Source organism: Ranitomeya variabilis, chromosome 6 (assembly GCF_051348905.1).
Source record: "Ranitomeya variabilis isolate aRanVar5 chromosome 6, aRanVar5.hap1, whole genome shotgun sequence".
NCBI classification, from domain to species: Eukaryota; Metazoa; Chordata; class Amphibia; order Anura; family Dendrobatidae; genus Ranitomeya; species Ranitomeya variabilis.
The window spans coordinates 242208102-242342755 of record NC_135237.1 but is presented as its reverse complement, the minus strand read 5'-3'; the positions used below and the strand labels follow the sequence as shown (position 1 = coordinate 242342755).

Below are 134654 nucleotides of genomic sequence, written 5' to 3'. Positions count from 1 at the left end.
GTGATCATGAATATAATATATAAACTGTTGTGTGTCCCTTAATCCAATGTGACTATTTAAAAATGGTACATTTTCAGTTATTGAAATACAAACCAACGTACGTATCGCATTACTAGAACTTTTATGGTTTGATCTACTTAATTGTTCTAATACTATGTGACTATGGTATCACGGTTACTATGAATTTAGATATTAGTGTTAAAAAATTTTTTTATAATGAAAGGTTTGGAATTCATTTAAAAAAACAATTATTTTATGTTTGAAAAAGAGTTTTTTCACCAGTTGAAAGGGACTGCAATGGGCTCAAAAGTAGCACCAACTTTTGCTAATCTGTTTATGGGGTTTTTTGAGGAAATCTTTATTTTAAAACGAATTATGGAAGAAAGATCATTTTTTATAAAAGGTTTATTGATGATCTGATTTTTATTTGGGACAACACAGAAAATAACTAACTCATTTATTCAATATATCGATAATAATTGGGGTCTATCTTTTTCTGCAAACCATGATGTGAACTGTATTAATTTTCTTGATATTTCCCTTTATATCAAGGACGACTATTTGGAGTAGAACATGTTTTAAGGAGATTGACAAAAATAGCTATATTCATTTTAACAGTGGACATTACTCAAAATGGCTACATAATATTCCTAACAATCAGTACCGGAGAATTAGGAAAAATTGTACTACAGATCAAGATTTTAGGGAACAAGCAGCTTTATTAGAAAGGAGATTTTCAGCTCAGAAAATATAATATTTTTAACGAGACATGCTTTTAATAACTGTGTGAATATAAGCCAGGAATCATTCATAAATAATAAAATTAAAACCCCAACTAACAAAGAATACACACTTAACTTCATTACTCAGTTCAGTACATAAAGAAATACGAAATATTCTTCAAAAAAACTGGCATATTCTGATGAATGACCCCATCCTTAGTAAAATTTTACCCAGAAACCCCAAAATTACTTTTCGCAGAGCCCCTACAATTAGAAATATGATAGCTCCCAGTCGCCTTAAACCTCATACTGATACATCTAACAATGAGATCATAAATAAAATAAAAGGTATTTTTAAGTGTGGTTCCAGGAACTGTTTATGTTGCTTTAGCATCAACCACAAATCTGATAGTATAACATCATTTGTGACGAAGGAGAATTTTATGATCAATCACTTTCTAAATTGTAACTCGGAATTCGTCATATATGTAATAGAATGTCAATGTGGCAAACAATATGTGGGGAGAACCACACAACCTCTGCATTTAAGATTAAACTCCCACAGACACAATATTAAAAAAGGCTTTCTTGCTCATGGTTTGTCAAGACACTGTACTTTGCTACATGACATTTTTTTTAACAAATTAAAAATCAGTCCGATTGACCACATTCCAGCAAATGTTCCCAATAGAGTAATGAAACTAAATAGAAAGGAGGTCTATTGGATATATAAGCTAGGCACATTGAAACCAGGGGGTCTAAATGAAATCACTGAAGTTTTTATTTAGATAATGGTGGTCATGATTGTAGAGAAAAAGAAAAAGATTTTTTTTTTCACACACAATATACTGTGTGTGTGTGTATGTATATATATATATATATATATATATATATATATATATATATATATATATATATATATATATATATATATACACATATATATATATATATATACACATATATATATATATATACATATATATATATATATACACACACACACACACCTTTTGAAAGATCTTCTCCTCCCCCCCTTTTCTTATATTAATTTCTTCTGTGACATTAACCTTTTTACCAATAGTTATGATTTTATATACACACACACACACACATGTATATATCGAGTCATTTTTAAAAAAAGGTGACTAGAAATTATACTTTTTTATAATAATCGTGATGGGATTATATAGATAGATGTATTATAATTAATTATTATAATACCTTACATAATACAGTGTGAACGGAACATTTACAGTATCATTAATCTATTAATTTAAAGGGTGATAATTAATTGCACATTTATATATCTTAAGGACAAATTAATCAATGAATGGTTTGCACTCATGAAGATTCTAGCACAATGCACTTTACTTTAGCTTCAACATTAATAAAAACTATAACACTAATATCAAAATTCATAGTAACCGTGATACCATAGTCACATAGTATTAGAACAATTAAGTAGATCAAACCATAAAAGTTCTAGTAATGCGATACGTACGTTGGTTTGTATTTCAATAACTGAAAATGTACCATTTTTAAATAGTCACATTGGATTAAGGGACACACAACAGTTTATATATTATATTCATGATCACCTATAGAATAATTGATGGAGCGATCTCAGGAACGAACTGTTCTTCATTTGCGCTCCTCCTCAAGTCCTTTCACTCCTTTTCCCTTTACTTAGGTTCGGCTCCACTGCACGGTCAGATAGAGCCCACTTAACTTATCACAGACATGATTTTTTTCTTTTTGGCCCATGACCGGATAATTACCTTGCACGGGCTGTCTGTCGGGTGTATTAGCGGCTTAATGATTTACTGGCACACTAATCTCTCTGAACTCGGAATAAATCACTAAAACAGTATGAACTAGACTAAAAGCACGATAGCAATGAAATAGCGATTGTACAGGTTGATAGCATTTTGTTGTAGCTTCCTAGTCTTTCTCTTGATCGTTCACAAATACTTCATTTATACTTTGGCCCACGAGAATGACAGAAGGAATTCTCCATGGTTCGCTCCAAGTGAGGATATAATGATTATTTTATCATTGATTTTAAAAATGTCACCACAATTATCAAAATAAGTACCTTATTAGAAGAACACATTAAAGAAGAAAAAATAAACCCAAAAGGAGAATTTTATTGCTATATTTTAATAATTTTTATCTTTAATTTTACATTTTAAAACATTATTTAATAAACAATTGCAAATATACATGAATTTTATATAGAAGGGTGTTGGCCGATTTCATTCATCAGGAACAACTTCTCTCGTAGCGATATGGATAGTGGAGGGAGCAGAATGGGGAGTGTTTATACCCCCAAACAAGTTCTTGTCCCGTCATTTCGCACACATTTTATTTTTTATTTTTCTTCCGTCCTGGACTCTACAATTGATGAACAATTTGATACAATTTCAATCATTTTCAATCATGATATTAACGATTTACGAACATGTTGAAAACAGCTTATTTTAATGTAAGGGTATGTGTCCACGTTCAGGAAACGCTGCGTTTTTGATGCAGCGCTGAGCCGCAGCGTCAAAAACGCAGCGTCCAGATGTTACAGCATAGTGGAGGGGATTTAATGAAATCCCATCTCCACTGTGCAGGAAAAAACGCATGCGTTTTTCCCGCGAAAACGCACATGCGGTGCGTTCTTTAAGAACGCAGCATGTTGCTACAATGAGCAAAACACGCAGGAACACCGCAGGTGACCTGCCAGTGACCTCAGGTGCATTTTTGGTCAGGATTTTACCTGCATAAAATCCTGACCAAAGCCTGAAGCAAACCTGAACGTGGACACATACCCTAATACGGCTTTTTTGAACTTTGACACTGTCTGTCACATGTCAGAAGACTGCTTGGCGCCGTTATTTGAATTTTGTATGTATATAAGCGAGGCAACAGTAGCATGTGTCATATCTTTGTGTGGAAACTTCCTGAAGAAGAAGCCATGAGCTTCGAAACGCGTTGAATAAACCACCAGAGCACCTTACAACTATATCTGGATCCATTATTTGTCACAGCAGCACGCATTTTATCCACATTCATCTATTATAACGTCTCTAAGAGGTCGCAGCACCGACCTGTGGATCTGCAGCAGCTGACAAACTACACGCCTTTACTTTGTACCACCAGGTGAGATGTTCTGATTAGAAGCAATCCTGAGGATAAGACCCTATTTGCGCTTTTTTTGTCTCCTATTCTTCTATACTATTCTTTGTATGTGAAATATGTAGTTTCAACTTCTGTGTGTCACTGTCTGAGTGACAGATGACAGATGAGAGTATGAGCAGCTGCTAAGAGTGAAGTTAATGTAAGAGTGACTATAGTGTGGAATGTACAGTATGATAGAGGCCTCATGGTGTTCTATGAAATATTATCTACTCAACATATATTTCTATATTTTTTTAGTAATTATTTCTTGATTTAGTTAATAGTAAATAAGTGCAATCACATATCAATATGGTTTAAACAAGAAAATCTACATTTAGAACATTTTTCCAAATTATAATTTTATGATATTGTGTTTTTTAATGGTTACAAAGATGGGTACATATCTTCAAACAAATATATGGCATAAAGCTGATGAGTTATTAAATTATTTATTTTAAATTTTGGTTTTTACAAATTAATTTTTTCATAAAATAATATTTTTTTATATTAAGGGGGAAATGTGTTTTTGATCTTGTGATTACATCATCACATTTCATCAATACCTCTTTGTCACGAATCCGGACCTCTGCCACCAATGTCACGATTCCCACCTCTGCCACAGATTCACACCGTGACCGTCACCCCTGTCATGGATCAGGGTGACTTTAGGCCAACAGACGGCTATCACATGTGCAGGGGGGCTTATCTTAGTTATCCCTCCACTGCTACAATGTGATGAAAAACCACACACAAGGCTATTGACCTCTTAGTTTACAGCAGGGGCTTATTTTAGGTATCCCACTGCTCTTCAATATACCACGAACTGCAGGGATTTATGTTTATCCCGCTTACAGTTCCACTTGAAACTTGCAGCTCTCTGGCGCCCCCTTACCCTCAGGTCAGATTAGGTACTGCACCTAGGATAATTAGTCGCCAGAAAGGGCTGCCTGCTATGTACTGGCTATAGGGCACGCTGCACTACTTCCGCTCAGGCAGGAACAATAATTATCAATGTCGCAGTCGCTACAACGACTCCCAAAGGCACAGTGCACGGCTTTGCTGCCACCAGCTTCGATTAAACGGGTCCGAAGCTAACCCAAAACAGTAGCGTAATTCCATTCAGAAGACTTAGGGTACGTTTTAGAACAGGAAGAATGAACTAGTATTAAATATTATACTCCATAAAGTTTAGGCAGTGTTTATCGAAAAATATTACAAGGATGTTACAAAATGAGACAATTGCAAATATGTACAAGGTAATTATAACATAAAGGGATTAAATGAGAAAAGGTAAAACTCACATGTTCTCAGTTCATTTCAGGCCACCAGGCTAGTGGGCGGAGTTCCCAAATGTCCCAATTCATCAGGGCTCTGGAGTAAGTTCAGGCTCACACAGACTCCAGCAGACAGACTCCAGGCTGGAGTGAGGGTAGAAACTTATAAAGTGTAGCTCGGTGACATCACAAAAAGGGTTGGTTTTCCCAGACCCTCCTATCTCTTCAGATTAACTAAATTCAACCTAAATTTGTCTAGTGCCTATAACTCCGCTACAGAACATGTCATAGTCATAACAAACCCAGCATTCATCTCATATTAACGTTGGCATTCTAATGAGGTAAAATATGTCCTATTTGTGATGCATAATTACAGAGAAACCCCTACTTTTTACCTGATGGAGTTAGAAGCACTTGTTTAGAGTGGCTGATATTGTTAATGTCCTTCGGCGAACCTATGTGTTTACTTTCTTAGCCTAAATGGTTGGCCCAATATCTTACTAAAACAGAACAAAGACCCTCATGTTTTAAAAGCGAAATCAGACCAGTCTCTGCTAGCACAACTTTCGACTGCAGTATGCCAGTCGTAAATACCTTTCTTCAATAAAACTCCCCCACATACATTGACAAGGCGAGCTCTTGCCTGAGTGAAAGAGAAGGGGGGTTTTCAGCCCACACAGCCTGGGCTAAAAAGAGAAACTAAACTTATGATATTTCTTACAATATCGTGACACTCTTCACACATTTTAATAAAGAATAAATATTAATAAGGTACTATTGGGTATAATAACATTAAGTATTATAAAAGTAATTTTTTTCTCTAATGAAGGGTATTATATGCAAAGCTGCATAATTTCAATATTTTGGTAATCCAAGGTTATGACAACATCTAGATAATGGAAATATTAAAGGGAATGTGTTACTGAGACAACCTCAGCATTCGTCATCAACATATAAAGGCCTTATTTTTCTCATTTTTAATTTTTTCTTATTTCATTTTTCTTAAAAAAAAAAAAAAAAATCATCAAGAAAAAAAAATCTGTATTTAATAAAGTAATGTCTAGTTCAAGACTATTGCTTTATTAAATATAGTGATCATATGGTTTCATTATAAGAAATGTATCAATTCTGAGTTAAATACAAGAATTCTCTCTTTCATTCTTATATATATTCTTATTTTGGTTCATGGCTACACATTCTTATATATTATTGGTCTAATATAGTTTATTAATAAAGTTTTAGTAATCAAGATTAAAACACTTGTTACATAAAAGACACACTGACATCTATGGGTTCAAAAAGAAATTACACCTATGACAAAAATGTCCTATCACTAGTGTTGAGCATTCCGATACTGCAAGTATCGGGTATCGGCCGATACTTGCTGTATCGGAATTCCGATACCGAGATCCGATATTTTTGTGATATCGGGTATCGGTATCGAAACAACATTAATGTAAAAATGTGTAAAAGAGAATTAAAATAAAAAATATTGCTATACTCACCTCTCCGACGCAGCCTGCACCTTACCGAGGGAAGCGGCAGCGTTCTTTGTTTAAAATTCGCGCTTTTCTTTCCTTTACGTGAGTCCCGGCTTGTGATTGGTTGCGTGCCGCCCATGTGACCGGGACGCAACCAATCACAGCAAGCCGTGACGTAATTTCAGGTCCTTCAGGATTTTAAAATTACGTTCCGGCGTTGTGATTGGTTGCGTCGCAGTCACATGGGAGACGCAACCAATCACAGCAAGCCGTGACGTAATTTCAGGTCCTTAAGGATTTTAAAATTACGTCCCGGCTTTGTGATTGGTCCGCGTCCCGGCAACATGGCCGCCATTAACCAATCACAAGCCGTGACGTCACGGGAGGCTGGACACGCGCGCATTTTAAAATTTTAAAACGCGCGCGTGTCCAGCCTCCCGGCTTGTGATTGGTTGACCGCGGCGCAACCAATCACAAGCCGGGACGTCACGGGAGGCTGGACACGCGCCCATTTTAAAATGGGCGCGTGTCCAGCCTCCCGTGACGTCCCGGCTTGTGATTGGTTAATGGCGGCCATGTTGCCGGGACGCGGACCAATCACAGCAAGCCGTGACGTAATTTCGTCACGGCTTGCTGTGATTGGTCCGCGTCCCGGCAACATGGCCGCCCTGACCAATCACAAGCCGGGACTTCACGTAACCAAGTAAAAGCGCGAATTTTAAACAAACAACGCTGCCGGTTCCCTCGCTGAGGTCCAGGCTGCGTCGGAGGGTGAGTATAGCGATATTTTTTATTTTAATTCTTTCTTTTACACATTTATATGGATCCCAGGGCCTGAAGGAGAGTTTCCTCTCCTTCAGACCCTGGGAACCATCAGGAATACCGTCCGATACTTGAGTCCCATTGACTTGTATTGGTATCGGGTATCGGTATCGGATTGGATCCGATACTTTGCCGGTATCGGCCGATACTTTCCGATACCGATACTTTCAAGTATCGGACGGTATCACTCAACACTACCTATCACATGAAGAATATGGTTAATAATGTATTATCTTATAATATATAATAATATGTAATAATGTATTATATTAATGTAAGTCCAGGTCTTTAAGGTGACACTGCACAGATATTAAAGCTACATTTCATCTATGAACTTTGTTTTATCAACATTTGAATTTATGGACTTTGATTGACACATGACACAGTCTCTATAAAATCTACATGCCATCATCTATTTCAAAAGAATTATAATATTGTTTTAAAAGAACCAAGAAGAAGACATCAAGATGAAGACCAGATGACATCAGACCTGAGATGCTTCAATTAAGTATAGGGAAGTATAATTATATATTTTATTTGAATATTAGTCACGGCTTACCATAACATGAATTTACATATCATTAGGTCATTGAGAACGTATAACAATATTATTATTTATATTATGAACATTAAATTATTTTGCCAAAAAAGAAGAAAAGAAAATCTAATATGTTTACTTTGAGGGTTCCAATCAATGTCTGTCACCCTCAAAAGGGGGAATTGTTAAATATTAATTATGAATTGAATTTTTCTTATTCTCAATTCTGTACTGAGCACATTGCTTCTTGCCGACATTACAAAAAGCTTTTCTGTGTATATAGCTGAGTATAAGTCAACACTATATAAAGGGAACACGTGGTCTGTGGGACACATATATAAAACACAGCTCTTAAGAGGGTGGGGGGCTGTCACCTCCGGCCTTCACCATCATTCTCCATGGACATCAGACAAGTCACACAAGGAAGGAACAGCTGGTAGCCATGATGACTTCCGACTTCACACAGACGGCTTTTACCATTCAGAACTTTGGGAAAGAAGAGCTGATATTTACAAATGGACAATCTGTTCGTAACTATTTCATCTTTTTTATGTTTTGCTGCAATGTGGTTTTTCTGTGGACAATTCAATAAACCACTGTATTTTTTATGAAATTATCATGACATTTTTCTTTAAGAGTAACGCACCTGGTAAAGTCCTGATTAAATAAATGTGCGAAATAAGCATATTTAACAGCCATACAGTATCATCAGCAGAAAAATAAAAAAAAGTTATAGCTCTCAGAATAAAGCGATGCAAAAACAATTATTTTTTATATAATAGTTTGTGTAAAAGCGCAAAAACAAAAAAAAAGATATAAATGAGGTATCGCTGTAATCGTACTAACCCGAAGAATAAAGCTGCTTTATCAATTTTATCACACGTGGAGCGGTATAAACGACCCCCCCCCCCACCAAGAGAAATTCAGGAATTGCTGGTTTTTGTTCATTCTGCCTCCCAAAAATTGGAATAAAAAGTGATCAAAAAAAGTCATGTGCCCGAAAATGGTACCAATAAAAACATCAACTTGTCCCACAAAAAACAAGACATCACATGACTGTGGGCCAAAATATGTATAAATTATAGCTCTCAAAATGTGGTGATGCAAAAACTTTTTTTTTTCAATAAAAAGCGTCTTTTAGTGTGTGACGGCTGCTAATCATAAAAATCCACCCCCCCAAAAAAAGCTATTAAAGTAAATCAAACCCCCTTTAGTTAGGGAAAAATAATAAAAATTTTTAAAAATGTATTTATTTACACTTTCCCATTAGGGTTGGGGCTAAAGTTAGGGTTTGGATTACATTTACGGTTGGGGTTAGGGGTGTGGTTAAGGATATGGTTGGGATTAGGGTTAGGGGTGTGTTTGGGTTAGGGTTTCAGTTAGAATTGGGGGTTTTCACTGTTTAGGCACATCAGGGGCTCTCCAAACGCAACATGGCGTCCAATCTCAATTCCAGCCAATTCTGCGTTGAAAAACTAAAAGGCTTTGTGAACACGATGTGGAATGGGGTGCAGAATTTTCTGCACAAAATCCGCATCTCCTGGCAGAAACCGCAGGTTCAGATTTGCCCCCGATTTTATGCGTTTTTTTGTGGAATTGATGCAGATTGTGTGTGGATTTTCTGCGGATTTCTATAATGGAAGGGTGCAGAAATGCTGCAGATCCGCACAAAAGAAGTGACATGCACTTTTGTTTCCGCGCGGATTTTTGCACACCATCTGCACAGCTTTTTTTTTTTTTCACATTGATTTACATTGTACTGTAAATGATAGAAACACTGCAGATCCGCACTACGCGGAAAAATCCGCTGCGGATCATTCCGCATTGTGTGCACATAGCCAAACAGTGCTCCTTCCCTTCCAAGCTCTCCCGTGCGCCCAAACAGGGGTTTACCCCAACATATGGGGTATCAGCGTACTCAGGACAAATTGGACAACTTTTGGGGTCCAATTTCTCCTGTTACTCTTGGGAAAATACAAAACCGGGGGCTAAAAAATAATTTTTGTGGAAAAAAAGATTTTTTATTTTCACAGCTCTGTGTTATAAACTGTAGTGAAACACTTGGGGGTTCAAAGTTCTCACAACACATCTAGATAAGTTCCTTGGGGGGTCTAGTTTCCAATATGGGGTCACATGTGGGGGGTTTCCACTGTTTAGGCACGTCAGGGGCTCTCCTAACGCGACATGGGTTCCGATCTCAATCCAGCCAATTTTGCATTCCGAGCTCTGCCATGCGCCCAAACAGTGGTTTACCCCCATATATGGGGTATCAGCATACTCCGGACAAATTGGACCCCAAAAGTTGTTGTCCAATTTGTCCTGTTACCCTTGGAAAAATAAAAAATTTGGGGTGAAAAATCTTTTTTTGTGAAAAAAAATAGTTTTTTTACGGCTTTACATTATAAACTCCTGTGAAGCACTTGGAGATGCTCACCACACATCTAGATTAGTTCCTTAGGGGGTCTATTTCCACTGTTTAGGCACATCAGAGGCTCTCCAAATGCGACATGGTGTCCGATCTCAATTCCAGGAAATTTTGCATTGAAAAGTCAAATGACGCTCCTTCCCTTCCAAGCTCTGCCATGTGCCCAAACAGTGGTTTACCCCCACATATGGGCCATCGGCGTGCTCAGGACAAATTGTACAACGACTTGTGCTCCAATTTCTCCTGTTACACTTGGTAAAATAAAACAAATTGGATCTTAAGTAAAAATTGTGAAAAAAAGTTAAATGTTCAATTTTTTTTTAAACATTCCAAAAATTCCTGTGAAGCACCTGAAGGGTTACTAAACTTCTTGAATGTGGTTTTGAGTACATTCAGGGTCGCAGTTTTTAGAATGGTGTCACTTTTTGGCATTTTCTGTCATATAGACCTCTCAAAGTGACTTCAAGTGTAAGGTGGTTCCTAAAAAAAAAAAAAAAAAATGGTTTTGCAAATTGTAAAAATGAGAAATCGCTGGTCAACTTTTAACCCTTATAACTTCCTAACAAAGAAAATTAATGTTTCCAAAATTGTGCTAATGCAAAGCAGACATGTGGGTAATGTTATTTATTAACTATTTTGTATGATATAACTAATTTAAGGGCATAAAAACTGGAAGTTTAAAAATTGCAAAATTTTTGCCAAATTTCCGTTTTTTTTCCACAAATAAACGCAAGTCAAATCAAAGAAATTTTACCACTATCATAAAGTACAATAGGTCACGAGAAAATCTCAGAATCACCAGGATCCGTTGAAGCGTTTCAGAGTTATGACCTCAAAGTGACAGTGGTCAGAATTGAAAAAAAATGGTCTGATCAGGAAGTTGAAAACAGGCTTCGGGGTGAAGGGGTTAAAGTCCTTTCATCAAATTTTTCATGGTGAACTGGACACAATGTAATAGTGGCTGTAGATAATGAAACTTAGTTCCATTTCGCTGGCAAGCAGGCAACATATAGGGAGAAAAGAATACACCCTCATGATAGCTTAGAGCAGGTTTCTCAGTGTGTGAGATACAGGATGGACAGCACTAAACTACTGCATGATTAGCAAAGTGCTGTGAGTAGAGCACACAAACTTTCAAATAAGATCAAGGAAGTCAATGTGGGTGGTGGTGGGTGTGTGGAGTGGGGTCAGGGCGACAGTTTAGTTTAACCCCTTCATGACATGCGCCGTATATGTACAGTGCTGCGGGAGGTGCATTATCGCGAACCGCTGTACAAATACTGCGTGACTATCGTGCGGGCTCACTCCACCACGATCAAATACAGGTGTCAGCTAGAGGTACACGCTGCAGCAATGCACGTGATCGGTGCTAGAGCCGATTGCGGACGTTTAACCCCTCTGATGCCACTATCAATAGTAACAACTTCACAGAGGGAAGGAGCTCCCATCACGTTGTGCCGATGGGCTTCATGGTCACCCCAAGCCAAAAGGTGGCTGCAGTGTCACCCAGGGATTGTAGCCTGTAAGCTCCAGCTCAGAGCAGAAGCTGAGACACCTCCTTACTGCTTGCGAGATGCTGATCTAATGCCCTGCAATGCAAAAGCATTAACGAGCATTAGATCAGCGATCGGGGCAATGAGAGCTGATGTCCCATCCTGGCACTAGGTAAAAATTCTTGAAAAAGTTGTAAAAAAAAAAAAAAAATTGTAAAAATCTAAAAACAAAAGAGAACAAAAACTACACAAAATGAACACAGAAAATGAAAAAATCATCAATCCAATAAATCCAGTTATGTAAAAACAAATAAATAAAGTACACATATTTGGTATTGCTGTGTTCAGAACAACCTGACCTATATATATATATATATATATATAAAAAAAAAAAAAAAAAAAAAAAAATCAGACTAGTTTACACCGTAAAAAGGAAAAAAAAAGTGGCAAAAAACTGCTTATTCATCATACCGATTTACAAAAAGTGGAATAAAATGAGATGAAAGCATCAAATTTAAACAATATATTTTGCGAGACAAGATGTCATAATCAGCAATACTAAGCTGCTATATAGCTCCATCAAAGCAAAAATAAAAAGATTTTATCCCAGTATAACAATGCAAAAACATTTTTTCCCTATAAAATAGTTTAATTGTGTAAGCCATTTTTGACGCTGCGGATCCGCAGCAGTTTTCCCATGCGGTGTACAGTACCATGTTAACCTATGGAAAATAAAAACCGCTGTGCACATGCTGTGGAAAAAAAAAAAAAAAAAGAGCGGAAACGCAGTGTTTTATTTTCCGCAGCATGTCAATTCTTTTGTGCGGATTCCGCAGCGGTTTTACACCTGCTCCATATTAGAAAACCGCACGTGTAAAACCGCAGTAGAATCCGCACAAAAACCGCGGTAAATCCGCAGTAAAACCGCGATAAATCCGCAGGAAAAACGCAGTGTTTTTGCCCTGCTAATTTATCAAAATCAGTGCGGAAAAATCCGCACACAAGTCCACAACGTGTGCACATACCCTAAAAGCGTCAAGACAAAAAAATGATATAAATGTGGTATCGCTGTAATCGTACTGACCCAAAGAATAAAAGTTGACATAACTTTTACCCCCCAGTAAATGGCATAAAACTCCCCCCCACAAAAAAAATCTCCTGAATTGCTGTTTTTTGTTTATTTGGCATTCCAAAAACCAGAATAGAAAGATCAAAAAATGTTGTGACCGAAAATTGTACAAATATAAACATCAATTCGTCCCACGAAAAGCAAGCCCGCTCATGACTCAGTCAGCAGAAATGGTAAAATTATAACTCAAAAAATGGAGATACAAAAACTTTTTTAAAAATGTTTTTTAGTGTGTGACAGTAGCCAAACATAAAAAAAATATAAATCTTGTATCGCTGTAATCGCACTGACCCGAAGAATAGAGTCGACTAATCGCCTATTCTGCACGAGGTATGGCGTATAAAATATTTTACGGGCCCGAAACACCGTGTCTGCAAATTGAGATACTGATTTGGCATTTTATCCTAAGTCATATTGCAAGACTCGTTAAAGGGTTGATTGTGAATTGTAGGATCGCTACTTCCAACAGGTGGCGCTATAGAGTTCAAGTCCTCTTTTTCTCTGAAGAGGCAATTTGCATATTATATTTCCCAGAGGAGCATTGCACGGCGAATAAGCCTCCTTACCTTGACAAGCCAGCTGGTATGTCACTCTCCATAAGGAGAAACCTTACCCCTTAGACCTCAGTCCAGAGCCTCTCACCTAGCCAAATCAGTTCTCATGCTTCGCACTGACGAGGGCCAACAGCCCGAAACACTGTCTGCAAATTGAGATAGTGATTTGGTTTTTATCCCAAGTCATATTGCAAAACTCGTTAAAGGGTTGATTGTGACAAGTAGGATCGCTACTTCCAACAGGTGGCGCTATAGAGTTCAAGTCCTCTTTGTCTCTGAAGAGGCAATTTGCATATTACACTAGATGAGGATTACTATATGGATAATAAGACACAAGATGTATACTAATCACTCAGTAAGGTTGAAGATATTTAATCTCTGCACGTCAAAATTTATAGTTTACCACTATTAATATTTTTGCTGTAATAATGTCATGAAAAAAAATCTAACAGTCACATAAAAAAACTGCATGGTAATAAGCCATTAGTGATCTGAAACATTTGATACACATTTTAATCCAGGAATTGGTTTAAAAAAAACAAAAAAAACAAACAAATAAAACAAGACACTGCACTTTGGGAATAAGGCCTTAGGGTATCTACACACGATCAGTAAAGGTGTACTTGTGCAGCGTCCAACCTTCAGTGTCCGCTGTCACAGCATAGTGGATAGGATCTCAAGAAATCTCATGCCCACTATGAGTCCACAGATGCCCGCAGCTCACCCACGGAGAAGGACATGTGGCGCATCTATCCAGACTGCAGCATGTCAATTTCTCTTGCAGAGACGCTAACCTCCGCAAGAGAAATTTCACCCATACAATGTATTGGTTGTGGTGAATCTGCACAGTTCAATGAACACATGCGGCTTCACCTGCGTTCAATAGAGGGTAGCGCTTTTGACGCAGCGAACATGCGCTGCATCCAAACCACGGCCGGTTCTGGACTGTCTGCACATACCGTACACTGGTTTCCTATAACCTAGTAGATTTGATAGTCATGGCATCCACACACAAAAAAATTGAAAGTAGATTTTAATAGAGATCGTCCAGAGTTTTCTGGGTCCAAAGTCTTTGAGGCTGTGCGTGTGGCTGACTGCAGAATCATACTGTACAGTGTATTTGGCAGAACAATTATAGAGTTATGCTCACATGTAACGGATTTTGATGCATTTTTTTTCTGCATGAAAAAGGCAAGCTATGGCCTGAAGCAAGTTGCATGCAATTTAGATACAGGTTTGGTATGGTTTTTTTTAATGCGTTTTATGGTTTTAATAAGGAAAAACTGCCGTAAAAATGTTATAAGAATTAACTGAGTTTTTAACAAAATATCACAGGTCATAGCTGCGGATGGTGGGGGCAAAAGCAGCGCATCGGTGCCTCAGTCATTTCTCTCGCCCACCGCTTCTAACAGTAGGTTGGATTCAGAACACCTATAGATGGCAGCGACATGGTAAGTGACTGCGGTACCGACATACCATGACCAAGGACAGTTCTATGTCCGAAATGTGTTGGTTTTGCCTTGATGCAATAATTTTTATGTACCTGGAACATTTTAAGCTGTACTAATAAATTGGTTAAGTCTTATATACCAACTGTTGAATACCCTTGTTTATTTTGACAACAGCGTCACCCTGTGATGACATCCTGTTCCAGGCCTGGTGATGAAGAGAAGCAAAAAAAAAAAAAAAAAAACACACATTAAATGGATTAGCTGGATAGGGAGAAGTATAGGGTATTTAGCCAATTACAAAAGATGTAAAAATAGACATGACTTGTCGCTAGATATGCAATCATTTACTTATCAATGGTGGTCCAACTGCTTGGATCCTCATGGCTCTTAGGGTATATGTACCCATCAGATTTGTTTCAGAAATTGTTTAGGTTTAACACATACTACAGACTTTGGAGAATGGTTGTGTTCACATTTTGGCAAAAAAAATAATAAAGGGCTCTGTAGTTCTACAGTTTCAGCGACTTTTGCTCAAAACCATCACTTCCAGCAAAGCGATTGCTTGCCACATGTATTTATTGTCATTCACAATTAATGTAGATAGAAAGACATAGGAATATAGAGAATCCAAACTTGTTGTTAGGAAATAATGTTCTACTTTCCAGTCATGGCTTCTTCCATTTTTTTGAATTTCTTTAAGTCTACAGTTAATTGCCAGTACTTTATGTAGATCCACATTAACCTGCCATTTTCCAGTTTATTGGTGTTTGTTACTACTGCGCAATGTTTGTCATGTTTAAAGATATCAATCAAGCCATCGGTCATTCCTATCTCTATAGCTATTGGATTGCTGGCAGCTTTCACAAGCAAATTATTTTCTATTTCAAATCTATTGGTTTTCTGTGCCGTCCAACTGCAATAAATGTTCTGTCTTTCTTTAAGAGCTTCTTCAAATTCTTTTAACAAGGTTTTAGCTTTTGTTTGCCATTCTTCCTCCCTCTTAAAATGACTTGCATACAATTCCTTTCCGTGGCTACTCTTCTGGGCTTCTTTTATTTGCTGCTTTAATCGTTCTCTCTCGTTTTCCATCTGCTTTCTCTCTTCAACAAGCTTTTTGCTTTGAGAGATAAGGGCATTGCGATAACTAAGAGTTTTGTTTTGTTCTTTCTCAAGTTCGATTTCCAAGTGTGCAACTGCACGCCTGTTTTCTACAATGATGTCTCGACATTTTGTTTCAAGCTCTTTTTCTGCAATGCTCACTTTTTTAAGGTATTCCGATTTGGCTTTTCTAACCTCTTTCTCAGATTCTTTTGACCAAATCCATCCTAAAAGAGAAAAATCATACAATTCATATGTGCAACAGAAGCAATAAATTTCTTAGACAACATAAAAAAGCAACTACGTGAATGGCTTGGTTTCGTGTTCGCTGCTTTATACTATTGTTGGGGCCTCATAATTATACATCGTGACTTAATCACACTGTATCGACGGCTAGAGCATAGACAGGAAATATTCTTATGCATTTGATAACAGCTGCACCAATAATAATAGGTGGCATTATAAAGTTCATGTTTGTAACTACAACCAGGGAGAAGACCTTCACGCTATGGGGGTTACCTGAAGGAAACACTGACATTTTCTATAGGATATCCAGAACACTAAAGTCCATTATAACTTCTGAGAGCTTCAGCCAAGTCAGCAGGTTCAAAGAACAACATTCCATAAATTAGGAATACTGCATTTATGTACATATACTACACAAGTATGTGAATGCTCTTACTTCAAGGGTTTCACTACATAAGCAACACATTGGTAAATGATAGGGATCAGACACTGCTTTTTTATGAAACTTCCACAGATAAACACTGGCAGGGTGCTACTGGAGGCCACAATAATGCCAGTACAGACTAGTTTACGCTTAAAGGGGTACTCAGGGAAAATAAAAAATAAATGTTTGTACTGTCCCTGGTCTCAAACTATAAAGATGAGATGCTAAGTGCACTTTAATTATCTTTATAAACACTTTCCAATTTCATGTGACAGGAGCTGCTCTTTACTGCTCACCCCTCCCATCTGGGACATTACATCACGCACGCACGCACGCACACACACACGCGCACACACACACACACACACACACACACACACACACACACACACACACACGTGTTCAGCTCTCCTGTTCTCACTGCTCAGGATAGTCAGTAATGTGGAGTGAGTGTGTGCTGCCATAGGAACAAACTAACTTTATTTGAATATTTTCCCTGTGTCTGCAGCCTTATCAATATCACACTGTGTGAAGTCTCCCATCAGAGCAAAGACCAGTGCTATATTGACAGACAAAGAAGCTGCTGACAGGCAGGGACAACTGTAATATACTTGTAGCAGGTGAAGGGCTGGGGAGTGGGGGTGATTGGTCTTCTAATACAGCGCTGCTATGTCCCAAGAGCCGCATGTATGGAATACTCAGTCTCTCCTCACTAAACAGAGATGTCGCAAGGAAGATCCCAGTAAGTGTTCCCATATGCGTGGTTCTTGGGGACATTGCTGCACTTTAATACATTCCCCTGCCGTTCACCAGCAATAAGTATATTACAGTTGTCTGGCAGCAGCTTCTGTGTATATCACTATTACACTGGTGTTGGCTCTGATGGAGCCTTTTCACTGTGATCATAGCATAGACCAGTGTGACAGGTAGTGAACCTGCAGACATGCAAAGTTTTTTTTAAAAAAGTAATAGCCGTACGGACAAGGCAGCAGCACATTTCTGGTCTTTCTGCCTGCACAATAGAAGTAAGCGTGGTGCAGAGGGATCAGTGAGAAGCTTTTCTTTAGGAAAACAAAATAAAAACAAAGGATTTTGGATAGATACTGACTGTTTGTAAAATCAGTATCTAAAATAAGTAAACACACGAATGTATTATACTTTTGAGACTAGAATTTTGGTGATGGGTCCTCTTTAAAGAATGGTTCATGCACATTACTACACACTCAATACTTCCCTGCCACAATCACTAGGGGGCATTTTGGGGAGGAGACAGCTGAAGCAAGGGAAATGCCATGATACTCCTCCTGTGAGACTGAAACAGCTAGTGACCCTGTTTCTCTAACAATATATAGACTAGAGACCTGCAGGAGACAGGTGAATATGTACAACCTCCACTAGATCACACCATCCAAGAAGCCCTACCCCCCCCCCTTGCTTGCTCATAGGCATTGCTCGGGAACAGCCAGGAGAGAAGTAGGGCAGCAGTAGAACACTTGTCTCTGGTAGGCAACCTCCCCTGCCAGTAAGACAGCCGCCCACGCTCAGGGGCACTATGTACACATGACATGCAAAACTATCTGCTTTGCTGTAAGAAGCATGCAATCCTCAGGGTACACACATTATACATAGCAAGCCCCCTGCTCCTTTTATAGTACTTGCTCACTGACAAGTCTGTGCCATACCCATACATACATACATACATACATACATAGCAGGTCTGAGTGGTCATAGATATATGAAATATTTACATGGAGATCTGTAAGATTAGAATAGAATAAATGTGAATGCATGGGTCATTATGTCTGATTTCTTAGTTCTTCTTTGCTAATGAAGGTGACCGTTTCGCTGAGCGTTTTCTCATTCACACTTTACTAGAGACAAAGCAATCATGGGTTTCTAAATGCTGTGAAGCCCTCGAATGAGTACGAATTACACCCATAGTGATACTATTGACTTCCATATTCATAACAAGTTCTGCAGTCTTAAACTGGACATATCAAGCATCGCCACAGAGGTTCCCTCCCTGGCCCAGGTACACGGGGCCTTATTTGCCACTAGGCACTGGAGGGCACGTGCCTAGGGGCGCCGGGCTGCTGGGGGCGGCACCAAGACAGGGAAGTACAAGCTCTGCGGACCATATAAAGTCCAGACAGGAAGCCAGAAGAAAGTAAGGAGAGTGATAAGTTTCATGTGCGATGCTCTGCACACGGCGGGGCAGGTTGGAGGTGGTGGCAGTGAGGCGGGGCCGGTGTCTCCTCTGCCTGGAGCTGGGAGAGGGGAGCAGGTTCCTGCCTGGTACTGGAAGTTTCACTCTCTGGTGATGGAGGTGGCGGGCGGCTCCGCACCGGCCTGTGTAAAAAGTGATAGTCCCCAGAAGGAAGGACAACAAGTCACAGGAAGCCATGCCGCTGCGGCTGTTGCTGTGGTGCTGCGTGTACACAGGTGAGCGCCAGGGCTGGAGGTGAAGGTTCGCGCAGCATCACCTCTGCGGGAATCCTAGCACCGGGTGCGCACTGCGCATGCACAGATCCACCTGGGACAGGTGTGTAGGGGCGCTACTGCCGGAGACACCTGTGGAGCTCAAGTGCAACCAGCAGGGCGCTACCATTATACATATGGGGGAGCTGATGTCTTTGCCTTACAAATGGTGATTGAATACAAAGTATCAAGACATTGAGAAGTTCCCCCAGGTGACCTTGAGAACCACGCTGGTTGTCATAGTTTTCAGTGGCAGTGCGATACCATATGTTGTTTGCGCCAGTATTAACCTGTGGTGGAGTTATGTCAACCATAATGGGTCTTAAAAATAAAATTTGTGAAAATGCATCCCCGCCCCCAGTAGTGTGACTCTGGTCGCTCCCGTCAAGGTCCAATATGGTGTATTTGGTGCCTCAGATTACAGGATACACGCATCAGTGGTACTAAAAACGCCATCTGTGCCTGGCGGAGCGTTTCCCTGCAGATTTCAGCACTTAAGGGGTGAAATTGTCCAAAAGAAATCCACATTTAAATGTATTGTCTGTCGCCGGCCACTTCCGGATTGGGAGGGGGAGGGGGGTGGGGGGGGAGGAGAGTGATGCCGATGGTGTCACGTGTACACTCCTTCTAGAATGTCCATGATTGTCCGGTACTTATAGGTGCGGAGTAGTCGGCACCGATACCAGGAGAGATCACGTAGATCCCACCAGTTCTCAGGGGACAACTCCGCTTCCTCCGATCGTCAGGACAATTACGCTATTGACTGACGAGTGATGGAGGTGGCTGCAGTTGCTTCCACTACTACTTTAATATGCAAATGAGGGTGTTTTGCAGCATTCTCGTACTTGTATACTAAAGCTTGTCTTTGTCAGCTCCGTTAGTAAAAGTGAGTGCTGTCTAAAATCAGTTTGAAAGTCTGCGCTTACTCACTGAGGCTGGTTTCACACTTGTGTTTTTTGTCCAAGTCAAGCAAAATCAGGTTTTTCAGCCAAATCCTGAGGCTATGTGTACACTTTGAGGATTTGCAGCAGTTTTCCATCCGGTTTACAGTACCATGTAAACCTATAGAAAACCAAATCCGCTGTGCCCATGGTGCAGAAAATACCGAGCAGAAACGCTGCTTTGTATTTTCCACAGCATGTCAATTCTTTGTGTGGATTCTGCAGCGTTTTACACCTGTTCCTCAATAGGAATCGACAGATGTAAAAATGCAGGTGAAATCTGCACAAAAAACGCTGCGGAAAAATCCGCAACGTGGGCACATAACCTGATCCTTTCAGGATCAAAATTTTTCCCATTTACTTTAATTGTGTCATGAAGAAAACTGAAGTAACTGAATTCTACCTGACACCCTTAAAGTGAATGGGCAAAAACGGAATCCTGAAAGGATCAGGATTTGGCTGAAAAACCTGATTTTCCCTGATTTGAAGAAAGAAAAAAAAATAGGGATTTTTGTGTACTCACCGCAAAATCCTTTTCTCAGAGCCATTCATTGGGGGACACAGACCGTGGGTGTATGCTGCTGCCAATAGGAGACTGACACTAAGTGATACAAAAAAAAGTTAGTTCCTCCCCAGCAGTATACACCTTCCTGCTGGCTCTCAGCTAACCAGTTTGGTGCAAAAGCAGTAGGAGAACAACAACATGAGAGTATAGCATGTCAATTTACAAAACAAGCAGAAGCCAATAACAAGGTGGGAGCTGTGTCCCCAATGAATGGCTTGGAGAAAAGGATTTTACGGTGGGTACATAAAAATACCTATTTCTCCTTCGCCTCATGTGGGGAGGGGTGGGGGGGGTTTGACACAGACCGTGGGACGTCCCAAAGCAGTCCCTGGGTTGGACAACATCAGATCAGGCCCTGTGTAACTGCTACTTACAATAGCGCCACCGCGGCCTGCAGAGTCCACCTGCCCAGACTGATAACAGTAGAAGTCTGAGAATTATAGTGCTTCATGGTTGCATGCGGACTGGACGAACCCGCAAGCTTGCAGGTGTGCTTTGAAGCTTATAGTCTAAGAAACCTCGAACGACAGAGTGAAGTGGAGTTAGGCTGATGTCTAATCCAGAAGGACTCCTGGATGGTGTAACGAATCCACCAGGCTAAAATGGCCGATGAAATGGCTAAACCCTTCCTGTAACCATCAGGAAACATTCCTCTGACCGTCAGGAAGCCCAAATAAGGTGTCCAACCTTCAGAAGGACGCCGAGCTCAATACGTACCTACTCAGAGCACTTCGTCCAGAATATGGAGAACCCATCCCCTTTTTGTGGACTGTTAACAAGGGACGGGGAGGACCTGAGGACAACCTTGCCTTGATGGTAATAAGAAAAAAAGTCTGAAGAACAGAGCGGCTAGCTCCGAAGACTCGTCAGGATGACGAGATCGCAGAGAAAAAAAAAAAAAAAAAAAAGAAGGAGACCTTCCCTGATAGTAAAGCCTGTCTGGATCAAAAAAAGTCTACTGTAAGACTCCCAGGATCATTAACCTTTTTCTGACCTCGGACGGGATAGTACGTCAGAGGTCAGATACTGCGCTTTGATGCAGGGCTCCGGCTGTGAGCCCGCATCTAAGGAGGGAAAAAAAAAAAAAAAAGGATTAACCTGATCGCTAAACGGCGTAGCGAGAAAATAAAAAATTCTTAACGCCAGAAATACGTTTTTTTTGTCGCCGCGACATTGCATTAAAATGCAATAACGTGCAATCAAAAGAACGTATCTGCACCAAAATGCTATCAAAAACACCAGCTCAGCACGCAAAAAATAAGCCCTCACCCGACCCCAGATCATGAAAAATTGAGACGCTACGGGTATCGCAAAATGGCTCAATTTTTTTTTTTTTTTTTATAGCAAAGTTTGGAATTTTTTTCCACCACTTAGATAAAAGAGAACCTAGCCATGTTTGGGGTCTATGAACTCGTACTATCAGTAGAATCATAATGGCAGGTCAGTTTTAGCATTTAGTGAACCTAGTAAAAAAGCCAATCAAAAAACAAGTGTGCGATTGCACTTTTTTTGCATTTTCACCGCACTTGCAATTTTTTCCCCATTTTCTAGTACACGACATGCTAAAACCAATGATGTCGTTCAAAAGTACAACTTGTTGTCGCAAAAAATAAGCCCTCACATAGCCATATTGACGTTTAAAAAAAAAAAAAAAAAAAGTTATGGCTCTGGGAAGAAGGGGAGCAAAAAACGAACACTGAAAAAGGGAAAATCCCAAAGGTCATGAAGGGGTTAAGGACCCAAAGATCTAATGGTATGCGAAAGGGAAGGACCACATGTAAAAACTCCCCGCAAGAGAGACCCTACTCGCATTTTCTTTGGAATAAGATGGAAAAAGTCCTAGCTCCGCAAACCAAAAAACCCAACGTGGTCCGTGCGGATCTCCCAAGACCACTGGGGCCCTTCCCGCTTCCAAACAACTCTCGGAGGAAGTGGGGTTACGGAAACTGGTACCACGGAAGAACCAGAGCATTCACTGCAATAGTTTTTGGATCTTGAGGCCGAACTATGAACTCGAGTACATTGTCGTTCAGTCTGGACGTCATCCGATCTACATCTGGAGTGCCTCAGAGAAGGCAGATCTGATAGACTTCCGAGAGAGGTTCCCACTCACTTGAGGCGCAACCCTGACCGCTGAAGGAGTCTGCTGTCCAGAAAAATCTACACCTGGGATGTGTACTGCAGAGATCAAATGATAGATCTCGGCCCATCAGAGAATGTGAGGCACCTCATCCATGATGTCCGACCGTGGGTACCTGTTGGAAGATTGACGTATGGAACAGCCGTGGCATTATCAGATTGAAATCAGATGGTAGACCCACCAGAAAGCAGAGGACCTGCTGTTGGACTAGCCGTATCGTTCGGATCCCCAGAACAATGATCGGGAGAAGAAGGCTGTCAACGGCAGTTACTAATAATCATTGAACTGGAAGGAACTCTCCCGGATGAGGAAGGAGCTCAGAGACTACCATCTGAAAGCCTATTTGACCTACTGAAAACGAGCGAAGCGAAGGAAAACAGCTTCCATTGCTGTTACCATTTTTCCTCATGACCCTCCCAGCAAACGAATGGAATGAGGGAATGAGAGGTCAAGTAAGGCTACTTTCACACTAGCGTCGTACTCGGCCCGTCGCAGTGCGTCGGGCTGACGTACCGACGCCAGCAGTGAATGCGCCGCACAACGGGGGCAGCGGGTGCATTTTTCCAGCGCATCCGCCGCCCCATTGTGAGGTGCGGGGAGGTGGGGGCGGAGTTCCGGCCACGCATGCGCGGTCGGAAATGGCGGTCAATCTGCAGCAAAAAACGTTACATGTAACGTTTTTTTGCAGCAGACGGTCCGCCACAACACGGCGCAACCGTCGCACGACTGTTGCAACGTGCAGTGCACGACGCTAGTGTGAAAGTAGCCAAAGAGAGTTATGATTTGAAGAGCCACGGCCTTGTCTCAATGGAGAATTACAAACCCCCTGGAAGTGTCCAGGATCATCCTTAAAAAGGATATCTGCTGGGCTGGAAAAGAGGAAAACTTGTCTAGATGAAGCTGCCAATCCAGGTGAGAGGGTATAGCAATTGATATAGACTCAGCGTAGTCCTGGAAAAGCGGCTAGAAAGTCGACCGGACAGGGCAGGACGACCACGCCTCTAGGGTGCAAGAGGAACATGACAGCCGTCATGACCCTTGCGAACACTCAGGGTGCGGTAGCAAGGCCGAAGGACCAGGTTGTGACTTGAAAATGCAGTTTGCGAATGGAAAAGCGAAAAAGAGGGGAAAATAGGAATGTGAAAGTAAGTATCCCGAATGTCGGTTGATGCCAGAAACTCCACCCTTTTCCGTTGAATAGCTGAGCAGAGAAACTTCATCCGAAGGAGGACCTTGTCAAGCTTGGTAGAAGTTTGAGGTCCAGGATTAGTCTTACTTCTTGGTCCCTCTTTTTGGAACCAAGATCCCTTAGATCTAGACAGTCCTGGAAAACTCTTCCACTGCTGGTTGTCTATAGGAAACATGTGATCCTAGGGAGTGATGTCAGAGGCATTTTTGAAAGCAGAGTACACGTTCATTCTCTGAGCTATAATGCCCTTCTGGATGTAATGGTATTTGCTGCTGACAGCGCCGCACAACTAGCCGCATCTGAGGCGTGAACCAGCTAGTCTCCTGCTCAAGAAATTTGATTGACCAGCTGTACTGTCTTCGGAAAAAGTTTACTGTTGTGAATCAAAGTAGTAAAGGTCTTCGACCAGGAGACCATTGCTCTAGCAACCCAAGGGGTGGTTAAGGATAGCACTAAACCCGAGGCTGCAAGATGGAACTAATCAGATCTGCTATCTGATAGTCCATAGTAATTTAAATTGATAACCCCTCGGGCAGGAATACTGGTAGGTATGCCACAGGAGATGTTCCCCGGTTAATCTGCCAAGTGGCAGAATGACCGGCTGCATCCAGGTGGTCAGAAAAAGCAGTCTCTTGCAACCTCCGCTCTCTTGACAGTGCGGAGTTAAAATGATGAACCCTTGATCCACCACCCTCTTAACAGAGAAGTGGAGAGGGATCATCCGCCTTCTCTGCTAAATAGTGGTTATGCAGAGGAGAGTGCTTGGATGCCAAAAGAGGGGTGCCATTGTACATCCACAGAGTTCAGGTGTCCGGGTGGACAGGGCTGGCTCCGGTGTTAGGTCTGGCTGCAGAAGAGTATACATGGAGGACACACTCCATGTGCTCATCTATTGATGGTGTGGGGAGATCGGGTCCTTTTAAAGGGCACCGTCGTCCCTAAGAATCAGACCAGGCATGGCATCTCACATCATAGAGAGGTATACGTGGAGGGGATACCCCACGTGTTTGCATATTGGCTGAAAAAAAGGATATGTTGGTGTCAACCCAAGTCTGCCTCCAGATATTTGTCCGAAAATCTGTGGGACTTAGATCCTCCTGATTTAGGCTGTTGTAACCGCGTTTTTACCAATGGGTTGGCTCTGTAAGAGATCTGACGATCTGTCTTGATTAGGTCAACCTGGGCCAGCGGGGTTTGCCGCTGTGGTCCACCCGAAAAGACTTAAAACGTGCCTGAAACTGGCAACAAAATGCTGCCTAAACCTGTGCTTTCTCCTCCTGTGGTATCAGAAATGAGCGGATCCAATTTGTCGCCGAATTGGCCGCTCTGATAGAGCAGTAAGACTTCATCCAAGAACGCATTAATCAGATATTTACCTGCTAGGGCGACCTGATTCGAAATCTTAGTCACCTTTGATGGCAGATCCTTATCCTGTTGAGCTCTCCTCAAAGACTCTGATCAGGATATGGCCTTGCCCACCCAAGACGCCGCAAAAGAGGGCGAGAGAGTAGAGCCTGAGGCCTCAAATACTTAACGCACCAGGCCTTCCAGAAAGACATGTTTCCACTTGCGAGAAACACGTCCGTGTCTCGCATGTGGAAACCAAGCTGTGGCGCTGGCACTTTGGAGCTCCATGTGTTCCTATGCGGGCGCACGCTCCGCTCCGGAGTGCCGGCGCCACAGCTTAGTTTCTACTTGCGATACACGGACGTGTTTATCGCAAGAGGAAACAAGCCCTAAATCGATCGGTTGGATCCCTAATAGAAGAACCATTAGGAATAGATAACGTCTTTAGAAACCAAACGAGATACGGGAGGGTCTACCGAAGGGGATTCCGCCCACTTCCTACGGAACTCCGAGGCGAAAGGATGTCTGCATTTAGAGCCCTCTGCCGCGAGAACGCCTATCCGGCCGCTCCCAGAGACGCTGTACTAAATCCTCAAACTCAGGATGAGAACAAAAAAAAAAAAAAAAAACTATGGGGCTGCTTAAGAGACACCTTAGAGACACCTTATGACCGGAAGCCAAGGTGGATATGTCCTCTACCCCCAGGTTTTGGTTGACGGCTTCAATGAGGCAGTCTACTGACTCCTAGTAATCAGGCGGCTCTAAATTGAGGGACCCTTCGGAATCGTACTCCGAACCACGTTCACTAATCTCCGCTGGTGCGGGTGAACAAATGACGGAACTCAGGGATGCAGATGCACCCGACGGACCGGGGACGCGGTGTGGGTTCGTTTCCCCCGCGTCTGCCTAGTGAGGCTCCTGTGAGTCGGAGGACCTCTCCAGGACAGGCGAACCGCTGCCTCTGGACCCAGATGGGGTCTGGAGGGACTCGATTGCCTTTGTTAGGGACGCCATAGATTGTGACAAAGACAAAGCCCATTCCGGGGGGACGACCATGCTTCCTGCTCATGACACACTGGGCTGAGTCGCAGGGGAGGGCTCCTGAGCGCGCTCGGAACCACAGGCCTCACAGAGACGATTACTCTGGGCAAGTGGAAAAGCGGACCGATATGTTTTTATATATGCCGCATGTATGGCCTATGAGACTGGGTCCTTCTAGCCATGCTGGACCTGCTGCTGTTATAAATCAGAACTTGGATAAGCTGCAGGAATATACACTCACCGGCCACTTTATTAGGTACACCTGTCCAACTTCTTGTTAACACTTAATTTCTAATCAGCCAATCACATGGCGGCAACTCAGTGCATTTAGGCATGTAGACATGGTCAAGACAATCTCCTGCAGTTCAAACCGAGCATCAGTATGGGGAAGAAAGGTGATTTGAGTGCCTTTGAACGTGGCATGGTTGTTGGTGCCAGAAGGGCTGGTCTGAGTATTTCAGAAACTGCTGATCTACTGGGATTTTCACGCACAACCATCTCTAGGGTTTACAGAGAATGGTCCGAAAAAGAAAAAAAATCCAGTGAGCGGCAGTTCTGTGGGCGGAAATGCCTTGTTGATGCCAGAGGTCAGAGGAGAATGGGTAGACTGGTTCGAGCTGATAGAAAGGCAACAGTGACTCAAATCGCCACCCGTTACAACCAAGGTAGGCCTAAGAGCATCTCTGAACGCACAGTGCGTCGAACTTTGAGGCAGATGAGCTACAGCAGCAGAAGACCACACCGGGTACCACCCCTTTCAGCTAAGAACAGGAAACTGAGGCTACAATTTGTACAAGCTCATCGAAATTGGACAGTAGAAGATTGGAAAAACGTTGCTTGGTCTGATGAGTCTCGATTTCTGCTGCGACATTCGGATGGTAGGGTCAGAATTTGGCGTAAACAACATGAAAGCATGGATCCATCCTGCCTTGTATGGAGCATCTTTGGGATGTGCAGCCGACAAATCTGCGGCAACTGTGTGATGCCATCATGTCAATATGGACCAAAATCTCTGAGGAATGCTTCCAGCACCTTGTTGAATCTATGCCACGAAGAATTGAGGCAGTTCTGAAGGCAAAAGGGGGTCCAACCCGTTACTAGCATGGTGTACCTAATACAGTGGCCGGTGAGTGTATATTGCAGCTGCCAGGCTGGGGGGAGTAGCACTTACCCCAGTCCTGTGTCTCCAGCTGTCCTGTGGAACCAGTCACAGGAGGAAGCATCAGTGATGTCCCATATAAAAAATGCGCCCAATTGGTGGGACGGTTCCATTTGAAATGGCAGAGTTTCGACTCGCAGCCTATCGGAGGCCGAAGCCGGGGGCTAAATCTTTCCCCAGCATCCGCCCGAGGATGAGTGGGCTGAGCCGCCAGAAGATGACGCAGCTAAAAGGGGCGGGACTTCCGCCTGCGGCCTAACTGCGCCAGAAGCCGGGGACTAAATTATCTGAGGCCCGCCCGAGTATGGAGGGGACGGACCCAGAAGAGGGAGGCAGGAACGGGATCTCGGCCCGTGGCCTGGAGCCGCCAGCAGCAGGGAACTCCCAGCACACGCCCGAGAACACAGGCACGGGGCTGGAGCAAGGCTTCCCATCTTGAATGGCAGGGGAAAACTGCGCCGCAGCAGGAGCCCTCCCAGCCCCCCCATCTCGCATGGCTCCAGAGATTAAAGTTAGAGGGGGGCTGTATAAAGGACGGTGCAGGCACCCTAGCTCCATCTTCCCTTCAGGGGATGAGGAGAGAGACAGTCTGCCTCCTTCCATCACCGTTGTCTGAGCATTGGTGATGCAGTGGGGGCTGCACAGACTGTCCATATGCGCCTGTACAGCCTAGGGTTTCGTTACCTTAGGGTGGTCAGGGCTGAGTCCGGCATATTGTCCCACATTGCTGGAGAGGATACGTGGAGGCGACACTCCACGTGTTCGCCCGTTGTTGGTTTGGGGAGATCGGACCCCTTCAAAAGGGTCCGTCACCCCTGTCTCATCTTCCATGGTGATAAAAAAAACAAAAAAACAAAACACACACACACGGGAGGTCTGGAAACCAGACCTGTGCCTCCTAAGACACTAAGCATGAACTGGTTAGCTGAGAGCCAGCAGGAAGGTGTATACTGCTGGGGAGGAGCTACATTTTTTTGTATCACTTAGTGTCAGCCTCCTATTGGCAGCAGCATGCACCCACAGTCTGTGTCCCCCAATGAGGCGAAGGAGAAAAACGCAAGTGTGAAACCAACGACATTGGATGAGTGCAGCATCGCGCTCCAAGTGTCAGTGTGGGTGCACACAATGTGGCTGCAGGCTCGCTCTGCTACCTGGCTGCTCTTGGCTTTCCTTTGAACACCTTCAGTAAAGAGGAGGGGTGAATGAGCATGTCTCTATATCACTAGGCCTTTCCTCACTGAAGCAATGGTTAAATCACCTATTTTAATCTCTTGATGACTTAAAAAAAAAAAAAAAAATCAAAAGACTGAACCTGTGCGTGGCAAGTGCAGACGTTCATTCTTTTAGTATTTAATTAGTGCTTTTTAAAGCGTTTTACAGAGCAGATCTGCCTTATCTAGAGGTCGTGTGCACAGACTCAGTGTGTGACGTCAGAAAGGGGCGCGACCACGAAAAGTACCTAGGGCAGCATGAAGGCCAAATACGGCCTTCTGACTGCAGGTACAGCAGTCAGAGGCACATCTCAGAACGTAATTTATAGGGCCAACATGTGAAGTGTACCTCCAGTTTTACAGAAATACTATTACAGTGTGCATGATCATTTGTAAGTCAGTAAGTTTCAGGTTTTGTGCTCCGTAGTTACATGGATCAGTCATTTCGTGCTGTGACCTCACTTTTTATCTCCCGAGATGTGTAAGCTTTTTACATTCCTCTGCGATGAAGAAGACAAACTTAGGAGATCGCATGGATTATAGCTGATCCATGTGACTACTGAGAGCAAAAAGGAATAAAAGTAATGAAAGATTACGAAAACAATTACCATTAATGGTATAAAACACAGATGAACACAAACTGAACTTACGAAAAGCAGCAAGCCCCAACATTGGTACCAGTAATGCATAGTTCCATTTACTCCCATCTCCGCCATTTCCATCTGGACGAATGTTCCACTCGGGTGGATTGTTTAAATTATTCATTTGTATCCACTTTAGAAATCTAAAACAATAATAAAAAATAAGTCATACCAAACAATATTTTAGGTATGTATACCAAACAATATTTTAGGTATGTATACCCAACAGGCTGACACCCTAGCGAAGACTTTCAAAATCTCCATTGCTTGTTCAAATGATTTTGATGACCTATCCATCCAATCTGTAAACAATTTAAAGAGGACCTATCATTGCAATTTTTATTCTTTATTTTAAAAGCTGATGTAATCAATTGACCAAAACTTTCATAAGCTAAGCATATACCAAATCTCAGAAACTGCTGCTCATGGAATGTGCCTCTGGTCAGAGGAGCAGACTTCAGGTAAAGTGGCCTCCAGGGGAATCTCACGCTGCTCTGCTGCTGACATCACTCTCCCATGATGCAAAGCGGAAGTGAGTTATGTCATGTGCCTGTGAGACTGAATCTCAGCACCCTGTCCTGCTCTGAAAACAATGGAGCTGGCAAAGTGTTCATTAGCAGCCAGCTGATTACAGAAGTGGTGATGATCTTTATACAGGTGTGCTCCACTGCAATCTCCACCTGCAAGATCTCCAGCCTCCATTCTCCTCAACTGAAGTCTACAGAGATCCAGACTTCAGAAAATAGATATATTGTGCAAGTGTAAAGGAGGAAAATGTACGGCACGGCTGCAGTGAGTGTTACGTAGGAGCAGGACTCCAAGAGAGTAGGGGATGGAGTCCGTAGTTCCTGCGACAGAAGATCAATGAGTGGAGGAGCAGAACTCTACAAAAGCCAACACCTTCTGTGCTTCACTAATTATAGCTGTGCACCTTCAGACACAAAGCCATGTGTATAGATATTTATTGATTAAATCTGCATTTAATACATTTATAGCCGTGCGCACGTAATATTATTTCTCAATAAACGCTCATTTAGCCCCATAGATCTCTCTAAATAAGGATACACTGTACATATATTTGTATGTGGCATTTATAACAGAGGTTGTGTGCAGGCTCGGACTGGCCCTCCGGTGGGCGCTGGCACTGAAACCTGCTGGCATACTGGTTAGCAGCTGCCTAGGGCCCCCACTGCTCCAGGGGACCCCAGCCAGTGGCTATGGGGCCCCTGAGTCAAGGGGGCCCGGCCTGTGCCAGTAGCAACAGCTGGAGACAGGATCCTGTCCCTGCTGCTAAAGCAAAAATGAATACTCACGCTTCCCCACGCCCCTATGGGCGTGGAGAGGAGTGAATACCATTTCTCTTTAATAGCTGGCAGCATTAGCCGCAGGGTGCAGCTAAAATTGCCCGCATGTAAAGCCGCACCACACACACACACGCAGGCACACAGACTCAGAGCAGCTCACCTCCCGGCGTCCTGCTTCCTGTCTGAGACAGCCCAGCTGGATGACATCATCATCCAGCGTGCTGCTGTCTCAGTCAGAAAGCTTCCAGGAATCCAGCGAGGAAGAGGCTGCTGGGATGAGCTGCTGCTGCGGGGAGGTGAGCTGTGTGCGCGCGTGCGTGTGTGTGTTTGTCTATATGTATAATATATATATATATATATATATATATATATATATATATATATATATATATATATATATATATATATATATATATATATATATATATATATATATATATATATACATATACACATACATACACTCACCGGCCACTTTATTAGGTACACCTGTCCATCTTCTTGTTAACACTTAATTTCTAATCAGCCAATCACATGGCGGCAACTCAGTGCATTTAGGCATGTAGACATGGTCAAGACAATCTCCTGCAGTTCAAACCGAGCATCAGTATGGGGAAGAAAGGTGATTTGAGTGCCTTTGAACGTGGCATGGTTGTTGGTGCCAGAAGGGCTGGTCTGAGTATTTCAGAAACTGCTGATCTACTGGGATTTTCACGCACAACCATCTCTAGGGTTTACAGAGAATGGTCCGAAAAAGAAAAAAAATCCAGTGAGCGGCAGTTCTGTGGGCGGAAATGCCTTGTTGATGCCAGAGGTCAGAGGAGAATGGGCAGACTGGTTCGAGCTGATAGAAAGGCAACAGTGACTCAAATCGCCACCCGTTACAACCAAGGTAGGCCTAAGAGCATCTCTGAACGCACAGTGCGTCGAACTTTGAGGCAGATGGGCTACAGCAGCAGAAGACCACACCGGGTACCACTCCTTTCAGCTAAGAACAGGAAACTGAGGCTACAATTTGTACAAGCTCATCGAAATTGGACAGTAGAAGATTGGAAAAACGTTGCCTTGGTCTGATGAGTCTCGATTTCTGCTGCGACATTCGGATGGTAGGGTCAGAATTTGGCGTAAACAACATGAAAGCATGGATCCATCCTGCCTTGTATGGAGCATCTTTGGGATGTGCAGCCGACAAATCTGCGGCAACTGTGTGATGCCATCATGTCAATATGGACCAAAATCTCTGAGGAATGCTTCCAGCACCTTGTTGAATCTATGCCACGAAGAATTGAGGCAGTTCTGAAGGCAAAAGGGGGTCCAACCCGTTACTAGCATGGTGTACCTAAGTGTACCTAATAAAGTGGCCGGTGAGTGTGTATATGTATATATATATATATATATATATATATATATATATATATATATATATATATATATATATATATATATATATATATATATATTATATACATATAGACAAACACACACACACACAGCATAAAGGGGCCCTGCCGCACCATGCAAAATGATTAAAAAATAAGTGCATTTGTCATCTCACAAGGCTCTGGTGAGTCTGCTCTTCATGTTGTGTTTTTTTTATAGTTTTTCTATGTTAGCTTCCGGGGCTACATTATATTCTGTGAGGGGGCTACCCCAACCCTTGCTACATAACTAAGACGTGAACTACCTTATATTATACCCTGATATTAGCGCTTTTTACCGCACAATTGGTGGTCTTGTATCTATTTCTATGTAGCTACATAGTGGGCCCCAAGAATGATTTTCTCTGGTGGGCCCAAGGTGCTCCAGTCCGACGCTGGTTGTGTGGTATTAACCCCTACCCAACAAGGCTTATTTCCATTTGTTTTTTCCTCCCCTTCTTCCCAGAGCCATAACTCTTATTTTTCTGTTCACATACATGAGGGCTTGTTTTTTGCAGGACGGGTTGTACTTTTGAATGACCCCATTCATTTTACCACATACAGGTCCTTCTCAAAAAATTAGCATATAGTGTTAAATTTCATTATTTACCATAATGTAATGATTACAATTAAACTTTCATATATTATAGATTCATTATCCACCAACTGAAATTTGTCAGGTCTTTTATTGTTTTAATACTGATGATTTTGGCATACAACTCCTGATAACCCAAAAAACCTGTCTCAATAAATTAGCATATCAAGAAAAGGTTCTCTAAACGACCTATTACCCTAATCTTCTGAATCAACTAATTAACTCTAAACACATGCAAAAGATACCTGAGGCTTTTAAAAACTCCCTGCCTGGTTCATTACTCAAAACCCCCATCATGGGTAAGACTAGCGACCTGACAGATGTCAAGAAGGCCATCATTGACACCCTCAAGCAAGAGGGTAAGACCCAGAAAGAAATTTCTCAACAAATAGGCTGTTCCCAGAGTGCTGTATCAAGGCACCTCAATGGTAAGTCTGTTGGAAGGCAAAAATGTGGCAGAAAACGCTGTACAACGAGAAGAGGTGACCGGACCCTGAGGAAGATTGTGGAGAAGGACCGATTCCAGACCTTGGGGAACCTGAGGAAGCAGTGGACTGAGTCTGGTGTGGAAACATCCAGAGCCACCGTGCACAGGCGTGTGCAGGAAATGGGGTACAGGTGCCGCATTCCCCAGGTAAAGCCACTTTTGAACCATAAACAGCGGCAGAAGCGCCTGACCTGGGCTACAGAGAAGCAGCACTGGACTGTTGCTAAGTGGTCCCAAGTACTTTTTTCTGATGAAAGCAAATTTTGCATGTCATTCAGAAATCAAGGTGCCAGAGTCTGGAGAAAGACTGGGGAGAAGGAAATGCCAAAATGCCTGAAGTCCAGTGTCAAGTACCCACAGTCAGTGATGGTGTGGGGTGCCATGTCAGCTGCTGGTGTTGGTCCACTGTGTTTCATCAAGGGCAGGGTCAATGCAGCTAGCTATCAGGAGATTTTGGAGCACTTCATGCTTCCATCGGCTGAAATGCTTTATGGAGATGAAGATTTCATTTTTCAGCACGACCTGGCACCTGCTCACAGTGCCAAAACCACTGGTAAATGGTTTACTGACCATGGTATTACTGTGCTCAATTGGCCTGCCAACTCTCCTGACCTGAACCCCATAGAGAATCTGTGGGATATTGTGAAGAGAAAGTTGAGAGACGCAAGACCCAACACTCTGGATGAGCTTAAGGCCGCTATTGAAGCATCCTGGGCCTCCATAACATCTCAGCAGTGTCACAGGCTGATTGCCTCCATGCCACGCCACATTGAAGCAGTCATTTCTGCCAAAGGATTCCCGACCAAGTATTGAGTGCATAACTGAACATTATTATTTGATGGTTTTTTTGTTTGTTATTAAAAAACACTTTTATTTGATTGGACGGGTGAAATATGCTAATTTATTGAGACAGGTTTTTTGGGTTATCAGGAGTTGTATGCCAAAATCATCAGTATAAGGGTCCCTTTCCACTTGCGAGATAAAAAACGGTCCGTAATCTGGACCGAAAAAACGGATGGAACGTATGCGATTTTCATGCGAGTGTCATGCGAGTACAATGCGATTTTTAATCGCATCATCCGTTTTTTATAATCGCATCATCCGTATGACATCCGTATTACTGTCCGATTTGTACGCACCGGTGTCCTTTGAAAAGCCGGCAATTCAGCGCAGTGTACAGTAAAATCACACTGACAGGTTAGAATAGACTAGATATATACACATAGAATAGGTATATATACATATATATATGTCAGTGAGACACCTATATATGTATATTTATATTTAATGCAGCGCAAGATAGCATAAAAGCCGCTAATTCAATTGCCGGCTTTTAATTTCTCCTTCCCAAACCCGACAGGATATGAGACATGGTTTACATACAGTAAACCATCTCATATCCCCCTTTTTTTTGCATATTCCACACTACTAATGTTAGTAGTGTGTATGTGCAAAATTTCAGCGCTGTAGCTATTAAATTTAAGGGTTAACTCGCGGAAAAAATTGGCGTGGGCTCCCGCGCAATTTTCTCCGCCAGAGCGGTAAAGCCAGTGACTGAGGGCAGATATTAATAGCCAGGAGAGGGTCCATGGTTATTGGCCCCCCCGTGGCTACAAACATCTGCCCCCAGCCACCCCAGAAAAGGCACATCTGGAAGATGCGCCTATTCTGGCACTTGGCCACTCTCTTCCCACTCCCTGTAGCGGTGGGATATGGGGTAATGAAGGGTTAATGCCACCTTGCTATTGGAAGGTGACATTAAGCCAGATTAATAATGGAGAGGCGTCAATTATGACACCTATCCATTATTAATCCAATTGTAGGAAAGGGTTAAAAAACACACACACACATGATTTAAAAGTATTTTAATGAAATAAAGACAGCGGTTGTTGTAATAATTTATTGCTCTCTCAATCCATCAGGAACACCCTCGCTTGGCAACATAATAAACGCACAAGATACATACCCTCAGATGTCCGATCATGTCCCACGATGTAATCCATCTGAAGGGGTTAACTAATATTACAGGCAGGAGCCCTGCAAATGCAGCTGTGCTCCGTGCTTGTAATTCCCCTGCGAATGAATGAAATGTAGGTCATTGACCTACATTTCCCTCAGTCGCGGTGATGCGCCCCCTGGTGGATGTCCTCATATGACCTGGAGCGTGGGAAAAAGTTCCCAGGCTGCAGTTTATGAGAACATCCACCAGAGGGCGCCTCACCGCGACTCAATGTAAGTACAGATCCTGCTTTCCTTTCAGCACCCGGGGGATTACAGGCACCAGTGAGTGGTTTATCGCAGCTCGTGCCTGTAATATTAGTTAACCCCTTCAGATGGATTACCTCGTGGGACATGATCGGACATCAGAAGGTATGTATCTTGTGCGGTTATTATGTTGCCAAGCGAGGGTGTTGCTGATGGATTGAGAGAGCAATAAATTATTACAACAACCGCTGTGTTTATTTCATTAAACTACTTTGTAATCATGTGTGTGTGTGTGTTTTTTAACCCTTTCCTACAATTGGATTAATAATGGATAGGTGTCATAATTGACGCCTCTCCATTATTAATCTGGCTTAATGTCACCTTCCAATAGCAAGGTGGCATTAACCCTTCATTACCCCATATCCCACCGCTACAGGGAGTGGGAAGAGAGTGGCCAAGTGCCAGAATAGGCGCATCTTCCAGATGTGCCTTTTCTGGGTGGCTGGGGGCAGATGTTTTTAGCCACGGGGGGGCCAATAACCATGGACCCTCTCCTGGCTATTAATATCTGCCCTCGGTCACTGGCTTTACCGCTCTGGCGGAGAAAATTGCGCGGGAGCCCACGCCAATTTTTTCCGCCATTTAACCCTTTATTTCAGCAGCTACAGCGCTGAAATTTTGCACATACACACTACTAACATTAGTAATGTGGAATATGCAAAAAAAAGGGGATATGAGATGGTTTACTGTATGAAAACCATGTCTCATATCCTGTCGGGTTTGTGCAGGAGAAATGAGAAGCCGGCAATTGAATTAGCGGCTTTAATGCTATCTAGTGCTGCATTAAATATAAATATACATATATAGGTGTCTCACTGACATATATATATGTATATATACACATTCTATGTGTATATATCTACTCTATTCTAACCTGTCAGTGTGATTTTACTGTACACCGCGCTGAATTACCGGCTTTTCAAAGGACACCGGTGCGTAAAAATCGGACAGAACTCGCATGGTGCGAGTGCTGTGCGATTTTTTTCTCGCACCCATTGACTTGCATTGGCGAGTCTCGTCCGAGAATCGCAGCAATACGCAGCATGCTGCGATTTTTTTCTCAGCCGATCCAGATTTTTCTCAGTCCGATTTCGGCTGAGAAAAAAATCGCAAATCAAAAGACACCTATTAACTAACATTGGTCCGAGTGCAATCCGATTTTTTATCGGATTGCACGCGTCCGTTTTCCTCGCAAGTGGAAAGGGACCCTTAAAACAATAAAAGACCTGACAAATTTCAGTTGGTGGATAATGAATCTATAATATATGAAAGTTTAATTGTAATCATTACATTATGGTCAATAATGAAATTTAACACTATATGCTAATTTTTTGAGAAGGACCTGTAGTGTACTCGAAAAAAAATTCCCAAGTGTGGTGCAAAAAAACCCCAAACACAATTCTGACATTTTTGTCAATTCCGCGGTGTATCCCTCTGCCGCTGGGAGAGAGGTCACCTGAGTTCATGATGTCACCGACAACGATGCAGCGATGCCTTAAAGCAGTGTTCCCCAACTCCGGTCCTCAAGAGCCACCAACAGGTCATGTCTTCAGGATTTTCTTAGTATTGCACAGGTGATAATTGCATCACCTGGACAGGCAAGCATTCAGTCACCTGTGCAATACTAAGGAAATCCTGAAAACATGAACTGTTGGTGGCTCTTGAGGACCGGAGTTGGGGAGCACTGCCTTAAAGTGAGAGCCCGAACACCGGTAACCTCTTCAGTGATGCACTGCAAGAGCCATTACCTCCTGTCAGTGCATCGCGGGAGGCCTATAGAGCAGTTACATCTCCCGATGTGACTGCTCTATATGGGAGATCGTCGTGGGACACTCATTAAATGGATTATATTGGAACAGGGAGTATTGGTGTTGGTTTATTATTTTATTTTTTGGCAGGTGATCGAGGGCATCGCAGGATTTAGGAGTAAAATAAAGATGGGAAAATGTATTGTGTTTTATTTCATGAAAATACTTTCTTCTGGTTGTGTCTTTATTTAGTACTTTAATAATAGGATTAGTAATGGATAGGTGTCTTATTGACACCTCTCCATTACTAAGCAGGGCTTGATGTCACCGCAATACAAAGTTGACATAACCCCCCTCCCCAACTATTACCCCATATGCCACTACAGGGCAGTGCAGTAAAAAATAGTAATAACGGTCCTAGGAGCGCTGGAAATGAGACCAAAACAAGGATTTTAGTGTTGAACCACAACGCGTTTCAACGGTTAAACCGTCTTCATCAGGTGGAAGTGGACTTCCACCTGATGAAGACGGTTTAACCGTTGAAACGCGTTGTGGTTCAACACTAAAATCCTTGTTTTGGTCTCATTTCCAGCGCTCCTAGGACCGTTATTACTATTTTTTACTGCATTTTTGTTTCCTCCTAGAAGGCTAACGGCTGGAGCTGCGGTGGACTCTTTGCTTTTAATTTTAACTGTGACCCTCACAGCGCTCCCCAGTGACCGCTTTCTTTTCCCTTAAATTTCACTACAGGGCAGTGGGAAGAGAGAGGCAAAGTGCCAGAATTGGCGCATCTTAGAGATGCGCCATCTCTGGGGCATCTGAGAGCTGTTTGTAGCCTGGGGAGGGGGTGTCAATATCCATGGCCCCTTCCTTGTTTCCTTGTCTATTAATATCAGCCCGCAGCTGTCTGCATAGCCTTTTCTGGCTATTATAGGGGGACCCCACATCATTTTTGGGGGGGCTCCCCTATTTTAATAGCCAGTAAAAAGGCTAAATATACACCTTTGAGAGGATATTAATATCCTGGGAAGCTCCATGGGTATTACCCCCTTCCCAGGCTATAAACATCGGCTCCCAGTCGCCGGCTTTCCCTCTCTGGTTTTGAAAATTGCACGGGAGCCCAAACCATTTTTTTTTTCCCCCCCCCTTTAAAAAAAAAAAAATTAAAACAAATATTGCGTTTAATGCAGAGTGTAGGTGTGTCTTTATTTAACTATTTATGTACCATTTTATTATGTTCATTACTAAACATCGGCCTTGGTATTATATATCTATCGATATTCACTTACCGTATTTTTCGCTTTATAAGACGCACCCCCAAATTTGGTGAAGAAAAAGAGAAAAAAAATTTTTATGTTAAATGGGGGTCTGTCTTATGCTGCCAGTGTCCGTCTTACAAATCATATGTCCCTCATCCTGGTATCTATATAACCCCCATCCTTGTGCTGGCACATGCCCCCGTGCTGCTGTCAGACACATGCCCCCCGGTCACTATATGCCCCCCTGTGCTGCTGGCAGACACGCCCCCCCGGTCACTATATGCGCCCCTGTGCTGCTGGCAGACACATGCCCCCCCGGTCACTATATGCCCCCCTGTGCTGCTGGCAGACACACGCCCCCCCCCCGGTCACTATATGCCCCCCTGTGCTGCTGGCAGACACATGCCCCCCGGTCACTATATGCCCCCTGTGCTGCTGGCAGACACATGCCCCCCCGGTCACTATATGCCCCCCTGTGCTGCTGGCAGACACATGCCCCCCCGGTCACTATATGCCCCCCTGTGCTGCTGGCAGACACATGCCCCCCCCCGGTCACTATATGCCCCCCTGTGCTGCTGGCAGACACATGCCCCCCGGTCACTATATGCCCCCTGTGCTGCTGGCAGACACATGCCCCCCCCCCCGGTCACTATATGCCCCCCTGTGCTGCTGGCAGACACATGCCCCCCGGTCACTATATGCCCCCTGTGCTGCTGGCAGGCACATTCTCCTCCCCCCCCCCCCTGTGCTGCTGGCAGGCACCTTCTGATGGCTCCGTGCTCCCAGCTCCTCGGTTGTGCTTCCTGTTTCCCCTATAGTAAGGAGATGATGCAGCCTCCCCCATGCTATAGAAACTGTCGGCTCTGCTCAGACACTGCACTGCACATGATCAGCAAGTTTCCTAGCTCTGGGCACCCGGATGCGATCGTGACAACATCTAGTCACCATGGCAAAGACCCTATCCCAAGGCAGGGGGCTGTCAGTCCTCTGCTGGCTTCTGGAATGATGCAATCATGTTCGATTGCAGCATTTCAGGGTTTCAGGGGTTAATGTGCCACGAGCAGAGACCGCTCCTGGCACTTCGTGTCAGTTGTTCGAATCTGCTGACATCCGGCTGGTGATTCTCTCCCCCCCCCCCCCGTGTGTACGGCAATCACGATGGCGTAATGATCCGTACCTGGTCAGAGGCCAAGGGCACATGGACAGATCATTACGTCTATTGTCAGAAAGGGGTTAATGCAGGTAGTCATACTACACAGAAACAATAAACATTTCCCTCATGTCTGCTTTACAGCAGCACATTTGTAAAAGGTTATTTTATCTTAACAGTTTAGAAGATTTAAAAAAAAAAAAAAAAAAAAATGTAGCAGTAATGTTTTCTCATTTTTGCAAGGAGATTTACTAAACTTATTTTTACTAGGACCGGTTCCATTTTGAAGTGACTTTGGGGATCCTATATATTGGAATCCTCCAAAAGTGATACCATTTTAAAAACAGTGCCCCTCAACGTATTCACAATTGATTTCAGGTATTTTATTAACCTTCAGGTGCTTTTCAGGATTTAATTCAAAGTGAAATGACAGGAAGGAAGACATTTATTTTTACCACCTCAATGTTTCTAACTTCTAAACAGGCCGCTATAGCTGGAAGACCGTAAGACCGTTATTTGGCCACGAATTGCCATCGCATACATCAGGACCACATAATCAAGATCACAGGGTGCCAATGGGGTTAAAGAGGAAGCCCCCATATTCTGTTAACCATCTAAATGCTGTAGTCACCATTTACAGCAGTATTTAAGGAGATAAATGGCCATGGTTGGTGCCAACACGGATTATAGATGATGCAGCAAATTGTCGATAGTGTACAGTCGATAGTCCATCAGCTATCACCCATCAGAGGATGCTATTCACTTAGGTCACAGGTCAGTTTTAAGCCATGTTGTTGGTCATTAAGGGGTCAATATTGTACTTCAAGGTAGTGAAAATTTTGGTCGATATAATGTGTATTTATGAAAATATAAAAAATTTCGCAATTTGCAAACATTTAATTTTTATGCCCTTAAAGATACTTATACAACACAAAGTAATTGGGCTGCTTTCACACTTCTTCAGGTTTTTGCAGTCAGGCTGAATCTGGCAAATTCTGAAAAAGACAGATCCGGCAAAAGTTGGTCGCCGGATCTGTTTTGGTTTTTTTCACATAGACTTGTAATAGAGACGGATTGTTTAACTTTTCATCCGTTTTTCGCCGGATCCGTCAAAAATTGGTTTTCCGGCAGCCGGTGAAAACGGACATAGTAACATTTTTTGCGTCCTTCTAAAAACCGGACAGACAGATCCGGCATTTGCTATAATGGAAACCTATGTTGCCGTCTCTGTCAAATGATTGAATCCGGTGACAGATTCAGTTTTTTTTTTAAATCTCTCTCTAGTCCCTGGATATCAAGTAGTTGGATCCGCCAAAAAAACGGATCCGGTGCATCAGTTTTTCACAATTTGTAACGGATTGTTTTTTCCCCAAAATTCACTGGATTTAGCCTGAAGGCAAAAAACTGATGTGTGAAAGCAGCCTTAATAAACAACATTTCCCACATGCTTGCTTTACAGCTGCATCATTTACAGCTGCACCCCTCAAGGATTTTATCTAGATGTGTGGTGAGCACCTTGAACCCCCAAGTGCTTGATGGAAATTTATAACGTAGATCTGTGGGAGAAAAAAAAACCAAATTTTTCCCGCAAAAGTTTTAGTCTCAAATTCTAACAAGGATAACGGGAAAATGCACCGTACTATTTCTCCTGAGTACATCGATACCCCATATGTGGGGGGAAAGCTACTGTTTAGGAGCACGACAGCTCAGAATGGAATGAGTGCCATTTGACTTTAACAGAAATTTTGCTGGAATCATTAGTGGACATCATGATGCTTTAGAGAGTCCCAGATGTGCTTCAACAGTGAAAAAAACCACAAGTGAACCCATTTTAGAAACTAGATCCCTTCAGGGAATGTATCTAGATGTGTGGTGAGCACCTTGTACCCACAGGTGCTTCACTGAAGTTTATAACATTGAACTGTGAAAATGAAAAAAATCATTTTTCCCCGGCAAAATTGTTGGCTTTGCCCCCAATTTTTCTCATTTTCACTAGGGTAACAAGCAAAATGAACCATACAATTTATAGTGCAACATCTCCTGGGTATACCGGTGACCCCTGTCATGTGATCGCGGGTCACTGGTGGGGTTGGCATGACTATTGAAGCATACCAAAAGTGAAAAAAAAAAAAAAAAGTGGTTTTAAAAATATAAAAAAAAGAGTAAATATTAGTCCAAATCACCCCCCTTTGCCTCATTAAAAAAAAAAAAAGAAAAAAAAGAAACACGATACAAAAACCCCCACATTTGGTATCGTCAGCTCTATAAAAAAAAAAAAAAAAAGTATTCATCTGATCACTAAACGGCGTAGCAGAAAAAAAAAAAAAAGGCAAAAAAAGGGGTAATTATACCTAACGGTAATTGTATTTCCAGGAATCCATCCTGACAGCACACTGGAGGACATCCTTCTTATCCATCACGGGACAGGATACACGAGAGGTTAAAAGGACCCTCCCCCTACCACCCTTCAGTGCTTTTCAAAGTAACATCTGGATGGATGCAAAAACAAGGTTTATTCCAACAACACAATCAATCATACAAATGTTACATCACATGAGTATAAAGATCATACAATAGGGAGGGAACTAATAGTGCTGTCAGGATGGATTCCTGGAAATACAATTACCGGTAGGTCTAATTACAGTTTTCCAGGTCACCACCTGACAGCACACTGGAGAGTTACCAAAGGAGAATGATATTTAGGGTGGGACCACTGCTTGAAGTACCTTTCTACCAAAAGCCAACTGAGGCGACACTACATCTAACTTATGTTTAGAAAAGGTACTAAGGTTAGACCATAATGCAGCCCTGCAGATCTGATCTGCCATAGCCCCCCTTTCTCTGCCCATGACGTGGCCATGGCCCTAGATGAATGGGCTCTAAGGTTAACTGGGGAACTTTCCCCTTTAGCTTCATAAGCCAAATTGATTATGGACTTTATCCACCGTGCAATAGTCGCTTTAGACACTTTTTTCCCCTTATTCGGGCCTCTGAACTGAACCAACAGGTTGTTATCCTGTCTCCAGGGCCTAGAAAAATCAAGGTACTTGAGTACAGTCTCTTACGTCTACATTATGGTAAAATCTTTTTTGGTTTTTAGGGAACTGACAAAATGGCAAGACAATTTCCTGATTCATATTAGTATCTGAGACGACTTTTGGGAGAAACGCCGGGTCGAGTCTTAGCACTAGTTTATCCTCAAAGATTTGCAGATATGGGTTCTGTACTGATAGAGCCTGTAGTTCCTCCAACCTTTTTGTCGACGTGATCGCTACTAAGAATGCGGTTTTAAGGGAAAGTTTACTGATCTCTATGTCCCCCCCATTATGTCCCACGGCTGTTCACATAGAAAATTCAGGACCAGGTTAAGATCCCACGGCAGGACCGATCTCCTGATTAAAGGTTTTAGCCTCTGGACTGCTCTAGAGAAATCGACTAATCCAGGGATAGGTAGAAAATGGGAATTCAAAAAACACACTCAGGGCCGCTATTTGGACCCTCAATGTATTAGGTCTAAGGCCTTTTTGGAATCCTGACTGCAGGAAGTCAAGGATCCTTGGGATATTAGTATGGTCAGTATCAACTGTCATCTCCTCACAAAACCCACAAAATAGTTTCCATATTTTTGTATAGATAGCTGATGTCACTGGTTTCCTGCTGGCTTGGAGGGTAGAGATAACGTCATCTGAAAGGCCTTTTGCTTTTAAGACCTGCCGTTCAGGATCCAGGCTGCCAGTCGAAGAGCTCCTGGGTTCTGGTGTAGAACCGGACCCTGCTGAAGATCTTCTCTTTCTGGTAACGGGAGGGGGTTCATCTACTGACAGCTTTTTTAGCAAGGGAAACCAACTCCATTTCAGCCAATGAGGTGCTATGAGAATGACATTGGCCTTGTCCTCGCAGATTTTCCCGAGTGTTCTTGGAATCATTGCCAGAGGAGGGAAGGCATACAGAAGACAGTTGTTCCAGGGGTGTGAGAAAGCATCGATCGCTGCTGGCCTTTCCCAGGGATTCAGGGAGTAAAAGGTTCTGACCTTTGCTTTTCGTTTGACAGCGAACAGATCCACATCCGGCTTCCCCCAATGGTGACAGACTTTTGGAGACCTCGTTGTTCAGTTCCCACTCTGTGGGGGACACTCTTTCCCTGCTGAGGAAATCCGCCAACTGGTTCTTGGATCCTTCCAAATGTACTGCCGAGATTCACAGTACAGACTTTTCCGTTCATCTGAAGATCTGTACCGCCAGACCCTGCAATGCCATATATCTTGGGCCTCCCTGATGACGCAGGAAGGCTACAGTTGTGTTGTCTGAAAAGACTTTTACGTGCTTGTTTCTCAGTAGGGGCTGTGTGGCTGATAAGACCTTTCAAACTGCGTGTAGCTCCATGAAGTTTGATGATCTCTTGCTGTCCTTCCTTTCCCAACGACCTTGGAAAATATCTTCCTTGGACATTACCTCCCCAACCTTGCTGACTTGCGTCTGTCGTGACTGAAACACTCGGGGTTTGAAGCCATGGTACCCCAACTTGAAGGTTCCTGGGAAGAGTCCACCATTTCAAGGATCTTTTGATCTGAAGAGAGAGAGAGTCTCAGCTTCTGATTTAGTGAATTCTGTTTCCTGTTCCAGGCCGTCAGAACTCCCTGCTGAAGCTGTTGAGAATGAAACTGGCTCCAGTTTACGCAAGGGATGCAGGCCGTCATTAATCCTAAGACTTTCATCCCATCTCTGATAGAATTGTGGCTCTGAGCAAACTGATGGGACTTTTTGTATTATGCCCCTTAGCCTCTTCTGCTAGGTAGGACATTCTTGTCTCCGAATCTAGCATGACTCCTAAGAACTTTATTCTGGACTTGGGTATCAGATCCGATTTTTTCCAATTTATGATCCACCCTAGACTCTCTAGTGTGGAAAAGAGGGATTGACAGTTGATCCTGAGCTGGTTTACCAAGTCTGCCGCTAATAGAAAGTCATCTAAATAAGGAATCACCATAAGTTTTGTAAAAACTCTGGGAGCTGATACCAGGTCAAAGGGGAGGCAGCGAAATTGAAAATGGTACATTTTTCCTTCCATATTTACCGCAAACCTCAGAAACTTTTGGTGACTTACGTGAATAGGAACATGGTAATATGCACTCTTTAGATCCAGAGTATACATCACCATGTCTTTTCCTAACAGAGGAATGGTTGACCGAATTGACTCCATCTTGAACCTCTTGTATGTCACCCATTTGTTTAGGGGTCTCAGATTTATTATTGTTCGACTCTCCGGACGGTTTTATTATTGAGAAGAGATTTGAGTAATGACCTCTGAACTCTTCCTGAGGGGGTACCGGAACAATTGCCGCCATTTCCAGTAGGTCCTGTATATCTGACCACATGGGGACACCGATTTTAGACAGGAGCTGGAAACCAGGAATCTTTCGGGAGGGGGGAGATATAAACTATTTTGTATCCTTGGGACACCACCTGTAAGGCCCAAGAACTTGTAGTTACTTCCCACCATCCTCCTAGGAATTTGGTTAGACGACCCCCCTCTGATCGCATCATTTTCTTCGGTAACTAGATCCTGAACCTGAGTAGCTCGAGTCTTTGCTTTTGAGCCTGTTCTCCCCACCTTTTTGATAACTCCATCTACCCGGCTTTCCTTTCCCCCTGTAATCTGGCTTCTGATTATAGCGGGGTCTACGAAAGGGCTGGAATTTTTTAGGCTTTTCTTCAGGAAACCCTTTCTTTACATCTGAGGCCTTCTCTAAAATATCATCGAGGACCGGTCCGAAGACCCTGCCCCCGGAAAAGGGTATCGAACACAGCTTATTCTTAGAATGCATATCTCCCGACCAGCTCTTGAGTCAGATAGCTCTCCGGGCTGCATTAGATAGGGATTGACCCCTAGCTGCGATCCTAACTGATTCTGCAGAGACGTCTGCCAAAAAGGTGGTTGCCAATTTTAACAGAGGCAGGGTTTTCATAATAGTTTCCCTAGGAGTCTTGGCTGTTAACTGATCGTGAAGATCATCAATCCATGGGTGCATGGAGCGAGCAACAGATGTTGCCGCTATATTCACTCCAATAACTGCTGATGAACTCTCCCAAGCCCTTTTTAAAAGGCCGTCTTGCCTTTCTATCCATGGGTTCTTTTAGGTTGGAAGAGTCCTCAAAAGGAATTGCAGTCCTTTTGGACACTTTAGCCAGCGGAATGTCTATTTTAGGAATGTCCACCCATTCTTTAACCTCTTCTGGATCAAACGGCAAGAAGAGTCTGAAGTCCTTAGGAATAGTCAGTCTTTTCTCTGCTTCCTCCCATTCCTCTAGAATCATGGACCGGATATGGGAGTTCACCGGAAAGACCTTAGAGGTTTGAGAGTGTAAACCTCCAAACATCTCATCCTGTACCGAACAAGTTGGTTGAGGCTCTTCAATCTGCATAGTATGCCTTACAGCCTCTAAAAGTTCTCCCATGTCTGCAGCAGAAAATAAATATCTTCTCCCTTTCTCCGGAGGCTCTCTACTTTCTTCCTCCTCATCTAGATCTGACACGGAAGATGATGAGTCTCCTAAGGAAGTACCAGGCCTGATACGGAAGCCTGAACCTCCTCTCTTATGATGGCCCTCATATTTGACATAAGAGAAGCCTGCTCCTCTCCTATAATCCTGCAGGTGCATGCCTCACACAGGGGTTTCTGCCAGATATCCTTCATCTTAGCCGCACAGATAGGGCCCTATTTATTTCTGCTGGGCTTCTTTAAAGTTCTCCCAGGCAAGGAGGCACCCTACAAAAAATATACCGTATATACTCGAGTATAAGCCGAGATTTTCAGCTTAAAAAATAAAAAATATGGGCTAAAAGTGCCCGACTGGGGGGGGGTTTGGGAGACTCGAGTCAATAAGTTCTCCCAGTTTTTTGTTGCAAAATTAGGGGGGGTTGTGTCGGCTCATACTCGAGTATATATGGTAACAGCTGCTACTACGGTGGACTATTTTGTAAGGCTCCTTATAATACAGGGCTCCCGCCCCCACACTTACTGGTGTTATGCTCTCCTGCCCCACATCAGATCTGGCCACGTCCTCCATGATCCCATGGAGATCGTCTAACACTCACCCCCGATCCTCATACCTTTTTGTTCTGCTTGTCTGATGTAGTGCTTTTGCGCCATCCGACCACTCCGGAACTTCTCCGCAGGAAGAGACGCTGCCCGCCCTCCTCAGCCGCAAACCGGAAGTGACGCACGGCCAGAAACTGAGCACTGTGCAACGCGGTCTGGCTTCCCCCAGCACGGCTGCATGGAGACGCCGCCATCAGCAGAGGTAGACGCCGAGTCTGCATACACCAGGGAATGAAACGGAAGGGTCGAGAGCCCCCAGCAGGGGGAAGCGACCCTCAGACAAGGAGCAGCGCTACACTGGTAGGCAGAGGGACCCTCGGGCAGGTGTCGGCCAGCGGGTGCCTCATGGTGGGAAGGGTGAAGCAAAGCCCCCCGATCCACACCTCCCGCACAGAACGGTCAGTCTTCTCTCGTCCGTTCCTATCCATAATGGGACAGGAAAAACACTGAAGGGTGGTAGGGGGGGGGGGGGAGGTTCCTTTTAACCTCTCGTGTTTCCGGTCCCATGATTGATAAGAAGGACGTCCTCCAGTGTGCTGTCAGGTGGTGACCTGGAAAACAGAATTACCTTTTTTTGGTCGTCGTGACATTGCACTAAAACGCAATAAAGTGTGATCAAAAGATCCTATCATTAAAAATGTCAGCCCGGCACGCACAAAAATAAGCCCTCACCCGACCACGAAAAATGGAGACGCTACAAGTCTCGGAAAATGAAGCAATTTTTATTTTTTATTTTTAAACACATTTTGGATTTCTCTTTTCACCACTCAAAAAAAAAAAAACCTTGACATGTTTAGCATCTATGAACTCGTAATGACCTGGAGAATCATAATGGCAGGTCAGTTTTTTTTAAATTCTTTATTTTTGGAAAAATACAGGGAAAAAGTAAACATGTCAATTATAATCACAGTATGAACATTCTGCATTAAATTGACATGAAGGAAGAGGAGGTAAAGAAGAAAGGATGGTAGGGGAGGGATTTGGAAGATGGGGAAGGTTATGTTCAGAAGGGGCAAGGGGAAAATAGGGAGGAAAGGTGAAGGAATAAGAAACAAATAGAACAGAAATTGGTATAAGTACAAATATCGAAACGTCAAACAGTTAATTTTTCAAAGAGTCTGTGAGCTATGTAAGGGGGCGAGAATACTCACAGAAACTTTTTTTAAAGCCTTATCTTCCTGAATTTTTTTTTTTTTTTTTAAAGGCACCCAGGTTTTTACATAAGAATCGTGGTTATGCATTTCCCAGCTTGAAAGTTCCTCAAGGCGGAAGATTTGATTTACCTTGGAGTACCATTCCAACAGAGTAGCAGGGGACTCGTCTTTCCAATGCATAGTAATCAAATGTTTTGCAGCACTGACCAAAAGTGGAAAACGACTTTCCTTGGTTTAAAATTTTTTTACGGGCATGAAAGTAGGGCTTCAGAGGCATGTAAATTGGTCTTAATTAACTGTAATCTTTTTGAAGTGAGATTAATGCCATCCCAGTATTTCCTTATTTTTGGGCAATCCGAATTAATGAATGAATGAATGAATGAATATATGTAGCATCGTGATTACTCGCTAATCCCGCCCCCTGCACAGTAGCTCCACCCCCCCACCACACAATCCCGCCCTCACCACATTGCCACACACAATCCGCACCACATACAATCCTGCCCCCCAACACATCACCACACATAATCCCGCCCTCCCACCACACATAATCCCGCTTTCCACCCCATCACCACACACAATCCCGCCCCCCCACCACATTACCACACAGTCCCGCCCCCCCCACCACATTACCACACAATCCCGCCCCCCCACCACATTACCACACAGTCCCGCCCCCCCACCACATTACCACACAATCCCGCCCCCCCACCACATTACCACACAATCCCGCCCCCCCACCACATTACCACACAATCCCGCCCCCCCACCACATTACCACACAATCCCGCCCCCCCACATTACCATACAATCCCGCCTCCCCACCACATTACCATACATAATCCCGCCTCCCCACCACATTACCATACATAATCCCGCCTCCCCACCACATTACCATACATAATCCCGCCCCCACCACATTACTACACATAATCCCGCCCCCCACCACATTACCATACAATCCCGCCCCCCCACATCGCCACACAATTCTGCCCCCAACACATCACCACACTATTGTTATTAACTTCATTTTAAGTTAATTTACCACCTGCGTAAGCGCTATTGAATGTTGTCATTATTTACTTTAGTTTAATCACCAGCAGCGTTAATTAGATAGCAATGAGCGTGCCGAGCGTTAGCTGGCTGGAAACATCTAGTGTATGTATACAGCAGCCACATAGTATATAGCACAGGCCACGTAGTATATAGGAGCCATGTAGTTTATAGCAGACAAATTGTACGTGGCCTGTGCCAAACAGTATATAACACAGCCCACGCAGTATATAACACTGGCCACGTAGTATATAACACTGCACAGGTAATATATAGCACAGCCCATGCAGTATAACACAGCCCACGTAGAAAACAGCAGTGTGTGCACCATATCCCTCGCGAGACCGCTAAGTCTTCTGGGTAATTTCACAATGCATCTCTGGGAACGGAAGACGGCGGGAGCCACGAGCGCGCGCATCTCCAGAGCTTCGCTGGATCCTGGCAGGTGAGTATATAACTATTTTTTATTTTAACTATTTTTTTTTTTTAGTTATATACTCACCTGCCAGGATCCAGCGACGCTCTGGAGATGCGCGCGCGGCTGCCGCCATCTTCCGTTCCCAGGATGCATTGCGAAATTACCCACATGACTTAGCGGTCTCGCGAGACCGCTAAGTCTTCCGGGTAATTTCGCAATGCATCTCTGGAAACGGAAGATGGCGGGAGCCGCGCGCCTCGGCAGACTACGGAGGGTGAGAATAGCAGGTTTTTTGGTTTTTTTTTTATTTTTAACATTACATCTTTTACTATTGATGCTGCATAGGCAGCATCAATAGTAAAAAGTTGGGGACACAGGGTTAATAGCAGTGATAACGGAGTGCGTTACCGGCGGCATAACGCGGTCCGTTACCGCTGGCATTAACCCTGTGTTATCGGTGACTGGAGGGGAGTATGCGGGCGCCGGGCACTGACTGCAGGGGAGTAGGGAGGGACTAATCGGACTGTGCCAGTTGCTGATTGGTCGCAGCAGCCATGACAGGCAGCTGGCGAGACCAATCAGCGAAGCGGGATTACCGTTACAAAAGTTGCGGACAGAAAGACGGAAGTACCCCTTAGACAAAATATTATATTTTGACCTGACAAATTATGACAGCTCCAACAAACAGTCAGCAAACCCTAAATGATGCAGTATTACTGGGGTCATATGCCATCTTGGATACTTTATACTATACTTTATAAGAGTTTTCTTGGAGTAGGATGCATCTGGAGAAGCCATGTGCATAAACTAATATTTTAGAGATTTGATCTTCTGAGAAAGTAACATTAAGTTCTAATTCCCACGAGTATATAAAAAAGGGTTTGAGTTTCAAGGGAGGGGTATTCAGACGGGAATATAGACGAGATACAATCTTTAGTCTCGGAAGTGGGACTGTTTGAAAAATCATGTGATGCTTCTCTAATTTGTGTAATTAACAGCACCTGTAACTTATCTGTGGCACCTAACAGGTGTTGGCAATAACTAAATCACACTTGCAGCCAGCTGACATGGATTAAAGTTGACTCAACCTCTGTCCTGTGTCCTTGTGTGTACCACATTAAGCATGGAGGAAATGAAGACCAAAGAACTGTCTGAGGACTTGAGAATCCAAATTGTGAGGAAGCATGAGCAATCTCAAGGCTACAAGTCCATCTCCAAAGACCTGAATGTTCCTGTGTCTACCGTGCGCAGTGTCATCTAGAAGTTTAAACCCATGGCACTGTGACTAACCTCCCTAGATGTGGACGGAATAGAAAAATCGACAAGAGATTTAAACGCAAGATTGTGCTGATGTTGGATAAAGAACCTCGACTAACATCCAAACAAGTTCAAGCTGCCCTGCAGTCCAAGGGTACAACAGTGTCAACCCGTACTATCAGTCGGCGTCTGAATGAAAAGGGACTGTATGGTAGGAGACCCAGGAAGGGCCCACTTCTTACCCTGAGACATAAAAAGCCAGGCTGGAGTTTGCCAAAACTTACCTGAAAAAGCCTAAAACATTTTGGAAGAAAGTTCTGTGGTCAAATGAGACAAAAGTAGAGCTTTTTGGGCAAAGGCATCAACATAGATTTTACGGGAGAAAAAAAATTAAAATAAAAAATAAAAGAGGCATTCAAAGAAAAGAACACGGTCCCTACAGTCAAACATGGCGAAGGTTCCCTGATGTTTTAGGGTTGCTTTGCTGCCTCTGGCACTCGACTGCTTGACCGGCTGCATGGCATTATGAAATCTGAAGACTACCAACAAATTTTGCAGCATTATGTAGGGCCCAGCATGAGAAAGCTGGGTCTCCCTCAGAGATCATGGGTCTTCCAGCAGGACAATGACCCAAAACACACTTCAAAAAGAAATAGAAAATGGTTTGAGAGAAAGCACTGGAGACTTCTAAGGTGGCCAGACTCATTGCTGGTTACCTTAGAAGTCTCCAGTGCTTTCTCTCAAACCATTTTCTATTTCTTTTTGAAGTGTGTTTTGGGAGATCTAAAAATGGCAGTTTGGAGAAGGCACCCTTCAAATATCAGGGACCTGGAGCAGTTTGCCAAAGAAGAATGGTCTAAACTTCCAGCAGAGCATTGTAAGAAATGCATTGATGGTTACCGGAAGCAGTTGGTCGCAGTTATTTAGGCTAAAGGTTGTGCAACCAAGTATTAGGCTGAGGGAGCCAATACTTTTGTCTGGCCCATTTTTGGAGTTTTGTGTGAAATGATCAATGTGTTGCTTCACTCTTTTGTTTTTTCATTTAAGACAAATTAAACGAAGATAATACCAAAGAATGTGTGATTGCAATCATTTTCAGGAAGAAACTGAGTATTATCTGACAGAATTGCAGGGGTGTCAATACTTTTGGCCACAACTGTATTAAGAGCTTCAAATATTGGAGGTATTAATTTTAAAGTTAGATAACAGACCAAATTGCTGAAATATATTAACCCCTTCACAAACCAGCCTATTTTGACCTTAATGACCTGGCCGTTTTTTGCAATTCTGACCAGTGTCCCTTTATGAGGTAATAACTCAGGAACGCTTCAACGGATCCTAGCGGTTCTGAGACTGTTTTTTCGTGACATATTGGGCTTCACATTAGCGGTAAATTTAGGTCGATAATTTTTGCGTTTGTGAAAAAAATTGAAATTTGGGTAAAATTTTGAAAATTTCGCAATTTTCAAATTTTGAATTTTTATTCTGTTAAACGAGAGAGTTATGTGACAAAATAGTTAATAAATAACATTACCCACATGTCTGCTTTACATCAGCACAATTTTGGAAACAAAATTTTTTTTTTTACTAGGAAGTTATAAGGGTTAAAATTTGACCAGCGATTTCTCATTTTTACAACAAAATTTACAAAACCATTTTTTTTTAGGGACCACCTCACATTTGAAGTCAGTTTGAGGGGTCTATATGGCTGAAAACACCCAAAAGTGACACCATTCTAAATTGCACCCCTCAAGGTACTCAAAACCACATTCAAGAAGTTTATTAACCCTTCAGGTGCTTCACAGCAGCAGAAGCAACATGGAAGGAAAAAAATGAACATTTAACTTTTTAGTCACAAAAATGATGTCTTAGCAACAATTTTTTTATTTTCCCAAGGGTAAAAAGAGAAACTGGACCCCAAAAGTTATTGTACAATTTGTCCCGAGTACGCTGATACCCCATATGTAGGGGGGAACCACTGTTTGGGCGCACGACAGGGCTCGGAAGGGAAGGAGCGCCATTTGACTTTTTCGATGAAAAATTGGCTCCAATCTTTAGCGGACACCATGTCGCGTTTGGAGAGCCCCTGTGTGCCTAAACATTGGAGCTCCCCCACAAGTGACCCCATTTTGGAAACTAGACCCCCCCCCCCCAAGGAGCTTACCTAGATGCAAAGTGAGCACTTTGAACCCCCAGGTGCTTCACAAATTGATCCTTAAAAATGTAAAAGTACTTTTTTTTCACAAAATTTCTTTTCGCCTCAATTTTTTCATTTTTACATGGGCAACAGGATGAAATGGATCCTAAAATGTTTTGGGCAATTTCTCCTGAGTACACCGATACCTCATATGTGGTTACAAACCACTGTTTGTGCACACGGCAAGGCTTGAAAAGGAAGGAGCACCATTTGACTTTTGAATGAAAAATTAGCTCCAATCGTTAGCAGACACCATGTCGCGTTTGGAGAGCCCCTGGGTGCCTAAGCATTGGAGCTCCTCCACATGTGACCCCATTTTGGAAACTAGACTTCCCATGGAACTAATCTAGATGTGCGGTGACCACTTTAAACCCCCAAGTGCTTCACAGAAGTTTACAACGCAGAGCCGTGAAAATATAAAATCATTTTTCTTTCCTCAAAAATTTTTTAGCCCGCAATTTTTTATTTTCACAAAAGTAACAGGAGAAATTGGACCCCAAAAGTTGTTGCGCAGTTTGTCCAGAGTACACTGATACCCCATATGTGGGGGTAAACCATTGTTTGGGCACACGTCGGGGCTCGGAAGGGAAGTAGTGACTTTTGAAATGCAGACTTTGATGGAATGGTCTGGGGGCATCATGTTGCGTTTGCAGAGCCCCTGCCTAAACAGTAGAAACCCCCCACACGTGACCCCATTTTGGAAACTAGACCCCCCCCAAGGAACTTATCTAGATATGTGGTGAGCACTTTGAACTCCCAAGTGTTTCATAGAAGTTTACAACGCAGAGCTGTGAAAATAAAAAATCATTTTTCTTTCCTCAAAAATGATGTTTTAGCAAGCAATTTTTTATTTTCACAAGGGTAACAGGAGAAATTGGACCCCAATAATTGTTGCCCAGTTTGTCCTGAGCATGCTGGTACCCTATATGTGGGGGTAAACCACTATTTTGGGTGCACGTCGATGCTCAGAAGGGAGGGAGCACCATTTGACTTTTTGAATACAAGATTGACTGGAATCAATGGTGGCACCATGTTGTGTTTGGAGACCCCTGATGTGCCTAAACAGTGGAAACCCTCAATTCTAACGCCAACACTAACCCCAACACACCCCTAACCCCAACTCTAGCCATAACCCTAATCACAACCCTAACCCCAACACACCCCTAACCACAACCCCAACCCACCCCTAACCCTAACCATAGCCTAATCTTAACCCCATTTCCAACCCTAGCCCTAATTCCAACCCTAAAGCTATGTGCCCACGTTGCGGATTCGTGTGAGATTTTTCCACACCATTTTTGAAAAATCCGCAGGAAAAAGGCACTGCGTTTTACCTGCGGATTTACCGCGGATTTCCAGTGTTTTTTGTGCGGATTTCACCTGCGGATTTCTATTGAGGAACAGGTGTAAAACGCTGCGGAATCCGCACAAAGAATTGACATGCTGCGGAAAATACAGCACAACGTTTCCACACGGTATTTTTAGCACCATGGGCACAGCGGATTTAGTTTGCCTTTGGTTTACATGGTACTGTAAACCCGATGGAAAACTGCTACGAATCGCAGCAGCCAATCCGCTGCGGATCCGCAGCCAAATCTGCACCGTGTGCACATACCCTAATTCTAACCCTAATTCTAACCCTAGTGTAAAAAAAAAAAATAAAAATAAAAATATTTTATTTTATTATTGTCCCTACCTATGGGGGTGATAAGGGGGGGGGGTTATTTATTAGTTTTTTATTTTGATCACTGTGATTGATCGCTGTGATAGGTTCTAAATGTACCTGTACACGAATCTGCCGGCTGGCACATTCGGTGGGCGCACTGCGCATGCCCCCGCCATTTTGGAAGATGGCGGCGCCCATGGAGCACACGGACGGACACCGGAGGTCGGTAAGTATGGGGGGGGGGGGTAAATCGGACAGCGGGGGGAGGGATCGGACTGCGGGGGGAGCGGACAGGAGGACGGAGGGGAGCGGAGAACAGCAATGACAGGACGGAGGACCGTGGGGACAAGATCGGTGGTGGTGGAGGGGGGGCAGATCGCGATCTCCAGACATGGCTGATGCTATTGCAGCATCAGCCATGGCTGGATTGTAATATTTCACCACATTTCATTCGTGAAATATTACCATCGCTCTGATTGAAAGTGAAACGTCACTTTCAACAGCCAATCAGAGCGATCGTAGCCATGGGGGGGGCGGTCACCCCCCCTGGGCTCAAGTACCACTCCCCCTGTCCCTGCAGGTCGGGTGAAATTACAGTTAACCCTTTCACCCGGGCCTGCAGGAGCGCGATCAGACCATGGCGCATATGCTGCGTCACAGGTCGGATTGGCACAGGTTTTCATGACGCATACACTGCGTCAAAGGTCGGGAAGGGGTTAAGGATAATCGGGAATGCCTGAGAAGGGTTGATGAGAAAGTAAATCATCTGCAAAGGCTAATGTTTATAGTTCTAAAGTCCCCACTTTCAGCCCCTCAATATATTTTTCCTGTCTGACCCTTTGTATCAGTGTCTCTATGACTAAAATAGAGACGGGGACAGCGAGCAACCCGGTCTAGTACCATTATTGATAACAAAACTGTCTGACAAGGTGCCGTTAATCCTCACTCTGGCCGTAGGTTGTGAATAGAGAGAAAACAGCTGTAACAAACTGCGACAGAAAGCCAAATTTACCCATTACCTTCTCCATATACCTCCAACTCACCCTGTCAAAGGTCTTTTTGGCATCTGTATATATGGGTATGTGTCCACGTTCAGGATTGCATCAGGATTTGGTCAGGATTTTTCATCAGTATTTGTAAGCCAAAACCAGGAGTGGGTGATAAATGCAAAAGTGGAGCATATGTTTCTATTATACTTTTCCTCTAATTGTTCCACTCCTGGTTTTGGCTTACAAATACTGATGAAAAATCCTGACCAAATCCTGATGCAATCCTGAACGTGGACACATACCCTAAGAGTCAGAGGCATACCTTCATTCTTAGCAAACATTAAAGACTGGATGATTTTTGTCGAGTTATCCTTTCCTTCCCTTCACAAACCCCGCTTGATCTGTATGAATTAGCTTAGGTAGAATACTGCTTAATCCTCCCGCTAAAATTTTGGCCCACAATTTTGTATCGGTATTGAGTAAGGATATCGGTCTAAAGGTACCTTCACACGAAACGACTTTGTAACGATATCGCTAGCAATCCGTGACGTTGCAGCGTCCTGGCTAGCGATATCGTTTAGTTTGACACGCAGCAGCGATCAGGATCCTGCTGTGATGTCACTGGTCGCTGAATAAAGTTCAGAACTTTATTTGGTCGTCCGATCGCCGTGTATCGTTGTGTTTGACAGCAAAAGCAACGATACCAGCGATATTTTACACTGGTAACCAGGGTAAACATCGGGTTACTAAGCGCATGGCCGCGCTTAGTAACCCGATGTTTACCCTGGTTACCAGTGTAAAATGTAAAAAAAACAAACAGTACATACTTACATGCGTCCCCCGGCGTCCGCTTCCCACACTGACTGAGCGCCGCAAAGTGAAAGTGAAAGCACAGCACAGCGGTGACGTCACCGCTGTGCCCTGCTACTGCCGGCGCTCAGTCAGTGCAGGAAGCGGACGCCGGGGGACGCATGTAAGTATGTACTGTTTGTTTTTTTTACATTTTACGCTGGTAACCAGGGTAAACATCGGGTTACTAAGCGCGGCCCTGCGCTTAGCAACCCAATGTTTACCCTGGTTACCCGGGGACCTCGGCATCGTTGGTCGCTGGAGAGCGGTCTGTGTGACAGCTCTCCAGCGACCAAACAGCGACGCTGCAGCGATCAGCATCGTTGTCGCTATCGCTGCAGCGTCGCTTCATGTGAAGGTACCTTTACTGGCACAGAGGCTGGGATCTTTCCCTTCTTTTGGGAGGACCGTGATAAAGGCCTCTAGAGATTGTTTGGGTAAGGGCTGACCAAGATAGGAATTAAACAGTGTTACTAAATGGGGTTATAGAGGTTTGATGAATTATTTGTAGTAGATAATAGGAAGGCCATCTGGGCCTGGGGCACTCCCATTAGGGATAGTTGAAAGAGTATATAGTACTTCTTTGGGGGTAACAGGGGTCATCAGCGAGGAGTGGTCTTCTAAGGCCAAGATCACACACAGCGAGATACATCCGAGTCTCGCAGGTTAAAAGCAAGCTCTGGCACCGACACTCCAGAGCGGAGCGTGCGGCCGCATAGCAATACATTGAGCTGCACGCTCCGCTCCGGAGTGCCGGTGCCAGAGCTTGCTTTTAACCTGCAAGACTCGGATGTATCTCGCTGTAGTGTGACTCCGGCCTAAAGGTAATTTAGGTAGCTTCAAAGGGACCAGAGAGTCAGTTATTTTTTCAGCAGCTACTATTGGATCTTGAATGTCCTCTGGCGTATTCAAATTGTAGAGATTTTCATAGAAAGATTTAAACTCTGGCGATATCGGCAGTTTCAAATATTGTAGAGCCATCAACAGAATTAAGATGTTTAATGAACGTCTTTTCATTGCATTTCTTAAGCAATGAAGTCATAAGCTTGCTGCCTCTTACCGTGGAGATAAAACCTCTGTTTACTTCTCATGTAAATCTTGGCCGATTGAACATTCAAGAGATTTCTCAGAGTGTGTCTAAGCTCAATTAGTTCATCTTGAATCTTACCCGCCTGGGATCTTTAATGCATTTTTTTAACCCCTTTCTTACATTAGACGTACTATCCCGTCGACGTGGGGTGGGCCCGTATGACCACCGACGGGATAGTACGTCATATGCAATCGGCCGCGCTCACAGGGGGGAGCACGGCCGAGTGTCAGCTGACTATCGCAGCTGACATCCGGCACTATGTCAGGAGCGGTCACGGACTGCCCCCGGCACTATGTGCCAGGAGCAGTCAAGGACCGCCACCCTGCACATTAACCCCCGGCACACTGCGATCAAACATGATCGCAGTGTTCCGGCGGTATAGGGAAGCATCGCGCAGGGAGGGGGCTCCCTGCGTGCTTCCCTGAGACCCTCGGAGCAACGCGATGTGATCGCGTTGCTCTGAGGGTCTCTTACCTCCTCCTCCCTACAGCAGGCCCGGATCCAAAATGGCCGCGGCATCCGGGTCCTGCAGGGAGGTGGCTTCACAGCGCCTGCTCAGAGCAGGCGCCGGGAAGCCTCCAGGAGCTGTGCACGTCAGATCGCCGATCTGACAGTACTCAGCAAAGTGTCAGATCAGTGATCTTACACTATAACATGATGCCCCCCCTGGGGCAATGTTACAGTGTAAAGAAAAATATTCACATGTGTAAAAAAAAATAAACCCCCCCCCCAAAAAAAAATGCAAAAAAAAAATAAATATTGTTCCTATAAATACATTTCTTTAAATAAAAAAAAAAAAAAAACACAATAAAAGTACACATTTAGTATCACCGCGTCCGTAACGACCCGACCTATAAAACTGTCCCACTAGTTAACCCCTTCAGTGAACACCGTAAAAAAAAAAAAAAAAAAAACACGAGGCAAAAAAACAAACTCTTTGTTATCATACCGCCAAACAAAAAGTGGAATAACATGCGATCAAAAAGACGGAAATAAATAACCATGGTACCGCTGAAAACTTCATCTTGTCCGGCAAAAAACGAGCAGCCATACAGCGTCAAAGAAAAAAAAAAAAAAGTTATAGTCCTCAGAATAAAGCGATGCAAAAATTATTATTTTTTCTATAAAAGTTTGTATCGTATAAAAGCGCCAAAACATAAAAAAATGATATAAATGAGGTATCGCTGTAATCGTACTGACCCGAAGAATAAAACTGCTTTATCCATTTTACCAAACGCGGAATGGTATAAACGCCTCCCCTAAAAGAAATTCATGAATAGCTTGTTTTTGGTCATTCTGCCTCACAAAAATCAGAATAAAAAGCGATCAAAAAAGGTCACGTGCCTGAAAATGTTACCAATAAAAATGTCAACTCGTCCCACAAAAAACAAGACCTCACATGACTCTGGACCAAAATATGGAAAAATTATAGCTCTCAAAATGTGGTAAAGCAAAAAATATTTTTTGCAATAAAAAGCGTCTCAGTGTGTGACGGCTGCCAATCATAAAAATCCGCTAAGTAACAGCTATAAAAGTAAATCAAACCCCCCTTCATCACCCCCTTAGTTAGAGAAAAATTAAAAAAAATGTATTTATTTCCATTTTCCCATTAGGGTTAGGGCTACGGTTAGGGATGGGGCTAAAGTTAGGGTTTGGATTACATTTACGGTTGGGAATAGGGTTGGGATTAGGGGTGTGTCAGGGTTAGGGGTTTCGTTAGGGTTACTGTTGAGATTAGGGTTAGGGGTGTGTTTGGATTAGGGTTTCAGTTATAATTGGGGGGTTTCCACTGTTTAGGCACATCAGGGGCTCTCCAAACGCGACATGGCGTCCGATCTCAATTCCAGCCAATTCAAAACAGTGCTCCTTCCCTTCCGAGCGCCCAAACAGGGGTTTACCCCAACATATGGGGTATCAGCGTACTCAGGACACATTGGACAACAACTTTTGGGGTCCAATTTCTCCTGTTACCCTTGGGAAAATACAAAACTGGGGGCTAAAAAATAATTTTTGTGGAAAATATAATTTTTATTTTCACTGCTCTGCGTTATAAACTGTAGTGAAACACTTGGGGGTTCAAAGCTCTCAACACATCTAGATGAGTTCCTTAGGGGGTGTACTTTCCAAAATGGTGTCACTTGTGGGGGGTTTCAACGTTTAGGCACATCAGTGGCTCTCCAAACGCAACATGGCGTCCCTTCTCAATTCCTGTCAATTTTGCATTGAAAAGTCAAACGGCGCACCTTCCCTTCCGAGCTCTCCCATGCGCCCAAAAAGTGGTTTACCCCCACATATGGGTTATCAGCTTACTCAGGACAAATTGTACAACAACTTTTGCGGTCCATTTTCTCCTGTTACCCTTGGTAAAATTAAACAAATTGGAGCTGAAGTAAATTTTTTGTGAAAAAAAAAAAAGTTAAATGTTCATTTTTATTTAAACATTTCAAAAATTCCTGTGAAACACCTGAAGGGTTAATAAACTTCTTGAATGTGGTTTTGAGCACCTTGAGGGGTGCAGTTTTTAGAATGGTGTCACACTTGGTTATTTTCTATCATATAGACCCCTCAAAATGACTTCAAATGAGATGTGGTCCCTAAAAAAAAAAAAAAAAAAAAAAAAAAATAGATGTTGTAAAAATGAGAAATTGCTGGTCAACTTTTAACCCTTATAACTCCCTAACAAAAAAAAAATTTGGTTCCAAAGTTGTGCTGATGTAAAGTAGACATGTGGGAAATGTTACTTATTAAGTATGTTGTGTGACATATCTGTGATTTAATTGCATAAAAATTCAAAGTTGGAAAATTGCGAAATTTTTAAAATTTTCCGTTTTTTCACAAATAAACGCAGATAATAAAGAAATGTTACCACTATCATGAGCTACAATATGTCACGAGAAAAGAATGTCAGAATCAGCGGGATCCGTTGAAGCGTTCCAGAGTTATAACCTCATAAAGGGACAGTGGTCAGAATGGTAAAAATTGGCCTGGTCATTAACGTGCAAACCACCCTTGGGGGTAAAGGGGTTAAAAAGAATTAATTTGATGTAAGAGAGATGATGTGCTTTGATCTTTCTTTTTTCAAATAAGATCCTAGTGCTACAAATTCACCCCTCATGACAGCTTTATGTGTCTCCCACACCATGGGTGCTGATGGACCTGAGTGGGAGTTTTCTTGGAAGAACTCAAGGGTGTCTGATAGCTTAGAAATATGTAGGCTAGAGTCCAGCAGTGTCTAATTTAATGTCCAGGATCGAACGGGTAAGGGTAGTGAGGAAATACTCATTTCCAAGAAAATAGCAGCATGGTCTGAAAGGGAAATAACATCTATTGCTGCGGATTTCACCAACTGGGAGGTGGGATGTTTGCGTTAAAGGTACTCAATTTTATGATAGCTATTATGGGGAGAGGAGAAGAAAGTATAATCTCTGGCCAAGGGGTATAGAGTTCTCCAAGGATCTAGCAAATATAATGATTGTAAAGAGGTGTAGTTTGAGGCTTTCTGAGAGAGGGAAGATTTGCCAGATTGTGTGTCTAAATGAGTTGAATGATACATTAAAATCTCCTCCCACTATTAAAAGGCCTTCAGCAAACAATTTTAGAATATTTAAAGTCTTACTCAACCATACAATTTGATTATTATTCGGAGCATATAAAATTACATAAGGTAAATTTAGTATTGGCTAAGAGGCCTTGTATCTCCCATCTGTATCAGACAGTCATTTAAGGGTACATTTTTTTTTTTTTTTATTGCTATGCTCACTCCCCTTGAGGCTGAGGTGCCCATGCTGTGGTACCAGGATGGGTAGCGTGACCTGGACATATCAGGGACTAGTCCTATTTTAAAGTGAGTTTCTTGTAAAAATGCAATGCTGGAGTTTTTAGAGTGTAAAAGCTTCATTATTTGGCCTCGTTTGTTCGGCGAGCATATGCCCTTAACATTGTATGAAGCCACTACTATAATGGCTGACATTATTAATCATGTCACAAGAAAAGAGTAATGAAAGATGCCATTACATGTGTACCATACCAATAAATCATCAAAAATAAAAACAGAGGTGAGAACAAAACAACTTATACTGTATATACAAAGACTATTCCCATCTGCAACAGAGGTGGGGGACCGTAACTTCCTCCCATTGCAGATGGTATGAACCACCTACAACACACGAGTGGTAATCTGAAAAGTATGGAATAAGCAATCCTAAACAAACAACTTTTATGTTAAGTAATCTTATACCAAAACAACCTGTAAGTGGTTAGTATCGTATGAGGCCCAGGACGATGCATTAGGACAGATTAGAATAGTTAAAGGGAACCTGTCACCCCGTTTTTTGAAGATGAGCTAAAAATAGCATTAAATAGGGGCAGAGCTGGGCGTTACATTAGTGTCTTTGTGTGCCTTTATTACCTACCTATGCTGCCGAAATACCTTTGTAAAGTCGCCGTTTTCTGCTGTCACTCACGCTGGTCTGGTCCTATGGGCGTGGTGACAGCGCTGTTTCTCCCCCAGAATCCTGCTCATCATTACGTTGGTGGCGTAGTGGTGTGCGCATGTCCAAAGAGAATATCCACTGCCCAGGAGATGAAAAACAGAGCGATCTGCGCTATTCAGCCGTTTACCGGTGGGCGCGGCCATCTTTCCTGTGGCCGCGCGTGCGCAGATGGAGCGCTCTGCTGCCCGGGGCTTCAGGAAAATGGCCGCCGCGATCTCCATCTGCGCACGTGCGGAATCCCGGGCACCATATAATTGGTAAAAAAAAAGGAAAAAAAAAGAGAATTAAAATAGTCATATACTCACCTTCGATGGCCCCCGGAGTCTTCCCGCCTCTCAGAGGTGCATGCTGCCGCTTCCGTTCCTATAGATGGTGTGGTGAAGGACCTGCGATGACGTCGCGGTCACATGACCGCGATGACGTCGCGGTCACGTGACCGCGACGTCATCGAAGGTCCTGCACCACATCATCTATAGGAACGGACGTCGCTGAGGAGATCAGCTGTCTGCAGAGGGTGAGTATAACCATTTTTTATTATTTTTAACATGATCTCTTTTTACTATTGATGCTGCATAAGCAGCATCTATAGTAAAAAGTTGCTCACACTTGTCAAACAGTATGTTTGAGAAGTGTGACCAACCTGTCAGTCAGTTTTCCAAGCAATGCTACAGATCGCTTGGAAAACTTTAGCATTCTGCAAGCTAATTTCGCTTGCAAAATTCTTAAAAAAAATAAATAAAATAATGTGGATTTCTTACAGAAAATTTCCGGTTATTTCCAGGAAATTTCTGCAAGAAATCCTGACGTGTGCACATACCCTGAGGGGTCTATATGGCTGAAAATACCCAAAAGTGACAACATTCTAAAAACTGCACCGCTCAAGGTGCTCAAAACCACATTCAAAAAGTTTATTAACCCTTCAGGTGCTTCACAGCAGCAGAAGCCATATGGAAAGAAAAAATGAACATTTAACTTTTTAGTCCCAAAAATGATGCTTTAGCAACAATTTTTTTTTTATTTTCCCAAGGGTAAAAGGACAAACTGGACACTGAAAGTTGTTGCCCAATTTGTGCTGAGTACACCAATACCGTGTGTGTGTGGTGTGTGGTGTGTGGGGGGGGGGGGGGGGGGGGAGAAGAACCACTGTTTGGGCGCACGACAGGGCTCAGAAGGGAAGGAGCGCCATTTGACTTTTTGAATGAAAAATTGGCTCCAATCTTTGGCGGACACCATGTCGCGTTTGGATAGCCCCTGTGTCCATAAAGATTGGAGCTCCCCCACAAATGACCCCATTTTGGAAACTAGACCCCCCAAGGAACTTATCTAGATGCATAGTGAGCACTTTAAGGGAACCCGTTACCCCCTCCCAGGCGTTTTTAACTAAAAGCCACCTTGTGCAGCACTAATGCTGCATTCTGTTAAGGTGGCTCTTTTAGTCCGGGTCCCTGCAAACGCTGCAATAATTGCTTTTAGAATTTGTCCCCGATACCTTGAAATAGACCTGGGGGCATGTCTTTTCCCTGGACAGAAACGCCTCCCAGCCGTCACTCAGGACCTCCGCGCGCCGCCTCCTCTTCGTTCATTAGCGTCCCTGGCGCTCGCACTGTAAGTTTTTTGTTTGTTTTTTTCTTCTCTTCGGGCATACGCAATTGCGCTGCCCTTCGAACTTACTGAGCAGGCGTCGGGGATGCTAATGAAGGAAGAGGTGGCAGTGCCCGGCGCAGAGGCCCTGAGAACCATTTGACTTTTTGAAGGCAAAATTGGCTGGAATCAATGGTGGCGTCATGTCGCGTTTGGAGACCCCCTGATGTGCCTAAACAGTGGAAACCCCTCAATTCTAACTCCAACACACCCCTAACCACAATCCCAACTCTTACCATGACCCTAATCACAACCCTAACCACACCCCTTACTCTAACCACACCCCTTACCCCAATCGTAACCCTAATTCCAACTCTAACCCTAAGGCTATGTGCCCACGTTGCGGATTTGTGTGCGGATTTTTCCGCACAGTTTTTGAAAAATACGCAGGTAAAACGCACTGCGTTTTACCTGCGGATTTCAAGTATGTGCGGATTTCACCTGCAGATTTCTATACAGGAACAGGTGTAAAACGCTGCGGAATCCACAAAAAGAATTGACATGCTGCGGAAAACCGGTATTTTCCACACCATGGGCATAGCGGATTTGGTTTTCCATAGGTTTACATGGTACGGTACACGTGATGGAAAACTGCTACGAATCCGCACCGCCCAATCTGCACATAGCCTAACCCTAACCGCAACCCTAACCCTAGTGGAAAAATAAAAATGAATATATTTTCTTTATTTTATTATGTTACCTACCCTATGGGGGTGATAAAGGGGGTGTTTATTTACTTTTTTTATTTTGATCACTGTCATAGAACCTATCACAGTGATCAAAATGTACCTGGAATGAATCTGCCGGCTGATTCGGTGGGCGCACTATGCATGTGCCTGCCATTTTGAAAGATGGCGGCGCCCATAGAAGACGCAGGGACACCAGGACTCAGTAAGTATAGGAAGGTGAGATCAGACAGTGGGGGGGTTGGGGGGGGGGGGGCGGGGGCAGATCGGGGTTTCCACCTATGGCCGATGATATTGCAGCATCGGCCATGGCTGGATTGTAATATTTCACCAAGTTTCATAGGCGAAATGTTACAAATTGCTCTGATTGCGCTCTCTGCACGTTCCTGCTTCTCCGGCGCCCGCAGCTTCTTCCTGTGTTCAGCGGTCACGTGGTACCGCTAATTAAAGTAATGAATATGGACGCATATTCTTTACTTTAATGAGTGGTACCATGTGATCGCTGAACACAGGAAGAAGCTGCGGGCGCCGAAAATACGTAAGCTACTTACTGGTAGCGGTGTTTTTTCAGGAGCCCATGACAGCACCATGAGAGAGGGGATCCGCCCTTCAGGGACAGGAAACCTCAGACACAAAAGGGCGGCACCTCACTCCCCCGTCAGTTGGTTTACAGAGTACGAAAGGACCTTCTAGGTTAGTAGCATATAAACAATTTTAAAACAAGGTACAATTCACCCAGTGAATAAACTTAGGAATTGATTAAAGGAAGTGTTGACCCATACAAGCAGAGAGGGTAGGGAATATAAGGGTGCTGTCATGGGCTCCTGAAAAAAACACTGCTACCAGTAAGTAGCTTACGTATTTATTCAGTCGCCATGACAGCACCACGAGAGACTTTCAGAGAGAAAAAAAAAGAGACTAGGGAGGGACAACTGCTTCAAGCACCCTTCTCCCAAACGTGAGGTCGGAGGAGCCACCTAGATCTAATCTATAGTGCCTAAGAAAGGTAGATGGAGAAGACCATGTGGCCGCCTTACAAATGTCTTCAATCGACACCTCTGCTCTCTCCGCCCAGGATGTGGCCACAGCACGAGTGAAGTGAGCTTTTATACCCTCTCGAATTTCCATGCCACCTGCGGTATAAGCGAGAGAGATCGCCTCCCTGATCCATCTGGATAGTGTATTTTTTGATACCCTAAGACCTTTTCTAATTCCCTGGTAAGATATACCGTATTTTTCGGACTATAAGACGCACTTTTTTTCCTCCAAATTTGGGAGGAAAGTGTGGGTGTGTCTTATAGTACGGATATAGCATGTGGGGAGGGGGGCAGCAGCGAGTGGGATCGCACTGTTATCCCACTTCAGGATGTCCCCGCTGCCCGGAATCAGTCGCTGGTGAAAGCACATGGCCCCGTTGATTAAGTGCAGTGAATATTTATTAACTGCTCCCCGCCCACCGATCAGCTGAGCGGTGAGCCGGGAGCAGCAAATGAATGCTGCACTTAAGCAGGGACACACAGTTTCCCCAGCACTGATTCCAGGGAGAATCTGTGTGTCCGGGGGAGGAGGAGGCAGTAGCAGGGGCCAGGAGATCGCTGTCTACCTGCCTGTGCTGGACGCTGAGCTGTCTGGTGCACAGGGAGGACCTGTGTGATGTCAGAAGTGGGCGGGCTGGAGCATCACATGGCAGCTCAGAGCCCTCCCTCTTCTGACATCATCACAGGTCCTTCAGACTCCCACCTAGAATCTGCAGCTTCCTCTTATGTCCTGCGCTGTGGAAAGGCAACAACAACAGGGAGGGCTCTGTGTGTGTGCAGCCATGGGATGCTCCAGCTTTTACCTCACCACAGTGTGGCTGGCTGCCACAATTAAGAGGTCAGTCTTTACAAAACACAATAAAGCACTCTGCCACTCCTTTGGTGAACTATAACTCCCAGCATATCATAGGATCTGTAGGACATGCTGGGAGTTATAGTTCTCCCATGGGATTTTAAAGCAGCACTCCAGTGTTATTTTGCAGTGCTGGAGTGGTGCTTTCACTATAAGCCCTGTGCACCCATTCTTAGGGCTCATTTCCACATGCGAGGCACACGTCCGTATCTCGCATGTGGAAACCAAGCTGTGGAGCCGGCACTCCAGAGCGGAGCGTGCGGCCGCATAGGAACACATGGAGCTGCACAGCTCCGCTCCAAAGTGCCGGCGCCAGAGCTTGGTTTCAACATGCGAGATACGGACGTGTGCCTCGCATGTGGAAATGAGCCCTTATACTCACCCTCCAGCGTCTTCATATCATACTTCACAGACACCACACTGGTCCCGCAGCTTCCAACATAATAACATACTATTATATATAATAACACCACATATAATAGTATGTTATTTATGTTATTAAATATTTTACCACATTTTTTTTGCTTCAAATATTTTTTTCCCTATTTTCCACCTCTAAAACTTGGGTGCGCCTTATAGTCCGGTGCGTCTTATAGTCCGAAAAATACGGTAAATAAGGAGTTCTTTTTTCCAGGTGTCTGTAACTGAAATATATTTGAGAAGACACCTTCTTACATCCAAACAATGAAATCTATGCTCCTTATCAGAGGGATTAGAACAAAACGAAGGTTGGACCACCTCTTGTGATCTATGAAATTTTGAAGCAACTTTTGGCAGATAAAGGGGGTCAGGTTTCATAATAACTCTATCTTCCCTAAACTGCATATATGGAGGTTGTCTAGATAATGCTTGTAGATCACTAACCCTTCTTGCGGACGTGAGTGCAACTAAGAGGGCCGTTTTAACCGACAGGATCTTTATTGGGACAGTATCAATAGGCTCGAACGGGGCTTGTGTTAGAGCTGAGAGCACAAGATTTAGGTCCCATGGAACTCTCTTTTGTTTAATGACTGGTCTGGATCTAGTAACCACCTTGAAGAACCTAGATATCCAGTGATTGCTGGCTAAGTTAGAATTGTATAGCGCCCCCAGAGCCGACACCTGAACTCTGAGGGTGCTAGTGGCTAAGCCCATCTCTAGGCCCCTTTGCAAAAATTCTAAAATTTGAGCGATACAAGGTTTTTGGTCAATCTGCGCTCCTGAACTCGATAGGAACTTTTTCCAAACCCTGACATAAATGTTTGTCGTAGAGGTTTTCCTACTCTTAAGAAGTATATTTATAAGATTTTGAGAAAATCCTTTCCCCCTTAGTAGTGACCTCTCAAATTCCACGCTGTTAGGTGTAAGTTGGCTACTCGTGGATGCAGAAATGGACCCTGGGAGAGAAGGTCTGGTAATTCTGAGAGGATCCATGGCTGGGAAATGGACATCCTCCTCAGCCATGGGAACCATGACCTTCTGGGCCAGAACGGGGCTATTAGGATCACTCGGACCCTGTCTTCCCCTATTTTCCTCAGAACTATAGGAATTAGGTTTAGAGGGGGAAAGGCATAAGCGAGATTGAAGTTCCAAGAGATTAGAAGGGCGTCGACTGCATACGGGTTGTCCCTTGGATTTAAGGAACAGAATTGATGTAGTTTTCTGTTTCCTCGGTTGGCAAAGAGATCTATTTCTGGACATCCCCATAAATGCACGATCTGATTGAAGACAGCCGGCTTTAGAGAGCAGTCCCCTTGTTTGAGTTCGTTGCGGCTTAAATAAATCGGCCATGGTATTGAGCTTTCCCTTTATGTGAAGAGCCGTAAGGGAAAGTAGGAGATTCTCAGCCATCTGAAAAATACGATTCGCAACCTCCATTAACGAACCAGACCGTGTACCTCCTTGATGGTTAATATAGGCAACGGTCACCTGGTTGTCAGAGAACAGTCTGACATGTCTACCCTGTAAGGGTATAAGGAAACTAACGCGCGTTCTACTGCCAACAATTCCTTTAGATTAGAGGATGAGTTTTATTCAGACTGGGACCACAGACCCTGGATCCAATTATTCTCCCAGTGTGCCCCCCCCAACCCTTGGGGCTAGCATCAGTTGTTATTACCCGCGTTATATGATTTGTCCAGGGTACCCCTCTACGAAGATTTGGTATGTGCGTCCACCAAATTAATGAATTAATAGTCTCAACAGATAGTGACAAAAATTATGTAGGACATCCCACTGCAGAGATCTGGTGTGAAACTGAGCCCAGAGAACCGCCGGAATACAAGAAGTAAGAGAACCCAAAAGTGACATCGCTCCTCTTAAGGAGACTAAGGGATTACTAATCATTCTGGTGGCCAGCCGATGAATACTATCCACTTTTGAGTCCGGCAGGCGACATTCCTGCTGACTCGAGTCTATGATAAGACCTAAAAACTCTTGTGATTTTAAGGGCTGCAGACGAGACTTTTTGAGATTAATAATCCATCCTAATTCGTGTAATGCTGCTATCACTTTCCCCAATTGGTCTTTACAATGTGACTCTGAACGTCCCACAATCAATAAATCATCTAGGTAGGGAATTAGTATGTTTTGTTCGTGAAGGTGCGCCATAACTTCTACCATGATCTTAGTAAAAACACGGGGTGCAACTGCAACACCAAAGGGAAGTGCCTGATACTGGAAGTGTTCTACTGTGCCGGCAAGTGAAACCGCCACCCTGAGAAAATGCTGATGATCTACATGTATTGGGACATGATAATAGGCGTCTTTCAGATCTAAGGCTACGTTCACATTTGCAATGTGCGCCGCAGCGTCGTCGCCGCAAGAAAACGCATGCGTCGTGCGGCCCTATCTTTAACTTTGGGGCCGCATGTACATGCGTTGTGTTGCGTTGTGCGCCGCATGCGGCGTTAGGGCACACCTGTCAGGGCGCGGCAAACGCAACATGTTGCATTTTTCGGGCGGCGCCGACCTTTTAAAAAACGCATGCGTCGTGTTTGCATCGTCGATGCGCCTTATTCCCCATTGAATTGCATTGACAACGCAGACGACGCAAGTACTTGCGTCGTGGTGCGTTGTACGACGCATGCGTTTTCAATAAAAAAATGCAAAACATTGTCTAGACTTTGTCTAGACACTAAAAAACACTATATATATATATATATATATATATATATATATATATATATATATATATATATATATATATATATATATATATATATATATATATATATATAAAAAAAAAAAAAGGGGGGTAGCCATTGTCTTTCACAAGGCTATCAGAGAAGACAGAGAGAGGATCAGAGAAGACAGAGAGGATCAATCTGCTTTCAAAAACTGTGTATATTAATTTCGCTTTGCATTTTTTTTATTCTGTGTTTTATTTCTTGATTTTGATTTAATTTGTGCAATGTTTGGTCTGTGCTATTGTACGGTTATGGCACTGTGGGTTGTTATTGAAATATTGTGTTTTTTAATCTGGTTCTGATGTACTTCTGGCGTTATATGATGGCGTTTCTTGTCTTCGGCCTTGCTTGGTGTTGGATTGGTTTTGGATTGGTTTTGGGTTGTTCTGGTGTCATGCGGTTGATCAATGTCTTTTTTTTTGCTGATTTTTTATTGTTAAATTTCTGTTGCATGTCTTTTTCTGGTTTCTATTGTTGGGGGTAACCGTATGGCGTTTTCTTGGCTCATGTCTTGCTGTGTTTTATTATGCTGTTGGCATTTTTTTTTCTTTCCTTGAGTGTCTTTTCTTGCTGGTGGGGGGGGCTACATTTATGATGTTTCATTTGTATTGTATTGTTCCGTGTGGCTATATGCCATTCTATTTTCAATTGTATTTTTTTTTTTTTTTTTTTATCTCTGATGGTTTTACGTTGTTTTCCGTATGGCATATATCTCCTTCCTTGACTGTTTGCATTGCCAAGTGTGTAGTATGCATGTTTGTTTTTTTGTTGGTGTGGCACTTTTTTTAGAATGGTATTTATCACCTTTTTCTGATGTATTTCTGTGGTTATATGTCACCAGATGGTGTTTTGGATCATGTCTTGTTGTAATTGTAAAGTATGGCGTTCATTAGTTTGCTATTTCATTGTGCCTTATTTTTTTCTGTATAAATAAAGGGTTTTTTTTATTATTTTTTTTTTTTATTTTTTAAAATTTGGACATAGGTGTCTATTTTTGCTTTATTTTGTTTGGGTCTATTCTGGATGAAACTTTTTTATACTCTGCATTGTGTTATATCTTCTATTGTATTCTCTTGCAATGTATGGCGTTGTGGTGTCGCTTGTTGAGTTTGCATTGTCCTATCAGTCAACAGTCCATTGTGTTTTTTTTTTTTTGTTGTTTTGGCTATTTTATTGTATGTGGCATTGTTAGCTTTGGATGTGATTTTTTGCTAATTTTTTCATTGCAGAACAAACTTGCAAGAATGGTGAGTGACTCCAAACATAGCCAATCGGCGCAGGGGAGTGCGGTGAGTAATTATATCCAGTTGCTTACTATTTGCTGTCATTTGTAGCATTGGCAATAATTTTTGTCTACAATTTTTACAGGCTTCTTCAAGTGAGGGGGAAGGCACTCAGCGGGAGCAGAGAGCTCGGGGCCAAGGTGTGGCGTCAAAACGGCGAGTGAGTATTTTTTATTTATTTTTTTTATTTTTTTCTTGACTAGCATCCTGCTGTGAGGAACAGTACATTTGAGGAGCATCCTGCTTTCACTAGGGATAGCTTTTAAGGGCTGCAAGTATTGGGGGAAGGTAACAAAGTTGAACTCCCTGCACAAAAACATACCTAAATACAGGTGTAGAAACCAGAAATATACATACATCAAATGGCAAAGACAGGACAGGGCAAAGGTACATATCATGACAGGTGCTGGTGGTTGTTAATATTTGCATATTTGTAACCTTAATGTTTTCTAATTTTTCTAGGTTTCACAACGGGACCAAGGAGATAGTGGGATTGATGTGGACCTCCTTATCACCTGCATACAGAAGCGTGGCCCGTTGTGGGACAGCCGTGACCCCCGGCACATGGACCAGGTGGTGTTGAGGCGTTTGTGGGTTGAGGTGGCAAAGTCGCTGTGGGATGGCTTTGAAAGCGCTTCAAGCAGTGACAAAAGCAACTTTGGTGAGTATTGCTGATACGCCGTGCTGATACGCTGCTATGACCCATCATGCCAGGATAAACACAACCGTGTGTGATGCGATCAACGCCTTCAACTTTGCATCACACACGGTTGTTTTATCCTTTTTAAATGCTAAATATGTAACCTTTTTTTTTCTTTGCATTCACAGTTAAAAAGTTGAGGACCAGATGGCGATCCATGAAGGACCGTTTCAATAAGGGGCTCCATACTGAGGAGGAGCAATTTCGGAGTGGTGCTGCTGCGGCCAAGTCTGTGCCCTACAAATACCACAGGGCATTACAGTTCTTAAGACCGGTCCTTGGCCGCTGACAGTAAGTATTTTGTCCACATACCATATTGCACAACCACATTGTACATTGCCCAGCCACGTACATTGTGCATCCACATAGTATATTGGCAGGCCACTATATCGCAGCCACATAGTACACGTTCTAGCCACGTACCCACATAGTATATTTCACAGGCACATAGTGTATTGGCCATCCATGTAGTTAGCGTAAGCATATTGGCCATCCACGTAACTTTTTCCCTAGTGGGATGGTATATAGCCCATTAGTAATTTTTTGGGTTAAGCGTGAGTCCTTGTAGTCCATGACAGGTTACGTTCTGAGTCAGGGTAGTTCTGATCGCAGGAATAATGATGACGTCTCGATCACATGATCCTAACGTCATGGCCCTTTGCTGCGATCAGATCAGGAGAGATATAGAGAGCTATATAGAGAGCGAGAGAGCGAGAGCTATATAGAGAGCGAGAGAGCGAGAGCTATATAGAGAGCGAGAGAGCGAGAGCTATATAGAGAGCGAGAGAGCGAGAGCTATATAGAGAGCGAGAGAGCGAGAGCTATATAGAGAGCGAGAGAGCGAGAGCTATATAGAGAGCGAGAGAGCGAGAGCTATATAGAGAGCGAGAGCTATATAGAGAGCGAGAGAGCGAGAGCTATATAGAGAGCGAGAGAGCGAGAGCTATATAGAGAGCGAGAGAGCGAGAGCTATATAGAGAGCGAGAGAGCGAGAGCTATATAGAGAGCGAGAGAGCGAGAGCTATATAGAGAGCGAGAGAGCGAGAGCTATATAGAGAGCGAGAGCTATATAGAGAGCGAGAGAGCGAGAGCTATATAGAGAGCGAGAGAGCGAGAGCTATATAGAGAGCGAGAGCTATATAGAGAGCGAGAGAGCGAGAGCTATATAGAGAGCGAGAGAGCGAGAGCTATATAGAGAGCGAGAGAGCGAGAGCTATATAGAGAGCGAGAGAGCGAGAGCTATATAGAGAGCGAGAGAGCGAGAGCTATATAGAGAGCGAGAGAGCGAGAGCTATATAGAGAGCGAGAGAGCGAGAGCTATATAGAGAGCGAGAGAGCGAGAGCTATATAGAGAGCGAGAGAGCGAGAGCTATATAGAGAGCGAGAGAGCGAGAGCTATATAGAGAGCGAGAGAGCGAGAGCTATATAGAGAGCGAGAGAGCGAGAGCTATATAGAGAGCGAGAGAGCGAGAGCTATATAGAGAGCGAGAGCTATATAGAGAGCGAGAGAGCGAGAGCTATATAGAGAGCGAGAGAGCGAGAGCTATATAGAGAGCGAGAGAGCGAGAGCTATATAGAGAGCGAGAGAGCGAGAGCTATATAGAGAGCGAGAGAGCGAGAGCTATATAGAGAGCGAGAGAGCGAGAGCTATATAGAGAGCGAGAGAGCGAGAGCTATATAGAGAGCGAGAGAGCGAGAGCTATATAGAGAGCGAGAGAGCGAGAGCTATATAGAGAGCGAGAGAGCGAGAGCTATATAGAGAGCGAGAGAGCGAGAGCTATATAGAGAGCGAGAGCTATATAGAGAGCGAGAGAGCGAGAGAGCGAGAGCTATATAGAGAGCGAGAGAGCGAGAGCTATATAGAGAGCGAGAGCTATATAGAGCGAGAGAGCGAGAGCTATATAGAGAGCGAGAGAGCGAGAGCTATATAGAGAGCGAGAGAGCGAGAGCTATATAGAGAGCGAGAGAGCGAGAGCTATATAGAGAGCGAGAGAGCGAGAGCTATATAGAGAGCGAGAGAGCGAGAGCTATATAGAGAGCGAGAGAGCGAGAGCTATATAGAGAGCGAGAGAGCGAGAGCTATATAGAGAGCGAGAGAGCGAGAGCTATATAGAGAGCGAGAGAGCGAGAGCTATATAGAGAGCGAGAGAGCGAGAGCTATATAGAGAGCGAGAGAGCGAGAGCTATATAGAGAGCGAGAGAGCGAGAGCTATATAGAGAGCGAGAGCTATATAGAGAGCGAGAGAGCGAGAGAGCGAGAGCTATATAGAGAGCGAGAGAGCGAGAGCTATATAGAGAGCGAGAGCTATATAGAGCGAGAGAGCGAGAGCTATATAGAGAGCGAGAGAGCTATATAGAGAGCGAGAGAGCGCGAGAGCGCGATAGAGAGCGCGATAGAGCGCGCGATAGAGCGCGCGATAGAGCGCGCGATAGAGCGCGCGATAGAGAGCGCGATAGAGAGCGCGATAGAGAGCGCGATAGAGAGCGCGATAGAGAGCGCGATAGAGAGCGCGATAGAGAGCGCGATAGAGAGCGCGATAGAGAGCGCGATAGAGAGCGCGATAGAGAGCGCGATAGAGAGCGCGATAGAGAGCGCGATAGAGAGCGCGATAGAGAGCGCGATAGAGAGCGCGATAGAGAGCGCGATAGAGAGCGCGATAGAGAGCGCGATAGAGAGCGCGATAGAGAGCGCGATAGAGAGCGCGATAGAGAGCGCGATAGAGAGCGCGATAGAGAGCGCGATAGAGAGCGCGATAGAGAGCGCGATAGAGAGCGCGATAGAGAGCGCGATAGAGAGCGCGATAGAGAGCGCGATAGAGAGCGCGATAGAGAGCGCGATAGAGAGCGCGATAGAGAGCGCGATAGAGAGCGCGATAGAGAGCGCGATAGAGATAGAGAGCGATAGAGATAGAGAGCGATAGAGATAGAGAGCGATAGAGATAGAGAGCGATAGAGATAGAGATAGATATTTATTTTAAGTTTCATCTTGACTTTAAATTTTATACTTTTTTTGCGGCATAGGCAGCGTCAATAAAGAGTTTTTGACAAAAAAGTTTTTTACCGATGACAGTGGTATGCGGTCAAAAGGCTTTGGCAGCGGGAATGAGCAGTCATTTTCTGCCGTTGGTATGTCCATGATTGTTATCGTCAGCCATAACGGTCAGCTGGCGGTAACAATCAGCAATTTATTATAGGCCACACAGACAGAGACATAGGATTGTAATGTATTGTTGTGTCATGTAATGTTAATTTTATTACAGGAGTTGGCGTATGTGATAGGTTTTTAATTGAAGACTAATTTTTCCCTTATCTTTTCACAGAACACACAGCAGCACCCTCGAGCGAGCTCGCCCCTCAGGAGCGGACCTTCATGAATCGCCATCTGACCCGTCACAGCCCTCCCACAGCGACAGCAGGCTTGCACCACCATCTGGAGAACCGGCAGCCGGTCCATCAGGTGTTCCCCTGCCCGAGGCCTCTGGCGCTCCTTCGTTCGGGAATTCCCGACAGCGCCAGCGGGCCTCGGACAGGCCAACCATGCCCAAATTTTTGCATTTGAGCACGGTCTTCCAGAACTGTTTCAAGGCGTTGGGCGATAGAATGGACACTGCTCTGTCCAATATCGACCGGCGCCTTGAAAATATGGAATCCGAGCTCTCGAGGCCAGCCAAACATTTTTTTAGTGCCATTGCTAAGGGCATGGTGGAACACCTTACGCCGGAACTCCAGATTTCGGTGATGCAGGCCTGCAACACTGCCTACGTGAGGGCTCTGCAGCAGGCTCGGGTCATGCAGTCAGCGACAATGCCCGTAGTGCCGTCGCTGGCTAGCATGACTCCGACTCCTGCTGCAGAGCCACTCCAGCCACCCCACCGAGGTCAACTTGCGGAGCGACGCCACCACAGGCACCCCATTGTGCCGCCGACTCCTGCTCCTGCCAGGCCCTCATCCTCCCGTAGCCGTCATGATGTGGGAGCTGCCGCGGGAGAGCAAAGAAAAATGATAATTACTTACGGGTAATTTGATTTTCCAGAACCATGACAGCACCGCACGTGAGAGATGGCATCCGCCCCCAGGAACAGGAAACCTGTAGCAGAGATAAAAGAATGGGGCGGCCACTCTCTCCTCAGTTTGTTTCAGAGTATGGAAGGTGACCGCTTTGTTAGTACACATTCATATATTATATTTACATTGTATAGCTGTATATTAGCTCTTATCTATATGTCAAGAGTATGTATGTATGTATGTATGTATGTATGTATGTATGTATGTATGTATGTATGTATGTATGTATGTATATATATATATATATATACACACACACATACATACACATATATATATATATATATACACATATATACATACATACACACACTATCTATTTATTTATATATACCGTATTTTCCGGCGTATAAGACGACTGGGCATATAAGACGACCCCCCAACTTTACCAGTTAAAATATAAAATCTTCTTAAAAGTCGGGGGTCTTCTTATACACCGTATGTCGTCTTATAGGGCCGGTGAATATGTGCCTTTTTTTGGGGGGGGGTCGTGATCCTGATGACGACGAGGGGGCGTCTCACAGGAAAGTGAGTATCCCCCATTACCTTATCATAGCGCTGCAGCGTGGGGTCTCTGTGCTGGGAGCGGCGGCTGCTGTGCTGTGGTGCGGCGGCTCCTCTTCTGCAGTGTGGGGCCTCTGTGCTGTGGGGTGGCGGCGGCGGCGTATCTTTATGCAGTCGGGGCTCCTCCGGCATCTCATTAAAGCCTGGAGGCCCCGCCGGCAACTCCATCGGTACAATGCGGTGGCCTCCGGGAAAATGGCCGCTGCTCAGATTCAGATCTCGTCCCGAGATCTCAGGAGACGAGATCTGAATCTGAGCAGCGGCCATTTTCCCGGAGGCAGCTCAATAGGTGCGATGCGGTGGCCTCCGGGAAAATGGCCGCTGGGGGCTGCGCATGCTCAGATTCAGATCTCGTCCCGAAATCTCGGGACACGAGATCTGAATCTAAGCAGCGGCCATTTTCCCGGAGGCCACCGCATTACACCGATGGAGTTGCCGGCGGGGCTTCCAGGCTTTGAGATGCCGGAGGAGCCCCGACTGCATGAAGATACGCCGCCGCCACACAGCACCAGAGGCCCCACACTGCAGAAGAGGAGCCGCCGCACCACAGCACAGCAGCCACCGCTCCCAGCACAGAGACCCCACGCTGCAGCGCTACGATAAGGTAATGGGGGATACTCACTTTCCTGTGAGACGCCCCCTCGTCGTCATCAGGACCACTCCCCCCCCCACCCACCATATACACCCGGCGTACAAGACGATTTCCGGCGTATAAGACGACCCCCGACTTTTAAGAAGATTTTCAGGGGTTAAAAAGTCGTCTTATACGCCGGAAAATACGGTATATTTTTTTATCATATATATATATATATATATATATATATATATATATATATATATATATATATATATATTTTTTTTTTTATTTTATTTTTATTATTTTTTATTTTATTTTTTTTTGTGAATCACACAACCATCACCAAGATAGGGCGGGAATTAATGCGGTGCTGTCATGGTTCTGGAAAATCAAATTACCCGTAAGTAATTATCATTTTTTCCCTTCACCATGACAGCACCGCACGTGAGAGGAAGAAATAGAAGACTCCTTAGGGTGGGACAACAGCAGATAGCACCTTTCTCCCGAAAGCAAAGTTTGAAAGACCTAAGTCTAGCCTATAATGTCGGAAGAAGGTAGAGGGTGAGGACCATACTGCCGCCCTACAAATCGGCTCCACCGAAGCGTTTGCCCTTTCCGCCCAGGATGTGGCAATAGCACGCGTAGAGTGGGCCGTAACACCCTGTGGGGGAATTTGGCCAGAAGAAGAGTACGAAAGTGAGATAGCTGTACGCAACCACCGTGCAATAGTCGCCTTTGAGGCCTTTTTTTCCCCTGGAAGGTGACAAAAAGGGCTGATGACTGACGCAAAGATTTTGTGGCTTCTATGTATTGAAGCAGGCAGCGTCTGACATCAAGACAATGGAAGGTTTGCTCTCCCTGGGATTTTGGTTGAGGACAAAATGAGGGTAAGATAATTTCCTGGTCCCTATGAAATTTGGAATTGACCTTTGGTAGGAAGGCCGGGTCAGTTTTGATGATTACTCTGTCATCCTGGAAGGTAGTATAAGGGGGGTTCACTGAAATAGCCTGCAGCTCGCAAGTACGGCGGGCTGAAGTTAGAGCAACCAGGAGGACAGTTTTTAGTGTCAAAGATTTTATTGAAATAGAATCAAGAGGCTCAAAGGGGGAAACAGTTAGAGCATTTAAAACTAAATTTAGATCCCAGGGAGCCACCTTGGGAGATAATTTTGAGGGTCTAGATGTAAAAGAGGCTCGGATGAACCTATAGACCCAAGGGTGGTCAGCAAGTTTGAGATCAAACAGCGCACCCAGGGCGGAGACATGCACCTTCAGGGTGCTAGTAGATAGCCCGCTCTCCAGACCTTTTTGGAGAAACTCTAAAATTTCTTTTACCGGGACTTCTTGGCCGGTCTGGGACAATTGTCACCCCGAAAATTCCAGGAATTTCTGCCAAATTTTCTAATATTTTTCTGAGGTGACTTTTTTCCTGCTAGCGAGCAACGTGGTTACTAAAGGGTTTGAGAATCCCTTTGCTAGTAGCAGTCCCCTCTCAAGTTCCAGGCGGTGAGATGTAGCCCGTGTACTTGAGGGTGTTGAACTGGTCCCTGATGTAGGAGATCCGATGTATCTGGAAGGATCCACGGGTCCGAGACAGACATGCGTCTGAGCCACGTGAACCATGCTCTTCTCGGCCAAAAGGGAGCTATGAGTATTACTCGTGCTTTGTCTTCCCGAATTTTCCTGAGGACTGTCGGGATTAACGGTATTGGGGGGAAAAGCGTATGCCAGATGAAAGTTCCACTGGTATAGAAACGAGTCTACCCCTTCCGGTTGTTCTCTTGGGTGTAGAGAATAGAACTTGTTCACTTTCCGATTTTGTTTTGTGGCGAACAAGTCTACTTCCGGAATGCTCCAGTTGGCACATATTTTCCCAAAGACTCCCTGGCTCAGGGCCCACTCCCCTTGATGTAATGGGTGACGGCTTAGGAAGTCGGCTACTTGATTTTCTGCTCCTCTTAGGTATGTCCCAGTTAGAGAGAGAAGGTTGTTTTCGGCCCACAAGAAAAGTTCTTTGGCTTCTGTCATCAGGGATGGTGATCTTGTGCCCCCTTGGCGATTTATATAAGCTATTGTTGTGTTGTTGTCGGATAACACCACTACATGCCTTCCTTGTATTTTTTCTCCTATTTGAAGAAACGCTTGTCTCACCGCTGACAGTTCCTTCAGATTGGAAGACGCTTCTGTCATTGAGGGCTCCCATTGACCTTGTAGGACTTGATCCCCCACATGCGCTCCCCATCCCCATGGGCTCGCATCGGTGGTGAGGATTACTGGATTTTGCAATGACCATGGTACCGCTTTGCTTAGATTTTCTGGTTTTAACCACCATTTTAGCGAGTCTTGGACCCTTGGAGATAGGAGAATCTTCCGATTCAGATTGTAAGGGTTTCTTGCTTGCTCGGCTAGTACCTGCCATTGCAACTCTCTCGTGTGGCTTTGGGCCCACCGTGTTGCTGGAATTGTCGCCGTTAGAACTCCCAGGAGCGACATTGCATTCCGTAGAGAGATAGATTGTTGCTGCTGAAGAAGTTGCACCTTCTGTTGGATAGACTGAATCTTCCTCTGTGGGAGGATACACTCCTGCTTGATGGAATTTAGTAGGATCCCGAGGAACTCTTGAGACTGTGTTGGGACAAGTCTTGATTTCTTCAGATTTATCATCCACCCCAATCTTAACACGTTTATAACTGTTGTGACTGCTTTTTCGCAATCTTCTTTGCTGTTTGCTACTACCAAGAAATCGTCCAAATAAGGCACCAGTAATATGTCTTGTTTTCTGATGTAGGACGCCACTTCGGAAATAATTTTGGTAAACACGCGGGGTGCTATGGCTACCCCGAATGGAAGACATTGATACTGTAGGTGGGTGGGAGTTTTTTCGAGGTTTACTAGCAGTCTGAGATATTGCTGATGTTGGCTTGCGATTGGCACATGGTAGTAAGCGTCTGTAAGATCGATTACTGCCATATAACAGCTTGGGTTGAGTACTTTTATCGCCGTCCTTAGAGTTTCCATTTTGAACTTCTCTATTTGAATGTACTGATTTAAGGCCCTCAAATTGAATATTACTCTTAACGAGCCGTCTGGTTTTGGTGTTAGGAATAGGGTGCTGTAGAACCCCTTCCCTATTTCCTGATGAGGAACTCTCACTAATACTTTTTTTTGTATGAGGAGATAAACTTCTCTTTCCAGTGTGGCCTGATTTTTTCCCGCCACCTGGGTCATTTTTAAACGATTTGGTGGGAGGCTGGAGAATTTGAGTTTCAAACCTTCCGATAATAGGTTGGTTATCCACTGAGAAGCCGGCAGTGCCGCCCAGTGGTGGACGAACCACCGGAGTCTTCCCCCCACCGGAATCCTGGCGTCATTGGTGTTTTGGGTCAGATTTAGGGGAAGGCTTGTTGAAAAGGAATCCTCTCTGTTTCTGATCTCTCCAAGGTCTGCCTCGGCCAGACCTGTCATCTGAACGGCCGCGGGCCGCCCTGTATCCAGATCCCCGAAAGGACGAACGGGAAGTCTCCCATCGGCGCCTAGGAAAGGAAGGAGGTGGAAACCGCTTCTTTTTGTCAGATGCTTTTTCAAGAATCTCGTCCAGAGCTTTACCAAAAAGATATTGCCCTTCACAGGGTACTAAGCAGAGTTTGACCTTTGACTGGAAATCAGCTGCCCAATTCTTTAGCCATAATGTTCTACGCCCCTGAGTTGGATAAAGCACAAGCACGTGCGGCCCCCCTGACCGAATCAATTGATGCATCCGCCAGAAATTTTGCGGCACCTTGTAGGGAGGGCAATGCCTCCAGTAGTTTCTCTCGCGGGCATTTATTCTTGATTTGGTCACTTAACTCTTCCAGCCACTTGACCATAGCACGAGCCGTGCAAGTGGCCGCAACCCCGGGCCTAAACGACCATGTTGATGCCTCCCAAGCCGACTTTAGAAAGGCATCCGCCTTTTTGTCAAGAGGGTCTTTTAGGGCTCCCATATCCTCAAAAGGCAATGCTACCCCTTTAGAGGTGCTGGCTATGGCGGGGTCTAGTTTAGGAGCCTTTTCCCATCCTTCACATACCGCTTCATCAAAGGGGTACTTTCGCTTTAAGGCTTGAGGAATGGAGATCTTTTTATTTGGCTTTTTCCACTCTTTCTTAATTAAATTAAGTATACTATCATGGAAGGGAAAGACCTTTCGCCTCTTCCCCTCCAAGTTACTGAACATGCTATCCTGTACTGAACGTGGCTCCTTTGGGGTTTCCACCCCTATAGTTGTTTTAACGAGTTTGAGCAGTTTTCCAATGTCTTCTGACTGGAAATACGGGTGGCCATACTCCTCATCCGAGGAGTCCAAGTCTGAGGCATCAGAGGGGGTTAACACTCCCGGTTCATCCCCTGAATTAATGTCCGACCCCTGCTCACTTGCTGGGGGAGGGGGGTTTTCTTTAGCCGCCTGATGTTTCAGCTGCTCTTTGACTGTAGATTTGACCTCTTCCCGTATTATTGACCTGATGTTCTGTAATAAGGAAGGTGATTCTTTTGCGATTGTTTTATCTATGCAGGCTCGGCAGATTCTTTTGGTATATAGTTTGGGGAGTGCCGCCTTACATAGTGGACAAGCCCTATTCTTTTGTTTGGAGGTGGCTTTCCTTCCCTAAAAAGACACAGTATAGTGTATCAGTGTGTGTGTGATTTTGCCTTACAAAGGCACTCACCCCTCCAGGACCCTGGATACCGCGGTAGCTTGCGTCTCCTCAGACATCCCGGGTACAGGCATCTCCGGATCCATCGCTGGTTCGGTCATGCTAGCAGGCAACTGCGTGCTGTAGAGGACCAGCGTCTAATCCGTTTGCCCCCAATATATAGAAGGAGCGGTGCGCGCGCCTCTGGAACAGCTTCCGCCCGGAAGTGTCCAGCACACCGGCTCCTTCGGCGTGTGACGTCACTTCCGGCGCGACCGGAAGTCGTCATCCTTCACTTCAGCGGCCGGTGTCAGTGAAGGACACGCCCCCTGGGGAGTCCAGCGAGGGAAAAGGCGCGGTACAGCAGCCCCTTTCACCCCAGACAGCACCGCACGCAGTGCCACCGAGCATGGCTGGTCACCCCCGCGGACCTCGGCCTCCGGACCGGAATCAGAGGGTATGACTCCGGAGGTAGGAACTCTGCAACAGGCGTCCACCTGCAGGAACAGGAAACCAAACTGAGGAGAGAGTGGCCGCCCCATTCTTTTATCTCTGCTACAGGTTTCCTGTTCCTGGGGGCGGATGCCACCTCTCACGTGCGGTGCTGTCATGGTGAAGGGAAAAAAGCAAAAGAAAGGAGGACACACACTGAGGCTCTGGCTGCTCCAATACAGACACCAAGTTCGCGTCAGGGCTCTAGCCGCAGCAGGAGCAGCCAGGGCCATTCAAGAACCAGGCAAAGACTTGTGTTGCCTCCTCCCTCCCCTACAGAGGTGGCGGTTTCTTCCCCAGTGTACCCTGCGGAGGGTTTGGACCTGCCATCGAGCCTCCTGGACTCTGGCTCATCATCCTCCTCTTCCTCTCCCCATTCCCAACCAGAGACATACCATTCCCCCATGGTGGCAGAGGTTGATACCCCCTAAGTTTATTTCCCCTTTTTTTTTTTCTGTTTCCCCCCAATAAAAATTGTTCTTTTTAAAACAATATTTGTTCTTATTTTGCAGTATACTTCTCGGCAATTCAAGCCGTGCGCCGTCTACACATATTTTGTGCTTCAAACACCTCATATATGCAATGTCAGACAGTATTTTTACAATTTTTTTTTTTGCCTTTTTTTTTTTTTTTTTTTTTCTGGTTTTGGCTTACAAATACTGATGAAAAATCCTGACCAAATCCTGATGCAATCCTGAACGTGGACACATACCCTAAAGGTACCTTCACACTTAAGCAATGCTGCAGCGAAAAAGACAATGATGCAGAACACTGCAGCGTCGCTATTTGGTCGCTGGAGAGCGGTCTTTGTGACAGCTCTCCAGCGACCAACGATGCCGAGGTCCCAGGGTAACCAGGGTAAACATCGGGTTGATAAGCGCAGGGCCGCACTTCCGATGTTTACCCTGGTTTCCAGTGTTAAACGTTAAAAAAAACAACAGTACATATACTCACAATCGCGTCCCCTGGCGTCCGCTTCCCTGCACTGACTGAGTGCCGGCCCTAACAGCAGAGCGATCACGTCACCGCTGTGCATTCACTTTACGGCCGGCGCTCAGTCAGTGCAGGAAGCGGACGCCGGGGGACGCGAAGGTGAGTATATGTACTGTTGTTTTTTTTACATTTAACACTGGTAACCAGGGTAAATATCAGGTTACTAAGCGCCGCCCTGCGCTCAGTAACCCGATATTTACCCTGATTACCATTGTAAAACATCGCTGGTATCGTTGCTTTTGCTGTCAAACACAACGATACACAGCGATCTGACAACCAAATAAATATGGTATGGTATAAATATGTTCTTTGAAGCAGGGTAGAAAACTTAGAAAAAATTTTTATTAAACAACAACATTTAAAAAAAAAAAAAAAAAAAAAAAAAGGGTTCCAATTTTTTAGATAAGGCACATTACATTTGTGAAGTATAGGTAGATGTAAAAGTTGACCTAACAAAACCAACCTAAATGGATGACATTTATTGCACATAATACTGGAGAATTAGTTTATTATATTATATTTTTAGCACAGTCACAGTAGAGGTATTTATTGGTGTAGTTAAAACCAGAATACAGTCCAACAGTAACATTAACACTACACCTTTTGATCTTGCCATGACACACGGCCAACATCTGAAACAAAATAGGCCGCAAAACGATCCCTCATCTGCGCAATTTCCACACTTGTCCTCAGAGGATGATCATGGTAATCGGGCAATGGGTTGGCTATGGGTTCATCGAGTTCCACGTTCAGTCTCTCTTTGGCCATAATGTAATTGTGGAGAACCACACAAGCCTTCACCACCTCATCCACTGTTTCAATTTTAAGATTAATGGCGGATCCCAATATATGCCATTTGGAGACAAGGATGCCAAAGGCACACTCCACAGTCCTTCTGGCCCTGGACAGTCTGTAATTGAAAATCCTTTTGGTGTTGTCCAAGCCCCGACTGGAGTAGGGTTTCAATAGGTTGGCAGACATTTGGAATGCCTCATCCCCAACCACAACAAATGGCATCGCAGGGCCTTCGGTGTGGGGAAGAGGTCGTGGCTGTGGGAAATGAAAATTGTTTCCATATAATTTTTGGCCCATATCCGACTCCTTAAATGTGCGTGAGTCATTTGCACGGGTAAACGCACCAATGTCCACTGCGAGAAACCTGCAGTCCGCACCTGCAATTGCCATGAGCACAGTTGAAAAGTATTTTTTATAATTGTAGAAAAGGGATCCACTTTTTGCAGGCTTGGTAATCCGAATGTGCTTTCCATCCACTGCGCCAATACAGTTTGGAAAAGAACACACTTGCTCAAATTTCTGTGCGTTTGCCTCCCAGATTTCACTTGTAGGGACGGGTAAAAATTCCTCCCGGAGATTATCCCACAAAGCACGGCATGTCTCAGCAATAATTCCGGAAAGAGTGGAGACTCCAATCCTGAATTGAAAATGAAGTGATCTCAAGGTCACTCCGGTAGCCAGGAAACTGCCAAGAAGATAAAGAAATTACATTAAAGTACATTGCAATTTATAAAAGTACATTGACCATACCAAACCCCAAAAAATTTTTAAAAAAACCAAACAAAAACAAAGGGAAGAACATATCACAGTCATTCAAACAGCTACGTACCGTAGAGTCACCAGCAGCCGTTCCTCTGCGGAAATAGCTCTCCGGAGCTGCGTGTCCTGCCTGCTAATGGATCCTTCCACCCGACGCAGAAGATAGCGGAAGCTGTCCTGAGACATCCTGGTATATTCAAAATATTTCTCCAGGTTGTAATTGAGTTCGCCAAACAAGCAATGGTAGGCTCCACGGCTCTCCCGGACTTCCACGATAGGGTGTATCCAAAAGCGGCGACGACTCCATCTCCGTTTTTCCCTTTCCCTTTGATGAAAACAGGCGACAGCATAGGCATTAGCCAAGGCAAATTCCATCTCCATATCCATGTAGATACTGTCCATGGGACGCTCCATCATGAATACCAGCAAAATGAGAGGAATTCATCTCTGCCAGGGTATATATACACAATTATATTACACCAACCCTCTTCTAGCCATTGGTGGTCCTTATCTAGTGTGTACACACTTTTTATTTGGGGGGGGGGGGGGGGGGGGGGATGAAGAATGACTCACTGTAGGAAAACGCATGCGTCGAAAAACGCAGCTTTTTTGGTCAAAACGCAACTGCGTTTCCAAAAAACGCAGCGTTTTTCGACGCATGCGTTGAACGCATGCGTCGAAAAACCATGCGTTTCTATTGCGTTTTTGTTGCGTCGTGCGTTGCGGCGACGCTGCGGCGCACACCGCAAATGTGAACGTAGACTAAGACAACCATGAAGCAATTGTAAAAGAAGTTTTATTGCCGTTTCCACAGACTCCATTTTAAAGGATGGGATCAGCAAGAATTCATTCAGGCCTTTTAAGTTGATGATGGTACGATATGACCCATCAGGTTTTTTTTATCAGGAATAAAGGGGAATAAAACCCCTTACCTCGCTCTTCCGTGGGCACTCTAATCAAAACCCTTATTTGTTGGAGATCCTGGACTTCTGACTCCAGTGCCAATTGTTCTGCAGGAGAAGAACGGATGGGTGTTAATTTAAATTTGTCCTGAGGGATATGATGGAACTCGAATCTTAGACCCTCTTTAACCCCTTCCCGACCTTTGACGCCACGTAGGCGTCATGAAAGTCGGTGCCAATCCGACTTGTGACGCCTATGTGGCGTCATGGAATGATCGCGTCCCTGCAGAGCGGGTGAAAGGGTTAACTCCAATTTCACCCGATCTGCAGGGACAGGGGGAGTGGTACTTCAGCCCAGGGGGGGTGGCTTCACCCCCCCGTGGCTACGATCGCTGTGATTGGCTGTTGAAAGTGAAACTGACGATCAGAGCGATTTGTAATATTTCACCTAAAAAACTGGTGAAATATTACAATCCAGCCATGGCCGATGCTGCAATATCATCGGCCATGGCTGGAAACACTTATGTACCCCCCACCACCACCACCGATCTCCTCCCCGGTCCTCTGTCCGGTGCTCCGCTCCCCTCCGTCGTCCTGTCCGCTCCCCCCGTGCTCCGATGCCACCCCCCCCATCCTCCGATCCACCCCCATGCTCAGATCCACCCCCCCCCCCCTCATACTTACCGAGCCTCCCGGTGTCCGTCCGTCTTCTCCATGGGCGCCGCCATCTTCCAAACTGGCGGGCGCATGCGCAGTGCGCCTGCCGAATCTGCCGGCCGGCAGATTCGTCCCAGGTATATTTTGATCACTGAGATATAACCTATCACAGTGATCAAAATAAAATAAAAAAACTATAGTAAATGACCCCCCCCTTATCACCCCCACAGGTAGGGACAATAATAAAAAAAGAAAATATTTTTTTTTCTTTCCACTAGGGTTGGGGTTAGAACTAGGGTTAGGGCTAGGGGTAGGGTATGTGCACACAGTGCGGATTTGGCCGCGGATCCGCAGCGGATTTGGCCGCGGATCCGCAGCGGATTGGCAGCTGCGAATTCGTAGCAGTTTTCCATCAGGTTTACAGTACCATGTACACCTATGGAAAACCAAATCCGCTGTGCCCATGGTGCGGAAAATACCGTGCGGAAACGCTGCGTTGTATTTTCCGCAGCATGTCAATTTTGTGCAGATTCCGCAGCGTTTTACACCTGTTCCTCAATAGGAATCCGCAGGTGAAATCCGCAGGTAGAACGCAGTGCCTTTTACCTGCGGATTTTTCAAAAATTGTGCGGAAAAATCTCACAAATCCGCAACGTGGGCACATAGCCTTAGGGAATTAGCGTTAGGGTTGGAATTAGGGCTAGGGTTGGAAATGGGGTTAAGATTAGGCTGTGGTTAGGGTTACGGGTGTGTTGGGGTTACAGTTGGGATTATGGTTAGGGGTGTGTTGGGGCTAGTGTTGGAGTTAGAATTGAAGGGTTTCCATTGTTTAGGCACATCAGGGGTCTCCAAAAGCAACATTGCGCCACCATTGATTCCAGCCAATCTTGCGTTCAAAAAGTCAAATGGTTCTCCCTCCCTTCCAAGCCCCGACGTGCGCACAAACAGTGGTTTACCCCCACATATGGGGTACCAGATTACTCAGGACAAACTGGGCAACAACTATTGGGGTCCAATTTCTCCGTTACCCTTGCGAAAATAAAAAAAATTACTTGCTAAAACATAATTTGAGGAAAGAACAATTATTTTTTATTTTCACGGCTCTGCGTTATAAACTTCTGTGAAGCACTTGGGGGTGCAAAGTGCTCACCACACATCTAGATAAGTTCCTTGGGGGGGTCTAGTTTCCAAAATGGGGTCACTTGTGGGGTGTTTCTACTGATTAGGCACATCAGGGGCTCTGCAAATGCAATGTGACGCCTGCAGACCATTCCATCAAAGTCTGCATTTCAAATGTCACCACTTCCCTTCCGAGCCCTGACGTGCGCCCAAACAGTGGTTTACCCCCACATATGGGGTATCATTGTACTCAAGACAAACTGGACAACAACACTTGGGGTCCAATTTCTCCTATTACCCTTGGGAAAATAAAAAATTCCAGGCTAAAAATCATTTTTGAGTAAAGAAAAAATTATTTTTTTTATTTTCACGGCTCTGCGTTACAAACTTCTGTGAAGCACCTGGGGGTTTTAAGTGCTCACTATGCATCTAGATAAGTTCCTTGGGGGGTCTAGTTTCCAAAATGGGGTCACTTGTAGGGGAGCTCCAATGTTTAGGCACACAGGGGCTCTCCAAACGCGACATGGTGTCCGCTAACGATTGGAGCTAATTTTCCATTCAAAAAGTCAAATGGCGCGCCTTCCCTTCCGAGCCTTGCCGTGCACCCAAACAGTGGTTTACCCCCATATATGAGGTATAGGCGTACTCAGGAGAAATTGCCCAACAAATTTTAGGATCCATTTTATGCTGTTGCCCATGTGAAAATGAAAAAAATTGAGGCTAAAAGAAATTGTGTGAAAAAAAGTACTTTTTCATTTTTACGGATCAATTTGTGAAGCACCTGAGGGTTTAAAGTGCTCACTATGCTTCTAGATAAGTTCCTTGGGGGGGGTCTAGTTTCCAAAATGGGGTCACTTGTGGGGGAGCTCCAATGTTTAGGCACACAGGGGCTCTCTAAACACAACATGGGGTCCGCTAAAGATTGGAGCCAATTTTTCATTCAAAGTCAAATGGCGCTCCTTCCATTCCGAGCCCTGCCGTGCGCCCAAACAGTGGTTTACCCCCACATATGAGGTATCAGCGTACTCAGGACAAATTGGACAACAACGTTCGTGGTCCAGTTTCTCCTTTTACCCTTGGGAAAATAAAAACAATTGTTGCTAAAAGATCATTTTTGTGACTAAAAAGTTAAATGTTCATTTTTTACTTCCATGTTGCTTCTGCTGCTGTGAAACACCTGAAGGGTTAATAAACTTCTTGAATGTGGTTTTGAGCACCTTGAGGGGGTGCAGTTTTTAGAATGGTGTCACTTTTGGGTATTTTCAGCCATATAGAACCCTTAAACTGACTTCAAATGTGAGGTGGTCCCTAAAAAAAAAAAAATGGTTTTGTAAATTTTGTTGTAAAAAAATGAGAAATCACTGGTCAAATTTTAACCCTTATAACTTCCTAGCAAAAAAAAAATTTGTTTCCAAAATTGTGCTGATGTAAAGTAGACATGTGGGAAATGTTATTTATTAACTATTTTGTGTCACATAACTCTCTGGTTTAACAGAATAAAAATTCAAAACGTGAATGAAAAGTGCGAAATTTTCAAAATTTTCGCCAAATTTCCATTTTTTTCACAAATAAACTCAGAAATTATCGACCTAAATTTACCACTAACATGAAGCCCAATATGTCACGAAAAAAAACAATCTCAGAATCGCTAGGTCAGAATTGCAAAAAACGGCCAGATCATTAAGGCCAAAATAGGCTGGGTCATGAAGGGGTTAATGATACTGAGAATCCACGGACTAGTGGTGATCTGCAACCAGGCCGGGTAGAAGGCTAAAAGCCTACCGCCCACCTGGACCGCCAGTAATTGAGGCTTTTTAGAGTCCCGAGAGGAATTAAACATATATCCTCTACCTCTTCTTCTGTTGGTGTTATATCTGGTTGATTCTCTATTTGAATCTGTCAGATCTTCTGCGATAAGACCATCCTCTGTTGTAATCTCGCCTATAAAAGGGTTTTCTCAAAAGAGGGAACCGCTTGTTACTGTCACCCGCCTTTTCCAGTAGCTCATCTAGCACCGGTCCAAACAAATGAACACCTTCACAGGGGATGCCACACAGCTTTGATCTGTCGTGTAAGTCACCTGGCCAACATTTTATCCAAAGTGCTCTACGGGCTGCGTTAGACAAGGCTGAGGACCTTGCGGCCAGCCTAACAGAATCCGCTGATGCATCCGAAAGAAAAGCTGCTGCATCTTGAATCATCAACATAGAAGATAAGGTTCCTAGGAATGAGATCCTTTCTTTGAGTTGGTCTTCTAGGTAGCCCAGCCACACCATGAACGACCGGGCTGTGCAAGTGGCCGCAATTGCCGGCCTCAGGGATCCCGCTGAGGTTTTCCAAGCACCTTTAAGGAACACGTCAGCTTTCCTATCTAGCGGGTCATTTAGATTCCCTAAATCCTCAAATGGAAGAGAAGTTTTTTTGCATGCCTTGGCCACTGCTGCATCCAATTTCGGGACCTTGTCCCATGAGGATGAAGCCTCCTCCTTGAAAGGATACCTCCTTTTGAATGCTAGTGGAAGCGACCCCTTCCTTTCCGGTTTCTTCAATTCTTTTGTAATCAGCGACTTAATTTTATCCACTACTGGAAAAAAACCTTCGGGATTTACGATCTATGCCCTTGAACATTATGTCCTGAATGGAACATTCTGACTGGGTCTCTTCAATCCCCATAGTGTTGTTGACGGCTTTGACTAGGTGATTAATCCTATCCAGTGACAGACAAGCTCGGCTAGATTCTATGTCCTCTGATGAAGATGAGGGAAGAGAATCCGAGCTCACACCACCTGTGTCTGAATCCACATCTGAGGCTGGGGATGAAATCTCCTTCCTCTTTTTGGAAACTGTCTTCTGAGACCTGGATCTCATGGAATCTCTGACCTCCTGTTTAACCATCTCTCTAAGGCCGGCGTCACACTGGCGAGTTTTACGGACGTAAGAGCGCAGAAATTACGTCCGTAAAACTCGCAAAATAAACGGCACAATTATTCTCAATGGGGCTGCTCCTATCAGCCGTATATTACGGTTCAGTATTATACGGCTTTCTACGGCCGTACAAATTCGCAGCATGCTGCGTTTGTCAGCGCATTGCGCAAAAAAAAAAAAAAAAAAAAAAAAAAAAAAAAAAAAAAAATCGCCAGTGAAAGTCTATGGGGGCGAGAAAAATACGGATTCCACACGGACCAGCAGTGTGACTTGCGAGAAATACGCAGCGGTGTTAGTGAAAAGTCGGTAATTCAATTGCCGACTTTTCATTTCTCCTGCAAAAATCTGACAGGATATGAGACATGGTTTACATACAGTAAACCATCTCATATCCCCTTTTTTTTTTTTTGCATATTCCACACTACTAATGTTAGTAGTGTGTATGTGCAAAATTTCAGCTTTGTAGCTGCTAAAATAAAGGGTTAAATGGCGGAAAAAATTGGCGTGGGCTCCCGCGCAATTTTCTCCGCCAGAATGGTAAAGCCAGTGACCGAGGGCAGATATTAATAGCCTAGAGAGGGTCCATGGTTATTGGCCCCCCGTGGCTAAAAACATCTGCCCCCAGCCACCCCAGAAAAGGCACATCTGGAAGATGCGCCTATTCTGGCACTTGGCCACTCTCTTCCCATTCCCTGTAGCGGTGGGATATGGGGTAATGAAGGGTTAATGCCACCTTGCTATTGTAAGGTGACATTAAGCCAGATTAATAATGGAGAGGCGTCAATTATGACACCTATCCATTATTAATCCAATTGTATGAAAGGGTTAAAAAACACACACACGATTTAAAAGTATTTTAATGAAATAAACACAGGTTGTTTTAATATTTTATTGCTCTCTCAATCCATTTGCAGGCCCTCGCTTGGCAAAATAATAAACGCACAAGATACATACCCTCAGCTGAACCGTCACGTCCCACGATGTAATCCATCTGAAGGGGTTAAAATAATTTACAAGCAGGAGCCCTGCTAATGCAGCTGTGCTCCGTGCCTGTAATTCCCCGGCGAATGAATGAAATTACGTCATTGACCTACATTTCCTTCAGTCGCGGTGATGCGCCCCCTGGTGGATGTCCTCATATGACCTGGAGCGTGGGAAAAAGTTCCCAGGCTGCAGTTCATGAGAACATCCAGCAGGGGCGCATCACCGCGACTCAATGTAAGTACAGATCCAGCTTTCCTTTCAGCACCCGGGGGATTACAGGCACGAGCGAGTGGTTTATCGCAGCTCGTGCCTGTAATATTAGTTAACCCCTTCAGATGGATTACCTCGTGGGACGTGATCGGACATCAGAAGGTATGTATCTTGTGTGTTTATTATTTTGCCAAGCGAGGGTCTGCAAATGGATTGAGAGAGCAATGAAATATTAAAACAACCTGTGTGTTTATTTCATTAAAATACTTTTAAAGTGTGTGTGTGTGTGTGTGTGTGTGTGTGTGTGTGTGTGTGTGTGTGTGTGTGTGTGTGTGTGTTTTTTAACCCTTTCATACAATTGGATTAATAATGGATAGGTGTCATAATTGACGCCTCTCCATTATTAATCTGGCTTAATGTCACCTTACAATAGCAAGGTGGCATTAACCCTTCATTACCCCATATCCCACCGCTACAGGGAGTGGGAAGAGAGTGGCCAAGTGCCAGAATAGGCGCATCTTCCAGATGTGCCTTTTCTGGGGTGGCTGGGGGCAGATGTTTTTAGCCACGGGGGGGCCAATAACCATGGACCCTCTCCTGGCTATTAATATCTGCCCTCAGTCACTGGCTTTACTACTCTGGCGGAGAAAATTGCGCGGGAGCCCACGCCAATTTTTTCCGCGATTTAACCCTTAAATTTAATAACTACAGCGCCAAAATTTTGCACATACACACTACTAACATTAGTAGTGTGGAATATGCAAAAAAAAGGGGGATATGAGATGGTTTACTGTATGTAAACCATGTCTCATATCCTGTCGGGTATGGGAAGGAGAAAGAAAAAGCCGGTAATTGAATTAGCGGCTTTAATGCTATCTGGCGCTGCATTAAATATAAATATACATATATAGGTGTCTCACTGACATATATATATGTATATATACCTATTCTATGTGTATATATCTACTCTATTCTAGCCTGTCAGTGTGATTTTACTGTACACCGCGCTGAATTACCGGCTTTTCAAAGGACACCGGTGTGTAAAAATCGGACAGTACTCGCATGGTGCGAGTGCTCTGCGATTTTTTTCTCGCACCCATTGACTTGCATTGGCGAGTCTCGTCTGAGAATCGCAGCAATACGCAGCTTGCTGCGATTTTTTTCTCAGTCCGATTTCGGCTGAGAAAAAAAAAAAAATCGCAAATGAAAAGACACCTATTGAATAACATTGGTCCGAGTGCAATCCGATTTTTTTATCGGAATGCACTCGTCCGTTTTCCTCGCCAGTGGAAATGAGCCCTTAGCCGGAGACTCCTTACGGCTTGAGGACTTGACTGATTTCTGAGCCCCTTTAGCTCCACCAGCGCAACTACTGCCACTAGACCGCCGCTGGGAGGTCACCTGAGGCTCTTCCAACTGCTGCTGCTGTTGCCTGTCCAGCTGCGGTGCTCCTTCTGGCGATTTCATCACGAAAAACGGATCAGGAACACCTTACAGCTGTCATGTGCTGCCATAAAATATGCCCCCATGGTACCACCCCCGGATGGGGGACAGCAGGATTTCCGGGTGGTGCGTCCAGTACCGAGCGCTGATAGGGCATGCTTCCAGGGTCGCGCCTCCACCCCCTCCCGAGATCAAGCACGGTCCAGACATCAGGGCGCCGCCACTGACCGGGACGGCGCTACTGCGCATGCTCGGTCGCATCAGGCCGCGCCGCCCAGCCGCAGCATCCAGAAACGTCACATCCGGTCGCGACCGCGGCCCTGCAAGCCGACGCGCGACCGAGGAGGCCAGCACCGCCCGGAACAAGCGCACCTGCATCAGGCAGCGGACATATCTCTAGAGGCCCCAGCAGACACGACCCCGGCAAAACACAGCCCCGCATACTTACCAGGTACGTGCGCGGCCCACATCAGAAGTCAGCCTATGCAACCTGAGGCCGCTTCTCACTGCTGTCACCGACACTAGACAGTACCCCTGCCGTGTGGTGCTTCCACAAACTGATCAGGCCAAGATAGGGGACCCCCGCCGGCCTGTCAGGAGTGGGATATCTTCGACCCTCTTAGGGTCTGCCTGAAGAGGTTCCCCTGTCAGGGACAGGAAACCAACTGACAGGGGAAAGAGGTGCCGCCCTTTTGTGTCTGAGGTTTCCTGTCCCTGAAGGGCGGATTCCCTCTCTCGTGGTGCTGTCATGGCGACTGAATAAATCACCTGTCAGTGAGAAGATGCCAGGGACCACGCCGGGAGCAAGTTAGTATAATGTGGACTTTAGGGTGAGCATTGCGCGATATTAACCTGTCCGAGTTCCACCTCGGGGCCTTCTGCGTCCTCTGCCTGTGACGTTCAGGTCAGAGGGCGTGATGACGCGATTAGTGTGCGCGCCGCCCTGTGCCTGAACTGTCACTGCGGAGGACGCGGAAGACACAGCAGCACCCAGCGGTGGAACGCGGACAGGTGAATATCGCAAGTGCCGGGGGCCTGCTCAGGACAAGAGAGGAGTATGTGATTTTCTTTTTTTTTTTTTTTATCGCAGCAGCTGGCTATGGGGCAAATTGTTTCTATGGAGCATCTTATGGGGCCACATCAACCTATGCAGCATTGTACAGGGCACATTATCTATGGAGCATCTTATGGGGCCCATCAAACTTTATGGAGCATTTTATGGGGCATATTTTATTATGGAGCATCTTATGGGGCCATCATGAACTGTATGGAGAATTATATGGGGCTCCTGATTCAATATGGATATTCAAAAACACGTAACCTACTGAGGTCTCAATTAATTTTACTTTTATTGGTATCTATTTTTATTTTTGAAATTTACCAGTAGCTGCTGCATTTCCCACCTTAGGCTTATACTCGAGTCATTAAGTTTTCCCTGTTTTTTTGTGGCAAAATTAGAGGTCTCGGCTTCTACTCGAGTATATACGGTACCCTATTGGAATAAATATGCTAGAAATAGGAGAAAACCACTATGGCCAAATAGAGATGTAAGGGGTGCAATAAGTGGCAAAAAGAAAGCATTTAGAGAATTAAAGCAAGTAGGTAGTGATGAGGCATTAAATACAGAAAATTAAATGAATTCTGTAAAAAGCAAATCAAGGCACCAAACCTTGAGGCAGAGAGACTCATTGCCAGAAAGAGTAAAAATTATCCCAAATTATTATGTAACCCCTTCACGACCTGGGGTATTTTCGTGTTTGTTTTTCGCTCCCCTCCTACACAGAGCCGTAACTTTTATTTTTCTGTCAATATGGCCATGTGAGGGCTTATTTTCTGAGGGACAAGTTGTACTTTTGAATGACATCATTGGGTTTTGCATGTTATGTAGTAGAAAACGGGGAAAAAAATTCCAAGTGTGTTGAAATTGCAATCCCACACTTTTTGGTTTGGCTTTTTTACTAGGTTCAGTAAATGCTAAAACTAACCTGCCATTTTGATTCTCCAGATCATTACGAGTTCATAGACACCAAATAGGTCTAGGTTCTTTTTTTATCTAAGTGAAAAAAAAAAAAAAAAAAATCCAAACTTTGCTAAAAACAAAAAACAATTGCGCAATTTTCTGATACCCTTGGCTGGGTTTAATGACAGCAAAATCACAACTGGCATCAAGCCCTGGGGTTAAGGTACCGTCACATTAAGCGACGCTGCAGCGATATCGACAACGATGCCGATTGCTGCAGCGTCGCTGTTTCGTCGTTGTGTCGTCGCTGGAGAGCTGTCACACAGAGAGCTCTCCAGCGACCAACGATGCCGAAGTCCCCGGGTAAACATCGGGTTACTAAGCGCAGGGCCGCGCTTAGTAACCCGATGTTTACCCTGGTTACCAGTGTAAATGTAAAAAAGCAAACACTACATACTTACATTCCTGTGTCTGCTTCGTCCCCCGGCCTCAGCTTCCCTGCACTGTGTAAGCGCCGGCCCTAACAGCAGAGCGGTGACGTCACCGCTGTGCTCTGCTTTATGGCCGGCACTGACACATTCAGTGCAGGAAGCTCTGAGCAGCCGCGCGGATGCCGGGGGACGTGACAGACATCAGAGGGTGAGTATGTAGTGTTTTTTTTTTTACTTTTACAATGGTAACCAGGGTAAATATCGCGTTACTAAGCGCGGCCCTGCGCTTAGTAACCCGATATTTACCTTGGTTACCATTGTAAAACATTGCTGGCATCGTTGCTTTTGCTGTCAAACAACGATACACTCCGATCTGACGACCAAATAAAGTTCTGGACTTTCAGCAACGACATCACAGCAGGATCCAGATCACTGCTGCATGTCAAACAACGATATCGCTATCCAGGACGCTGCAACGTCACGGATCGCTATCGTTGCAAAGTCGTTCAGTGTGAAGGTACCTTTAGTAATGGAGAGATGTGTATCAGACACTCCCATTACTAACCCAGTAATCAAAAAATAAAAGATGCACAAAAAATACTTTATTTGAATAAAGACTCCCTCCACACCATTCAGAATTCAACAATTTATCAAAGAGAAAAAAAAAAGAAAAAAAAAAAAAAAATCAGATGCAGATCCGCAGTATACCAACGATTCTTAAGTAGTCCAAAAAAGGATACCTGAACTACTTCAGATTCATTGCATTACTTCAAACCTGAATGGACATTTTTTTTTTTTTTTTTTAATAAATTGGTGAACAAGGGATAGTGTAGGTGAGTTTTTATTCAACTAAAGTGTGCGCTTTTATTTTTGATTAATGGGTTAGTAAATGGGGGTGTCTGATAGACATCTCTCCATTACTAACCCCAGGGGTTGATGGCAACTTCTTGACAAATTGCAGCGGTCATCAACCCCAACTACCATTACTCTGATTTGCCCTGGGGCAGTGGCAATGGGAAGAGCCAGGCAACACGTCAGAATTGGCGCATCTCATGTGATTCACCAATTCTGGGGTGGCTGCAGGCTTTTTATTTTTAGGCTGGGATGGGCACAACAACAAGGGACCTTTTCAGCCTAGTAGTATCATTCCCCAGCTATCTGCTTTACTTTGGCTGGTTATCAAAACTAGGGGGCACCACACTTTTTTAAATGTCTATTAAAACCATGCTAAAAACACCTGGGAAAATTCTGCACTGAAGACTGAGCGTTCCCTCAGGAGAAATTGACATGCTGTGGATAGGTAACCCGCACCACAGGGGAGTATACACAGCACTAAAAAAAATAAATAAATAAAACCACCACAACTTTGCATGGGACTTTTTTTTTTTTTTTTTTTTAAACCATCCACTGTGCTTGTACTATACAACACAGTGACAATACACCCGTGTTCTGCACGTGGCATTAGTAATCGTGGGCACACAGACTAACAGCTGCAGGGCCTCGAGCGTGGTGTTCAAGCACCCAATACTCAAGCAAGTAACGAGCATACCCACGCACCCTGATGCTTGATCGAGTATTTAGCAGTGACGAGCACGCTTGCTCATCACTAGTTACGAATTGTCTGTTCTATTCCTGCTTTAAGTTACATAGTTATTAAGGTTGAAGGAAGACTGTAAGTCCATCTAGTTCAACCCATAGCCTAACCTAACATGCCCTAACATGTTGATCCAGAGGAAGGCAAAAAAAAACCATGTGGCAAAGAGTAACTCCACCATGGGGAACAAAATTCCTTCCCGACTCCACATACGGCAATCAGACTAGTTCCCTGGATCAACGCCTTATCAAGGAATCTAGTGTATATACCCTGTAACATTATACTTTTCCAGAAAGGTATCCAGTCCCCTCTTAAATTTAATTAATGAATCACTCATTACAACATCATACGGCAGAGAGTTCCATAGTCTCACTGCTCTTGCAGTAAAGAATCCGCGTCTGTTATTATGCTTAAACCTTCTTTCCTCCAGACGTAGAGGATGCCCCCTTGTCCCTGTCTCAGGTCTATGATTAAAAAGATCATCAGAAAGGCCTTTGTACTGTCCCCTCATATTTATACATTAAAATAAGATCACCCCTTAGTCTTCGTTTTTCCAAACTAAATAGCCCCAAGTGTAATAACCTATCTTGGTATTGCAGACCCCCCAGTCCTCTAATAACCTTGGTCGCTCTTCTCTGCACCCGCTCCAGTTCAGCTATGTCTTTCTTATACATTGGAGACCAGAACGGTGCACAGTATTCTAAGTGTGGTCGAACTAGTGACTTGTATAGAGGTAAAATTATGTTCTCCTCATGAGCATCTATGCCTCTTTTAATACATCCCATTATTTTATTTGCCTTTGTAGCAGCTGCCTGACACTGGCCACTGAATATGAGTTTGTCATCCACCCATACACCCAGGTCTTTTTCATTGACGGTTTTGCCCAGAGTTTTAGAATTAAGCACATAGTTATACATCTTATTACTTCTACCCAAGTGCATGACCTTACATTTATCCCCATTAAAGCTTATTTGCCATTTATCAGCCCAAGCTTCCAGTTTACATAAATCATCCTGTAATATAAAATTGTCCTCCCCTGTATTGATTACCCTGCAGAGTTTAGGGTCATCTGCAAATTAGCCAGATTACTTACGGTAATGCTCTTTTAATGAGTCCATGACAGCACCCACTGGAGAGATAGGGATCCGCCCCAAGGAACAGGAAACCTACAGAGACATAAAAGGGGGCGGTCCCCCTCTCCTCAGTTTAATTTCAGAGTACCCGGAGGACCGCCAGTGTTAGTCAACCATCACAATGTATCATCAGAATATAAACTTCATAGAAGTAATTACATTGGCTTTTATTAGGGAGGGATGTGACTGGGTGCTGTCATGGACTCATTAAAAGAGCATTACCGTAAGTAATCCGGCTATTTACCCTTCGCCATGACAGCACCCACTGGAGAGATTTCCAGAGACCAACACCTAGGGGGGGACCACCGTGCTGAGGATAGTCCTGCCAAAGTGTAGGTCAGAGTCGGAAGACAGGTCAAGCCTGTAGTGATTATAGAAAGTGGAAGGAGCCAACCAAGTTGCAGCCTTACATATATCCTCGATTGGCACGTTCCCTTTTTCGGCCCAGGAAGAAGCCATGGCTCTGGTGGAATGTGCTTTGATACCCTCCGGAGGTTCTTCATTTTTCATGGAATAGGCCAACCGGATAGCGTCTCTTATCCACCTGGATAATGTTGCTCTTGTGACTCCATATCCTTTCTTTTTGCCCTGGAAGGATATGAACAGAGCCCTACTCTGCCTCCAACTACTAGTTTTCTCAATATATTGCAAAACTACTCTCCTGACATCTAGAGTATGAAATTTTTGTTCTTCAGGAGTAGAGGGGTCTTTAAAGAAAGTAGGAAGATGTATCTCTTGTGACCTGTGGAACTTCCCTGCTACCTTAGGAAGGTATAAGGGGTCCGGTTTTAAGATTAGTCTGTCATGAAATGTGAGAAGGTAAGGTTGATCTATCGACAAGGCCTGAATGTCGCTGACTCTTCTAGCCGATGTTAAGGCTACTAAGAAGGCTGTTTTTAACGACAAGTGTTTCAAAGATGCTGTGTCTATAGGCTCAAACAGAGATTCTGTTAGAGAGTCTAAGACTAGATTTAGATCCCAAGGAGCTACCCTAGGTATGTGGACAGGAGTAACTCGTTCACAGGCCGTGATGAAGCGGGATACCCATTTATTACCAGCAATATTATGGCCATAGAGGGCACCCAGAGCGGACACCTGGACCTTTAGTGTGTTAACTGACAGACCTAACTCTTTCCCTTTCTGTAGAAATTCTAGTATAGATTTTATGAGGACTTCAGAGGGGTCTGAACTAGTATGGAACTGAAGAAACTTCTTCCACACTTGGGTGTAAATTTTTGTTGTAGATGGTTTCCTGCCAAGCAGGAGTGTATCAATTAGGCCTTTTGAAAACCCCCTGGAATTTAATATCTGCCTTTCAAATTCCAGGCCGTCAGGTGGAGGCTGTCCACCTGAGGGTGGAAGAAAGGTCCCTGAGAGAGAAGGTTTGGGATTGAGGGAAGGACCCAAGGATCCGTCACCGACATTGACCGCAGGCACAAGAACCATGGTCTCTTGGGCCAGAATGGTGCTATCAGTATTATCCTGGCCTGCTCTTCCCTGATCTTCCGTATTACTTGTGGAAGCAGAATTATTGGAGGGAAAGCATACGCTAGCTTGAATTGCCAGGGTGTTTGAAGAGCATCTAGAATGTCCGGGTGATCTGCACGGGACCGAGATGCGAATTTCTGGACTTGTTTGTTTTGTAGCGAACAGGTCTATTTGGGGCTTGCCCCATAACAATGTTATTTTGTGGAAAATGTGAGGATTGAGACACCATTCTCCTTGATGAAGAGTGTGTCGACTTAGAAAGTCAGCTTGTTGATTGTCCTCTCCTTTGATGTGGACTGCCGAGAGGGACAACAGATGCTTTTCGGCCAGGATTAAGGTACTGTTTGCGGAAGACATTAGAGCGTCTGATCTTGTGCCGCCTTGTTTGTTTAAATACGCCACTGTCGTAGTGTTGTCTGAACAGATTCTGACGTGGCTTCCTCGTAGCTGTGGGAGAAATTGACGCAGTGCATAGTTTACCGCATTCAATTCTTTCAGGTTTGATGAATATAAATCTTCATTCTTATCCCAGGTTCCCTGGCAGAATTATCTCCCATGTGTGCGCCCCACCCGTGGGGACTAGCGTCCGTAGTTATCGTGTGGGATGGTGATATTACCCAAGGGACACCCCCCGCTAGGTTGTCTTTATCTAGCCACCACTCTAAGGAGGAGAAGACTTTCTCGGATAAAGTTATTTTCGATTCAAGGTGCCCCAGAAATTCTCTCTGTTCCCGAAGTATCTGATGTTGTAATGTTCGGGTATGAAGTTGTGCCCACTGAACGGCTGGAGTACAGGAGGAGAGGGATCCTAGCAAGGACATTCCTGCTCTCAGGGACATTTGAGGTTTGTGAATGGCCGCCACTACTTTACCCTCTATAAGAAATATTTTTTTCTTGGGGAAGTAGACATTTTTGCTTTATGGAATCTAGATTGAACCCCAAAAATGTCTGAAGAGAGAGTGGGATGAGTCTGGATTTTTTATAGTTGACGATCCAGCCCAGGCTTTCTAAGGACGAGACAGTGTCAGCTAATCGTTCCGCACACTGAAGGGACGAATTTCCTACAACTAAAAAATCATCTAAGTAGGGAATGATTAATGTGTCTCTCTGGCGAAGGTAGGCCATTACTTCTAACAATACCTTCGTGAAGATCCTGGGTGCCGTGGAGAGACCGAAGGGCATGGCTGTATACTGGAAATGATGAATCTCCCCCTCAAGAGTTACTGCCACTCTTAAGTATTTTTGATACCTACTATGGATAGGGAGATGGTAGTAGGCATCTTTTAAATCAATGCCGCCCATTCTACAATTTGGGAAAAGGAGCTTAATGGCCGATCTAATAGACTCCATTTTAAACGTATAATTTTTAATAAACGTATTGAGTTTTTTAAGATTTATAATTGTTCGAAATGAACCATCGGGTTTAGGGATTAAAAATAACGGAGAGTAGAACCCTTTACCCTCTTGTCCCTTTGGCACCCTAACTAAAACATTTTTAACTATAAGACTTCTAATTTCCAGTTCAAGGGCCTTCTGTTGCACTGGTGAGGAAAGGGCTGTTAAAATAAAGGAATCATGGGGAATTTGGAGGAATTCTATTTTCATTCCTTCCTTAATATTTAGCACCCAGGAACTTGACGTGATTTTTCGCCATTGGGGAAAGAAAAATTTTAACCTACCCCCTACTGGGGTGTCTGGTGTTTCAGAGTTTATTGTCTCTACGGAAGGGGGGGCCTTTAAACATAGTGCCACCCTGTTTTCCCTCTCTTGTGGCCCATCGTGACGATCTTTCATTTTGTGTTCATTTCCCGAACGGCCTCTTCCTAAAGGTCTTCCTATAGAAAGGAATTGAGGGGTCAGGGAAGGCTTTTTTGAGGAGCTCGTCTAATGCTTTCCCAAACAAAAACTCACCCTCACATGGAATAGCACAGATCTTAGCCTTTGACTGCGTATCCCCCTTCCAGCTCTTCATCCATAACGCATGTCTGGCATTATTAATCAGACCGGCTGATCTTGCTGCAAGGCGAAGAGAGTCAGCTGAAGCATCGGCCATGAATGCTGCTGCACCTCTAATTAGTGGTATCGCATCCCACAATTTTTGTCTGGAGACCACCTGTTCGATCTGTTGATCCAGCTGATCAATCCAAACAAGCATGGATCTAGCAGTGCATGTACTGGCAATTGATGGTTTAAATATGCCCGTGGAAGCCTCCCATGATCGTTTTAGTGAGGATTCTGCCTTCCGATCTAGAGGATCAGAAAGTAGGCCCGCATCCTCGACTGGTAGAGCTGACTGTTTTGAGGTGGAGGCGACTGCAGCGTCCACCTTAGGGATTTTAGTCCATGAAATTAACTCCTCATCATTAAAGGGGTACTTCCTTTTGGAGGCTGACGGGAGAAAACCTCTCTGGTCCTGTTTCTCCCACTCCCTCTTTATCAGTGCCTTAACCGCAGGAATTACTGGGAATGCTCTTCTCTTCCTCTCTGCCAACCCTGCAAACATGATGTCTTGTGCAGTTTGGTCGTCTTTTGCATCCTCACAACCTATAGTATTCCGGATGGATTTTACTAGGTTGTCCACCCCATCAAGGGGAAAACAAGCTCGACCCTCAATGTCGGATTGTGTTGAGGAAGAGGATGACGACTGCGAGGAGTCTGAGTGGATAACGCCTTCCTCCTCGGACTCAGAGCTGGATATAGCCTTTTCTTTCCCAGATTTTTTAGGGGGGGGTACTGGCTTGTGAGATGGCCTGTAATTCCTCTCTAATTATGGCCCGTATATCTGTGACCGACATAGATGGACTCTGCATTGTTTCCGCCATACATTGATTGCAGAGTTTTTTTGGGTGGGAATCTGGGAGAGGCTCGTCACATAACGCACACTGTTTGTGCTTAGATTTCTGTCTCTTTTTGGCCTGGGAGAAGAAGACATTTGTGGAAAAGGGTGTCAGCTTTATAGGCAGAGGGGAAATTACATTCACCCAGTGAAGCTGTACGGTACCGAAATAGGAGGCTGCGACTTTCTGGATCTTGAATCCTTGGTCTCACTCCTATGGCTGGCATCTGAGGACCTTCTGCTGGCTGGCTCACCTGCTGGGTCCACTGTTTTTCCTGGGGACGACATGTTGCATCGCCTGTGCGTTTGCAACTTCCCCCTTTTTATAGGCCAAGATCCGGTCAGTTTCCCTTTTTTTTCTTTCCACAGCGGTGTACTGCGCATGCGCGAAACCGCGCTTTCCCTCACCGCTGTGTGAGTGACCCGGAAGTGTTCCCATACCTCCGGGTCAGTATGGGGATTCTTACACCGCTCCACGCATGTGCGGCCGCCATCTTATCCCGGCCTGCGCTATGGAGCGGTGTACCGGCTGCCGCTGCAGCTGTGCCGCAGATCCCGGACCCTCTTACCTGCTGGCCCGCATCTGGAGCCTCTTCAAGGCCGCACCTCTGCAGCGTTGCTCTGTGGAATCGGGCGGCGTCTTCCCGGACCCAGCCATCCCACATGCCGGACAGACGAGGGGGGGAGCCGTCTAACGGAGTCTCCCCCGACGCTGCTTCTGGACTGCATCCCCTGCCGTTCCCGCAGAAACCGCACAGGCGGATGCTCCTAGCCCAGGTATGATCTTCTGTAGTTTTCTCAGAGATCCTGTCCCCTGGGAACAGGAAACCTAAACTGAGGAGGAGAGGGGGACCGCCCCCTTTTATGTCTCTGTAGGTTTCCTGTTCCTTGGGGCGGATCCCTATCTCTCCAGTGGGTGCTGTCATGGCGAAGGGTAAAATTGAAATTCTACTCTGAATGCCCCCTACAAGGTCATTAATATGTTAAAAAGAAGAGGGCCCAATACTGACCCCTGTGGTACCGCACTGCTAACCGCAACCCAGTCCGAGTGTGCTCCATTAATAACCACCCTTTGTTTCCTATCCCTGAGCCAGCTCTCAACCCACTTACACATATTTTCCCCTATCCCCATTACTCTCATTTTATGTAACAACCTTTTGTGTGGCACCGTATCAAAAGCTTTGGAAAAGTCCATATACACTACGTCCACTGGGTTCCCTTGGTCCAGTCCGGAACTTACCTCTTCATAGAAGCTGATCAAATTAGTCTGACATGAACGGTCCCTAGTAAACCCGTGCTGATACTGGGTCATAAGGTTATTCCTCTTCAGATACTCCAGTATAGTATCCCTTAGAATGCCCTCCAGGATTTTACCCACAGTAGAGGTTAAGCTTACTGGCCTATAATTACCGAGTTCAGTTTTTGCCCCTTTTTTGAATATTGGCACCACATTTGCTATACGCCAGTCCTGTGGTACAGACCCTGTTATTATGGACTCTTTAAAGATTAAAAATAATGGTCTATCAATGACTGTACTTAATTCCTGCAGTACTCAGGGGTGTATCCCATCCGGGCCCGGAGATTTGTCAATTTTAGTTATTTTTAGACGCCGCTGTACTTCCTGCTGGGTTAAGCAGGTGACATTTAATGGGGAATTTTTATCACTAGTCATATTGGCTGCCATGGGATTTTCTTTTGTAAATACTGATGAAAAAAAGTCATTTAGCATATTGGCTTTTTCCTCATCCTCATCCACCATTTCCCCCAGATTATTCTTAAGGGGGCCAACACTGTCATTTTTTAGTTTCTTACTATTTATATAGTTAAAGAATATTTTGGGATTATTTTTACTCTCTCTGGCAATGAGTCTCTCTGTCTCAATCTTTGCTGCCTTGATTTGCTTTTTACAGAATTTATTTAATTTTCTGTATTTATTTAATGCCTCCTCACTACCTACTTCCTTTAATTCTCTAAATGCTTTCTTTTTGTCCCTTATTGCGCCCCTTACAGCTCTATTTAGCCATATTGGTTTCCTCCTATTTCTAGTATGTTTATTCCCATACGGTATATACTGTGCACAGGTCCTATCCAGGATGCTAATAAACGTCTCCCATTTTCTTTGTGTATTTTTGTGTCTCAGGATATCGTCCCAGTTAATTGCACCAAGATCCTCTCTCATCCGTTGGAAATTTGCCCTCCTGAAGTTTAGTGTCCTTGTCACCCCCCTACTACCCATCTTATTAAAGGTTACATGAAAACTTATTATTTTGTGATCACTATTCCCCAAGTGACCCCCAACCCTTATATTTGATATGCGGTCTGGCCTGTTGGTTAATATTAGGTCTAGCAGTGCCCCCCTCCTTGTTGGGTCCTGAACCAGTTGTGAAAGGTAATTGTCTCTCATAGTTGTCAAAAACCGATTACCTTTGCTGGAACTGCAGGTTTCTGTTCCCCAATCTATTTCAGGGTAGTTGAAGTCCCCCATAATAATGACTTCTCCTTGAGTCGCAGCTTCATCTATTTGCTTTACGAGGATATTCTCCATTGCTTCCATTAGTTTTGGAGATTTATAACAAACCCCTATCAGTAATTTATTATTTTTTCCCCCTCCCCTTATCTCCACCCACAGGGACTCTACATTTTCATTAAATTCACCTATATTATCACGCAGGATGGGTTTTAAGGAAGATTTTACATATAGACACACCCCTCCCCCTCGCTTATCTGTACGGTCATTTCTGAACAGGCTATAGCCCTGCAAGTTAACAGCCCAGTCATGGCTCTCATCCAGCCACGTCTCAGATATCCCCACCATGTCATAATTATGCTCCAACAACATTAGTTCTAATTCATCCATTTTGTTGGCGAGGCTTCTGGCATTAGTATACATGCACTTGATGTTACTCTCTGTACCTCTATTCTTTCTTAAATTACTAACTGTTCTAACCCCACCCCCCCCCCGGCCACCGCCACCCCCAACTTCCTTATTTGTGCCCAGGTCTATCTGCACTATCTTCCCCTCCTATAAAATGAATACCCTCCCCCCCAATCCCTAGTTTAAACACTCCTCCAACCTTCTAACCATTTTCTCCCCCAGCACAGCTGCCCCTTCCCCATTGAGGTGCAGCCCGACCCTAGCGTAGAGCCTGTAGCCAACTGAGAAGTCGGCCCAGTTCTGCAGGAACCCAAACCCCTCCTTCCTACACCAATTCTTGAGCCACTTATTAACCTCCCTAATCTCCCGTTGCCTCTCTGGCGTGGCACGTGGTACAGGCAGTATTTCAGAAAATACAACGTTGGAGGTCCTTGCTTTCAGCTTGCAGCCTAATTCCCTGAAATCATCTTTAAGGACCTTCCACCTACCTCTAACTTTGTCATTTGTGCCAATGTGCACCATGACCGCTGGGTCCTCACCAGCCCCTCCCAGTAATCTGTCCACCCGATCAGCGATGTGTCGGACTCGAGCGCCAGGTAGGCAGCACACCGTCCGACGATCCCTGTCTTTGTGACAGATTGCCCTATCTGTTCCCCTAATAATTGAGTCCCCCACTACCAGCACCTGTCTGGCCTGCCCTGCCCTGCTCTCCTATTTCCCTCCTTACTGGAGCAGTCACTCCTCCGGCTTTCAGAGGACATGCCTGGCTGCAGCAGTGCTACCCCTGTACTGGCACCCCCCTCATCTGCCAACTTAGCAAACTTATTGGGGTGTGCCAGATCAGGACTAGCCTCCCTGGCACTCTTCCCTCTACCCCGCCTTCTATCTGTCACCCAGTTGAAGTGAATCCATTTCATCCATTATAAATTTTAGGCTACTGTCAGTTTTTTGCCATCAGGCAGGATCCGTTGAATTTAAGAAAACGGACCCAGCGCAAAATGTGAAAAACTGAAGCGATGGATCGTTTTTGTTTTTTTTGTTAAACTGGGGATAGAGTAGAGTAGGAGAGAGAGATTCCAGAATGGAAAATGCATGAATTGTGTTGTTAAACACTGGATACAGTTCACCGGATTCGGTCATTCCACCTCACGTTTCATAAGTTTTTCGCCAGATCAGTCGCTGTGCGGTTTTCCACCGGAGAGAAAAAACGTTCCTCTGTACGTTTATCCCGCCCCCAGAAAACTAATTTTTGACAGATCCAACAAAAAAAAACAAAAAACGGATGAAACGTGTAGCCATCAGGCACAATCCGGCGCCAATACAACTCTTATGAGGAAAAAAAAAAAAAGGATCCGTTTATTGAAAAAAAAATCACCGGATTGTGCCTCATGGCAAAAAACTGATGTGTAATAGTAGCCTTATGCTTAAAACATACAACTCTGCCCTTCACCTCTCCAAACAAACATATTTCAACACCCTCATCACCTCACTAGCCAACAATCCTGAGTGTCTGACACTTTTCATTCCCTTCAATCCAAAAGTGCAGGACCCCCCAACCATGGAGCTAAGGCGATGACGATCTGGCCAATTATTTCAAAGGAAAAAAAAAAAAGTGACCATATCAGACAGGAAAATTTCTCCCAATCCCCTCATACCATATTCTGTCCTCCCTCACCCACTATGAGTTCAGAGACGCAGGTGGCAGACCAGAGTATACGCACACGCGGCGCATCTTTCCAGACCGCAGCATGTCTATTTACAATGCGGAGACACTCCATCCCCACAGCCTATCATTAGATGCAGTAAAACCGCATCTAATTATTAGTCACATGCGTAATAACTGCAGAAATGCAGCTTACTACACATATGTACTAATTTAAATAAGGCCTACCTTGTGATCTACAAAAGTTCGCATCCACTGCAGTTCTCGCGATAACTGAGCTGACCACGAGAACTGCCATGCACGTGACTGACGGGGTTATCTCCAGTCCCTAGGCAAGATCTAAGCTGTCCTCGAGAACTGCAGTGCAGGTGACCGCCGGAGACTGAGTTATTTCTGGTGGTCATCATCCAGATGTAGCAGAGCTGGAGTCGTCGTGGGACACTCGTTATTTAGGACTACGTCAGAACAGGAAATATTTGTGTTGGTTTAGTATTTTACTTTTATTATAGGAGATCGAGGGTGTCACGTGGATTAGCTGAATAATAAATGGGAAAACTGTGTGATGTTTTATTTCATTGAAAAACTTTATTCTGGCTGCGTCTTAAATGTAACAACTATAGGATTAGTAATGGATAGGTGTCTTATTGACACCTCTCCATTACTAAGCCAGGCTTGATGTAACCGGACACTACACAGGCGACATCAACCCCACAACTAATACCCCACTTGCCACGACTACAGGGCAAAAGGGAAGAAAGAGGCTAAGTGCCAGAGTTAGAGCATCTTAGAGATGCGCCATTTCTGGGGTGGCTGGGAGCTGGTGTTTGTAGCGGGGGGCAATATCCATGGCCCCTTCCTGGGCTATAAATATCAGCCCACAACTGTCTACATAGCCTTTTCTGGTTAATAATTACAGGGGGACCCCCACTTCATTTTTTTGGTGTCCCCCGATTTCAATAGCCAGTAAAGGCTAAATACACAGCTGTGGGTTGATATTAATGGCATGGGAAGCTCCATAGGTATCATCCCCCTTCCCAGGCTATAAACATCGCCCCCCCAGTCACTGGCTTTCCTTGTCTATTTTGGAAAATTGCTCTGGAGCCCACACCATTTTTTTTTTATTATTTAGTAAAACAACAAACAAACACACAACGACATTACATATTACTGACCTCTCTCTGCTTTCAGGAACTTCCTGTGTGGTCAGCGTCACACTTGTATGATGCATGAAACTCGCACGAGACTCTCGCATCAACACCCAGCACTGCTGCTAGCACTCGGGACCGGGGTGCGCGGCTGCATGTATTTCTATGCAGCTGAATGCTTGGTCCGAACCGCTGGAGGCAGTGCCGGGTACTGATGCGCGTAACTGTGACCCCGGCCTTACAAGGGTAGCCCAGATGCCACAGATAGTCATTACTCATTGAGTAAAGAAAGACATGAAAATTCTGAATCTACTTCATGTAGAAAGTCCTCACGTCTCAAGACCTCTGTTGTCCAGTTACTGGTCATGTGATGGACACTTAGGTGCAGGACGGATTTACAGTAACAGGCCAGGAAGCCCAAACCAAAAGACACAACTAGAACTTTGTGACTTGACATAAGGTAGACAAGTGCCAGGATGGTCACCTCATCCCAACACCCATCTACAGTTCAGGAATAACCATGAAAACTGCAAAACATCTTTCCCTCATACTGGCAGAACAGATGACGACATAAGTAAATACAAAACAAATAGGATAAACTTTGCGAATTTAGAAATCTTGCCTCACATTTCTCTACTTGCATGCGGCACACCGAGGGTCCACAAGACGCCCGCCCAGCGGCACACCGAGGGTCCACAAGACGCCCGCCCAGCGGCACACCGAGGGTCCACAAGACGCCCGCCCAGCGGCACACCGAGGGTCCACAAGACGCCCGCCCAGCGGCACACCGAGGGTCCACAAGACGCCCGCCCAGCGGCACACCGAGGGTCCACAAGACGCCCGCCCAGCGGCACACCGAGGGTCCACAAGACGCCCGCCCAGCGGCACACCGAGGGTCCACAAGACGCCCGCCCAGCGGCACACCGAGGGTCCACAAGACGCCCGCCCAGCGGCACACCGAGGGTCCACAAGACGCCTGCACGCCTGTGTCAGCGCTGACTCCTTATCCCCTACTTTGACAGACCATAACTCACCAAGTGCGGCTTCCCATAAGAAACCTGTCAGCGCAAACCACGCCCCTCGCACGGCTCTCTAAGCCACACCTCCACGTCATCACGTAGGACCGTATCATTTGTAAACATATATAAGGGGACAAAAGTCACACTCAAATCCGTAAATAACTAATAAAACGAGAAGCGCATTGGTTTCTGCTTATTCTGTAACCGTAAACTGCCCTATAATGTCGGCAATCCTCACTTGAAGTCACTGTAATACCTGAACTCTACTCTATTACCGGTCTTTGTATACTATGCTGCTTTAATAAAGTTAATTTAAAAAAGTGGACTGGACTGTGACGTAAACGCTGCACGTGATGTTTATCAATCATTGCGGACAGCTGCTCTGCTCTCTAGTACTTTAGTAATTCGTTGGCAACTGAGGTTGTGTAGTTGAGAAGCAACACGGGGCTGTAGCATTAGTGGGGGGCTCTGAGAGGGGGCAGCAGCATTAGTGGGGCGGCTCTGAGAGGGGGCAGCAGCATTAGTGGGGCGGCTCTGAGAGGGGGCAGCAGCATTAGTGGGGGGCTCTGAGAGGGGGCAGCAGCATTAGTGGGGGGCTCTGAGAGGGGGCAGCAGCATTAGTGGGGGGCTCTGAGAGGGGGCTGCAGCATTAGTGGGGGGCTCTGAGAGGGGGCAGCAGCATTAGTGGGGGGCTCTGAGAGGGGGCAGCAGCATTAGTGGGGCGGCTCTGAGAGGGGGCAGCAGCATTAGTGGGGGGCTCTGAGAGGGGGCAGCAGCATTAGTGGGGGGCTCTGAGAGGGGGCAGCAGCATTAGTGGGGGGCTCTGAGAGGGGGCTGCAGCATTAGTGGGGGGCTCTGAGAGGGGGCAGCAGCATTAGTGGGGGGCTCTGAGAGGGGGCAGCAGCATTAGTGGGGCGGCTCTGAGAGGGGGCAGCAGCATTAGTGGGGCGGCTCTGAGAGGGGGCAGCAGCATTAGTGGGGCGGCTCCGAGAGGGGGCAGCAGCATTAGTGGGGCGGCTCCGAGAGGGGGCAGCAGCATTAGTGGGGGGCTCCGAGAGGGGGCAGCAGCATTAGTGGGGGGCTCTGAGAGGGGGCAGCAGCATTAGTGGGGCGGCTCTGAGAGGGGGCAGCAGCATTAGTGGGGGGCTCTGAGAGGGGGCAGCAGCATTAGTGGGGCGGCTCTGAGAGGGGGCAGCAGCATTAGTGGGGCGGCTCTGAGAGGGGGCAGCAGCATTAGTGGGGCGGCTCCGAGAGGGGGCAGCAGCATTAGTGGGGCGGCTCCGAGAGGGGGCAGCAGCATTAGTGGGGCGGCTCTGAGAGGGGGCAGCAGCATTGGGGCGGCTATGAGAGCGTGCAGCAGCATTAGTGGGGGGCTCTGAGATGGGGCAGCAGCATTAGTGGGGCGGCTCTGAGAGGGGGCAGCAGCATTAGTGGGGCGGCTCTGAGAGGGCAGCAGCATTAGTGGGGTGGCTCTGAGATGGGGCAGCAGCATTAGTGGGGCGGCTCTGAGATGGGGCAGCAGCATTAGTGGGGCGGCTCTGAGAGGGGGCAGCAGCATTAGTGGGGCGGCTCTGAGAGGGGGCAGCAGCATTAGTGGGGCAGCTCTGAGATGGGGCAGCAGCATTAGTGGGGCGGCTCTGAGAGGGGGCAGCAGCATTAGTGGGGCGGCTCTGAGAGGGGGCAGCAGCATTAGTGGAGCGGCTCTGAGATGGGGCAGCAGCATTAGTGGGGCGGCTCTGAGAGGGGGCAGCAGCATTAGTGGGGCGGCTCTGAGAGGGGGCAGCAGCATTAGTGGGGCGGCTCTGAGAGGGGGCAGCAGCATTAGTGGGGCGGCTCTGAGAGGGGGCAGCAGCATTAGTGGGGCGGCTCTGAGAGGGGGCAGCAGCATTAGTGTGGCGGCTCTGAGGGGGCAGCAGCATTGGGGCGGCTCTGAGAGGGGGCAGCATCATTAGTGGGGCGGCTCTGAGAGTGCAGCAGCATTAGTGGGGGGCTCTGAGTTGGGGCAGCAGCATTAGTGGGGCGGCTCTGAGAGGGGGCAGCAGCATTAGTGGGGCGGCTCTGAGAAGGGGCAGCAGCATTAGTGGGGCGGCTCTGAGAGGGGACAGCAGCATTAGTGGGGGGCTCTGAGATGGGGCAGCAGCATTAGTGGGGCGGCTCTGAGAGGGGGCAGCAGCATTAGTGGGGTGGCTCTGAGAGGGGGCAGCAGCATTAGTGGGGCGGCTCTGAGGGGGCAGCAGCATTAGTGGGGCGGCTCTGAGAGGGGGCAGCAGCATTAGTGGGGCGGCTCTGAGATGGGGCAGCAGCATTAGTGGGGCGGCTCTGAGAGGGGGCAGCAGCATTGGGGCGGCTCTGAGAGGGGGCAGCAGCATTAGTGGGGCGGCTCTGAGAGCGTGCAGCAGCATTAGTGGGGGGCTCTGAGATGGAGCAGCAGCATTAGTGGGGCGGCTCTGAGAGGGGGGAGCAGCATTAGTGGGGCGGCTCTGAGGGGGCAGCAGCATTAGTGGGGCGGCTCTGAGAGGGGGCAGCAGCATTAGTGGGGGACTCTGAGATGGGGCAGCAGCATTAGTGGGGCAGCTCTGAGACGGGGCAGCAGCATTAGTGGGGCGGCTCTGAGGGGCCAGCAGCATTAGTGGGGCGGCTCTGAGAGGGGGCAGCAGCATTAGTGGGGCGGCTCTGAGAGGGGGCAGCAGCATTAGTGGGGCGGCTCTGAGAGGGCAGCAGCATTAGTGGGGCGGCTCTGAGATGGGGCAGCAGCATTAGTGGGGCGGCTCTGAGATGGGGCAGCAGCATTAGTGGGGCGGCTCTGAGAGGGGGCAGCAGCATTAGTGGGGCGGCTCTGAGAGGGGGCAGCAGCATTAGTGGGGCGGCTCTGAGATGGGGCAGCAGCATTAGTGGGGCGGCTCTGAGAGGGGGCAGCAGCATTAGTGGGGCGGCTCTGAGAGGGGGCAGCAGCATTAGTGGGGCGGCTCTGAGATGGGGCAGCAGCATTAGTGGGGCGGCTCTGAGGGGGCAGCAGCATTAGTGGGGCGGCTCTGAGAGGGGGCAGCAGCATTAGTGGGGCGGCTCTGAGAGGGGGCAGCAGCATTAGTGGGGCGGCTCTGAGAGGGGGCAGCAGCATTAGTGGGGCGGCTCTGAGAGGGGGCAGCAGCATTAGTGTGGCGGCTCTGAGGGGGCAGCAGCATTGGGGCGGCTCTGAGAGGGGGCAGCATCATTAGTGGGGCGGCTCTGAGAGTGCAGCAGCATTAGTGGGGGGCTCTGAGATGGGGCAGCAGCATTAGTGGGGCGGCTCTGAGAGGGGGCAGCAGCATTAGTGGGGCGGCTCTGAGAAGGGGCAGCAGCATTAGTGGGGCGGCTCTGAGAGGGGACAGCAGCATTAGTGGGGGGCTCTGAGATGGGGCAGCAGCATTAGTGGGGCGGCTCTGAGAGGGGGCAGCAGCATTAGTGGGGTGGCTCTGAGAGGGGGCAGCAGCATTAGTGGGGCGGCTCTGAGAGGGGGCAGCAGCATTAGTGGGGCGGCTCTGAGAGGGGGCAGCAGCATTAGTGGGGCGGCTCTGAGATGGGGCAGCAGCATTAGTGGGGCGGCTCTGAGAGGGGGCAGCAGCATTGGGGCGGCTCTGAGAGGGGGCAGCAGCATTAGTGGGGCGGCTCTGAGAGCGTGCAGCAGCATTAGTGGGGGGCTCTGAGATGGAGCAGCAGCATTAGTGGGGCGGCTCTGAGAGGGGACAGCAGCATTAGTGGGGCGGCTCTGAGAGGGGGCAGCAGCATTACTGGGGCGGCTCTGAGAGGGGGCAGCAGCATTAGTGGGGCGGCTCTGAGAGGGGGCAGCAGCATTAGTGGGGCGGCTCTGAGAGGGGGCAGCAGCATTAGTGGGGCGGCTCTGAGGGGGCAGCAGCATTAGTGGGGCGGCTCTGAGAGGGAGCAGCAGCATTAGTGGGGCGGCTCTGAGAGGGGGCAGCAGCATTAGTGGGGTGGCTCTGAGGGGGCAGCAGCATTAGTGGGGCGGCTCTGAGAGGGGGCAGCAGCATTGGGGCGGCTCTGAGAGCGTGCAGCAGCATTAGTGGGGGGCTCTGAGATGGAGCAGCAGCATTAGTGGGGCGGCTCTGAGAGGGGGCAGCAGCATTAGTGGGGCGGCTCTGAGGGGGCAGCAGCATTAGTGGGGCGGCTCTGAGAGGGGGCAGCAGCATTAGTGGGGCGGCTCTGAGAGGGGGCAGCAGCATTAGTGGGGTGGCTCTGAGGGGGCAGCAGCATTAGTGGGGCGGCTCTGAGATGGGGCAGCAGCATTAGTGGGGCGGCTCTGAGAGGGGACAGCAGCATTAGTGGGGCGGCTCTGAGAGGGGGCAGCAGCATTAGTGGGGCGGCTCTGAGAGGGGGCAGCAGCATTAGTGGGGCGGCTCTGAGAGGGGGCAGCAGCATTAGTGGGGCGGCTCTGAGAGGGGGCAGCAGCATTAGTGGGGTGGCTCTGAGGGGGCAGCAGCATTAGTGGGGCGGCTCTGAGATGGGGCAGCAGCATTAGTGGGGCGGCTCTAAGAGGGGACAGCAGCATTAGTGGGGCGGCTCTGAGATGGGGCAGCAGCATTAGTGGGGCGGCTCTGAGAGGGGGCAGCAGCATTAGTGGGGCGGCTCTGAGAGGGGGCAGCAGCATTAGTGTGGCGGCTCTGAGAGGGGGCAGCAGCATTAGTGGGGCGGCTCTGAGAGGGGGCAGCAGCATTAGTGGGGCGGCTCTGAGAGCGTGCAGCAGCATTAGTGGGGGGCTCTGAGATGTGGCAGCAGCATTAGTGGGGGGCTCTGAGAGGGGGCAGCAGCATTAGTGAGGCGGCTCTGAGAGGGGGCAGCAGCATTGGTGGGGGGCTCTGAGATGGGGCAGCAGCATTAGTGGGGCGGCTCTGAGGGGGCAGCAGCATTAGTGGGGCGGCTCTGAGAGGGGGCAGCAGCATTAGTGGGGCGGCTCTGAGAGGGGGCAGCAGCATTAGTGGGGCGGCTCTGAGAGGGGGCAGCAGCATTAGTGGGGCGGCTCTGAGAGGGGGCAGCAGCATTAGTGGGGCGGCTCTGAGAGGGGGCAGCAGCATTAGTGGGGGGCTCTGAGATGGGGCAGCAGCATTAGTGGGGCGGCTCTGAGAGGGGGCAGCAGCATTAGTGGGGCGGCTCTGAGAAGGGGCAGCAGAATTAGTGGGGCGGCTCTGAGAAGGGGCAGCAGCATTAGTGAGGCGGCTCTGGGAGGGGGCAGCAGCATTAGTGGGGGGCTCTGAGATGGGGCAGCAGCATTAGTGGGGCGGCTCTGAGAGGGGGCAGCAGCATTAGTGGGGCGGCTCTGAGAAGGGGCAGCAGAATTAGTGGGGCGGCTCTGAGAAGGGGCAGCAGCATTAGTGAGGCGGCTCTGGGAGGGGGCAGCAGCATTAGTGGGGGGCTCTGAGATGGGGCAGCAGCATTAGTGGGGCGGCTCTGAGGGGGCAGCAGCATTAGTGGGGCGGCTCAGAGAGGGGGCAGCAGCATTAGTGGGGCGGCTCTGAGAGGGGGCAGCAGCATTAGTGGGGCGGCTCTGAGAGGGGGCAGCAGCATTAGTGGGGCGGCTCTGAGAGGGGGCAGCAGCATTAGTGGGGCGGCTCTGAGAGGGGGCAGCAGCATTAGTGGGGGGCTCTGAGATGGGGCAGCAGCATTAGTGGGGCGGCTCTGAGAGGGGGCAGCAGCATTAGTGGGGCGGCTCTGAGAAGGGGCAGCAGCATTAGTGGGGCGGCTCTGAGAAGGGGCAGCAGCATTAGTGGGGCGGCTCTGAGAAGGGGCAGCAGCATTAGTGAGGCGGCTCTGAGAGGGGGCAGCAGCATTAGTGGGGGACTCTGAGATGGGGCAGCAGCATTAGTGGGGCAGCTCTGAGACGGGGCTGCAGCATTAGTGGGGCGGCTCTGAGGGGGGGCAGCAGCATTAGTGGGGCGGCTTTGAGAGGGGGCAGCAGCATTAGTGGGGCGGCTCTGAGAGGGGGCAGCAGCATTAGTGAGGGGGCAGCAGCATTAGTGGGGCGGCTCTGAGGGGGCAGCAGCATTAGTGGGGCAGCTCTGAGAGGGGGCAGCAGCATTAGTGGGGCGGCTCTGAGAGGGGGCAGCAGCATTAGTGAGGGGGCAGCAGCATTAGTGGGGCGGCTCTGAGGGGGCAGCAGCATTAGTGGGGCGGCTCTGAGAGGGGGCAGCAGCATTAGTGGGGCGGCTCTGAGAGGGGGCAGCAGCATTAGTGGGGCGGCTCTGAGCGTGCAGCAGCATTAGTGTGGCGGCTCTGAGAGGGGGCAGCAGCATTGGGGCGGCTCTGAGGGGGCAGCAGCATTAGTGGGGCGGCTCTGAGAGCGTGCAGCAGCATTAGTGGGGGGCTCTGAGATGTGGCAGCAGCATTAGTGGGGCGGCTCTGAGATGGGGCAGCAGCATTAGTGGGGCGGCTCTGAGAAGGGGCAGCAGCATTAGTGGGGCGGCTCTGAGAGGGGGCAGCAGCATTAGTGGGGCGGCTCTGAGAGCGTGCAGCAGCATTAGTGGGGGGCTCTGAGATGGGGCAGCAGCATTAGTGGGGCGGCTCTGAGATGGGGCAGCAGCATTAGTGGGGCGGTTCTGAGAGGGGGCAGCAGCATTAGTGGGGCGGCTCTGAGAGGGGGCAGCAGCATTAGTGGGGGACTCTGAGATGGGGCAGCAGCATTAGTGGGGCAGCTCTGAGACGGGGCAGCAGCATTAGTGGGGCGGCTCTGAGGGGCCAGCAGCATTAGTGGGGCGGCTCTAAGAGGGGGCAGCAGCATTAGTGGGGCGGCTCTGAGAGGGGGCAGCAGCATTAGTGGGGCGGCTCTGAGAGGGGGCAGCAGCATTAGTGGGGCGGCTCTGAGAGGGGGCAGCAGCATTAGTGGGGCGGCTCTGAGGGGGCAGCAGCATTAGTGGGGCGGCTCTGAGAGGGGGCAGCAGCATTAGTGGGGCGGCTCTGAGAGGGGGCAGCAGCATTAGTGGGGCGGCTCTGAGAGGGGGCAGCAGCATTAGTGGGGCGGCTCAGAGGGCAGCAGCATTAGTGGGGCGGCTCAGAGGGCAGCAGCATTAGTGGGGCGGCTCTGAGAGGGGGCAGCAGCATTAGTGGGGCGGCTCTGAGAGGGGGCAGCAGCATTAGTGGGGCGGCTCTGAGAGGGGGCAGCAGCATTAGTGGGGCGGCTCTGAGAGGGGGCAGCAGCATTAGTGGGGCGGCTCTGAGAGCGTGCAGCAGCATTAGTGTGGCGGCTCTGAGAGGGGGCAGCAGCATTGGGGCGGCTCTGAGAGGGGGCAGCAGCATTAGTGGGGCGGCTCTGAGAGCGTGCAGCAGCATTAGTGGGGGGCTCTGAGATGTGGCAGCAGCATTAGTGGGGCGGCTCTGAGATGGGGCAGCAGCATTAGTGGGGCGGCTCTGAGAAGGGGCAGCAGCATTAGTGGGGCGGCTCTGAGAGGGGGCAGCAGCATTAGTGGGGCGGCTCTGAGAGCGTGCAGCAGCATTAGTGGGGGGCTCTGAGATGGGGCAGCAGCATTAGTGGGGCGGCTCTGAGATGGGGCAGCAGCATTAGTGGGGCGGTTCTGAGAGGGGGCAGCAGCATTAGTGGGGCGGCTCTGAGAGGGGGCAGCAGCATTAGTGGGGGACTCTGAGATGGGGCAGCAGCATTAGTGGGGCAGCTCTGAGACGGGGCAGCAGCATTAGTGGGGCGGCTCTGAGGGGCCAGCAGCATTAGTGGGGCGGCTCTGAGAGGGGGCAGCAGCATTAGTGGGGCGGCTCTGAGAGGGGGCAGCAGCATTAGTGGGGCGGCTCTGAGAGGGGGCAGCAGCATTAGTGGGGCGGCTCTGAGAGGGGGCAGCAGCATTAGTGGGGCGGCTCTGAGGGGGCAGCAGCATTACTGGGGCGGCTCTGAGAGGGGGCAGCAGCATTAGTGGGGCGGCTCTGAGAGGGGGCAGCAGCATTAGTGGGGCGGCTCTGAGAGGGGGCAGCAGCATTAGTGGGGCGGCTCTGAGAGGGGGCAGCAGCATTAGCGGGGCGGCTCTGAGAGGGGGCAGCAGCATTAGCGGGGCGGCTCTGAGGGGGCAGCAGCATTAGCGGGGCGGCTCTGAGAGGGGGCAGCAGCATTAGTGGGGCGGCTCTGAGAGCGTGCAACAGCATTAGTGGGGGGCTCTGAGAGGGGGCAGCAGCATTAGTGGGGCGGCTCTGAGGGGGCAGCAGCATTAGTGGGGCGGCTCTGAGAAGGGGCAGCAGCATTAGTGAGGCGGCTCTGAGACGGGGCAGTAGCATTAGTGGGGGGCTCTGAGATGGGGCAGCAGCATTAGTGGGGCGGCTCTGAGAGGGGGCAGCAGCATTAGTGGGGCGGCTCTGAGAGGGGGCAGCAGCATTAGTGGGGCGGCTCTGAGAGGGGGCAGCAGCATTAGTGGGGCGGCTCTGAGAGGGGGCAGCAGCGTTAGTGGGGCGGCTCTGAGAAGGGGCAGCAGCATTAGTGAAGCGGCTCTGAGAGGGGGCAGCAGCATTAGTGGGGCGGCTCTGAGAGCGTGCAGCAGCATTAGTGGGGGGCTCTGAGATGGGGCAGCCGCATTAGTGGGGCAGCTCTGAGACGGGGCAGCAGCATTAGTGGGGCGGCTCTGAGGGGGCAGCAGCATTAGTGGGGCGGCTCTGAGAGGGGGCAGCAGCATTAGTAGGGCGGCTCTGAGAGGGGGCAGCAGCATTAGTGGGGCGGCTCTGAGGGGGCAGCAGCATTAGTGGGGCGGCTCTGAGAGGGGGCAGCAGCATTAGTAGGGCGGCTCTGAGAGGGGGTAGCAGCATTAGTGGGAGCTCTGAGAAGGGGCAGCAGCCTTAGTGGGGCGGCTCTGAGAAGGGGCAGCAGCATTGGTGCAGCGGCTCTGAGGGGGCAGCAGCATTAGTGGAGCGGCTCTGAGGGGGCAGCAGCATTAGTGGGGCGGCTCTGAGAGGGGGCAGCAGCATTAGTGGGGCGGCTCTGAGAGGGGGCAGCAGCATTAGTGGGGCGGCTCTGAGGGGGCAGCAGCATTAGTGGGGCGGCTCTGAGAGGGGGCAGCAGCATTAGTGGGGCGGCTCTGAGAGGGGGCAGCAGCATTAGTGGGGCGGCTCTGAGGGGGCAGCAGCATTAGTGGGGCGGCTCTGAGAGGGGGCAGCAGCATTAGTGGGGTGGCTCTGAGAGGGGGCAGCAGCATTAGTGGGGCGGCTCTGAGGGGGGGCAGCAGCATTAGTGGGGTGGCTCTGAGAGGGGGCAGCAGCATTAGTGGGGCGGCTCTGAGAGGGGGCAGCGCCATTATTGGGGTGGCTCTGTGAGCGTGCAGCAGCATCAGTAAGGTGGCTCTGAGAGAGCGCAGCAGCATTAGTGGGGTGGCTCTGAGAGGGGGTAGCAGCATTATTGGGAGCTCTGAGAAGGGGCAGCAGCATTAGTGGGGTGGCTCTGAGAAGGGGGCAGCAACATTAGTAGGGCGTCTCTGAGGGGGTAGCAGCATTAGTGGGTGCTCTGAGAAGGGGCAGCAGCATTAGTGGGGCGGCTCTGAGAGGGGGCAGCAACATTAGTGCCGCAACTCTGAGAAGGGGCAGCAGCATTAGTAGGGCGGCTCTGAGAGGGGGTAGCAGCATTAGTGGGAGCTCTGAGAAGGGGCAGCAGCATTAGTGGGGCGGCTCTGAGAGGGGGTAGCAGCATTAGTGGGGTGGCTCTGAGAAGGGGCAGCAGCATTAGTGGGGCGGCTCTGAGAAGTGGGCAGCAACATTAGTGCGGCAACTCTGAGAAGGGGCAGCAGCATTAGTAGGGCGGCTCAGAGGGGGGTAGCAGCATTAGTGGGAGCTCTGAGAAGGGGCAGCAGCATTAGTGGGGCGGCTCTGAGAAGGGGCAGCAACATTAGTGGGGCAACTCTGAGAAGGGGCAGCAGCATTAGTAGGGCGGCTCTGAGAGGGGGTAGCAGCATTAGTGGGGCGACTCTGAGAAGGGGCAGCCACATTAGTGGGGCGGTTCTTAGAAGGGGGCAGCAGCATTAGTACGGCGGCTCTGAGAAAGTGCAGCAGCATTAGTGGGGCGGCTCTGAGAGTGGGCATCAGCATTAGTGGGGTGGCTCTGAGAGGGGGCAGCAGCATTAGTGAGGCGGCTCTGATCAGGGGCAGCAACATTAGTGGGGCGGCTCTGAGAGCGTGCAGCAGCATTAGTGGGGGGCTCTGAGATGGGGCAGCAGCATTAGTAGGGCGGCCCTGAGAGGGGGCAGCAGCATTAGTGGGGCAGCTCTGAGAGGGGGCAGCGCCATTAGTGGGGTGGCTCTGAGCGTGCAGCAGCATCAGTAAGGTGGCTCTGAGAGAGTGCAGCAGCATTAGTGGGGTGACTCTGGGAGGGGGAAGCAGCATTAGTGGGGCCGCTCTGAGAGGGGGCAGCAGCATTAGTGGGGCCGCTCTGAGAGGGGGCAGCAGCATTAGTGGGGCCGCTCTGAGAGCGTGCAGCAGCATTAGTGGGGCGGCTCTGAGAGGGGGCAGCAGCATTAGTGGGGCGGCTCTGTGAGCGTGCAGCAGCATCAGTAAGGTGGCTCTGAGAGAGTGCAGCAGCATTAGTGGGGCGGCTCTGAGAGGGGGCAGCAGCATTAGTGGGGCGGCTCTGAGAGGGGGCAGCAGCATTAGTGGGGCCGCTCTGAGAGCGTGCAGCAGCATTAGTGGGGCGGCTCTGAGAGGGGGCAGCAGCATTAGTGGGGCCGCTCTGAGAGGGGGCAGCAGCATTAGTGTGGCCGCTCTGAGAGCATGCAGCAGCATTAGTGGGGGGCTCTGAGATGGGGCAGCAGCATTAGTGGGGCGGCTCTGAGAGGGGGCAGCAGCATTAGTGGGGCGGCTCTGAGAAGGGGCAGCAGAATTAGTGGGGCGGCTCTGAGAAGGGGCAGCAGCATTAGTGAAGCGGCTGTGAGAGGGGGCAGCAGCATTAGTGGGGGGCTCTGAGATGGGGCAGCAGCATTAGTGGGGCGGCTCTGAGGGGGCAGCAGCATTAGTGGGGCGGCTCTGAGAGGGGGCAGCAGCATTAGTGGGGCGGCTCTGAGAGGGGGCAGCAGCATTAGTGGGGCGGCTCTGAGAGGGGGCAGCAGCATTAGTGGGGCGGCTCTGAGAGGGGGCAGCAGCATTAGTGGGGCGGCTCTGAGAGGGGGCAGCAGCATTAGTGGGGGGCTCTGAGAAGGGGCAGCAGCATTAGTGGGGCGGCTCTGAGAAGGGGCAGCAGCATTAGTGAGGCGGCTCTGAGAGGGGGCAGCAGCATTAGTGGGGCGGCTCTGAGAGGGGGCAGCAGCATTAGTGGGGCGGCTCTGAGAAGGGGCAGCAGCATTAGTGGGGCGGCTCTGAGAGGGGGCAGCAGCATTAGTGGGGCGGCTCTGAGAGGGGGCAGCAGCATTAGTGGGGCGGCTCTGAGAGGGGGCAGCAGCATTAGTGGGGCGGCTCTGAGAGGGGGCAGCAGCATTAGTGGGGCGGCTCTGAGAGGGGGCAGCAGCATTAGTGGGGCGGCTCTGAGAGGGGGCAGCAGCATTAGTGGGGCGGCTCTGAGAAGGGGCAGCAGCATTAGTGAGGCGGCTCTGAGAGGGGGCAGCAGCATTAGTGGGGCGGCTCTGAGAGGGGGCAGCAGCATTAGTGGGGCGGCTCTGAGAGGGGGCAGCAGCATTAGTGGGGCGGCTCTGAGAAGGGGCAGCAGCATTAGTGGGGCGGCTCTGAGAAGGGGCAGCAGCATTAGTGAGGCGGCTCTGAGAGGGGGCAGCAGCATTAGTGGGGGACTCTGAGATGGGGCAGCAGCATTAGTGGGGCGGCTCTGAGGGGCCAGCAGCATTAGTGGGGCGGCTCTGAGAGGGGGCAGCAGCATTAGTGGGGCGGCTCTGAGAGGGGGCAGCAGCATTAGTGGGGCGGCTCTGAGAGGGGGCAGCAGCATTAGTGGGGCGGCTCTGAGAGGGGGCAGCAGCATTAGTGGGGCGGCTCTGAGGGGGCAGCAGCATTAGTGGGGCGGCTCTGAGAGGGGGCAGCAGCATTAGTGGGGCGGCTCTGAGAGGGGGCAGCAGCATTAGTGGGGCGGCTCTGAGAGGGGGCAGCAGCATTAGCGGGGCGGCTCTGAGAGGGGGCAGCAGCATTAGCGGGGCGGCTCTGAGAGGGGGCAGCAGCATTAGCGGGGCGGCTCTGAGAGGGGGCAGCAGCATTAGTGGGGCGGCTCTGAGAGCGTGCAACAGCATTAGTGGGAGGCTCTGAGAGGGGGCAGCAGCATTAGTGGGGCGGCTCTGAGAGGGGGCAGCAGCATTAGTGGGGCGGCTCTGAGAAGGGGCAGCAGCATTAGTGAGGCGGCTCTGAGATGGGGCAGCAGCATTAGTGGGGGGCTCTGAGATGGGGCAGCAGCATTAGTGGGGCGGCTCTGAGAGGGGGCAGCAGCATTAGTGGGGCGGCTCTGAGAGGGGGCAGCAGCATTAGTGGGCGGCTCTGAGAGGGGGCAGCAGCATTAGTGGGGCGGCTCTGAGAAGGGGCAGCAGCATTAGTGAGGCGGCTCTGAGAGGGGGCAGCAGCATTAGTGGGGGGGCTCTGAGATGGGGCAGCCGCATTAGTGGGGCAGCTCTGAGATGGGGCAGCAGCATTTGTGGGGCGGCTCTGAGGGGGCAGCAGCATTAGTGGGGCGGCTCTGAGAAGGGGCAGCAGCATTAGTGGGGCGGCTCTGAGAAGGGGCAGCAGCATTAGTGAGTTGGCTCTGAGAGGGGGCAGCAGCATTAGTGGAGCGGCTCTGAGAGCGTGCAGCAGCATTACTGGGGGGCTCTGAGATGGGGCAGCAGCATTAGTGGGGCAGCTCTGAGACGGGCAGCAGCATTAGTGGGGCGGCTCTGAGGGGGCAGCAGCATTAGTGTGGCGGCTCTGAGAGGGGGCAGCAGCATTAGTGGAGCGGCTCTGAGAAGGGGCAGCAGCATTAGTGGGGCGGCTTTGAGAAGGGGCAGCAGCATTAGTGGGGCGGCTCTGACGGGGCAGCAGCATTAGTGGGGCGGCTCTGAGAGGGGGCAGCAGCATTAGTGGGGCGGCTCTGAGAGGGGGCAGCAGCATTAGTGGGGCGGCTCTGAGAGGGGGCAGCAACATTAGTGGGGCGGCTCAGAGGGGGCAGCAGCATTAGTGGGGCGGCTCTGAGAGGGGGCAGCAGCATTAGTGGGGTGGCTCTGAGAGTGGGCAGCAGCATTAGTGGGGCGGCTCTGAGAGGGGGCAGCAGCATTAGTGGGGCAACTCTGAGAAGGGGCAGCAGCATTAGTGGGGCGGCTCAGAGAGGGCAGCAACATTAGTGGGGAGGCTCTGAGGGGGCAGCAGCATTAGTGGCGTGGCTCTGAGGGGGCAGCAGCATTAGTGGGGCGGCTCTGAGAGGGGGCAGCAGCATTAGTGGGGCGGCTCTGAGAGGGGGCAGCAGCATTAGTGGAGCGGCTCTGAGAGGGGGCAGCAACATTAGTGGGGCGGCTCTGAGAGGGGGCAGCAGCATTAGTGGGGTGGCTCTGAGAGGGGGCAACAGCATTAGTGGGGCGGCTCTGAGAGGGGGCAGCAGCATTAGTGGGGCGGCTCTGAGAGGGGGCAGCAGCATTAGTGGGGCGGCTCTGAGGGGGGGCAGCAGCATTAGTGGAGCGGCTCTGAGGGGGCAGCAGCAGTAGTGGAGCGGCTCTGAGAGGGGGTAGCACTAAGTAAGGCAGCTCTGAGAGGGGGCAGCATTAGTGGGAGAACTCTGAGAAGAGGGCAGCAGCATTAGTGCAGCGGCTCTGAGAGGGCAGCAGCATTAGTGGGGCAACTCTGAGAGGGGGGCAGCAGCATTAGTAGGGCGGTTCTGAGAGGGGGCAGCAACATTAGTGGGGTGGCTCTGAGAGGAGGCAGCAGCATTAGTGGGAGCTCTGAGAGGGGGCAGCAGCATTAGTGGGGCGGCCCTGAGAGGGGGCAGCAGCATTAGTGGGGCGTCTCTGAGAGGGGGCAGCAGAACTAGTGAGGCGGCTCAGAGGGCAGCAGCATTAGTGGGTTGTCTCTGAAAAGGGGCAGCAGCATTAGTAGGGCGGCTCCGAGAGGGGGCGGCACCATTAGTGGGGCAACTCTGAGAAGGGGCCAGCAGCATTGGGGTGGCTCTAAGAGGGGGCAGTAGCATTAGCGGGGCGGCTATGAGAAGGGCCATGGTTGCGTCTAGATCAGAGTTGATTTTTAGAGGACCTTACTGTAGCCACTCCGCTGTAGACGATTCAGTGCTGAGATGACTAGTATGGAGTTGCTGTATCTTCATACACGCTCCAATCTACTGACCTCATTTGGATTTTTTATCGGCTTTTTTAATGAAATTGCTCAAGGTTTTAATGAAGCAAACATCACAAGTCAGACATGAATATTTTTTGCACCTTTATATTTTATGTATTTAGGCAAAAAACATTTTCCTGATGAACAAACCTTCCATTTTTATTGTGGCTTTTTGTAATATAATTACGCTCAGCGTTGATTGTTCAGTTTTTCCAGAATGTGACTTTTCCCATATGTCCAACAGTCCTGTCCACAGCAGCAACATTTTTGAAGATTGGGCGGAGATTCGTGGGGAGAGGCTTTAAAGAGCGCAACCGACAGTCATCATAAAGAACGCAACTGACAGTGATCATAAAAGAGCACAATGGACAGTCATCATGAAAGAACGCAACCGACAGTCATCATGAAAGAACGCAACCGACAGTCATCATAAAACAGCACAACTGACCGTCATCATAAAAGAGCACAACCAGCAGTCATCATAAAAGAATGCAACCGACAGTCATCATAAAAGAGCACAACTGACAGTCATCGTAATATACAATAGTAATATACAATACAGAAGTGACATACCTTATTATGGAGATGTCCGGTGTCACTGGAGAACATTTCTGGTGTAATTTTCGCTACTTTTGTGATGTAAATTACGATGATTCTGTTGTCTGCGCTCCGTCACTCGATGAGACTTGTGCACATACAGGAAAGTTTGAATTCTATCACAACTGTACAATCAGAGCTCTGTGTAATGTTTTATATTATGAAAAGCGATAATCTTTATTACGGTAACCTAAAAAGAAAAACACACAAAGTGGCCAAGCTTTCTCTCTAACCATTCATAAAAGGAGATGTCGTCGCCACATAATGTGGGACGTTCTGAGACGTTCCTGTTCAAAATTAAATTGTTAATTTCAAATACGTGCACGGAAGAGCCACTCTAATACATTAAGAATCAAAGCAAACCTTCCTTTACTACCCCACTAGCTCAAGAGCCTGGCGTTGCCCGGGCATAGTAACTAACTGTGGTTAGTTATAGCAAATTATAGTGAGTATATTGCACATAAAAACATTTCACATTATATATTCAACACTACAGATTTGCAACACCAATTAAATGATTAAGTATTGGTAGTATTTTATTTTCAACTCATTCAAGACCCTTTTGATAAACAACATTTTTGTTTTTTCCAAGGGTGAATGGCCTGTCGCCAAGCGAAACTATCGCCAGAGCAAATAATAATGTAATAATGTTTGACTCCAAGGCCCACTTAATGGCCACTCCTTCGCCACTATGCTATAATTTTTTTTCGGCTGGGGTAATGTCGCGAACCCCGGCTGTATCTGCCGCAAGGAAGACGCAGGAAGACACGAGTAGAGCGGTGGAGAACCCATCGGGCAGCGAGCAGGACCTGAACCACGTGACTGAGGGGAGTAGCCGAGGGCGGAGACAGGCGCCAGAGAGAAGTCAAACGTGCTGAGGTCAATACCTGGAGATCAATGAGGTACCGGGTGTGAGACGGAAGGATAGTCAGATGAAAGCCGGAGATCAGGGAGTCGAACAAAGCAATGAAGTACAGAAAGAGACGCAAGGTAATGAAGTCAAAACAGCCAGGCCATGGGGTCAGAACCAAGGAAAGCAGTCAAACAAACAGTATGCTCCTTAACACCAGGGGGTCAGACACAAAGACAGATTGAAAGTATAACTGACAGGGAATCCAGGTTAAGAGCGTGCATAAATATCTCTCCCAGATCCAAAAGGAGGCCAGATACAATTAACCCTGAGAGGGCAGGGCATGAACCCTGTCCAAACCATGACAGTACCCCCTCTTAACGTGGGTCCACTGGACCCCCAAGTTTCTCCTGCTATCTGGCATGAAATGCCCGCACCAGACGATCAGCATGTACGGAACTGGCCGGGACCCATGAGCGATCCTCAAGAGAATACCCTTTCCAGTGTATCAGATACTGGAGCTTCCAGCGCACCCACCAAGAGTCAATGATGCGCCCCACCTCGTACTCCAGCTGCCCCTCTACCAATACTTGTGCAGCATCGCATGGGGAGTCCTCCCTAACTGTCCCCACCGGCTTTAAGAGTGACCTGTGGAAAACATCAGAAATGTTAAAGGAGGTGGGCAACTGTAGTCTGTAGCCCTCGGGATTGACAACCTCCACAATTTTGTAAGGACCAATAAAGTTGGGGCTCCGCTTCATAGAGGGTATCTTAAGCTTGATATTACGGGTGGATAGCCACACCCTCTTCCCCACTACCAATGCTGGACCCGACCCCCTCCTCCTGTCTGCAAACCGTTTGTACCTTTTCTGGGCCTTAGAGATGTTCCTCTGAACCTCCCCCAAAGACTTCTCAAGCATACCACGCATTCGGCCCCAGGATGACCTGAATCCATGCAGGAAAACTCCCCAAAATGTGGGTTAAACCCATAGTTGACCTGAAAGGAAGACTTCCCAGTAGACTGACTTACATGACCGTTGAAAGCAAATTCTGCCACAGGCAATACCTCACACCAGTCCTCCTGTCTGGAAGAGGCCAGACATCTCAGAATTTGCTCCAAAGATTGGTTCGTAAGCTCAGTCTGTCCATTAGGCTCCAGGTGATAGGCAGAGGAAAAGGACAACATAATCCCCAGCTTCTTACAGAAAGCCCTTCAAAACCTGGCCACAAACTGCATACCTCTGTCTAAGGAGAAAGGCATGCACTCTGGGGATATAGGGCTGGTGCAGGCTGAACCTGGATGGAATCCAGATAACTCAAAACTGAAGAAAACAACCGCACTCAAAATATGAATTTGCGTCATAAACGTGAAATTTTTAATAGGGTGTTAACACCACAGTGATTTAGTCAAGTGTTGAGGTAACGTTTCGACCCTTTGTTGGGCCTTTATCAAACCTCACTGTAAAAACATAGAAAATCAGTATATTAGAGATCATATACAGAGAACAAAAAATCATAAACAATTACAACCAAAATAAACAAAATGCAGTAGAATATAACAAAGTGATGTGAGAAAACGCCAAAAAAAGGGCATCCAGAGTGGGAGACATATAAAAGTTTAGGGAGTCCCCATATTAATAAACAAAAGTATTCAAATAGGCAATATATACAATATATACAGATGATGCCCAATGAGAATATGTATTAAATGGAATGATAAAATGCTGCAGGAGGGCAAGAGCAGAGAAGGTAGACAACGCTGTTGAGCAATACATGAGACATAGCAATCCTATTACGGTACACTAGATGGTGGCCCGATTCTAATGCATCGGGTATTCTAGAATATGTATGCGTAGTGTATAGCACAGCCCATGTAGTATATTGCACAGCCACGCAGTACATTGCGCAGCCCACGCAGTACATTGCGCAGCCCACGCAGTACATTGCGCAGCCCACGCAGTAAATTGTGCAGCCCACGCAGTACATTGCGCAGCCCACGCAGTCATTGCGCAGCCCACGCAGTACATTGCGCAGCCAACGCAGTACATTGTGCAGCCAACGCAGTACATTGCGCAGCCCACGCAGAACATTGCGCAGCCCACGTAGTACATTGCGCAGCCCACGCAGTACATTGTGCAGCCCACATAGTACATTGCCCAGCCCACGTAGTACATTGCGCAGCCCACGTATATTGCGCAGCCCACGTTGTACATTGCGCAGCCCACGTAGTATATTGCGCAGCCCACGTTGTATATTGCGCAGCCCACGTTGTATACTGCGCAGTCCACGTAGTTTATTGCGCAGCCCACGTTGTATAGTCACGTAGTATATTGCCCAGCCACGTAGTATATAGCACAGCCCATGTAGTATATTGCCCAGCCCATGTAGTATATTGCCCAGCCCACGTAGTATATGGCAATGTGGGCATCATAGCCCTGTTAAAAAAAAGAAATACAGTTAGGTCCATATATATTTGGATAGAGACAACATTTTTCTAGTTTTGGTTATAGACATTACCACAATGAATTTTAAACAAAACAATTCAGATGCAGTTGAAGTTCAGACTTTCAGCTTTCATTTGAGGGTATCCACATTAAAATCGGATGAAGGGTTTAAGAGTTTCAGCTCCTTAACATGTGCCACCCTGTTTTTAAAAGGACCAAGAGTAATTGGACAGATTCAATAATTTTAAATAAAATGTTCATTTTTAGTACTTGGTTGGAAACCCTTGGCTGGCAATGACTGCCTGAAGTCTTGAACTCATGGACATCACCAGACGCTGTGTTTCCTCCTTTTTGATGCTCTGTCAGGCCTTCACTGCGGTGGTTTTCAGTTGCTGTTTGTTTGTGGGCCTTTCTATCTGAAGTTTAGTCTTTAACAAGTGAAATGCATGCTCAATTGGGTTGAGATCAGGTGACTGACTTGGCCATTCAAGAATATTCCACTTCTTTGCTTTAATAAACTCCTGGGTTGCTTTGGCTTCATGTTTTGGGTCATTGTCCATCTGTAGGATGAAACGACGACCAATCAGTTTGGCTGCGTTTGGCTGGATCTGAGCACACAGTATGTCTCTGAATACCTCAGAATTCATTCGGCTGCTTTTGTCCTGTGTCACATCATCAATAAACACTAGTGACCCAGTGCCACTGGCAGCCATGCATGCCCAAGCCATCACACTGCCTCCGCCATGTTTTACAGATGATGTGGTATGCTTTGGATCATGAGCTGTACCACGCTTTCGCCATACTTTTCTCTTTCCATCATTCTGGTAGAGGTTGATCTTGGTTTCATCTGTCCAAAGAATGTTCTTCCAGAACTGTGCTGGCTTTTTTAGATATTTTTTAGCAAAGTCCAGTCTAGCCTTTTTCTTCTTGATGCTTATGAGTGGCTTGCACCGTGCAGTGAACCCTCTGTATTTACTTTCATGCAGTCTTCTCTTTATGGTAGATTTGGATATTGATACGCCGACCTCCTGGAGAGTGTTGGTCACTTGGTTGGCTGTTGTGAAGGGGTTTCTCTTCACCATGGAGATTATTCTTCTATCCTCCACCACTGTTGTCTTCCGTGGACGCCCAGGTCTTTTTGCATTAATGAGTTCACCAGTGCTTTCTTTCTTTCTCAGGATCTACCAAACTGTAGATTTTGCCACTCCTAATATTGTAGCAATTTCTCGGCTTGTTTTTTTCTGTTTTCGCAGCTTAAGGATGGCTTGTTTCACTTGCATGGAGAGCTCCTTGGACCGCATGTTTACTTCACAACAAAACCTTCCAAATGCAAGCACCACACCTCAAATCAACTCCAGGCCTTTTATCTGCTTAATTGAGAATGACATAACGAAGGGATTGCCCACACCTGTTCATGAAATAGCCTTGGAGTCAATTGTCCAATTACTTTTGGTCCCTTTAAAAACAGGGTCGCACATGTTAAGGAGCTGAAACTCCTAAACCCTTCATCCAATTTTATTGTGGATACCCTCAAATGAAAGCTGAAAGTCTGAACTTCAACTGCATCTGAATTGTTTTGTTTAAAATTCATTGTGGTAATGTCTATAACCAAAATTCGAAAAATGTTGTCTCTGTCCAAATATATATGGACCTAACTGTAAAATAAAAAATAGTTATATTCTCACCTTCCGGAGCCCCCGGATCCGAGCGAAGCGGTTACCGACGCTGCTCGTGCGCTCCGATCTCAAGAGTGCATTGCGGTCTCACAAGATGATGACGTAGCGATCTCGCGAGATCGCAGCATGGGCCGGTTACTGGAGCGTCGCGAGCGGGAAAGGCCTGTTGTTGATCCGGGGGCCGATGGACGGAGAGTATATAATGATTTTTTATTTTTTTAATTATTTTTAACATTAGATCGTTTTACTATTCATGCTGCATAGGCAGCATATATAGTAAAAAGTTGGTCAAACAGGGTTAATAGCAGCGGTAACGGAGTGCATTACACCGCGGCATAACGCGGTCCGTTACCGCTGCCATTAACCCTGTGTGAGGGCAGGCTGGAGGGGAGTACGGAGCGGGCACTGACTGCGGGGAGGAAGGAGCGGCCATTTTTCCGCCGGACTGTGGCCGTCGCTGATTGGTCGTGGCTGTTTTGCCACGACTAATCAGCGACTTGGATTCCATGACAGACAGAGGCCGCGACCAATGAATATCCGTGACAGACAGACCGAAGGACAGACAGAAGGACAGACAGAAAGATGGAAGTGACCCTTAGACAATTATATAGTAGATACAATGCATACATGCGGAGTGTAAAACATAACTGACCTTTTAAGTAGAGGGTAGAGGAGAACAATGTCCAGAACGGACACAGCGGCTCCTGAGAGAAGTAAAAAGAGGAATGTGAAGAGACAATAGAAAAGATAAGGGGCTGAATAACCCTAAAAGAAGCAAGAATATATAGCAAGAATATATAGCACACCTACCTTTTTGGAAGTGCATCTGAACAGCAAGGTGGATTGCTGTTGAGGGGAGATAGAGAAAAAAAAAAAAATCTATAAATCTTCAGCACAGCGAGTGTGAGCGAGCTGAGTGTGACCTGAGCGTAAGTGTGAACGGCGGTAAGTGTGACTTGTGATTCAGTGACTTTGGAATCAGGGAGTTTCCAAGGGAGGAATTGCTTCTGTTTTTTTTTTTTTTTGTTTAATTAATACTTTGTATTTATTTTTAATTAACGTTTCTGTGTGCTGCAATCCCCATTAGGAAATGTGCTCCACAATTGTTAATGCCATCCAGTGTACATCTTGCCACATGTATGCAGTCCTTGACCAGCCGGTCGAGGGTGCATACTGCTGTGCGAGATGTGAGCACATTGTGCATTTGGAAACCCAGATACTGGATCTAAATGTGCAGCTGGCAACACTGAGATCCATAGACAATATGGAGAGGAGTCTTCTGCTCACAGAGCAGACGCTCAATGGGATAGATGAGGAGGGGGATGGTAGGATGGAGCTGCAGGACAGTGTGGCAGTTAGCTGGGTGACAGATAGAAGGCGGGGTAGAGGGAAGAGTGCCAGGGAGGCTAGTCCTGATCTGGCACACCCCAATAAGTTTGCTAAGTTGGCAGATGAGGGGGGTGCCAGTACAGGGGTAGCACTGCTGCAGCCAGGCATGTCCTCTGAAAGCCGGAGGAGTGACTGCTCCAGTAAGGAGGGAAAAAGGAGAGCAGGGCAGGCCAGACAGGTGCTGGTAGTGGGGGACTCAATTATTAGGGGAACAGATAGGGCAATCTGTCACAAAGACAGGGATCGTCGGACGGTGTGCTGCCTACCTGGCGCTCGAGTCCGACACATCGCTGATCGGGTGGACAGATTACTGGGAGGGGCTGGTGAGGACCCATCGGTCATGGTGCACATTGGCACAAATGACAAAGTTAGAGGTAGGTGGAAGGTCCTTAAAGATGATTTCAGGGAATTAGGCTGCAAGCTGAAAGCAAGGACCTCCAACGTGGTATTTTCCGAAATACTGCCTGTACCACGTGCCACGCCAGAGAGGCAACGGGAGATTAGGGAGGTTAATAAGTGGCTCAAGAATTGGTGTAGGAAGGAGGGGTTTGGGTTCCTGCAGAACTGGGCCGACTTCTCAGTTGGCTACAGGCTCTACGCTAGGGACGGGCTGCACCTCAATGGGGAAGGGGCAGCTGTGCTGGGGGAGAAAATGGTTAGAAGGTTAGAGGAGTGTTTAAACTAGGGATTGGGGGGAGGGTATTCAGTTTATAGGAGGGGAAGATAGTGCAGATAGAGACCTGGGCACAAATGAGGAAGTTGGGGGTGGCGGTGGCATGGGGGGTGGGGTTAGAACAGTTAGTAATTTAAGAAAGAATAGAGGTACAGAGAGTAACATCAAGTGCATGTATACTAATGCCAGAAGCCTCGCCAACAAAATGGATGAATTAGAACTAATGTTGTTGGAGCATAATTATGACATGGTGGGGATATCTGAGACGTGGCTGGATGAGAGCCATGACTGGGCTGTTAACTTGCAGGGCTATAGCCTGTTCAGAAATGACCGTACAGATAAGCGAGGGGGAGGGGTGTGTCTATATGTAAAATCTTCCTTAAAATCCATCCTGCGTGATAATATAGGTGAATTTAATGAAAATGTAGAGTCCCTGTGGGTGGAGATAAGGGGAGGGGGAAAAAATAATAAATTACTGATAGGGGTTTGTTATAAATCTCCAAAACTAATGGAAGCAATGGAGAATATCCTCGTAGAGCAAATAGATGAAGCTGCGACTCAAGGAGAAGTCATTATTATGGGGGACTTCAACTACCCTGAAATAGATTGGGGAACAGAAACCTGCAGTTCCAGCAAAGGTAATCGGTTTTTGACAACTATGAGAGACAATTACCTTTCACAACTGGTTCAGGACCCAACAAGGAGGGGGGCACTGCTAGACCTAATATTAACCAACAGGCCAGACCGCATATCAAATATAAGGGTTGGGGGTCACTTGGGGAATAGTGATCACAAAATAATAAGTTTTCATGTAACCTTTAATAAGATGGGTAGTAGGGGGGTGACAAGGACACTAAACTTCAGGAGGGCAAATTTCCAACGGATGAGAGAGGATCTTGGTGCAATTAACTGGGACGATATCCTGAGACACAAAAATACACAAAGAAAATGGGAGACATTTATTAGCATCCTGGATAGGACCTGTGCACAGTATATACCGTATGGGAATAAACATACTAGAAATAGGAGGAAACCAATATGGCTAAATAGAGCTGTAAGGGGCGCAATAAGGGACAAAAAGAAAGCATTTAGAGAATTAAAGGAAGTAGGTAGTGAGGAGGCATTAAATAAATACAGAAAATTAAATAAATTCTGTAAAAAGCAAATCAAGGCAGCAAAGATTGAGACAGAGAGACTCATTGCCAGAGAGAGTAAAAATAATCCCAAAATATTCTTTAACTATATAAATAGTAAGAAACTAAAAAATGACAGTGTTGGCCCCCTTAAAAATAGTCTGGGTGAAATGGTGGATGAGGATGAGGAAAAAGCCAATATGCTAAATGACTTTTTTTCATCAGTATTTACGAAAGAAAATCCCATGGCAGGCAAAATGACTAGTGATAAAAATTCCCCATTAAATGTCACCTGCTTAACCCAGCAGGAAGTACAGCGGCGTCTAAAAATAACTAAAATTGACAAATCTCCGGGCCCGGATGGGATACACCCCCGAGTACTGCAGGAACTAAGTACAGTCATTGATAGACCATTATTTTTAATCTTTAAAGACTCCATAATAACAGGGTCTGTACCACAGGACTGGCGTATAGCAAATGTGGTGCCAATATTCAAAAAAGGGGCAAAAACTGAACTCGGTAATTATAGGCCAGTAAGCTTAACCTCTACTGTGGGTAAAATCCTGGAGGGCATTCTGAGGGATGCTATGCTGGAGTATCTGAAGAGGAATAACCTCATGACCCAGTATCAGCACGGGTTTACTAGGGACCGTTCATGTCAGACTAATTTGATCAGCTTCTATGAAGAGGTAAGTTCCGGACTGGACCAAGGGAACCCAGTGGACGTAGTATATATGGACTTTTCCAAAGCTTTTGATACGGTGCCACACAAAAGGTTGTTACATAAAATGAGAGTAATGGGGATAGGGGAAAATATGTGTAAGTGGGTTGAGAGCTGGCTCAGGGATAGGAAACAAAGGGTGGTTATTAATGGAGCACACTCGGACTGGGTCACGGTTAGCAGTGGGGTACCACAGGGGTCAGTATTGGGCCCTCTTCTTTTTAACATATTTATTAATGACCTTGTAGGGGGCATTCAGAGTAGAATTTCAATATTTGCAGATGACCCTAAACTCTGCAGGGTAATCAATACAGGGGAGGACAATTTTATATTACAGGATGATTTATGTAAACTAGAAGCTTGGGCTGATAAATGGCAAATGAGCTTTAATGGGGATAAATGTAAGGTCATGCACTTGGGTAGAAGTAATAAGATGTATAACTATGTGCTTAATTCTAAAACTCTGGGCAAAACCGTCAATGAAAAAGACCTGGGTGTATGGGTGGATGACAAACTCATATTCAGTGGCCAGTGTCAGGCAGCTGCTACAAAGGCAAATAAAATAATGGGATGTATTAAAAGAGGCATAGATGCTCATGAGGAGAACATAATTTTACCTCTATACAAGTCACTAGTTCGACCACACTTAGAATACTGTGCACAGTTCTGGTCTCCGGTGTATAAGAAAGACATAGCTGAACTGGAGCGGGTGCAGAGAAGAGCGACCAAGGTTATTAGAGGACTGGGGGGTCTGCAATACCAAGATAGGTTATTACACTTGGGGCTATTTAGTTTGGAAAAACGAAGACTAAGGGGTGATCTTATTTTAATGTATAAATATATGAGGGGACAGTACAAAGACCTTTCTGATGATCTTTTTAATCATAGACCTGAGACAAGGACAAGGGGGCATCCTCTACGTCTGGAGGAAAGAAGGTTTAAGCATAATAACAGACGCGGATTCTTTACTGTAAGAGCAGTGAGACTATGGAACTCTCTGCCGTATGATGTTGTAATGAGTGATTCATTAATTAAATTTAAGAGGGGACTGGATACCTTTCTGGAAAAGTATAATGTTACAGGGTATATACACTAGATTCCTTGATAAGGCGTTGATCCAGGGAACTAGTCTGATTGCCGTATGTGGAGTCGGGAAGGAATTTTTTTCCCCATGGTGGAGTTACTCTTTGCCACATGGGGTTTTTTTGCCTTCCCCTGGATCAACATGTTAGGGCATGTTAGGTTAGGCTATGGGTTGAACTAGATGGACTTACAGTCTTCCTTCAACCTTAATAACTATGTAACTATGTACCGCTGGAGTAAGGGGAAAATATGAGGATCCGGAATGGCACGGACAGGGGATGAGATCCCTACAAGCACTGAGGATAGAAAGGCGCCAAGTCAGGATATACAAAAGTATGAGAGTGGCGGCGTCAGGAGCGCTAAAGGATGGTGCCCGACGTACAGTACCTGTGGGTCCAGAAGCAGGAGGATTGGCGGTAGTGTGAGTAGTTATTGGTGGTCGGTGGGTTAAAATAGCCATGGAACAGGAAGTAAGGTGGAGCAAGGGGAGCGCAGGTGCATGAGGAGGAATGCCGGGGAGCCAGCGTGGAGTGCGGCGCATGCGCGATGAGGGAGAAGCGCCTGCATGGTGTATATGCAATGGCGCATGCGCGATGAAGGAGCGGCGCCTGCGCGATGTATGGAGGGTCAGTGTGGAGCGCAGAGCTACGGCGCATGCGTAGGGAAAAGGACGCATGGTGCCTGCGAGATGGATAGGAAAGCGGGGAGGAGGAAGAGAAGATGAAAACCGTGTTGGAGAATACAGCGGTAAACCGTAGTGAAAGGATATGGAAATATGTGAACAGGCGAAAACATGTTTTGAAAGGGAAAATTGAAAGAAAAGATGGGAGGCAGTAATAAAGGAGTAAAGGTAGAGTTAGAGGCACTGATGCAGATAAGGAAGAGATAATGGGGTACAAAATAAGAAAAAAATTGGATAAAACTGAGTTAAAATAAAAAAAAAATTGCTAAAAAATACTAATAATAATGAAATAATAATAAAATAATAAAACTAAAGGAATGTAGTAAAGTGCTGGAAAAATGACACAGAAGAATGAATAGAATAATAATAAAAATGGTAGAGAAAAGGTAAATGATCATGGGGCATGGAAATAAATGAAAGAATGAGACAAATGAAAAAAAATGATGGAAAAAAATGAAAACAATGAATGAGA

The 134654-nt window shown here is 46.5% G+C and overlaps 1 protein-coding gene across 6 annotated transcripts; it reads right to left on the bottom strand.

Moving 5' to 3' along the window:
- Nucleotides 1-13962: 13962 nt before the first annotated feature.
- On the bottom strand, nt 13963-108974 carry CCDC127 (coiled-coil domain containing 127). Of its 6 annotated transcripts, none has more exons than XM_077269534.1 (4): nt 108712-108791; nt 85245-85322; nt 29547-29680; nt 13963-16382 (listed from the first exon to the last, which is right to left on the bottom strand). In XM_077269534.1, exons 3-4 carry the CDS (start codon nt 29659-29661, stop codon nt 15712-15714), a joined length of 786 nt encoding a protein of 261 aa, XP_077125649.1. In that variant the 5' UTR covers nt 29662-29680; nt 85245-85322; nt 108712-108791; the 3' UTR covers nt 13963-15711. The 6 variants fall into 6 exon arrangements, with proteins under 6 accessions (XP_077125649.1, XP_077125650.1, XP_077125648.1 ...); XM_077269535.1 differs by lacking the exon at nt 108712-108791 and adding an exon at nt 107705-107952; XM_077269532.1 differs by lacking the exons at nt 13963-16382; nt 29547-29680 and adding exons at nt 83087-84238; nt 84383-84637 and having other exon boundaries at nt 108712-108974.
- Between the last annotated feature and the right edge of the window lie 25680 nt (nt 108975-134654).

Bases quoted from the DNA above. Each gene is read 5' to 3' on its own strand.
- CCDC127 (XM_077269532.1), bottom strand. From the start codon at position 84,498: ATGTCTCAGGACAGCTTCCGCTATCTTCTGCGTCGGGTGGAAGGATCC. The intron at 84,239-84,382 runs GTACGTAGCTGT...TCTTCTTGGCAG, and splicing joins CGGCTGCTGGTGACTCTACG to TTTCCTGGCTACCGGAGTGA.